Source organism: Blastomyces dermatitidis (genome assembly GCF_000003525.1).
Source record: "Blastomyces dermatitidis ER-3 genomic scaffold supercont1.1, whole genome shotgun sequence".
In the NCBI taxonomy this organism is placed as follows: Eukaryota; Fungi; Ascomycota; class Eurotiomycetes; order Onygenales; family Ajellomycetaceae; genus Blastomyces; species Blastomyces dermatitidis.
Window position 1 is genome coordinate 8981084 of NW_025544774.1, and position 132533 is coordinate 9113616.

The 132533-nt window shown below is 44.6% G+C and overlaps 33 protein-coding genes across 39 annotated transcripts in view; 15 read left to right on the forward strand and 18 right to left on the reverse strand.

Moving 5' to 3' along the window:
- Positions 1–17535: 17535 nt before the first annotated feature.
- On the forward strand, positions 17536–19484 carry BDCG_01178 (pathogenesis associated protein Cap20). Its single transcript, XM_045416682.1, has 4 exons — positions 17536–17749; positions 17820–18520; positions 18606–18690; positions 18760–19484. Exons 3-4 carry the CDS (start codon positions 18640–18642, stop codon positions 19288–19290), a joined length of 582 nt encoding a protein of 193 aa, XP_045272350.1. The 5' UTR covers positions 17536–17749; positions 17820–18520; positions 18606–18639; the 3' UTR covers positions 19291–19484.
- A 2953-nt stretch (positions 19485–22437) lies between these two features.
- BDCG_01180 (stomatin family protein) lies at positions 22438–25104 on the forward strand. Its single transcript, XM_045416683.1, has 3 exons — positions 22438–23774; positions 23852–24450; positions 24551–25104. The coding sequence occupies exons 1-3, from the start codon at positions 23558–23560 to the stop codon at positions 24782–24784; spliced, it is 1050 nt and encodes a 349-aa protein (XP_045272351.1). The 5' UTR covers positions 22438–23557; the 3' UTR covers positions 24785–25104.
- On the reverse strand, positions 24825–27436 carry BDCG_01181 (26S proteasome regulatory subunit N6). Its single transcript, XM_045416684.1, has 4 exons — positions 27383–27436; positions 26982–27271; positions 25937–26850; positions 24825–25847 (listed from the first exon to the last, which is right to left on the reverse strand). The coding sequence occupies exons 2-4, from the start codon at positions 27073–27075 to the stop codon at positions 25335–25337; spliced, it is 1521 nt and encodes a 506-aa protein (XP_045272352.1). The 5' UTR covers positions 27076–27271; positions 27383–27436; the 3' UTR covers positions 24825–25334.
- A 1788-nt stretch (positions 27437–29224) lies between these two features.
- Positions 29225–32268, reverse strand: BDCG_01183 (defective in Cullin neddylation protein 1). Its single transcript, XM_045416685.1, has 5 exons — positions 31881–32268; positions 31670–31713; positions 30561–30637; positions 30316–30490; positions 29225–30166 (listed from the first exon to the last, which is right to left on the reverse strand). The coding sequence occupies exons 1-5, from the start codon at positions 31965–31967 to the stop codon at positions 29722–29724; spliced, it is 828 nt and encodes a 275-aa protein (XP_045272353.1). The 5' UTR covers positions 31968–32268; the 3' UTR covers positions 29225–29721.
- Positions 32269–32385: 117 nt separating this feature from the next.
- Positions 32386–33881, reverse strand: BDCG_01184 (60S ribosome subunit biogenesis protein NIP7). Its single transcript, XM_045416686.1, has 3 exons — positions 33100–33881; positions 32908–33009; positions 32386–32833 (listed from the first exon to the last, which is right to left on the reverse strand). The coding sequence occupies exons 1-3, from the start codon at positions 33556–33558 to the stop codon at positions 32810–32812; spliced, it is 585 nt and encodes a 194-aa protein (XP_045272354.1). The 5' UTR covers positions 33559–33881; the 3' UTR covers positions 32386–32809.
- Positions 33186–39440, forward strand: BDCG_01185. 2 transcript variants are annotated; one of them, XM_045416688.1, is made up of 3 exons: positions 33639–35910; positions 36092–38871; positions 38944–39440. In XM_045416688.1, the coding sequence occupies exon 1, from the start codon at positions 33777–33779 to the stop codon at positions 35868–35870; it is 2094 nt and encodes a 697-aa protein (XP_045279482.1). In that variant the 5' UTR covers positions 33639–33776; the 3' UTR covers positions 35871–35910; positions 36092–38871; positions 38944–39440. The 2 variants fall into 2 exon arrangements, with proteins under 2 accessions (XP_045279481.1, XP_045279482.1); XM_045416687.1 differs by having other exon boundaries at positions 33186–38871.
- BDCG_01186 (uncharacterized protein) lies at positions 36404–38708 on the reverse strand (the record flags this gene model as incomplete). Its single annotated transcript, XM_045416689.1, has 2 exons — positions 36404–36915; positions 36992–38708. 2 exons carry the CDS (start codon positions 38706–38708, stop codon positions 36404–36406), a joined length of 2229 nt encoding a protein of 742 aa, XP_045272355.1.
- A 1639-nt stretch (positions 39441–41079) lies between the features above and the next one.
- Positions 41080–46988, reverse strand: BDCG_01187 (PT repeat family protein; the record flags this gene model as incomplete). Its single annotated transcript, XM_045416690.1, has 2 exons — positions 41080–46629; positions 46697–46988. 2 exons carry the CDS (start codon positions 46986–46988, stop codon positions 41090–41092), a joined length of 5832 nt encoding a protein of 1943 aa, XP_045272356.1. The 3' UTR covers positions 41080–41089.
- A 6990-nt stretch (positions 46989–53978) lies between these two features.
- Positions 53979–58355, reverse strand: BDCG_01189 (the record flags this gene model as incomplete). Of its 2 annotated transcripts, none has more annotated exons than XM_045416691.1 (2): positions 57852–58355; positions 53979–57790 (listed from the first exon to the last, which is right to left on the reverse strand). In XM_045416691.1, exon 2 carries the CDS (start codon positions 57173–57175, stop codon positions 56189–56191), a length of 987 nt encoding a protein of 328 aa, XP_045272357.1. In that variant the 5' UTR covers positions 57176–57790; positions 57852–58355. The 2 variants fall into 2 exon arrangements, with proteins under 2 accessions (XP_045272357.1, XP_045279483.1); XM_045416692.1 differs by lacking the exon at positions 57852–58355 and having other exon boundaries at positions 56189–57192; positions 57252–57279.
- A 1291-nt stretch (positions 58356–59646) lies between these two features.
- On the reverse strand, positions 59647–70067 carry BDCG_01190 (dimethylallyl tryptophan synthase). 4 transcript variants are annotated; one of them, XM_045416694.1, is made up of 4 exons: positions 69460–70006; positions 69080–69298; positions 60755–69000; positions 59647–60686 (listed from the first exon to the last, which is right to left on the reverse strand). In XM_045416694.1, exons 3-4 carry the CDS (start codon positions 61963–61965, stop codon positions 60587–60589), a joined length of 1311 nt encoding a protein of 436 aa, XP_045279485.1. In that variant the 5' UTR covers positions 61966–69000; positions 69080–69298; positions 69460–70006; the 3' UTR covers positions 59647–60586. The 4 variants fall into 4 exon arrangements, with proteins under 4 accessions (XP_045279485.1, XP_045279486.1, XP_045279484.1 ...); XM_045416695.1 differs by having other exon boundaries at positions 60755–64533; positions 64676–69298; XM_045416696.1 differs by having other exon boundaries at positions 59854–60686; positions 60755–69003.
- On the forward strand, positions 63222–69583 carry BDCG_01191 (d-lysergyl-peptide-synthetase; the record flags this gene model as incomplete). The annotated part of the gene is made up of 3 exons (XM_045416697.1): positions 63222–63656; positions 63726–68966; positions 69020–69583. 3 exons carry the CDS (start codon positions 63222–63224, stop codon positions 69188–69190), a joined length of 5847 nt encoding a protein of 1948 aa, XP_045272358.1. The 3' UTR covers positions 69191–69583.
- Positions 69643–72338, forward strand: BDCG_01193 (uncharacterized protein). Its single transcript, XM_045416698.1, has one exon. It carries the CDS (start codon positions 71157–71159, stop codon positions 71610–71612), a length of 456 nt encoding a protein of 151 aa, XP_045272359.1. The 5' UTR covers positions 69643–71156; the 3' UTR covers positions 71613–72338.
- Positions 72339–73228: 890 nt separating this feature from the next.
- Positions 73229–74143, reverse strand: BDCG_01194 (uncharacterized protein; the record flags this gene model as incomplete). Its single annotated transcript, XM_045416699.1, has 1 exon — positions 73229–74143. One exon carries the CDS (start codon positions 74141–74143, stop codon positions 73229–73231), a length of 915 nt encoding a protein of 304 aa, XP_045272360.1.
- Positions 74144–76665: 2522 nt separating this feature from the next.
- On the reverse strand, positions 76666–78060 carry BDCG_01195 (poly(ADP-ribose) glycohydrolase isoform; the record flags this gene model as incomplete). The annotated part of the gene is made up of 2 exons (XM_045416700.1): positions 76666–76830; positions 76897–78060. 2 exons carry the CDS (start codon positions 78058–78060, stop codon positions 76666–76668), a joined length of 1329 nt encoding a protein of 442 aa, XP_045272361.1.
- A 1359-nt stretch (positions 78061–79419) lies between these two features.
- Positions 79420–81114, forward strand: BDCG_01196 (cript family protein). Its single transcript, XM_045416701.1, has 3 exons — positions 79420–79897; positions 80316–80439; positions 80502–81114. Exons 1-3 carry the CDS (start codon positions 79730–79732, stop codon positions 80591–80593), a joined length of 384 nt encoding a protein of 127 aa, XP_045272362.1. The 5' UTR covers positions 79420–79729; the 3' UTR covers positions 80594–81114.
- BDCG_01197 (50S ribosomal subunit L30) lies at positions 80811–82691 on the reverse strand. The gene is made up of 3 exons (XM_045416702.1): positions 82524–82691; positions 81759–82450; positions 80811–81574 (listed from the first exon to the last, which is right to left on the reverse strand). Exons 1-3 carry the CDS (start codon positions 82567–82569, stop codon positions 81272–81274), a joined length of 1041 nt encoding a protein of 346 aa, XP_045272363.1. The 5' UTR covers positions 82570–82691; the 3' UTR covers positions 80811–81271.
- Positions 82692–82695: 4 nt separating this feature from the next.
- BDCG_01198 lies at positions 82696–85696 on the reverse strand. Of its 2 annotated transcripts, XM_045416703.1 has the most exons (5): positions 85008–85696; positions 84859–84951; positions 84564–84790; positions 83865–84510; positions 82696–83809 (listed from the first exon to the last, which is right to left on the reverse strand). In XM_045416703.1, the coding sequence occupies exons 1-5, from the start codon at positions 85258–85260 to the stop codon at positions 83169–83171; spliced, it is 1860 nt and encodes a 619-aa protein (XP_045279488.1). In that variant the 5' UTR covers positions 85261–85696; the 3' UTR covers positions 82696–83168. The 2 variants fall into 2 exon arrangements, with proteins under 2 accessions (XP_045279488.1, XP_045279489.1); XM_045416704.1 differs by having other exon boundaries at positions 84859–85670.
- On the forward strand, positions 82819–87854 carry BDCG_01199 (peroxin 26). The gene is made up of 3 exons (XM_045416705.1): positions 82819–84060; positions 84179–86403; positions 86486–87854. Exons 2-3 carry the CDS (start codon positions 85961–85963, stop codon positions 87399–87401), a joined length of 1359 nt encoding a protein of 452 aa, XP_045272364.1. The 5' UTR covers positions 82819–84060; positions 84179–85960; the 3' UTR covers positions 87402–87854.
- On the reverse strand, positions 87482–90331 carry BDCG_01200 (solute carrier family 10). The gene is made up of 2 exons (XM_045416706.1): positions 88757–90331; positions 87482–88633 (listed from the first exon to the last, which is right to left on the reverse strand). Exons 1-2 carry the CDS (start codon positions 89509–89511, stop codon positions 87970–87972), a joined length of 1419 nt encoding a protein of 472 aa, XP_045272365.1. The 5' UTR covers positions 89512–90331; the 3' UTR covers positions 87482–87969.
- Positions 90332–91290: 959 nt separating this feature from the next.
- BDCG_01202 (succinate/fumarate mitochondrial transporter) lies at positions 91291–94457 on the forward strand. Its single transcript, XM_045416707.1, has 5 exons — positions 91291–92687; positions 92754–92801; positions 92888–92937; positions 93012–93210; positions 93297–94457. The coding sequence occupies exons 1-5, from the start codon at positions 92621–92623 to the stop codon at positions 93911–93913; spliced, it is 981 nt and encodes a 326-aa protein (XP_045272366.1). The 5' UTR covers positions 91291–92620; the 3' UTR covers positions 93914–94457.
- A 37-nt stretch (positions 94458–94494) lies between these two features.
- Positions 94495–97126, forward strand: BDCG_01203 (PTK9 protein tyrosine kinase 9). Its single transcript, XM_045416708.1, has 4 exons — positions 94495–94753; positions 94842–95515; positions 95669–95920; positions 96000–97126. Exons 1-4 carry the CDS (start codon positions 94735–94737, stop codon positions 96111–96113), a joined length of 1059 nt encoding a protein of 352 aa, XP_045272367.1. The 5' UTR covers positions 94495–94734; the 3' UTR covers positions 96114–97126.
- On the reverse strand, positions 95509–97269 carry BDCG_01204 (pre-mRNA splicing factor ini1). Its single transcript, XM_045416709.1, has one exon. It carries the CDS (start codon positions 96870–96872, stop codon positions 96540–96542), a length of 333 nt encoding a protein of 110 aa, XP_045272368.1. The 5' UTR covers positions 96873–97269; the 3' UTR covers positions 95509–96539.
- BDCG_01205 (pinin/SDK/memA domain-containing protein) lies at positions 97139–99064 on the forward strand. The gene is made up of 4 exons (XM_045416710.1): positions 97139–97519; positions 97605–98055; positions 98140–98208; positions 98272–99064. Exons 1-4 carry the CDS (start codon positions 97512–97514, stop codon positions 98803–98805), a joined length of 1062 nt encoding a protein of 353 aa, XP_045272369.1. The 5' UTR covers positions 97139–97511; the 3' UTR covers positions 98806–99064.
- An 831-nt stretch (positions 99065–99895) lies between these two features.
- BDCG_16299 (uncharacterized protein) lies at positions 99896–100257 on the reverse strand (the record flags this gene model as incomplete). The annotated part of the gene is made up of 2 exons (XM_045425548.1): positions 99896–100056; positions 100113–100257. The coding sequence occupies 2 exons, from the start codon at positions 100255–100257 to the stop codon at positions 99968–99970; spliced, it is 234 nt and encodes a 77-aa protein (XP_045279490.1). The 3' UTR covers positions 99896–99967.
- A 670-nt stretch (positions 100258–100927) lies between these two features.
- Positions 100928–101466, reverse strand: BDCG_01206 (uncharacterized protein; the record flags this gene model as incomplete). Its single annotated transcript, XM_045416711.1, has 2 exons — positions 100928–101387; positions 101453–101466. The coding sequence occupies 2 exons, from the start codon at positions 101464–101466 to the stop codon at positions 100928–100930; spliced, it is 474 nt and encodes a 157-aa protein (XP_045272370.1).
- A 125-nt stretch (positions 101467–101591) lies between these two features.
- Positions 101592–105175, forward strand: BDCG_01207 (epoxide hydrolase). Its single transcript, XM_045416712.1, has 7 exons — positions 101592–101937; positions 102069–102121; positions 102373–102480; positions 102579–102700; positions 102902–103232; positions 103358–103409; positions 103477–105175. Exons 1-7 carry the CDS (start codon positions 101862–101864, stop codon positions 103746–103748), a joined length of 1014 nt encoding a protein of 337 aa, XP_045272371.1. The 5' UTR covers positions 101592–101861; the 3' UTR covers positions 103749–105175.
- BDCG_01208 (saccharopine dehydrogenase) lies at positions 101685–106416 on the reverse strand. Its single transcript, XM_045416713.1, has 5 exons — positions 105769–106416; positions 105518–105665; positions 105360–105432; positions 105165–105289; positions 101685–105102 (listed from the first exon to the last, which is right to left on the reverse strand). The coding sequence occupies exons 1-5, from the start codon at positions 105956–105958 to the stop codon at positions 104394–104396; spliced, it is 1245 nt and encodes a 414-aa protein (XP_045272372.1). The 5' UTR covers positions 105959–106416; the 3' UTR covers positions 101685–104393.
- BDCG_01209 (50S ribosomal protein L37a) lies at positions 106316–108280 on the forward strand. Its single transcript, XM_045416714.1, has 4 exons — positions 106316–106962; positions 107049–107079; positions 107317–107481; positions 107608–108280. Exons 1-4 carry the CDS (start codon positions 106776–106778, stop codon positions 107669–107671), a joined length of 447 nt encoding a protein of 148 aa, XP_045272373.1. The 5' UTR covers positions 106316–106775; the 3' UTR covers positions 107672–108280.
- A 922-nt stretch (positions 108281–109202) lies between these two features.
- Positions 109203–111242, forward strand: BDCG_01210 (PHD and RING finger domain-containing protein; the record flags this gene model as incomplete). Its single annotated transcript, XM_045416715.1, has 2 exons — positions 109203–109509; positions 109639–111242. The coding sequence occupies 2 exons, from the start codon at positions 109203–109205 to the stop codon at positions 111240–111242; spliced, it is 1911 nt and encodes a 636-aa protein (XP_045272374.1).
- Positions 111243–117532: 6290 nt separating this feature from the next.
- Positions 117533–117889, reverse strand: BDCG_16300 (uncharacterized protein; the record flags this gene model as incomplete). The annotated part of the gene is made up of 1 exon (XM_045425549.1): positions 117533–117889. The coding sequence occupies one exon, from the start codon at positions 117887–117889 to the stop codon at positions 117533–117535; it is 357 nt and encodes a 118-aa protein (XP_045279491.1).
- A 6579-nt stretch (positions 117890–124468) lies between these two features.
- BDCG_16301 (uncharacterized protein) lies at positions 124469–125006 on the reverse strand (the record flags this gene model as incomplete). Its single annotated transcript, XM_045425550.1, has 2 exons — positions 124469–124561; positions 124659–125006. The coding sequence occupies 2 exons, from the start codon at positions 125004–125006 to the stop codon at positions 124469–124471; spliced, it is 441 nt and encodes a 146-aa protein (XP_045279492.1).
- Positions 125007–127184: 2178 nt separating this feature from the next.
- Positions 127185–128898, forward strand: BDCG_01211 (MFS multidrug transporter; the record flags this gene model as incomplete). Its single annotated transcript, XM_045416716.1, has 2 exons — positions 127185–127655; positions 127711–128898. 2 exons carry the CDS (start codon positions 127185–127187, stop codon positions 128896–128898), a joined length of 1659 nt encoding a protein of 552 aa, XP_045272375.1.
- Positions 128899–129535: 637 nt separating this feature from the next.
- Positions 129536–132533, forward strand: part of BDCG_01212 (sister chromatid cohesion protein PDS5) — a 5965-nt gene continuing 2967 nt past the window's right edge. Inside the window, exons 1-3 of the mRNA XM_045416717.1 lie at positions 129536–130319; positions 130404–132080; positions 132140–132533. The exon at positions 132140–132533 is cut by the window's right edge and continues 2967 nt beyond it. Of these exons, the coding sequence (XP_045272376.1) occupies positions 129966–130319; positions 130404–132080; positions 132140–132533 (2425 nt within the window). The 5' untranslated portion in view covers positions 129536–129965. The remainder of the gene's footprint in view (positions 130320–130403; positions 132081–132139) is intronic.

The window sequence follows — 132533 nt, forward strand, 5'->3', positions numbered from 1 at the left end:
GGATTCACGCCAAGAAATGTATGAGATCAGATCAAATGGAACCAAATGTGAAATTCATGGTCCCAGCAGCCAGTCTAGAGATAAGCAGTCAGAATGTTAAACAGATACAGAGAACAGAATATTTCTTAGTATTAGAAGTAAAAGTAAGATTGAAACTTTTAAACAAAATTTATAAGAAGACAGTGAAATGTATTCATTATATTCAGAAACAGCAGATGAAATACTATAATTAAAAACATCTTTCAATGAAGTTCTTAATAGAAGATTAAGTACTACTTTCAGCAAAGAATATTAAGATAATAAGACTGTGTAAGAAGCTCAGTGAGTGATAACTAGAACTCTTCTCAGTAATAAGAGTGATAAGTAAGTAGATATATAAGTTGAAATTACTTATAGAATTGAAATTAATTTATTCTGTTTTTCATATTTTCTATTTAAAGCTCTATAAGTAACACTCTGAGATGAAGTCATCTCAGCTAAATAGTATTGAGATTGAGAGTGATACTGAATATCTTATGAAGAAAATATTGAATAAGTAAATATATTACAGCAAGCTTCAATATCTTATAAAATAAGAAGATTATTTATTATCAGAGAATTCATGAAAACTGCTTGAGTATTTAAAGAATGCTGAGAAAGAGATTGTAAGTTATAAGATAGCTAGTAGAGACTGCTCTGTTACATATCAGAGATATTAAGTAAGAAATACTACTTAAGACTTCTTATTTTTTCTTAAAGAGTTTTTAGAGATAATCTCATAGTAATGAGCTAATGTCTTGAGAGCTCTGTAGCACTCTTCTTCTATTTTCTCTCAAAGAGTTTTTTAGAAGTTTAATGAGACTATATAAGTATAAAATTCCTGAAGTGATTAAAGAAAAGAAATATTTGAAATCAATAAAAAGATTAATATTATTAACTTACAAGCTGCTGCTAATCTAATAAGGCCACAGTCTGTTAAAAAAGTAAAAAGAGAGAATTTCAGAGTCTACTCATTAATAATTACACTCTTATTAAACTCATTCTTTACTGTTGAGGTCTCTGATATCAGTATCTTTGTCTACTGAGAAGTTAGTACTGCAGTGCTGTAGAAGAGTATGAGAAATATATAAAATATTAACTTATTAACTTATAAAGCATCTCAGTCATCTGCTTCAACTGAAGTGAGATTCTCTTCAATCAGTGATTGATCTCTGTGATACTTTCAACAGTGATATCAGCTGACTTCTTCTTAGAGTCAGTCATTCTGAGATATTTTTTTATCTTGAAGATTCATACTTTTGTCTTCTTTTACAGATGAGTAAGAGAGATCTCTTCAGTCTTGATAAAATCTATTAATACTTAAAGCTCTGAGACTCTCACTCTGTACTGCTTGAGTATCTAGACTTCTTATCAGAGCTGATATAATGTCTTTCTATGAAATAATACTTACAGAGAGACAGAAGTTATTGTTATAAATATAATGAAAACAATGAAAGTGAGAGAAGAGATAAGTGTATAAAATTCTCCTCTTCTTCAACTGCTTAGTGTAGTATAGATAAGTGATAGTACTGATCAGAGACTGCACTGAAGCCTTCTCATAGAGAGAAGATAAAGAAACTGCAGAACTCTGTGAACTCAACTCAGCAGTATTCTAAGCAGAGCTTGAGCATGCTGTGAGAGAGAAACTATAGATTAAGCTTCTCAGAGTTACTGTTCTTAGAATTAAGCTCTTTTCAGAGTCCTCTCTGAATAATCACATAGAGTTATACATTATTATATTGATTGAAAGAGAGAACAGTGTTGTAACAGTGATGAGAGAGGCAGAGAAAGAATCAGATATAAACAAACTAACTGGCAGAAGAGATGACATCTCACTGCAAGGCACAGTGACTACTGCCACAGCTGTAAGAGATGCAGAAGAGAGAGAAGATGTGATAATGAGAGTAATACTCTCACAGCTCATTAACACTGCTGTCTTCATCTTCAACTGAGCTTTCTTAACAGTCACAGAGACTGCAGCTGCATCACAAAGATATTTACTTACTAGAAAATATCAGAATAAGTTCTTTATTATTCTTCAAGAATAATACTCTCATGCACTTACTGTTGTAATTAAGAGAAAGAGAAGAAAAATGTTTCATAGAGAGAAGAATCTTTTTGAAAAATCCTATCACTATTATTAGCTTTGTCTCTAAAACACATCACTTTTATAGAGAATTTCATATATAGAATGAAATATAATAAGAGATCTGTAAGTTACTTATTAACTATATTTTTCACATTTCAAATTGATATATAAGAAACTCACTTATTATGTGTTTAATTTGAATAAAGATGAGAAAAGAAAGATCTACACAGTTAGCAGAAAAACTCATCTATTTCTTTATACAGTATATATACTGTTAATTGATTGACAACTGTTGCTATACAACAAAGATAATTTCTAATTCAGTAATCTTAAGAGTATCAGAACTATGCTCTTAAAGAGAAGAGTATTATCACACTTTTAACTGTGTCAAGACTCTGCTGTGATTTCACACACCTTATTACTTTTATATAGATGATTTCATCTCATCTGAATCAGTTTTCAATCACTCTATGATATTATTCAGATATATTATAGAAAGATCTGATTGATAAATATAAGAATCTTACTTCTATATAAGATCAGCAGATTACTTTTTCTTGATAGTGAGATATTACTGAGATATCACTCTGACTATTCTCACTCATGAAATAAGAGAAGAGTATTCACTCATTGTCTATATAGAATAGCTAGATACTGACTCTCTATAAAAGAGATTAGTGATTTGTTTTTTCTCTGACTGAAATATATATAAGAGTTACTGTGTATCTTATACAATCTTCTTAGTATACTAAGTATTATATCTGTGATATTCTCACAATAACACTGTAGCCTACAAGCTCACTATTTAAGTAAGATAGTTAAGCTCACTTATACAGCTTCTTAAATAACTATCTCTATATAATATTACTGACTAGTCACTGCTTCAGTTCTGTCATGTTATATCAGCACTGCAGTAATACTCACTAAAAATTCTTTATATCTATATAAAAAAATCTTAGTGAGAAAAAATTTCTTATTACTATGAAGAGAAAAGAGTCTATTACTCAGTTTCTTATTTTATAAAATTCTTTATAATTTACAGATTCTTCTCTGACTATTATACAGATTCATCTTATATCTTTTATATAGAAGAATTCTGATTAACTCTCAATTATTTTCATAAGATTCTTATATAATTATTATACAGATTTATCTCACAGATAAATCACTCTCTATAAGATTATTCTTATTAAAGAGAAGTATTTATAAGTTAATCTTTTACTTATTCTTATAAATCATTGTTCTTTAACACTGTAGAATTGTGAGAAATTTTTCATTCTTTTACTAACTCTGTAGAATTGTAGAATTAAGATATCTACAGTCTTTAATCACTCTTTATAATTATATAGAAAGATTCAGATCTGTAATTTATAATTATTCTTTATTTACTAGAGTAATCTGACTATTTTATGACATTATTTACAGTATAAGTAAATCTCTCTAGAGTAGTATAAATATCTTAAATCTGTCTGTAAAATCTCATCTTCTTTTCTCTTTTTCTATAATAGCTTTTATTCTTATAAACTGTGAGTATTCTTATTCATCTGTGAAGTGTTTTCACTTAGATAATAGAGAGAGAGTGTTTCTAATAATATCTGTATATTAATTAAGAAACTTCTCAAGAATAAAAAATTTTTAATTTTAATATTTTTATAAATAATATCTGACTACTACTGAGCTTTTTATAAGTATCTCTATAACTTCTCTGATCTCTTTTTATCAGCTGATAAAGCAGATATATTACTGCTTATAACAGTATCTTTATCTTTCTCAGTCTTATCACTGTATCTGATCTTCAGATCAGTAGTTAATTTCATATTTTTCTCAGATCAGTTTCTGACTTTAACTAGTATAGTCTCACTCTTTGCTATAAGTCTCTCTGTAAGTAATTTCTTACAGACTTTAGTTAATAGTTTTTATAAAGCTTTTAATATTACTAGTATCTTCTATAGCTCTATAAGTCTATAATTACTCTCTCTCTATCTACACAATCTCTGATCAGATATATATAAATATACTTAGATTCTCTATTAATGTAAGAATAAGTGCTCGCAGGCGATTATTCGGGTGTTTGCAGCTTGGCGTGATATGTACTGTTAACTACTAGAAGTGTTCACAGTAGAAAGATAAAATGTAGAGATTAAATGTATAATAGCATTTAAGCTGAGTTATGAATAGTATTCATGAACTTCAGTCTATATAGTTGTGTGTAGTCAAGAGCTGCTAGCTCTATTAATTATATGAGAGATAGAAATAGAGATAAAGAATCTGTAAGAAGTGAGATTTCTTACATACTCTCTTCTCTCTAAGACTTTGTCTGTGAAGTCTTTCACTGAGTGACTTCATAGAATCAGCTCAGCACTGCAGTAATACTCACTAAAAATCTTTCATATCTATAAAAAATCTCAGTGAGGAAAAATCCCTTGATACTGTGAAGAGAAAAGAGTCTGTTACTCAGTTTCTTATTCTGTGAGATTCTTTATAATCTATAGATTCTTCTCTAACTACTACACAGATTCATCTTATATCTTTCATACAGAAGAATTTCAGTTAACTCTTAATCATTTTCACAAGATTCTTGTATAATTATTATACAGATTCATCTCACAGATGAATTACTTTCTATGAGATCATTCTCATTAAAGAGAAACATTTGTGAGTTGATCTTTTACTTATTCTTACAAATTATTATTCTTTGATACTGTAGAATTGTGAGGAATTTTTCATTCTTTCACTAACTCTGTAGAATTGTAGAATCAAGATATTCACAGTCTGCAATCACTCTTTATAGTTATATAGAAAGATTCAGATCTGTAATTCATAATCACTCTTATTTACTAGAGTGATCTGACTGTTCTGCAGAATCACTCACAGTGTAAGTAAATCTCTTTAGAGTAGTATAAATATTTCAGATCTGTCTACAGAATCTTATCTTCTTTTCTCTTTTTCTGTAACAGCTTTCATTCTTATATACTGTAAGTATTCTTATTCATCTGTGAAGTGTTTTCACTCAGATAACAGAGAGAGAGTGTTTCTGACAATGTCTGTATACTGATTCAAGAACTTCTCAAGAATAAAAAATTTTTTCAATTTTAATATCTTTGTAAATAATGTCTAATCACTGCTGAGCTTCTTGTGAGTATCTCTGTGACTTCTCTGATTGCTTTTTATCAGCTGATGAAGCAGAGACACTGCTGCTCACAATTATATCTTCATCTTTCTCAGCTTTGCTACTGTATCTGATCTTCAGGTCAGTGACTAACTCTCTGTCTTTCTCAGATCAGTCTCTGACTTTAAGCAGTGCAGTTTCTCTCTTTACTGTAAGTCTTCTTGTAAGTAATTTCTTACAGATTCTAGCTAACAGTTCTTGTAAAGCTCTCTGTGTTATCAGTGTCTTCTGCAGTCTCACAGGTCTATAATCACCTCTCTTCTGCCTGCACAATCTCTGACCAGGCATATACAAATATGCCTAGATTTCTCATCAATGATTCTCACATCACAGCACATTTCTGCAATCTCATTGTCAATGAGAGATAAGTTTTCAGATACCTGTAAAATCCAGATAATCAAGGCAATATGAATATTATGAATTTATGATAGAAGTTGATCTGAGCAGATGAGTTCTCTCTCTGTATTCTAATTATTTTCAGACTGAATACTTCAGTATAACTGAAGAAGCAGACACAGCTTCATGAGAGATATCTGATCACATATGCAGATGATCAGTCTTCAAGACTCTGCTACAACTGCATATACTCTGATATTCAGCTTCTCTGAAGTCTGTGCATTTCTGACAGTCTTTATATTAAATGCAACAATTGTCTGTATCACAGATATAATACTCTCTGCTTCTTTGAAGAAGAAAATTGATAGTTGTAGAAGAATTAAGTGTTACAGATATTAAGAGTATGAGTTTGAGTTTTCTTTATTTTTTCTTTATTAGTCTTCAAATTGTGTTCACAGCCCTGTTTATTTTCTTGTTTTTTAACTTTAATAAGAATATGATTTCTTCTTTTCTTATATACACTGCAGACTGTTCATCTCAGTAGAAACTCATTATCTTATAGACTAGAATTTATAAATAACAGTGTTAATATCTTTATCATAATCAGATTCTTAGTGAAGATCATATTATTCTGACTTATCAGAATTCACAGTATGAAAGTCATGTCTCAGCTTCTGCAGATATCTTATCTATCTGAATGATTCTTAAGTGAACTCATTCATCTTGTCAGAATACTCTTATCACTGAATCTTGAATCAGAGCTTATAATCTTATTTCTCTGAGTTAATAATCTCTTTAATCTGATATTCTCTTTCACTCTCTAGTACTTTATAAATAGAATGATGAGTCACAGAATTCTCTTCTGAGAATTTCTTATATTTATAAAGTAAAAAGATATGAAAAATATTATACATCTGCAACTCAGATAACAGTTTCAATCTGTAGAACTATAAACTAACTTTCTTCACAATCTTATAAGACTCTATTTGTAAGAGATTCAGCTTCTTACTAGATCTTTATATGATGATGTTTTCTAAACTTAGTCAGACTCTATCATCTTTCTTGAAACTCTTTGTAATATACTTAAAGTTATAGTATCTCTTCTGATACTCTTGAGTCTTTCTCAAGAACTCACAGACTTTCTCTCAGATCTTCTGAATTCTCTCAGCCTGTTCACAGATATCATCACACTCTATAGTATACTCTCACAGATTTATTAAGATCATCTGTGAATGAGTCTCAGTGAGCATCTTAAAGAGAGTTTTATCTGTGCTGACATGCTTTGAGTTGTTGTACACAAACTTCATAAGTGATAATTAATACACTCAGTTATTCTGATTGTAATTGACAAAGCACTACAGATACTATTTTAATATACTTATCAGATATTCTATCTGATCATCTGTCTATTGATAAAAAGCTGTGCTTAGATCTCATAAGATCTTCAGTATAGTTATCAGATCAGATCAGAACTCTTCTGTGAAAATTAATTCTCTGTCTGAGACAATATTCACAGGCAATTCATGCAACTAAATCACATTATGAATGAAGATGTGAATTAAATTCTTTGACTTCAAGTTCTTACAGATGAATATAAAGTGTATTATCTTGATAAAGTGATTCACTATTATCAGCACACTGTCAAAGCAGGTATCATATATGTTCTTGCTTTCAGAGAGGCTCATAAGAACATTCATTTCTAGCTATTTTCAAGGTTTCTACAGAATGAATAGAGAAGTAAGTTCTTTATATAATCTGAACTGTACTACTTATGAACTCTGATAAATAGTATAAGAATTCACTATCTTCTTCACAAGTTCTTATATCTTCAGTCAGAAGTATTTTCTTGCAAGCAACTCATGAGTTCTAGTATCTATAAAATGACTCACTAGAGAAGAGTTATGATGCCTTTTAATAAGTTCTATATATAGAAACTTATTCACAGGCATATAAATCTGACTCTCTTTTTACAAGAGATTATTTAAGTCTCTTCAATTCTTTGTTTCTGCAGGATTGATCTCTGTTATAAGCAGTTTCTGAATATGCTGAGCATATTCATTCTTTAGTTACAGTTTAGACAATCTGAATAGAAGATCTTATGAAGACTTATACTCTGTTTCTTCTTACATCAGGTCTTTCACAGTACTTCTCAAAGTCTGCAAACTCTTCAGATTATAGATACTCTCTTCAAGAATTCTCACAGAGATTCTCAGAGTGTTAACTCTCAGTGTCATAGAGAGTAGTTATACAGGCTTCTTTTCTCTCTTCTTTCTCTTCTCTTACAGGGGATTGAGAGACTCTTTAGTCAATCTCTTCACAACACTCAGTCTGAGTATTCTGTGAAGCTTTTCTATCTTCTCTAGTTTCTCTGTGTCTGTTGTTCTGATCTTCTTAACATAGTCTGACCTGTGAGAGAGTCTGTCTGCTGAGTTCTTAGTTTTCTTAATATATTCTATCTTAAATCAGAACTCACTCAGTCTCTGAGCTCAGTGAATCTGTTATTATGAGAGTTTCTTGATTGAAGTAAACTGTTATAAGCTGTTATGATCAGTTCTAACAGTAATCACTGTTACAAGATTCTTGAAGTAGTGATATCAGTGACAGAAGAATTTCACTATTATGAGAAACTTCTAATTATGAATGTTATAGTTAATCTCTGTGAGTTATATCTTCTGTAAGAAAAAGATTACTGAAACTCAGTTCTTATTTAACTGTAGTTATAAGACTATTTCTGAAATTATAAAGAAGAAAACATCTGTCTTCAATCTGATTAAAAGTAAGAGATTAAAGTGAAACAGTATCACTGTATTTATAAATATTTATTTTAATCTTGTAAAGATCTTATAAGCTTCTGAGATAAGAAAGTTCTTACAGTTCTCTCTTCTCAATAATCTTTTCATTCTTTATTTATGAAATGACTTCTTCTTATTTTCACTCTTCAGCATGTCTGTAAGAACTAAAAAGATTCTTATAAATGCAAAGATAAACTGTCTATAGAAATTTATAAAGCTCAGAAAGATCTGAATCTTATGAATACTAGTTAACTTCAGTCATGATAGAATAGTCTTAACTTATAAAGATTTCATCTGAATATTATCTATAGTGATTATATATTCTAGGAAATTAATTCAGCAGACACTGAAGTTGCACTTTATAAGCTTAATATACAGTTCTGTCTTATCTAAGATCTTTAACATACTTCATACATGCTCAGTGTGTTCTTTCTTCTTTATAAAGTACATTATCACATCATTCAGATATATTACTATAAAGACATTCAGATATATATGAAGTGTTTTATTAATAAAAGACTGAAATATTATAGAGATATTAATCAGATTAAAAGACATCACTAGATATTCAAACAATTTCAGTACAGTTCTAAAGACAGTCTTTTATTCATTCTCAGACTGTATTTACAGCTGTGTATATATATTGATTATATTCAGTTATATGAATATAATAGCTCTTGTAAGACAGTTGATCACATTCTTAATCAGAGACAGAGAATAGCAGCTCTTTATTATCTTAAAGTTCAGATTACAGTAGTCTATATATAATCTGAGATCTTCATTCTTCTTCTTTATAAATATCACAGAGACTCTCACAGAGGCCTGTGAAGATCAGATAAAGTCATTCTTCAGATTCTTCTTTACATAGATCTGCAAGACCTCTGTCTTGTAATGAGAGAGCTTATAGATTAATTCTTAGAAGAGTTTCTACTCTTCTATCAAATCTATTATCAGATTCTTCTCATAATAAGAAGAAAGCTCAGCTGTCTTTACTGAGCTGAATATCTCTGTAAGATCTCAGTATTTCTCTAATATCTGAAGCTTAGTTTTCATGACTGCAAGCTTCTCAGACACTTATAAAGTCATTATATAGATGAGCTTGTCTTCTCTGATCAACTCTACAGCATTAACTGATTTTATCTTTATAAGTGAGTCTGTCAACACTGATCAGAAGTATAAACCTGACTTACAGACAGCTATATACAGATTATATCTTTGAAGTTATACAAGTTTCAAGTATATATCATCTATGATATCTGTGATAATTACAGTTTTTACAAATCTTCTTCAGATTTCAGAGAGATCTTACAATTCAAAGATAACTCTCATAAGTCTCTCAGTTCTCAGGTCTGAGTTCTCACACTCTGCTTATTGTAAGAGCAGGTTCTTAGTTTTCATCTTTCAGCTCATTTACTTCACAAGCTTTAGAGACATCACAGTAACCTGAGATTCTGAGTTTATCAATACTTTTCATGCTTGCAGAGCAGCAGTATTACAGTGTAGTCTCTTCTCATAAACAAGTATTTTTATTGAGAGAGTAACAGATTCAGATGTCAGCTTCAAGACTCTTAAGAAGGCTGTTACTGACTCTATCTATAACTTCTTAAATTTCTATTTTAATTTATCTGAACAGTTTGTACAGAGATGTTCTGATTTAGAATAGATAAAGCAGAGTTTCTTTTTCTTAATCTCTCTATTATACACTCTGTTCACAGAAGCTTGTGAAGCTCTCTCTTTCTACTCAGCAGTCAGATACAAATCTCTCTATATCTTATTATCTTTTTCTGATAAATCTGTTCTCTGTTGTTCTGACTCTTATGAGATTAGTCAGTGATCTGCTCTCTGTGAGTCTGTGATTCTTACAGTAATCTGTAAGCAGTGAATAAGAGTCATCAGCTTCTTCAGAGTTAAAAGCTTAGAGTCTTACTTAATGAGCTTGTTCTGCATGTCTTTATTCAGTCTCTTTATAAACATTATTATTCAGATCTTGTTTCAGAACTCTGTTTTCACAGATCTCAATTCACATCATAATTTTATAAAGTGCTGTGAGTAGTCTTCATCAGATTTCTCACCTCTTTTTCTAATATTAATGATCACAGTTCAGGTGTTCTCTGTTCAGCTTATAAAGTCTCTCAACTTATTCTCTAGATAGATCTTGAGAACAGATCAGTAGAATCTCTCATAATCATTCTCTAGATAATTCAGCCAGTTCTTGACTTCAGTGTAATAGAGATCTATCATTGTATAGATAATAGCTTCTTCATCTTTTATATTATATAGCTGAGCTTGTAAGTCAATTTCAAATGCAAACTTGTAAAAGCTTTTATAGATTGTAATTCAATAAGTGACCTTAAGTGATCACAGCTTAAGGAAGTTTTTTTTTCAGTTTATAAGTGTCTCTGAAGATCATGTCTAGAAACTCAGTTCAAGAATGTTTGCAGACAGTAAGTATTTCTTATAGAAAAATAGCTTGATTCTGTGAAAGATGCTCAAGAATGTTCTTCACTGAGATTGATTTATTCATGAGTTTAAAGAGTTTCTCTGTCACAGATATAGAGAATAATGTTCTGTAAGTAATTAATAAGTTCTCTGAGACTTCTTTTATAAGAATTATTCATAGTTCAGATGACTGCTTCTGAGTGTCTGCAGTAGAGTTCACAGAGATTGAAGTATATAAGTTTCTAGTTCTTTCAGTTATAATAGATGATTGCTGACTGACTGAGCTTGAAATATAAGAATAAGTGCTTATAGATAATTATTCAGGTGTTTGCAGCTTGACATAATATGTACTGTTAACTACTAGAAGTATTCACAGTAGAAAGATAAAATGTAGAGATCAAATGTATAATAGCATTCAAGCTGAGTTATGAATAGTATTCACAAACTCCAGTCTATATAGTTGTGTGTAGTCAAGGGCCGCTAGCCCTATTGATTACACAAGAGATAGAAATAGAGGTAAAGAATCCGCGAGAAGTGAGATTTCTTACAATTAATAATTCTCACACTGTAGCGCATTTTTACAATTTCATAGTTATTATTATTATTATTATTCTTCAATTATAGATGTATGCAGTCAGAGACTATAATATTTATCTGAGAATTAAAAGTTCTCAGATAGATGTCAGTGAATGCTGAAGCTGCATTTATACAGATAAAGAAGATGTTTATTAATATCTCTCTACTGATAACATTTAATTCTGATTGTAAGACAGTTATTAAAGCTGATTTCTCTGACTATATAATAGAAGAAGTGATATTATAATATAATAATAAAGATATTCTCTAATTATATGTCTTTATATCTCCGAAACTGAGTTCTGCTGAATGCAATTATAAGATCTATGATGAGAAACTTCTTATAATTATATACTGTTTAGAAGAATGAGACTCTGAACTCTGAAGTGTCTCTGAATTTAAAATAGTCACAGATTATAAAAATCTTAAATACTTTATAACTACTTATAAACTTACTGAATGATAGATGTAATGATCTGAGTTCTTAAGCTGCTTTTATTTTACAATACACTACTGTTCTGACAGTCAGAACTCAATGACAGATACTCTCTCATAACAAGAGCAGAATATGTCATTCAATGTAACAGATACTCACTGAATGAATTGAGAGCACTGGCTCTTGAATTCAAAGATACTAGTTAATCAAGATGAAACAGCTCATAGCTCTATACATAGACTGGCCGCCGGGATCATGAATTTCACGTTTGGTCTCATTTGGTCTGGTCCCATACATTTCTTGGCGTGAATCCCGCTGGGACTGGCTATCAAAAAAACATGCAAAGTGACTATATATCAGATTTTAAAATGGAACCATGACTTGAAAAAAATGAGAAAGTGGTCCCATTTGGTCCCATTTAGTCCCATTCTTGGCATAAAGTTACTATTTTTAGACATTTTAAGGTTTTTTTTAGACTATTTTTAATTTTTTAAAAAGTAACGCTTTTTGGTAACGCTCAAATGAGATTTAAAGTCATTTAAAGCAATAAAAATAATTTAAATTGAGAAGTGAAAATCATGGTCCCATTTGGAAAATGTGACAAGAGTAGACAGTAAGTCCCACTGGGACAGTATGAGACTACTATCTAATGTTAAAACCGTGTAATGGGATCAGTCGAATTGGTAATGAGACTATCAAAAAATCTGGTCCTGGTCCCAGACACGGTCACACGGTCAGTCTATCTATACATACTTCTCTGATTAAAACTGTTACTAATATCTTAACTTCTTCTGAATCTACATTAGATGAGCTATGATATACAGTAGCTTAAACTGATAAACTTCTTTAAGCACTCACTGAAGCAGTATAATGAGAAGCACTCTGATTTTCTTCAGAATTATATATAAGAACTGACATCTCAGAATGTTCAATTGATGATAATAACACTCTATAATTCTGTGAACAATACTGAGTCTCTGACTTTGAACTCTTACATATCTGAATAATACAAGAGATGCATGATTCATGTATAACTGACTATTCAGATTATGAACAACTGTATGAAATAATCTTCTGAGAGTTCTATTAATCTGAGATATTAAATAGTATCAGATACTTTATCTGAAACTGCAATCACTGTTCTTTTATTATCTTATAAAGTAACTGTAGAAAAGATCTACTAAAATCACTCAATATTTCTGATAGAATCTGATAAGATGTAGTGATTGACTTCACTATTAATCTATCTAAGAGTAAGAGTTGTAGAAACATTCTGATCATTATTAACTGACTAAGTAAAGATATAATATTGAAATCTTGTAATAAGATAAATACTGAATAAGTCACTGAAGTCTTCTTACAGAGTTCATTCTATTGAATGTGTGAGTTACTGAGATTAATAGTATTGAATTGAGACTATCAATTCATGAGCACTCTCTGAACTAGAATCTGTCAAGTTCTCAAGATTATATATTATCTGTGAACTGTCTATCACTCTGAGACTGATGATATATCAGAATGAATAGTTCAGATTATAAAGAATTATCTTCATAAGTTCTGTAATTACTTATAAAATGATTGATATAATCTTCTTCTATACACAGAGATTACTATCAATGATTAAGATACTGTTTTAATAGATATAAGTCTGTTCTTTCTTATATATGAATATTATATGAAAGTGTTAAATCTTCTAGAGATTATACAGTTCACACTGAATCTCTGCAGTCTGATTCAAATCACTGATAATATAGTGATGAAGCTCTGAGATGTCTGTAATTAGACTGACCGTGTGACCATGTCTGAGACCAGGACTAGATTTTTTGATAGTTTCATTACCAATTCAACTGATCTCATTACACAGTTTTAACATTAGATAGTAGTTTCATACTGTTTCAGTGAGACTTACTATCTACTCTTGTCACATTTTTCAAATGAGATCATGATTTTCACTTCTCAATTTAAATTATTTTTATTGCTTTAAATGACTTTAAATCTTATTTAAGTGTTACCAAAAAGTGTTACTTTTTAAAAAATTAAAAATAGTCTAAAAAAAACCTTAAAATGTCTAAAAATAGTAACTTTATGCTAAGAATGAGATTAAATGAGATCAAATGAAATCACTTTCTTATTTTTTTCAAGTCATGATTTCATTTTAAGATCTGATATATAGTCACTTTACATGTTTTTTTAATAGCCAGTCCCAGCGGAATTCATGCTAAGAAATGTATGAAATCAGATCAAATAAAACCAAACGTGAAATTCATGATTTCAGCGGCCAGTCTACCTGTAATTAAGCAGAGATCTCTATAATAACTGTGAAATAAGATTAAGAGAATTAAATTAATATTCACTGAGACTCTGCTGAATAATATAAGATAGAAGATCTGATATAAATATGATTGAATCTTAAGAATATATAAATCACATGTTCATCTTATACACTAGATTACTGTTATATCAGATATAAAGTGATAGAAGTTCTAGATAGTTATAACTACTGTCTTAACATATTATCAGAAATTTATAATGTATTTTATATAAGCTTACTTTGTTATACTATCACTGACTTATTCTCTTCTTAACTGACTTTCAACTGACAGTTATCAGACATCATAGAAGAAGATAATAAGCTTGAGTAAGAGATTGAGAATATTCTCAATAAGAGATCTCACAGCTGCAGCTGATAATATTTTGTGAAATGAGTCAGTTCTAATTAACTGATCTGAACTCTGAGTTCTGTGTTATCTGAAACAGTGACTCTTGACTGATGAAAACTGCTTCTGAAAGAGAGAGATTAATGTGATAAGCTGTATCTAATCAATTATATAGACTATTTCATTATACTTCACAGGTTTCAATCACTTCATTCTTGAATATGTATACTCTGATTTACAGTCATTCTTAATCATCAATCTTCAGCTGCTATGAATATATATACTCTGATTCTCAGTTATTCTTAATCACTGATTCTTAGCTGCTATAAACATATATATATTCTTCTACTCTGAAGCTTCACTGCATACATCATTATATACATGTATAAATATTCATTTCAATCACTGATTCTCATACTTTCTCTTTCTTTTCTTCTCTAATGTTTTTATCTTTATTATATAAGATCTATCAATATAATACTGATTTATTCAGCGTAGATCTCTTACATTTAGAGAGTTTCTCTGTTATAGATATAAAGAATAATATTCTATAAGTAATTAATAAGTTCTCTAAGACTTCTTTTATAAAAGTTATTCATGATTCAGATGACTGCTTCTGAGTGTCTGCAGTAGAGTTTATAGAGATTGAAGTATATAAGTTTCTAGTTCTTTCAGTTATAATAGACAGTTACTGACTGACTGAGCTTGAAATGTAAGAATAAGTACTCACAGACAATTATTCAGATATTTACAGCTTGATATAATATATACTGTTAACTACTAGAAGTGTTTATAATAGAAAGAATAAATATAGAGATTAAATATATAATAGTATTCAAGCTGAGTTATAAATAGTATTCACAAACTTCAGTCTATATAGTTGTGTGTAGCCAAGGGCTGCTAACCCTATTAATTATGTGAGAGATAGGAATAGAGGTAAAGAATCCGTGAGAAGCGGGATTTCTTACAATACTTGAGAGTTTCTATATCTGAGATTCTATATCCGGTGCTGAGTATGTTTAGAGATCTGTGGAAATGGAGCTCATAGTCTGAAAGCCAAGACTTACTAACCCATATATAGTAATGCACTAATTATATTTGAATTAGCACCATTGGTGCGTGTCTATATAATGAGTATTAAGCTTTTACCATGGCGGAGTAGCTGATATGGGCCTCATATGTTGCACAAACCTAAATGCTTCTTGGCCATCCATTCCTGGAATGTTCTGATAAGGTTAGCCGAGCCGCGCCTCGCCTTGTCGCTAATGTCGGTTCGGCGGCGGAGTCATATATATCCTCTCTTTCTATTAACCCGAATCCCAGAGCAGGAGCTTATCATTATAAGAGGCAACCTGACCCCTGAAGAAGCTGATAGCCTACTGATTCCGCCTTGATCATTCAGTTGACCTTTTGAATTTGAAACGCTGAAGAGGCAAAAAGCCCTTAGAGAGGAGAATTGGGCAGATGATTTCTAATCTAATGCACGGGTCTTACTCTTCGAGGGAAAAAGACAAAGGGGGTAGTCAGCATTTGCCGCCTAGTTAAAAGAGACTTCATGATTGGAAAGCTCACTTCTGAAGGAGTCATGTGAATGGGGAAAGGCATGGTGGGGTGTCCGGTCCGGACCGGACCGGGACAAGCTGCTAAAATGTAGGCGGCCAATGTTTTGGCGTGTGCCTAACAATAGCACAATAGCACAATAACACACAGAAGTAACACACAGAAGCCCCGCCATCACATGTCAAATTCGACGGGGAGGCAAGCGGCATGCTATCCCCGTGGTGAGCTCTATAGGCAGGGAGGACGGGATCATAATAGAGAGCAACAAGATCTCAATAAAAAGAACGTATTTGCATGGGTTTCACCTGATAGATGATATTATTTGTGGTGGGGAAGTCGCCATCCCGAACAAGGTGGCGGAAGATAATAAAAATCTAATCTTGTTCCAAATGAACTGTATCTGGTATTACCTTTTCATAAAGAACTCCTCAGTTGCTGGTCTCAAGAAAAATCGACCGCTAATAGCCATTAAGCGTCAAAAGGTGAAAATCTCTGCTACGGGCGAAAGAACATATTTAATCACCCTTGCATCTCAGGCATTGCTGAGATGGATGAGTGTACCTGGGACATGGATTCTTCAAACAGGACTTCGAGCTTCATTAAAAGACTAAGCATGGCTGCGGTACGGCAGTTCTATAGTGTCAAATGTGTCAAATGAATATTTTATACTAGTGTTACAATGAACACACATTAATGATACTGATTGTATTAGCAATCAAGATCTCCTCATTGGAGGTTGTATGAAATAATGACCCAGGGCTCTGAGACCGTCTCTTACACAGTGTATATAGAGGAATCTATATTCAGTCTCTATGCTCAGGGGTCTCTATACCCAGAGGCTCTATACACAGGGTCCTCTACCCAGAGGGTCTCTATACTCAGCGGGCGCAGTGAAACTCTATATCTATATACCTGAGAGCCTCCATCGCCAGTGTGAGAGGTTACAGAGTAAGAGATTTGTGGGGTGGAAGTTCATAGTCTGAAAGCCAAGTCTGACTAAACCATATGTAGTAATATACTAACTATATTAGGACTAGTGTAATTGGTGCGTGACTATAAAATAAGTATTATGTGGAATTAAGCCTTTCCACTGAAAAAACATTGAAAAAAGCCATTTGACACATTTGTCACTATAGACTACCGTATGCGGGGAATTGGCGCCATGCGACGCGACAAAACTAGTTGTTACAAGGTGCATGCATTGATGATACTGATTTATTAGTAATCAATATCTTCTCGTTGGAGGTTTATTGAAAGGGGGGTCTAGACCTGGACTAGGGTACTCAGGTCTCTATATACCTGGGTGAACTCTATCTGAGAGACTCGGTACCTAAAGCCAAGACTGACTAAATTATATATAGTAATACACTAGCTACATTCAGATTAGTATAATTAGTTCGTGTCTTTAAAAAAATCCATTTGACTGAAATATTAAATACCCATTGACTAACTACATAGTTATATGCAACTGGAGCGGGACCTGTGTCAATGATATCACGAAGTAATGTAAACTTACATATTCTGTTTGCAAAAATTCCTTGGGGAGAGGACAGATATTGCGAAGAGATTTACTATCGAACGTGGGGCGCTGTGCTGGTGTGGTGGTTAACTTATCTTTCATTAGTGAGTGCTGGCCGTGGATAAACTTACGGGGAGAGATCAAGACTGGGAAAACTGGCAAGTAGACAGAAGCCAAAAGCAACAGGCGAGTCAATATTTTATTAATAATCATAATAATCATGTGTAGGCTACTGGGGCAAAAGAGCTCAGTCACCACCAGCGCACTGCTGGTAGAAGGGCCGATCAACCGCGGGACCCCCAAGATCAATGCATGTCTGCACAGGTATAGGCGCAGGTACGGTACATATACTATACATGTACTGTACATGTACTGTACATACGTAGACTATGCTTACCTCTGTACCCCGCCGGCCTGGCCACTTTCACATGCTTCCGGCCCTGGTAGTAAGTGGCCAGCAGCTCGGGCTCAGGAGCTCACACACGGGCGACCCTGGGCGCTGATTCGCTGCAAGGCGGGATCTAGAAGCGCAAAGCTCCAGGGCTATTAGTAGAGTTCGAATAACGACAAGGAAAAGGGTGAGAGTTTTGCGGTTGTTGCTTGCTGCGGAAAAGCTGGGAAGCAAGAGGTAGGTAGGTGCACGCACGTTTTCCCTTCTGCCTGAGGGGTTCTTGGCTTTGGATTGGTCTTGATCTCTCTCCTCATTTTTTCCTGTTCTCTGCTTCATAGTCATAATAACAACAACCCGGTTCCCCTCTTCTTCCCACCTTTTGCTGTTTTCTTCTTCTCTTCCTCCATCTACCTATAACTTTCTTAGGAACACAACTACTACATACTGCTTCGCAATTTATCCCCTATCCCTAGTCCCATATATATATTACTTGATACACCTTCAGTCCTGACGTATTGCATCACCTGCTACCTGTATAGTAAGTATATATCTTTATATTTGCCTATTCATACCGTCGTTTTTACTCCTTAGTAATAATAGAAAACCCACTAATCGCCATACAGAATCCTATTTTCAATAAACAAACCACCACTCAACATGGGTGAACCCATCGTCAATGGCGAAAAGCCATCCTCCCAGTTCCTCCATGTTTGTGCCTCCCCTCTCATCACTCCTCCTGCTCCCTGTTAGCTCTCTAACCTATATATTCATCGGCAGCACCTCTCCACCCTCCCTGTAGTTTCCGACTCCCTTACCTACTTCAAGAACCACCCCTACGGCCAAAAGTCCCTCCAGCTCGCCGACCAAGGTTACGCCAATTACGCAAAGCCCGTCCTCCCCTTCTTCTCCAAGCCCTACACCTATGTCCGCCCCTACGTCGCCAAAGCCGACTCCCTCGGCGACGAAGGGCTCAAGCGCGTCGAAGACCGGTTCCCCATCGTCACGAAGGACACGGAGACCATCAAAGGCACTCTCAAAGGATACATCCACCTGCCACTGCGTGTCGTTGAAGAGGGCAAGAATCATGTGCTCCAGGTGTATTCGTCCGAGTACAAGAACTGCGGTGGCGGCGATGGATACGTTACTGTCGGCAAGGCAGTGATCACCACGGGCCTGACTATCACGTCAGAATCGTTGGCGTGGTTGAGGTCATACATTACGAAGGCTGAGGAGAAGGGGAGGCAGGGCGTTGAGGTTGTTTCGGAGAAGAAGCAGAAGGCTTCGAAGCAGAAACCTTCGAAGCAGTGAGATGAGGGATGAATGACTCTTTCGAGTCTGTCCAAGCCTTGATTCTTAATCTGGACGATTGACCCCCCCCCCCCCCCAAAAAAAAAAAGAAAGAAAAAAGAAAAGAAAAGAAAAGATGAAAAAAGAAAAGATGAAAAAAAAAGACCTTTCTCCTTTTAGATTTAAAAAGTGTTTGTCTTCTTGTTGGTACTAATTACTGAATGGGTTCAGTTTCTTTCATCCATAGCTGCTACTTGTGTGATATTGAGGGTTTTTTTGGGGGGGTGAGATTGTTCCTTCACTCTTGTCTGGCGTTTGATTGCTTTTTTATTTTCAGTGGACAGGGTGTTCTATCATTTATCATTATTGATTTTTTCCATTGCCAATTGCCAATTCCTGTGCTTTTTTTTTTTTTTTTTTTTTTTTTTTTTTGTTACCGACTTTTCCTCTCTCATACATCATTGACATCTTCCATGTGTCTCAGGTTGTATCATCAAAACTGTACTATTCTCTCTGCTAGTGCCTCTCTGCATAACTTGCTTACTTTAGGTTAATTTTTTTCACTAATTATTTATAACAAATCTAGTATCTTTTGAGTTCTAAACTGGAAATTTTCTCTCTACTTCTTTCATTTCATTCTTTCATCTGAAAATACATATTCTAGCTTGTGATAATTGATTTTGTTTCCACTTTGTTGAGACAATGTTCAAAATATGATATCATCATTCCTGTTTTCTTTTTGCTTTTCTTTTTTTTTTTTTTTTTTTTTTTTTTTTTTTCTTTTTTTTTTCCAGAGGTAGTTTGAGCTCTATTTGACATGTGACAGACAAATTTACATGTGAAAGCAGAGGAAAAGCTTATTTCACTAGTTCTAAAAAGTAGAAGAAAATGGAAATTGTTTGCCACCTATGTATAAAGTGACTCAAACAGAGAAAAAATGAAAAAAATGAAAATGAAAAAATGAAAAAATGAAAAAAAAAATAATAAAATGAAAAAATAATATAAACTGAAAAAAGATCCGCCCCTTCTAGCCAGTTTGAAGCAATGGCTGGCTAGCGGTTCCCGCGTTAATTATCTAAGCGAGCGCTTAGATTCAGATTCGCGCGCCTAAATCCTCATGCCCTTTTTCTCGAACTTGTGGCATAACTACGGTCCTTTTGAGTGTCCAAGATCCATGCTTCAAGCTCTCTAGAAGGGGCTTTTTTAAACTCTCAGGATTTTTTTTTTGTTCTAAGCTTCCTAGCTTAGTTTGCTAATGGGGTGATAGAAGTTGTGGCTGCAAACCCAAGGTTGGTGGTACATGTACATACTACATATGTAAGGATGTTGTTCAATTTCAGTCTAGTGATAAAGCATCGAATTTCACAGTTAATTATAAGACCGCCTTCATTGACATATTGCTTCGGTGGCCGCCGCCTAGCAAGGAGAAAAGAAATAAAGAGAAGAAAGTAAATCCAATGTTAAAAATCACGCGACAACGGCGCAAAATCCATCCAGAAAAAGAATTTCTTGAGAAGAATGGGACGAAATCATCGATGATTTTCGATTTTTGGATTTAACTTCTTTTTCTTTCTTCTAGTTCCTTGCTAGAAGACCTTTGTCCCTGTACCTTCTTTTCCACATTGCCGGTCAGACACGCTGAAGAGTAGGTAGGTAAGAGAACCAAGATGCAACACATTCAGTCTGCCCGGCCATCGTCGTCGCTCGTCGATCGCCCCTTCCCGTTGTCCACGAGCAGGGATGTAAGCTGGTGTTGTTGGTAGGAAATAGGTGGACATCTGGCAGGGTAGGCCCACCACTGCGGTGAGTATCTGCCCGGAAAAGAGAAGGGGAGGAGCTAGTGATCCATATCCATATCTGTACTACTCTGCGGTCCGGATATGTTTGTTGCTGAGCGCCATTATTTTCAGTAAGTGGTTTCTTGGAGGGGAGCCCGTAACGGGAGCTGAACGGCAACTCGTAGTGGTAATATACGGCTTCTATTTGGTAGGAAACGAAGTTATGGGACTATCATGTTGAAGTAAGTCACTCATTGATTGGTTTTAGAGCCCTATCTTGTCATTGTTAGACTAGCCTCGCATCGCATTTATCTTATAGGTCCTGGATTACTGCTAGAAGAGGCTCATCCTATGATTGCTTCAAGCAAGGCAAATGGACAGCCTGGCCACAAACACCACACTGGGGGAAGTGAGGTATTAGGGGGGGCGAATTGGAACTTGCGGCTCTTCTCCAGATAGCTATAGGTCAACTGTGAATGGCATTGCGACTGTCAATTATAGGAAAAGCGCAGGCAGTCAAACTACTGATAAAGATATGATTCAGCATTTTGGAACCCACCTATCAACAAGTCCCCCCAGGCCCTTTGCTGAGAATGGATGTGGTTATGTCTGGTGATGAGGGTGCCGCATCAGGTGAAATGGGGGGACGAAACTGGCTAATCACATGAAGCTCGTCTATGCGCTCCGCCTTCTAGAACATCTTCCGAAAATTTCATGGGCATAATCAAGCCCCTCATTCGCTGATGTATGGCGAGGTAAGATCCGTGGATTGGTTTACCATGCCTGGGTAGCCTCATATGTGGATTCAAACGCTAGGAAGTAGAGTTGTTTAATACTTTCGGCGCAATTGCGCAGCGTACCGCCGATCATGCTCCGTTACTCAGAAGGAAATGATTCTCTTCAGTTTGGCTAGGGGTGAGCTGCGCGAGTCGTTGCGAGGCGCGCAAGCCGTCTGGCAAACATTGAATGGCTCCCCGGCTTAGCCCATCATTAATGTAGGATCTAGGCGGGTTAACCAGAATTACATCCATGTTAAAATCCTCCTCTCCTCTCGGTCCACCTCTCCTTAAATTCACTTCTCATAATTGGCTTTGATCCGAAATGTGTCAGGTCACGTGATCTGGCTTACTAATCCTTCCACCATATAACTTTCCACAAGCTAGCAACCTTTCAATCCACAAGCTTTACACCTTCCACAAAATGCCCTTGCCTTGCGATAGGAAGGTTAAATATACCAGCCAACCGGTGGCCTCCGGAGACTTTGCTGAAGAGGGCTATGTCTGATCCAACTTCCAAGCCTTTGGCTAGCTCCCCGCTCATCCTATCGTAGAGGACCGGAGCGGAGGACAGGTTTGGGGTTGGGGTTGGGTGTCCAATTGTATGTTTGCTGGGGGGATGTGGCTTAGACGGACAGAAATGTGGCAGGAATTTATTATTATTGTTCTCGAACTCTGTGCACAGGTATTTTGCTGTCTGGTGTGATTGGCAGCAAAATGTAGTCTTTTGGCAAGGGTAAGTTAACTAGTTACCTAACTACTGAGGGAATATTTTTTGGTCACTTGACGCGGCTTGGGACGAGAAGCGCGCAGGGCCGGTCCCGCTAAAACGCCCCCAGGCTAGAAGGTTGCCGGGATGGGATTGCTCCACTGTGGACCACGCCCGCCGCAGTGGGATAAAAATAGTCCTTGTTAACGATCAAAATTAAACGTTCCTCCTTGCCGCTCTCAATCGGGTTTCTCTGTCGAAGCACAGCACCGACATCGAAAGGAAACGGGGCTAGATATTGCTACGCTTAATCGTTTCGAAAGGAGAGTTTGCCAGGAGTTGATCGCCTACATGCCTAGGTAGTTAGTTCCCTTTTGTCTGCCTGGCTAGGTAGGTCAGGAAACATATAAGTTAATGATCTGATTTCATGCGCTGGGAACCGGAAGGATGCAGCTACAGACGATTTTGGAGATCCCTCGTATGCTGGGCTGACGTCGAGGCGATCGGTACCCGATAATTTATAGCGCCAGAGTTGTTGTATGAAGCTTGCTCCTTGTGGTTGAATAGGGCACAGAGGTTGGAGTTAAAATGCGGAGATCGGAGGTGAGGAAAGTAAAAAGTTACTACCCCAGATGTATAAATTATGAAAGCCAGTTGCGGCTCCCGAAGCAACAACAGAACATGGTAACTTAGACGGAGGAGATCTTCTTCTCTTTAGCAAGAACCTAGACAAGCAGCAATCCCTTCTCTAAATTCTTTCGTCACCCAAGGTATCAGTTTCGCTGCGCATCCCTGGCGCTCGGTAGTTAGTAGTTTAGCAGCAGAGTAGTCTCGCAACCCCCCGTTCCAAGCTATAAAGCAGCCGGGTTCCACTTTCCAGTTACATAGTCTGCGCATCCATCCGTCCATTGCCTACAACACACTTTCCAACTCCCACCTCCAACCTCAGACCATCCATCAAAACCGAACTCATATACATCAACATAGTCTGTTGATCGCATCGATACGCGCGCATCACGTTCAAAATGTCCGCGCAAAACTGGGAGGATTCCGCTCTTCTGGCATCCAACCAAAAAGCACCAGCGCCAGTGCCACTCCCTAGCAACGTGGGTTTTCGGCCTTCAAACAATGGCGTTGTGACTGTGCAGCCAGCGCGCCTCGAGGATTTGCAGCCCAGCTATGCTCAAGTACTCAAGCATCCCGATGGCGACGCCACCGTCCACGGCTGGTATGCGTCGATGAGTAAGTTAGATATAACATCGCTTGCTATCAAATATCCCTTCTTGAAAACAGCAAACTGACATCAAACCGTTGTCCAGTCCACACTTTGGGTGAAAGCATCGGCTTCCTGGGCGCCATCCCTTGCTGCTTCTGCTGCCCCAACCCTTTCAAGCCCATTGCCCAGGGTGAAGTCGGCTTGGTGACGCGGTTCGGTCGCTTCGAACGCGCTGTCGATCCCGGTCTGGTCAAAGTTAATCCACTCAGCGAACACTTGACTACAGTCGATGTGAAGATCCAGATCGTTGAAGTTCCCCGACAAGTTTGTATGACAAAGGATAACGTCACTTTGAATCTTACATCCGTTATCTACTACCACATTACCTCCCCCCACAAGGCTGCCTTTGGAATTACAAATATCCGCCAGGCGCTTGTTGAACGGACACAGACTACCCTCCGCCATGTTGTCGGAGCACGTGTGCTACAGGATGTCATCGAACGCCGCGAGGAGCTCGCCCAATCGATCGGAGATATAATCGAGGAAGTTGCTGCGGGCTGGGGTGTCCAGGTCGAGTCCATGCTGATTAAGGATATCATCTTCAGCAATGAGCTGCAAGAATCCTTGTCAATGGCTGCGCAATCCAAGCGTATTGGTGAGAGTAAGGTTATCGCTGCTCGCGCTGAGGTGGAATCAGCTAAGGTTCGTGAATACCCGTTCTTCTGCCGTTCCCCTGCATATACGCCTATACGTTTTCTTTCTCATTATAGCTTAATTCCACTAACGTCGTTACACCCCGTAGCTCATGAGAACCGCCGCCGACATCCTCTCCTCTGCACCCGCCATGCAAATCAGATATCTGGAGACAATGCAAGCAATGGCCAAGACAGCGTCAAGTAAAGTAATTTTCTTGCCATGCCCAACCAGCCCTGGCGATTCTGGTGTATTTCGAGGGATAGATGAGGGAGGCCCATCTACCCAGCAGGTTGATCCGGTTCAACACGCAATCAACACACATGTTTTTGAGAACATTTAATTAATTGTGTAATCTGTAAATGAGTACTATTCATGAATAATGGCTGTAATCACATATCTCAAATTGGAGTATTTCTTTTCTTACTTTTTCATTTCTGTAAAAAATGAATTATAGTTGTTAAAGAATTCTTTTATAGCTATTATGCTTTCAATTTCTATTTTTATCACATTCTTCTCAAGACTCATATTCAAGATCTATACTTGCATCAAGTGGGGATACTTTAGATATATCCAACTTCATGGCTTTACTCAGTACACGTACAATTCTTATGGAGAATAAAAATTGAAAATTGAATCTTTATAGAAGGAACAATAATCCCATCTACCCATTCAAATGAAATTTCACGCCGAGCCAAAACTATCATAAAAGATTAATATAGGCTTCACATATCCATCCCCCCTTCTAATCTGAGCCTTCACAGGGTCCGGAACTAACTCGTCGCAGTGTAATCAGTGCTTCGTAGAGGTTCCTGAATTTGGGAAACCCAACCCAACTCAAAAACTCGAGTTTTCACAACAACCTTCCCTATCTCCGTTCTGCGTCTCTGGACCTACCGCCCCGGCTTCGCAAGCATATACCTCACCGCTTCCGCAGCAACAGGCGTATCCCAAGCACTGTTCGTTCCCCCGCGTCTAAACTCCGCCCCACTCCCATCCTCCCCGCCACCGCGCGTCGCTTCGCCCATAATAACTTCCAAATCCCGTTTCTGACTACTCGTCCAGCGCCTGATGAAGTTCGCCGGGTCTTGGCTCAGCGATTGGAAGAATGCGTGTCTAGCCTTGGAGTGCGTGAGTGCCTGGACAACGAGGGCGAGTTGGTCGTCGAGACTGGCAACTTGACGGAGCATGTTGGGGTAGTCTGGTGTCGTTGTGATTGCGAGCATTCTGGCGCGGAGAGGATCATCGACGGCGACTCGGATGTCATAGACCGTGGGTGTTGGGTTGGTGTGGAATTCGCGGTCGACGCGGATTGTGTAGGGGAGTTTGATGGGGTCGAGGGGAGAGGTGTGGGCGCTGGCGCTGTCGGGGATGGCGGGGAAGAACATTTTATCTCGGTTGAAGAGCTGTGGAGTTTTTTTTTTCTTGATTAGTTGACTGATTTAGGTGAGGGATATGAAGGTCAACGGAGTGGTACGACTTTGGTTTGACATACGGCTTTCAGTCGATCATCGCATCGTACTGCGCGTTTTTCTTCACTTTCTTGAAGCTCCATCGCTTTTATATACTCCCATATGCCGAGGACAATGCCGCCGCGGGCTTCCTCATCCGTATCCAGGATGGACGCTAGTTCTTTGCTTAGCTTGAAACGCTCTGGGTTCTCGTCTCTTACGAGACTGATTGTGGCATTGAGATTGACTTCCGCAGCCCGAGAAAACTCAAGAGAGTCAAAATCCGCGCTGGGGGGTAATGACACCGCACTGGAAGGTATGGCAGGTTTTGTCCAATTGATAGTCGCTAGATCTGCGACGCCAGAGGGCGCGGTTTTATCAAGTTCAACGGTGATTGACTTGAAAAAATGGGACAGGCGCTTCCGTTGTGGTAGAGAGTGTTTCTTGGTACGTTTTTTCTGCTTTTGCGGCAAGTCCTCCTCCATCGCATCTGGGTCTCTCTGGCCATTCGTCTTAGTTTGTTCGTCGTCGCTGTCGCTTCCTTCTGAATCAAAGGTATCGGGTTGGTTATCAAGCAACTTTCCTTCGATCTTGACCTTGTAACGCCCGCTCCCGTTACCGTCCTGTCCTGGTTCCCGCTGCCACGGCTGGTTTTCTACGGTATTCGAGATCCATACCCGCAACGTTCGGAATCTTTTCACGGATCTATTGACGGAATCTTGAATATCCAATCTCTTCCTCATCATCGCCGCATCCAGACGTTTCTCGACATCTCGCATATTTTTGTACTGGGTAACACCATCTCCTATGATTGACTCCTCCAACCCATCTGGAAGATTTTTGTCTGTTGGTTTCCGACTCCGTCGCAAGGCAGTATCTATAGGATTGGGGACATTGCGCTGAGCGAGCTGAGGGTTCGGAACTGCATGTTGTGCGAGAGGGACCGGCATCATGGGGCCTGGAGATTGTACACAAGGTTAATACAATATAGTTACACCCTTGCAAAAAGCAAGTGTCGCGATTCAAGGTGAAAAAATAGACTGTAGTAAGCAAACAATGCACAAAACGGGACAAGGAAAAAAAACCCACCAGGGATTGGGACACCTCGACGCGGAGTGGCAGGAGGACGATGGTGAGTGGTCGGGGGGTATCCACGGTAGTTGGGCTGCATCGCGGCGTTCATGACTTTAGTTTAGTCGGTTGCTCGGTTTTAACTAGGGCACCCAGAAGGAGCGAGGATGGCCCAGCAAATAGACGTGGACTAGTTAACGGAATTGTGGATGTTCTGCTTATCGCCCGATTTTCTGCTGAGCCTTGAACAGCGCGCGGTCGAAGCCCGGAGAAAAAGAAGCCTAACTACTCTTCTGGGTGGTTGTTTGCTTTGTTTGACGGATTAATCATCACGTGATGTAAAAGTTACCACGTTGGGTTTCAGCAAGCTCTGGGCAATCTTCAGCAACAATTAATTTTATATCACTTTCGTACGTTACCTTTGAATGAAAATAATGCCCGCCATCAAGCGTTGCGGGTTACTAGCTGCCTGCCTGCACATTAAGTTGCGCTGAATAATATTTCCTTCCGCTACTTGAATGTTTACTATGATATGTCGTCATTGGCGAATTCTCCCATATTGCCTCCAGTTATTAATGCACTGCCCCATCCCTGCCTGACGACCTTAAATGCCCTACTTTACGATGCCTTTCAAGTGACATATAAACACATTGCCATTAACCTTAGGCTCTGGAATTTTTGTTACTAGGGAATACAATACTAGCCAAAGACGAAATCAGGTCTATTTTCCTAGCGTGCACCGTGATGGATCCAGATCATAATAAAGGTCCACCACCTGCTTACGAGGACAGCGGCCCACCACGGCCTGTGGAAGCTCCTCCAGCCTATGAGACGCTCGTTTCCCATGTTCCTGGTTCCCTGGGCCAAGCGCCCAGCACCGCAGATTCAGAACAACCCACGATCCTCACAATCGATGGTAAATACGTTGTTTCATCAAAATGTCCCGACTGCCCACTCTACAGTCTCTCCCACGAGTTGGACGGTTACGAACTAGGAGCTGGCATCCTAGTAACACGGCTTGGGAAGAAAAAGCCCGATCCTAATAGCATTGCCCAGAGATATCAAATTCCCGGGAGTGATGTCTCTAGACAGGATGTATTTGCTCTCCGGGAAACAGCACAACTTCTGTCCTCCACTGGAGGTTTACTTATAGACGGACGGCAGTATCTTTCCGAAAAGCTTGGGAAGATGAACAAGTGTATGACAAGATACGGATATGGCTGGACCGCTCGCGGGGATGGCTTGCCTTCCTTGGAAGCTCGGCCAGTTCTCTCTGCGAGAAGGAGGTCAAGTGACTCGGAAGCTACTCAAGAGGCTGATGGGCAATTTTACGAATGGAGGCTGAAAGGCAAGAAAACAAGGGTAAAATCCAAGGCAGAGGACAAGGACGGTATACTCCTTGCGATCGAGACGAGGAGGCGTTGGGATACCAAAAATAAAGTGGAGATAAATAAACCAACTCTGGAGTTGAAAACAGACATTGATGCTCTGGAGAAGGCATTCCTCGACTTCTTCATTGCGGCGTGGTGTATGCATAATTGGCGGGAGGCAAAGGACATTACGAAGGAGTCCTTGACATGGGACGAGTGTAAGGACCTGTTTGCCCTACCTGCCCATATATTCTAGTTTCTGTTCGTTCATTCCGTTATGACCCGTACAGGTTGAACTGACATATTTACTGCTGAACAGTCAAGGAGCAGGCTAGAGTGACAAGAAGAAAACATGCTGAACGACGCAGAAGAAATATTGGCGGTTTCGGTGTGATTGCAGCAGGGGCTATATTTTAAACCATTATAAGGTTGGGAGAACCACGATGGTGCGTTCCTATTTGACCCAGAAATACCTCCAGAGTGTCTACGACTACGGGTTAACGGCCTTCAAGATTCATCGCGCTCCCTACCCTACCCATGATCGCAAGTTGGTTGGTTGGTAACACGACTCTCCTTCCATTCGTCTATCAGTCCCGGCCTCAAGCTAATCTTGCATTGAACACACACATTACCGCAACACTTCTGTTACATGTCCTTTAATAAGCAACATATTGATTTTCTACCCCCCTACTTTGTTCTGCTTCTCAAATCTCCTTGCTTTCTACATGTAGGTAGGTAGATGTGCAAAACAATTGCCCGCACACCTCCATTTCTTTGGCTGCGCAGTGATATCTTGCTCTTCCGCTCTATATGATACTTGATACAAGTTTTGGCATATTCAAAACCCGATGGTGCAGGTCGTCGATTTATGACAATGAAGATCTTGCTTTCCAGCTGGCTCTGAGAAAGTCACTAATCATATTCCTCCTTCCGCTATTGACCTTGACTATCTTTTGTTAATTGGTCTATGATTTACTTGATACGTGCGTTACGATCCTATGAAATATAAAAGCGCCCTTTTTACCACCCGCAATACGGAATATATACCTTGTATATATGTGTAGGTACTCAACAGTGTAACACCCGAGCCATTTCTTTCATTCTTGTCTAATTTCTGCCTGTTGATCTTTGTTTCAGAATATTTCGGCCATTTCCATCTACTTCTCCTCCCGCTTTCCTAGACGTCCCTCGGCAATGAATAATAAACGAACATGGTAGCCACCAACTTGAGCCTCGCAGTTGTCCAGATAGATATGCTACGGATCGTAAATAAAAGTCGTTCTAAATCCATTAGAAATACGCAGTCTCCTTTCCTCACCCACATACACAACACATCATGGAATGAACAGGCCATCTAGTTGGGAAAAAAAAATCACTTCCTTGGCCGCTCACTCAACCTCCATAGCCTCCGCCGCAGGCCCCTTGCCACCTCTCTTCGCCTGTACGAACCCAACAAACTCATCAATGGCACCCGGCCACGCGCCATCCTCACTCCACCAGCTAAAAGTTTCATCCTCCTTCGTCTTCCTCATAAACACTTCAACCTGTTCCCACAGATCTTTGTTGACAGGCCTCTTCCAACTTCTCTCAATAAACTCAATCCACCAATCGAGCCAGGGTGTGCTGCGTGTGTTCCAGTTGATCCCACCATTGGAGCTGGTGAAGAAGAGTCGCCATTGCTCCGTAGCGATATCGATACTGAGGTTGCGCTGGCCCGCCAGGCGGCAGATTAGGAAGGTGTAACGGTACACACGGCGGAAAACGTCGGGTTCGTTGGGGATGCGGGCGCGAAGCGATGCAGCGTGGGAAGTTTGTTTCGAGATTGTGTCGCAGCTTCGTTTGAGTTAGTAACTGCAGAAGTGGCTGTGAAATTCTTGAAAGATGTTCATAAACGAGGGAAACAAAAGGAGTAGGCGATAATAACGGAAAGAAACAGAGGAGGGATTCGGGAGAGATGATATTTGAAAAAGTGGGCAACATACTTAACATTTTTCCAACCGTCAATAAAGGGTTCTCTTGTAAATTCTCCTATGGATGGAGATCGTAGATGTTCTGCGATGGCAAGACAAACAACTTCATCTAATTGCACGTTAATGGCCTCTAAGTACTTAACCGCGCCTTCAACCCCAATGGTATCTGGGTTCTCTGCAGGGTCGTCTATCTGCATCGTCAGAAGGGCACGATTATTTTGGTATGTGGACACCTTTAGTAAAAGGTTGCAACATACCGCGATAGCTATCAAATAGTTTGTTGAGATCCGCAACCGAGGCATTAGAAGCGCTTTCTGCTGAGTTCTGATAATACCTGCGTGGAAGGAAAGTCAGCTTGCTACGGCAACCCAGTTTTAGGTCAAGGTACAAGAAATAGCAATTTAGCAAAATGGAAAGAAAGCAGACACGCAAGCCAAAATTGGTAATTGTGAAAATGAAAGGGAATCAGGGATATTGTGTGATAATCCTAGGAAGTGGATAGGGGGTATAGACGCTGGGTCAGGCAAAAAAGACTTGTATAGCATGCAATGATGGCCGCAAATCATACGTGGCCCGCACCCGCTGCGCTCGGCGAGATGGCATGTTGGCTGCTTTAGAGCCCGGAATGTTTTTATCAGTGAGCATTGAAATCCACGGGCTTAGATGCTGGGACCCTACGTCCTTTTGCTCGATTCAGGGCTTCAGTGCTGAGAGCCTTCCTTGCGGAGAGAGGGATGACGGATAGGAATAGTGTTGGAGAGCTGGAGATCAATCCGCCATCAAATATAGCTCTACCAGAAGAAATATCCGTGGTGGTGAGGGAGGGAGAAAGAAAGAAAGAAAGGGATGTGAGTAGGTGATTGCTGGCTGGAAGTTGATATGCTGGAGGCAAGATAATTTATGTGCAAAAGCGGATAAACGTTTGATTCACGGTTGTCGAGGAAAATCAATGTAGGGAAGTGTCTTCTGTTATGATTGGCCTAATGTGAAGCAGAAGGCACATTCATTTGCGGAACCAAGGTGGTATATAGAGATGCAGGTAATCCCCATGTCAGACGAGTTGGTGGCGCGGGACAAATGTTTCCCAGGAAATACCTGGGGAATGCTTTGGTAGAAGCATATTCAGTGCCTTCCTACGCCCGGGTAATTTGCTCCAGATCCCTTGTCTTAGCATGGGCAAAGAACAACCCATATTCATAAAGCGCAGTCACAGACCCAGCCATCGTGAGATATTCCACACGGTCTTATAGAGCATTGCTCTTAAAATGAATGAGAAAGGAAAAAAGGAAAAAGAAAAGAAAAGAAAAAGCACCGTTCAAATGAGGCAGATGCAAAATTAGAAAGAAGCAAAACAGATATAACCTACGCATCTACAGCACGTTCAACGTTCCATCCGTTTGTTTTGAGAAGCTAGAAATTAGATATGAAAAATCACAGAGTTAGTATACATCTTACCAATATGAAGTGCGCGTATTAATAAAATATGGATATAGTTGACTGATACATGAAATCAACCGGATACACCGTTATTAATATCAAGGTCAGTTTCAGGGATAAAAAAAAATCATTTGCCATACCTTGCCAGCAACGCTATCTCGTGCACCTGTGATGCCGATAAACTGTGCTATCATTTGTTTCTGACCCGATGAAAATAATGACGGCATCTTGAGGGACTTCAAACCCGTATCCTCCCTTATCGGTGTATGGGAGTAACGTCAACCTAGACGGTCGGTGGGTTGCAAAACGCGCGAATAAAAACTAAAGGTGGGGGCGGGGTGCAGACTTGAGCTGTATGTAAGGTAAGGTTTGTTTATAATTTGAAGACAAGAGCGTGGTGAGTTATTACTCAATATATAGAGTTTAAGAACTGTCCAGCGGTTAAGTAATATTTAGAATAGTGATGGGAATAAAAATAGCTGCTAAAGCTCGGTATCAGCCTTGTTGTATGCCGCTTTTGCTCTTTTTCTGCTGTCTCCTAACCTAACGAACCGATCTGATCCGAAGCGCGCGGCTAATGCTGGGAAGTCACGTGCACCATGTAAATTTCCATCACCATTTAGTGAAAGCAACCAGCAGCAAAACGCCAAATAGTTTCTAAAACAATTTCTGTATTGAGATAGCTACAGTATCCGTCTAGTATATTATATACTATTGATCAATCCTCTAAGTTGTCATTTAGTGTGGCAGTAGGTTGGACTCTATAGATCCCCAGGCAATTTCCAATTCAAAAAAATAAGATGACGATGGCAATGAATGCCGGGTATGAGCAGGCCACTACACATACGGAACCAAATACAGTAATAGATCGGGGACAAGTGAGACGCAGGACAAAGGCAGCAAGCAGCCTGAAAGCAACTGAAGCAAAACGTAATCGAGAGACCCTTATTCCCGCATGAAACATCTCTGAAAACCCGTGGTAGGTAGCCATTACACAATAACGCCAGACTTTTCAACAAAAGCAATGGACGAAAACAAATAAAACAAAATAAATAAGTATGGCAAATAATTATGTGGTGAAAAGTGTATCCTCCTATTCATCATGTTAGAAAACGCTCTCCGCGCAAACGGTACTATGATTTCTCCCGGAGATATCTTTCTTCTTACCTCTCTTAGGTACTCTCCTATGTCTGCTTGCCTAAATGTCGTAATTCCTGTGGGGTCTAGCCTTCGTGCTTCTGCCGTCGATCTAGCAGTCACTCCGAATCCCTATTATACAAGAAAAAGTAATGAGCAATCATCCAAGCAATGAACGACTAGTACGATATATATGCAGTATAAACCATGATAGGAACATACCAAAGGCGTATCATCCATCGAATGCACCACCACACCAGAATGTTCAGGACAGTCCTCACTCCACCGGCCAACATGCGCTTTCACAATGTTGCCCCCGTAAAGGAATGGCATCTCCCCATTCGGCTTAATCCACATCTTATACCTTGCATGTGGCGCAATCACATCTAATGCAGTGATGTGTAGTCTGAATTTGCCAGTCTTGGTGAATTTCCCGACGCAGGTACCTAACGAAAGGAGGCTCTCGCGGGGCACTGAAGTGGCCAGGTTGGCTATAGCGAGGCGCACATAGTACACTCGGGAGCCATGGAGGCGGAAGACATGGCGACCGTCTGCTGAGGGCTCGCCGCCTTCTGTGGTAGAGGAGGGGGGAGGCGCAATTAGGTTATTCAGGGAGCGGCCGGTGTAGTTTGCGAGCTTGGAGAAGAGGGTTTTGGTCTCCGTTTCTGTGAGGGCGCGCATAGCGGTAGGAGTATTCTCTTGGCAATACGCACTCTAGAGATAATGAATGGGGGGGAAACAAAAGAATAAAAGAACGATTACGTCAAGTCCGTTGTGGAGGATGCCCTGGAGCTGGAGCTATGGAGATCTTTTTCCGCAAATAAAATTTCTCTGCTAGCGTGAAGTCTTGGCATTTCTGCATCGCAAATTTATTTTTTTCTAAGAGCAACAACATCGTCATGACCGAAAACTATTTGCGACGAACAGAACTACCCATGGCACCTGTACATTCAGTCAAAAGAAGGCGGCTCAGTTCGTCTAAGGATGGCGACTCCCATACACAAGCTACGAATGTCTCCTCTATGAAGGATTTTTACAGTCGAGCTGCGGAGTGGGACCTGGAGCAAGACTACGAGCGCCGCCCACGCAAAGCCAGCAAACGAGAGAAAGAGAAAAGTCGTCTCCCGATTAAGACTGCGGAAGGAGCGATAGAGCATGTCGCGGAGCCTACTGTGGACGATGACTCGGAAAACCCATTCGATTCGGACGAAGATGATGCGGGTGAACAACCGGAGCCTGAAGTTGTTGAAAAGCCAAAGCCACATATACCTGCCAAAGTCCAGATTTTAGAGGCGAAAGAGGAATTGGCAAGGATCGCGGAACTTATAAATGAGGATCCAGAAGAACATACAGGTTTATTTAAAAGGTTGGCGGACATGGTATTGGAGACCTCGCTCCCTGCAGTGAAAAAGCTGGCATTGGCTACACAAGTGGCTGTTTATAGAGATGTGATTCCTGGCTATCGAATAAGGCCGTTAGGCGAGGAGGACACGACGACCAAGGTATCAAAGGATGTACGGAAACTTCGCAATTTTGAGCAATCGCTTCTTGCCGGGTATCAGAATGCTGTCAAGCTTTTAGCTTCGTTTGCGAAGCCGCAGAGGACTACGAAGGAGGGTGATGACGCGGAGGGATTGAAAGCTGTTGCAATCAATTGCGCCTGCAGCTTGCTTATTGCTGTGCCCCATTTCAATTTCCGGGGTGAACTACTGAAAATTCTCATCTCGCAACTTGGTCGTCGGAAGGTGGATGATAACTTTGTGAAATGTCGGGAGACGATCGAGAAGCTTTTTTCCAGCGATGAGGATGGGATCGTGTCAATGGAAGCCGTCAGCCTACTATCTAAAATGATGAAAGCCCGAGACTATCGTGTTCACGCCAGCGTATTGGATACCTTTTTGCACTTACGTCTACTCTCCGAATTCTCTCTTAAAGGTTCAAAGGATTCGATCGATAAGGAAGGCGACGACGAAACAATCAATGGGAAAAAACCGAAGATGAAGCGTGAATTTAGGACCAAAAAGGAACGAAAGCTCATGAAGGAACGAAATGCAGTCGCGAAAGACATGAAGGAAGCAGATGCCCTCGTCAGCCACGAGCAACGGGATAAGATGCAAGCAGAAACGTTAAAGCTGGTCTTCGGCACCTATTTCCGCGTCCTCAAACTCCGCAGCCCCAGCTTAATGGGTGCAGTGCTCGAAGGACTTGCTAAATACGCCCACTTAATCAACCAGGACTTCTTCGGTGACCTCCTCGAAGCTTTGAAAGAACTGATTGCGCAAGCAGACCCTTCAAACTCTTCAGAAACAGCGGATGCCTCTAACTCCAATGACGAAACTGACTTCCCCGAGGAATCCACCGCAAGAAACACAACCCGCGAGGCTCTACTCTGCTGCATAACGGCCTTCGCTCTCCTCGAGGGCCAAGATGCCAGTAAAGCTGCCTCAACCCTCCACCTCGACCTCAGCTACTTCATGACCCACCTCTATCAATCACTATACCCTCTCTCCTTACACCCAGACATCGAATACAACCCCAATAAACCCTTACACCTCCCCGACCCTTCCACTCCTGCCCCCGAAAACTCCCAAGCCAACAACAGAGTAAACTTCCAAACTCCCACAGTTCTTCTCCTCCGATGCCTCCAATCAACCCTAATCGCTAAAGGAACCAACGCGGCTCCTCCAGTCCGCCTAGCAGGCTTCACGAAACGGCTCATGACCGCTTCATTACAGCTGCCGGAGAAGTCATCGCTAGCTCTACTATCGTTATTGACTCGTGTGGCAAAGCAGCATGGGCGGAAAATTGCGCCGTTGTGGAATACTGAGGAGCGTAAGGGGGATGGTGTGTTTGATCCGTTAGCACGGACTGTTGAGGTGAGCAATGTGTTTGCGGGGAACGTGTGGGAGGGCGAGCTATTGAGGCTGCACTATTGTCCGAAGGTTAGGGAGACAGCGAAGGAGATTGAGAAAGTGGTTGCATCGGTGAAATAGTGGAAGTATATGGAGGGGGTGGGAGAGATTTTAGCAATAGGTATCATCAAGTCGTAGCCCTTTTATTTTCAGTCTCGTTTTTAACATAAATATCACATCGTCTTCGCAAAGAGAATTGTATGCTTTTGAACGTCTTCTCACATTTCTTTGTTGCAGTGCGTTGCTGATTGGTCGCAATTCTAAATGGATGTACTAACTTATTGTCGAACGCCTAAATAAAGACAAGGAAGGAGACAAAAATCTTCACAAATAAACCAGGAGGTGTTGTCCTCGAAACATCGACTTCTAGATGAGTATCAACTTAATCTTACAAAACAAATCAAACAACTAAACCAACTCCATACTCCACATAAAGCCATCTGATTAAAAGATATGGGGCCAGGGAATAACCGGAAAACAACCAAAGGATTAGGAAGACGAGTGCTCATCCCGCGATTTACTTCTGACATGGTGAGACAAAGACACAGGGGAGAAAAATGGAACCTTCATAGACCAGATCTAACCATTTCTCATCAAATAAAGCATTGAGGACATTAACTTGGTGGGCTGCGCATATTGTTGTTTCCCTGGGCATTTACCTGGTGGTACCAATTCGAAACGCCCGCCCATGGTTTATATGGGTTGTTGAACTCAGGATTAGCAGCTGGCCATTGCCCACCTGGAGGGTTGTTGCCAGGATTTTGGGTTGCTTGGAAATGGTGAAAGGTTGGCTGGGGCTGTCCCTGGCCCCATCGGGGTAGAGGTGATCCATAATTGGGGCTAAAATCACGATGTGGCATGCAGTTATGGCTTGAAGGCCCTGCTCCACCACGCATGAAGGAATGGTTGTGCCTCATGCTAGATTGACGAGGAGGAAATCGATTTTGTTGCCCAGAGGCTTGACCACGAGTAGCAGATGGACCCGGAGTGCTGGCGGCAGGATGAATGTGGGTCTGGTCTTCATAGCCGCCATGCATATGGGAATGTGTGTATGAATCAGCAGGCGTTAGTTCTTGCAGACCCATGGGTACTAGCGGTCGCTGTCCGTCAAAGTTTGGCGTCGCATCTGTGGAGTTGAAAGTCAGTAAATTTCTTTTGCACGACTCGCTATAATGCATGAAAAAAGACTTTGAGGTACTTACATTTCCCACCACCGCTGCCCCTAGCGCTGCCACGCCGACTCATTCCACCACGATAGCGTTTCCATAAGCCCCTTTTCTGATTTGGTGGTGGACCACTCCAACCACTGGTTCGTTGATGACCTTGGTCCCATGAGGCAGTTGAAGGGTTCGTCTGGGAGCGTCCCCTTCCAGTTGGGTTTCCAAAATTCTCCTTACCAACATCGCACCCCATACTTTTCCCTCTGGTGTGTGTTGTTGACGGCCCAGAAAAGCACTTATCAGAAAGGATTGTATGAGTTGAAGTCGGTGTACAAACAGAAGCATCGTTAGCCTCTTGTTCCACAGCATCAGACCACTTGAGGTCGTGACCTTCACTAGCTTTTGAATTTCTGGAGCCAATATTTGCTGTACTGTCACTGATCTTCGCCACTGTAACAGCAACAGATTCCATTGCCTCACTAAGCTCCCCCACAGCCTGGGTGATATGACTGTTGATGGTTTCTTCGTAAGCTGCCAGGTTTCTAACTCTCGCATCCTTCTCCAGCTGCAGCTCCTCTGAGAATTTTTTCAATTGAGTGTTGGTATCTTCAAGTTGCTTGTTGATTCTCATTTGCTCGATTTTAATGTCTGCCACGCTGTCGGTGAGGTCCTTGAGCTGCGAAAGTATTTCATTTTGAGGAGCTTCTCCTGACAAGATCTGTGGAACCATTTTGGGAAAGTCAATTGTAGGCTCTAGCTCCAACACGTTGGAGTTTTGGTCGGGAGAGGTCTTTGGCCCCATGCAGTGATCTTGGTGTGAGCTAATGGAAGGTGGGACAAACAAAGGCACCCTCTGACCTCTTGATATATCACGCTTGGCTGATCTCCTGCGGGGGTTTCTTCCACCTCTGGCTCTGATGATGCTTCTGCCACGGGAGAAGAAAGAACTTTGAGAGCTGGCTCCCTGGGACAGTGAACGTTGTCTAAACTCCATTGGCGTGGGTGGGCGAGGGGGTAGCTGGAGTGACGAAAGCTGAAGGTTTTGGCCGGGCAACGAGACCTCAGTGTTGTATTCACTTAGACTTCGCTTAGGAGTCACTATGCTGCTACACTCCTCAACATCTCCAATTTCGATTGACCCCTGAATACTGGAAACTTTCCTCTCAGGTACAATTACTTTGCCACTGCCTCTCGTGCCGCATGTTCCTTTGCTGGTAAGGCTTAAGTCAGGGGATCCTAGGATAATTCCCTCTAATTTAGGAATGGTCTGGCAATAATCTTCTTGACGGGTTTCCGCTGACCCTACACTAGACGCACAAGAAGAATTTTGCCGAGCGGCGGCGCGATTCCGGCCGAAACTAATTTCATCATCTCGGAGCCTGGGCGTGGAGCTCACCTTTCTCACCGCTCGAAAGGGTTGCCATGTCACCTCAGACAAGGAGGAACCTCTAGGCAGAAGCGGCGCTGAGTCGGGTCCTCTGTCTGTGGCTTCCTTCTCCTTGGGGTAATATAATTTGGGCTCTTCAGCCGCTTCCAAGGTACCCCCTCCTGGTATAACGCCTAGTGGGCTTCTTCCTGGTGGTGATGGTGATGGTGGCGTGGGCTCAGCATTTCCAAGATTGCTCGCCGGCGAATACGCGCATGGTTGGGGAAATTTGGCCGCCGTTCCATGCTTCGAGCCAGCAACATCGCCTCTCTGGGTCTTACTCTGTCCCTGTTTCGACTTCGAAATAGAGCCTCTCTTAAATCGTGGGGCCATCGTTGGGCGGCTGGTCGTTCCTAGCGGCTCTTGTATAGTGATTCAAATTTGGTGCGGTTGTTGATCCGCCATTCAAAGTCTGACACCGAAAAGGACGTATGGGCCCACGAATTCTTCTGCCTAAGAAACAGTAATGGTGTGGTGGGATATGGGTATTGTGTAGGTAAGTGGAACCTGACAAAAATGACGATATTACTTCTAAAGATGAGCGGATAAGCTAACGGATGTACAAAAGGCGTTTAAGAGTGCAGTTGGAGAAGATAAGCCACGCAGAGATGTATAGGGAACTGCAAATGGTAAATCAAGTGTCAATATGCATGGTAGTTAAATGAAAGAGGGTTCTGACAGCTTAGGAGGGTAGCCAAATGTCTCAAAGCTGAGGGTCAGGGTCCAATAAAGAGAGGGGATGTGGCTGAATGTGATGTCTGCTTCCATTTATGATGTTGATTGCTTTGCGGAGGGGATGTATAGATTTGGGTGGAAGTTCAATGCAGAGATAGAAGCTCAGGGGGAAGCATATCAAGAGGAGAAAAGCACTCACAAGTTATGAAAGGTCTTCAATATTAACAGCTTGTGATGGTCCTTATGTTCAGGATGTTATTCTTAATCTGAGTCTGTGATCTGAGATAGTAGTAAGCCAATTTATTTAACCAGAGCTATAATATGTCAAAGGATGAAGTTATTTGTGAAAGCAAGCTCAGGGGTGATAGGGGTAAGAGAAAATGATCTGTGCTGAACAGTAAGACTCTTAGTGCTATTTAAGCGAGGTGTTCCTGTTAACTCAACAGACAGGAACCTACCTTGAGGGATTCTTTACCCTATTTCTATACCTCTTTCGGGGTATGCCTTGTTCCTTGTTCAGTGGCCCTTTGCTTTGTTTCTAGCTTGCAGGTCAGGGTAAAAGTATGAGTCAGAATCAACCAGCAATGATCTTGATTGTTCCCTTGCCTTTGTGCATGCCTTTACTCTATCCTTTCACTCAGAAACTCCCAGCGATAGGGTACTAATGCCAACCATTAGTTTGTACATGTCGAAGCCAAGTGCATTCGCGTATCAAAGGAGAACTGGGGTTGGCGTCTAGTGTGTCTGCTAAGGTCAGAAGAATATGGCCTGATGGTATACACGACAGATAATGAGGCGTAGAGTAAATAAACGGAAAGATCGAAGCTGTTAAGACGTAGTTGTAGCAGGGGCCATGTCCCAGCCTTTTAGTGGTGAAATGGAGTTGTTATAGGCATAATCATATAGAAAACACAATGGAGTGTCCAAGAAACAAACCAAAAAATGGGTGAAACATATTGTGAGATTTCTGTTTCCAAAATACTTAGATTGCTGAAACATACGGGACGTATAGGAGGCCGAGGGATGAGGCCTCAACGTAGCGGCGTATCACTATAATAAGGATCATGCTATCCCTCAAGGACTCTTTCGGAAGTCGGCTCGCCGCGCCCCAAAATTAAATACGCATGCAAACCTAAACAAATCTCATTTGAGAATATATCTGACGAGGAACGATGAACGGGTTGTTGGACAATCTCGTTGGAAGGGCGAGGGTAAGAGCGATTATTTGTCCTCGTAGTGGGATTCAAGGCATTCAGTACGCAGGCATGTTTGCTGACATTCCACACAAGGGTGAACGACACAATTTGCAGGGATCGAAATAAGACAAACATCACACTTATCATGTTCATCATATAGACAACAGTGTAGAAGGACTAGGGTATGCATAATAGCAAATTCAAGCTCTTAATCGCCAAAATATGTCGAAGCAAGAGCTGCGCAAATAAGAGCGCCAAAATGCGGACAACAAATTTATAATAATATGCAGCGAAGTCGTCAACGAAACGTTCAAAAAGCGTTTCACCACTCTAGTTATATGGAACCAAATTGGCGTGCACCCCAAATCAAAAAAAATTGTGACGAGCCAAATTCAAATTAGATGAGTGAAGATGATGAAACGCTCAAAAGATACTCGGCGATATAGGAGGATAATGCACGCCAGTAGAACGCTAAGAGGATCGCGATGAGAGTAGGAACAATCGTGACAGTGACAGTGACCAAGAGTGTCCTGAAGCTGGTCAGCATGACCAAATGTTGGATTCGAAGAAAAAATGAAAATGGATATCAAATTGAATCAGGTCAGGTTACAAGTAGATAAAACGGAATAATAGGTACACACATAGGAAATAAAGAGAAATTCACATAGGAAATGGAGGGGAGGGGGGAGGGAAGATAAAAGTATTAGAGGGATAGGCGGAGCGGAGAGGATGATGACTGGTGAAGGGGCTAGTGGCCGGGGGTATGTATCACACCAAAAGAAACCAATGGGAAAAGAGAAAAAATAGGAAACCGAAGAAAAGAATTCCTAGAAAATATTTCTCTTACTGGCGGGGGGTATCGCGACGGCCGCGGCGGAAAACTGAAAAGAAGCCGCCGAAGAAACTAGTGAAAATCGCGTGCCAGAGTGCTTTGAAGAAGTTTTCTCTCTTGTGGATTGTGATCGATGTGGCGGACAGCTCTCCCGCTGTTGGGGGGCGCGACCCGTCAGTTCCTCCTGATCCTGCTGGCTTCGTTGCAGCAAGCGCTGGTGATAGTTCCGTAGTCGTAGTCGTCGGATCTGCTGTGGCAGACTCACTTGGCTTGGAGGCTGGTTCGGGTTCAGTCGACTCCAAAGGAATTGGCTCAGCTTCGCTAGCGGCAGTTGGCACAGGAGCTTCAACGTCAGGTTTCTTCGTGGAACGTTCTGCTACAGATTGTTTGGCTGGCTCGACAGGCTCTGTTGCCTTAGCTAATGGTTCTTCCTGCGCTTTGGCGGGAGTAAAACCTCTCTCAGCTGCATCCACGTCTGCTTCTGGAACCGGTGCGGGCTTGTTGCCGTTGACCACTGCCTTGTCTGTGTCGCCCTTGGCGCTAGGCATATCCTTGTCCGAAGGAGTTGCTTCCGGAACACTCGATGATGGTGCTTCCACAGCAGAGGCTACTACTTCTGCCGGAGCTTCTCCGATTAGCGACGAAATATCTTTGTCAGCTACAGGTTCTTTGGAATTTGAAACTAGTTGGGTGACGCCAGCCCCAACAACCGCAGTTGCTAGGGCTGCTGCTGCCACCTTCGCCGCTGCCGGTTCCTCTACAGGCTCCTGTGGTACATCTTCCAGTGGTGTTTTGGATGTGATACCGTTTACCTCAACGCGTGGTTCTTCACTTGGGGCATCGGCGACCTCCAGCTCAGGTTTAGCCTGTGTCTCGGGGGGCGCCTCCTTGACGGGCGCCTGGTTGTCATCAGCCATGACTGGCTCACTCGTAGAACCTTCTATGGGCGTTTCGATGAGCGGATAATCAGAAGTATTTAGCGAAGCTGGCTGCACAATTTCGACCGCGATTTCCTTTGGAACTTCGGGTTCCTGAGATTCCGGCTCCCTTACTTCATCGGGCGAAGGCGCAGCGGGCGCGTCCTTTGATTTGGAAGATTCTTCTAGCTCGTCAGCCACTATCTCAGCAGCAGACTGTCCAAGGGCAGCAGTTCCCGTAGGAGGCTCAAGACCATCCTCTTTCCCAGCAGGTTTAACAGAGGATATTTCGACGTGTTCAGATTTTTCTGGAACTTCAAGATCTTTAGAAGCAGGAGCATCTGTCTCGGTTGCTACAGCAACAGCAGTGGTAGGTTCAGCGACAACTTCCGGCCCATGTTCAGTGACTGGTTCGCTGGCGAGGATGGTTTCGGAAACTAGTTCAGCGGATGGCGTGATTTCGGGATCAGTGCTTGATTTTTCGGCTGTTGGCTCCGGAATGTCATGAGCAATTTCAGAAAGAGCATCTGCCTGTTGAGGTAGCTCAGAGGGCGTAGCGGAAGTTACGGCAGGTTGTTCACTTTCTACCGCCTCCTGCTCCACATTCTCGGGTTCCACAGCAGTTTCAGTCACTTCATTTGGCTCGTTCGTTTCTGGCTCGGTCACAGCGGCAGCAGCTTCAGCAGGGGCAACTTCGGGTTCGTCGGGAGTCGGACCGTCTGGTTGCTCCGCTGCGATCGGTTCGGGGTCAGAGATAGGTTCGTCTGCGATGACAGGTTTAGCAACATCCTCAACGCGTTCTTCAGTCACTGGTAGCTCTGGAGTAACTGTATCTGGCTGCGCATTTTTTGAATCGGCGAGATTGTCATTTGTAGCCACCTCTTCTCCCGCATTGTCAGGGACGGCATCATCGGTAGCTTTCGAGGCTTCAGGTCCCTCCGTGGGTGTGGGAATCTCAGGAGTTTCCTCAGGCTCTTGGGCTGGAGCAAGAGCCTCTGCGGCCTTTGAATCATCAATAGTAGTAGGCTCCGACGCGGGATTGGTGACATCAGCCTCACGGGCTTCTAATGTCTCTGGTTCCTGTGCACTAGCAGGTGTGTCGACATTTTCCTCGGCAACAGGAGTAACTTCTTCAGGCACGTTAGACTCAAGCGGAGTGCTGGTAGTAATGTCCGCTTCCGCCTCTTCTGGTACAGCAGGAGCAACAGAGGTCTCAGATGCATTGGGAGCATCCACCGGTGTGGTTTCAGGAGTAGGAGCAATAGGATTATCTTCTGATTCGATCACTTCCTGTTCCTCTTCAGACGCTGTAGATTCAAGTTCTACCGCAGCCGCTTCTACAGTTTTCTGAGAGTCGGGAGCAGTTGAATCTACCTCTGTTTCAGCTGTGGGTTCGACAATAGCCTCATCGGCAACTAGCAAGGCCTCGGGTGCTGTCGGTTCTGCTGAAACTTCAGGAGCATCCAATGATGTGGCCTCCGCAATCGGCTCCGGTTCGGTAACAACATTGTTAATGGCTTCTGAGGCTTCTGGTTTTACTGATTCTGCTGGGGCTTCAGCAATTCCAGAGACGGACGCCCCAGAAGCAAGTTCAGGCTCGGATTTAGCAGGTTGAGTTGCAGTATCGTCAGCATTAACCGAAGTTTCAGTGTGTGGTGGCTCCTCCGGGGCCTGGGCGGTGTCTAGAGTTGCAGTCGCAGCGACAGGTTCAGGTTCCTGTTCTGCTGTGGCATCTTCGGCGGGTTCCAAGACTTCGGGCTCCTTCGGATCCTCCGGGGCATCGGGGGTTTCGACGGTTTCAGTTTCTGTTACCGGCTCGGCATCAGCAGGTTCAGCAGGTTCAGCAATATCTGCTGCCTCAGAGGCAACATCGTAGACAGGCTGCACTGTTTCAGACTCCATTGTTTTCACTGAGGCCTCAGGAGCTTCGGGGGTCGTTAGTTCAGGCTCAGCAGGTTCGACAGGTTCGGCAGGCTTGGCAGGTTCGGCAAGTTCAGCGGGGTCAGAGACAGTATCATCGCTAGCTTTTGTTTTGTCGGGCTGTGCTGTTTCTACTGGAGCATTGAGGCCACCAGAACTGGTCGTCTGTAAAGCGGGCTCGGGTTCCAGAACTAGGTCATCCATGGGTTTCGAGGTCTCGGGTTCTGTTGGCTGCACTCCTGCTTCAGCTACATCAATAGTAGGGGGCTCGCCTTGGGCAGGATCAGCAGGCTTGGGCTCAGGATCTTCCGAAAGCTCAGTGGCTGTTTGTTCTTCAACAGTAGAAGATTCACCGGCAACGATAGGAGCAACATCGGGTGTGGAATCCTCTGTTGGATCCGCATTGTCGATAGACTTAGAAGCTTCCTGCTCCACTAGTTTCTCTGGAGTGTGGTCGTCGACCACTTCAGTTTCAGGCACCGGCGCAGAGGATTCTACTTCTGCTACATCCACAGCTGGTTCAGAGGTTTCTGGTTCATCAGTCACGGCAGCTGGAGTCTCTACAGGAGCAACTGGTTCAACTGGCTTTTCGCCAGAGTCAACCTCTGTCTCAGGCACTGTATCCTCAGCGGGTTCGGGAGCCTCAGGCTCCTTAATTGCCACTGGCGTGTCAGGCTCTGCAGTTGATGAAGCATCTGATTGGGATGCTGGTTCGGGTTCCGCAACGATATCGTCCTGAGGTTCTGTCACTACTGGCTCCTCGGCAGGTTTAGGAGCCACCGATTCATCAGCGACTACAGCAGCATCCAACTCTTCAGGCTTAGATGAATCATCCTGTTTCTCGACTGATTCTGGTTCCAGAATGACAGCCTCTTCGGGTTTGGATGCTTGTGGCTCCTCTGTCTCAGTGGTCACTGGAACTTCAGGGGTACTAGTAACCTCCTGCCCAGGTGTAGCCTCAGAGACCACCGGGGTATCAGGATAGGCAGTGGCAGGCTCTGCAGCTGAAGCTTCCTCAATGATGGGAGTATCACCAGTGCCATCGTCGACGGATTTTGCAGCTACATCTTCAATCACAGGTTTGGATGACTCTGATTTTGATTCCTTAGGAACGTCAGTCGCAAGGGACAGCGGTTCTTCGGCCTTTTGTTGTTCCAGGTCCGCGCTATCTTCGGTTGGTTGGGTCGGGATGACGTCATCCGCAGCTGCCTCGGCAATTGGCTCTGCAACTTCCACAGTTGTTTCGCCTGTCTCAACCATTTCCCCCTTGTCAGCTTGAGCTTCCTGTGACTCAGCACCATCGGCAATGTTCTCAGCCTGAGAGTCCTCCTCTTTCGAGGCCAATTGCTCGGATTCCGGAGATGTTGTTTCCACGGGGGCTGGCACAACTGGCTCCTCGGTCTTGTTTTCAGAAATGGTATCAGGTGTGGTATCCGGCTCAGCAATGCCCGCCTTTGATGTTGTCTCTGGAAGTTGTTGGATTGAGGGTTTGTCCTCCACTTGTTCGTCGTCTGCCATTTCTTTCTTGTCGTCTCCATTCATCAAAGGTATTTCCTCCGCTACTACGACCTCGGCGTGGGATGGTTCGGGGTCGGCAGGGGTGTCAACGGTGGTGGAGGGTTCGACAGACTGGGCAGGTTCGGTAGGAACAGGTTCCATTGGTTCTTCCGGCTCTTTCGCAGGGGGTAGAGCCGAATCAGGAACCTCATCACTCGTTGACATGTCTGGTTCGACAGACGGTTCGACGGTTTTCTGTTCTGCCTCTTGAGGCTCAATATCCGATGTAGCCTCTGTTTGTTGGCTATTCTCCTTAGCAGGTTCGTCTTTGGCAATCGCAAGAGGCTTTTCTACCTCTGGAGCATTCTCCTCAACTGCAGATTCGGTCACCACTTCCTGCAATGTAGGTTCAGGCGTTTCGGTGGGTTCAGGTGCTGGTGAAGGGTCATCGCTACCGGTACCTTTATCGGCTACTAGCTCCGTTTCCATGGGTTCCGCAGTGGTGTCAGCATCCGAGGCTGTGGGGCCATCCTTCTCTGCGGGTTCAGTAGCTTGACCTCCGTTATTCTCCATTTGCGGGTGCTCAGGCTCATTCTCAAGTATTGACTTCTCATTGACCTCGGGTTCAGATGTGGGATCAGTTACAGGCTCGTGTGGCTTTTCGACAGGGGCTTCGCAAACCTCTAGGACAGGTTTCGGTGAAGTTTCAGCTCTTGACCCATCGATTTTTGCAGTAGTTGGGGAATCATCGACGATCTCTGTATCTTGAGCTGGTGTTGTCGGTTGGCCATGATCCGCCACCACCTTTTCTGGTGCTACGTTCTCGGTCGTGGGAGTTTCGGAGGCATCAGTTTTCGGTACATCGGGTTTTATGGTGGTATCGGCAAGGGAGGGTTCATCGTCAGGTTTATTGCCAACTATTTCCAGTTTCCCTAAAGATTCAGCCGGCGCTTCGTCGTCTTTAATGTCCTTCACATCTTCTCCCACGACAGCAATACTAGGGGATGGTTCAACGGATGCGTCATTGGGTTTCTTAGCATCAGAAATGTTTTCCCCCTCAGCTAATTCCACCTCCTCAGCTTTCCCTGCATCTGGAGCAACACCTTCATTAGATACCTCCTCTGCATCCTCCTTCTCAGGAGAATCGGTGGGCTTCTTGGTAGCTGTGACGGGTTCCACTACCAGAACGTTGTTTTCGTTCCCCTCATTGTCCACAGCTACAAGCGTTATAAATCAGCATGTGTCATAGTAAGTTTCGTTAAACCACTCGAGCTGATTGCTTACCACTTTCGACATCCTTGTCATAGAACCAGGCGCCCTCCAATCCTTCCCGAAATTTATAATGGTGCTTGCCTAGTGCCACCTCGAATGACTTTGAGAATTCGTATTGGGTGTCTGGAACATGGCCATTGGTCTGCTCAGTAGTATCCTGACTTGCTGATGGAGGGAGAGGCTTCACATCGAGCTCAACCGGTTCCCAAGCGGGCTCAGTGAAGGAGGCAGCAAGGAAAATGGCGGGAGACTTGCTCGACCGGCGAATGGCAACATTGATAGTACTCCGGGTATCATCTGCCATAATGGGTGGTTCGTTAAGTCGTTAGTGGTCGTGACGGTTCCAAAGAGAAAGAGCAGCAGAACAAAAAAAACAAGCAGCAGGTTTCGGATATCACAAGGCTTTCGTTCGTTTCGGTCGGGTATAGATAGGCTGGCAAAGGATGAACAGGTTTTTTGCACGACGACGTATAACGGATATTCTGTACAGCGGCAATCGATCTTAATGTTACAGGGAATACAAAGAGCAATGCCACCAAGAAACCTGTACAGAAGATAAGGTAACCAAGATGGAAAAAAAAAAAACCACTCAATAGACAAACAGGTAAGTTTGGTAGGAAAAACACAAGGAAAAACCACAGAGAAGAGAGGAATGGGAGAGGGGATGAATTGTATGTATTCTTTTTTTTTTCCAGTTGGAACACCAACGGCAGTTGGTGGGATGTTTCGTTCTTGAGACTGTGGGCGGGGGAGGGATGAGGGGAAGGTGAACAGAGACGGAGAAGAAGAAGTAAGCAGTAAAAGAGGGATGAGGTGTAGGATAGTTGAAGGTTGTATTGATAGATCTATCTACAGGAACATATTATAGTGGTGGGTCACGTGATCTAGTGGGATCGCTAACCGCAACGGCCGTAAGGGCCAACACCCCCCCTCGAGATAACAAGAATCACATACAAAAACACCCAAACCACCAAGATAGTCTGTCAAAACCAAATACAAATGTAAAATTAAACATTCCCAACTTTTATGCCTGTAAGACCTAGCAAAACCATGAATCGCGCAAATGCCACATTGCCTAGGGGTTTAGTGAGTCCATCCGCCGCCATCTGAGCGGTGGGAACGTATTCTAAATCAATGACCCCCTGATTCAACTGCCAACGCGAAAAATGGAAACGCGTGTCAATGTGTTTGCTTCGGGCCGTAATGGCTGCCACCTTTGTGAGATCTATGGCACCCTTATTATCGGCGAGGATCCGTATCGGAGATGTAGTGATGAAGCCAAGCTCAATCATGAGGTTCCGGATCCATGTTGCCTCGCGGACCGCCTCACTAAGAGCCACATATTCGGCCTCATTGGAACTTAGAGATACACAAGGTTGCTTCGCCGAACGCCATGAAATCGGGCCGCCTGCGAGCTTAAAAACGTAGCCGGATGTTGATTTCCTATCACCATTCAAGGGGCCGGCCCAATCGGAATCCGAGTAGCCGAAGGGTAGGTAGGAATCATCGGGGAAATCAGGGGTAATGGAAAGATCGGTAGGAACGGACCCCTCATACGGGCCGCGTCCGTAGAAAATGCCCAGATCCATGGTCCCTTTCAAATAACGTATGACGTGTAATAGGGCCTTCCAACATTGAGGTGTTGGATCAACGTTCCGTTGAGCGAGTAGTGAGGCAGCGCGAGCGATATCAGGACGTGTTTTGACTGCGAGATATTGCAAGCAACCCACACCATGTTGGTATCGCTGAATTGTGAAACCAGCCTCTTTCTCAGGTATAGGGGAATCGTCAATGCGAAATCCATCCTCCATAGGTGTCCTGGCGACAGCTGCATCATCAAGGTAGAAATCTTCAACAAGGCACTTGATATATTGACAATGTGTCAAACCAATTCCCTTGTCTGAACAATTGACCTCCATACCCAAATACTTGGTTGGCTGGCGTAGATCCTTGACTTCCAATTTCTCACTGAGCATACTCACTAGCCAATCAGCATTCTCAGGAGCCTCGGATATGATGTTGAGATCGTCAACGTAGATCGTCATATAGAGGTGACGTCTGGATGTATGATACCAGAGTGCCGGATCATGGGCGCTGACTGTAAATCCAAGATCGCTCAACAGAGCTGTCAAGTAATCATACCAGATCTTCGCCGCAGGGTCCAGGCCGTATAAACTACCCTCAACCGCGCAGACAAGCGTTTTCGGCGAACCTGCCTCAAATCCGGTGGGTTGCCTCATATAGACCTTCTTAGTGAGGCGCCCATGAAGATATGCCATCACTATATCCACTTGACGGAGTGTCCAACCGCGTAGTGCTGCTATTGCAAAAAGAATACGATTAGCAGTATCAGTGATGACAGGAGCGTAGGTCTCTTCTCTAGAACCCTTCTTAAGCCAGTTACCACAAATCACCCAACGCGATTTTCTAAGAATACCATCAGGATCGGCATTCGGGTCCGCGGGCCTATCTTTCTCAAGGAACACCCAACGGCCCGGAGCAATCGGTTCACCCCTCGGGACGTCAGATCTAGGGATCAAACTCCATGTATTGCGTCTCTCCAGGTCGGTAATCTCGCGTTGCATGGACTTCTTCCAATAATCTCCTACCCCCCCTGGCCGAGATGTGGCATCCTTGTAGGACTTCGGGAGGTTGCCTGTAATGGGGCTTGGAGTGTAAGTAGCCAGCGATTTCGCGGGCCGCAACCATGTAGAATTCGGATCATCAATGTCGGGAGCATCTTCATCATCAACCAGATGAATATCAGGTTCCGGTTCGCCGGCATTATTAATGGGTGCCACAGATGTGACAACCGGTTTTTCGGCGATCGGGAACCTCACATCACTACTGGCAATAATCTTGTCAGATTCGGGATGCCATAGGCGATATATCGATGTGCCACTGAATCCAATGATACGATAGGAATCGGCACGTGGAGAAAGCTTATCCGCGGGCCGCTGGGATCCATGCAAGTGAACAAAAACCTCTGCACCCAATCGGCGAAAATGCCTTACATTCGGCGGGGTATTCGTAAGTGCACACCAAGGAATCTTATGTGGACTTGGAACCACAGGGATCTCTGCAGTAGAGGGCCAAAATTTCGAGTTGTAAAGGACTGTAGATGTGGGAGTATTATTGGTTATTGCAACCACTGTCTCTAGAACATCTGCCCAGAACTTCTTAGGAAGATTACCTTTCAAAAGAGCAGCTCTAACCCGTCCCATGATAGTGCGGATTCCACGTTCGGAAACACCATCCTGATGTGGCGAATGTGGTGCCGTTGGTTCCCATTTGATACCATATGAATCCATAACTGTGTGCATACGTGTGGATCGGAAAACACCATCAATATCGGTCCGTAGAAAAGCAGGGGCTGTATACCCGAGATTACCCATGAATCTGAGCCACAACTCAAAGTATTGAACAGCTTCATCCTTGGACTTCAAAAAATATACCCAACGGTAGCGAGTTGCATCACAGGTGATGAGCATCCAGTATTTGGTCCCCTGGCGGGACTCTAAGGGGTGGTCAGAGAGGTCTTCCAATGTACGTCCGCCACCTGCAAGGTCAATATGGACCTTCTCAATGGGTCGGATAGATCTAGGCATCGGTGTTTTCGAATAATCTCGCGTCATACCAGCCTTGACACATTCCTCGCAAAAGAACTTAGTCTTAGGACCCTTAATTGTGACTCCAGTATGGGGATCCTTGGCCATAGCAATTATAGCACCAGCGTGGATGTGACCGAGGTCGTAATGCCAATCCAAAAGAGTCTTTGATATCTTTGATGTCTGTGTCTTGAGACCTGTATTCGTGTCCGCAGAATCGACATTATTAACAGTAGTGGCAGCAGCCACAGGAAAATCAACTTTTCGATCAAAATCGTACTCGTGGGGCATCATCGCAATATACTTGACTGCCCTGTTCGGATGATTGGGATCCTCATTGGACTCCCGTTCGTCGACCTTATATATGTTGTTCTGAGCGGTCCGGACTGCATGGAAAATAACACCGTTCGGGGCTCTGCAAATGAAAAAAGAGGGAATAGTGGAAGACAATGTAAATCGGAATCCCTGATCTTCAAGCTTCGCAAATGAGAGCAGGTTAACTGTAATATTAGGAATATAGTGAACATCCTGCAAGTTAACATCACCACCCTCAACCTCCAAGGTGACAGTCCCAATCTTCTTAACAAACCCAGTTCCCCCAGTGGCAGAATCGACAGAGATGTTACCATTAAAAGGTTTGATGTTTGAGAAAGAATGAAGCTCACCCGTCATATTCAGGCTTGCACATGTGTCCAAATACCAAGATCTAGAGGATGGTTTTCCAGTGACTGTGGAAGAGGAATAGGACTCAACCTTCGTAATTGCTGCATTTGCTGCTGGTTGAGAACTCATCAAGTCATCCTTCTTCTCTTCCTTCTTGTCATCCTTCTTGTCATCCTTCTTTCTCTTTTTATCAGGGTGTAAGATGAAACACCTGTCAACAGTATGTCCATATCTTCTGCAGTGGGTGCACTTCCATACAGGTGTGCTTTTGTCCTCATCTTTGTCCTTATCTTTGTCCTTGTCCTTTTTCGCAGTCACAGAATCAGCCTGAGGCTGCTTTTTCCGCTCGGTGGTGATCTTCTTGGATGTACGATTGGTCAGTTGCTTCATCAAATCATCAATATCAATGTTGATAATGGGTCCCTGGCCAGTGGAGAAAAACTCATCCAAACGTGTCTTGACAAACGGTCTTTGATAATCTTGTAGATTGTTGAGGAAGAGATCATGGTATATATCCTCAGTGCTCTGACAGAGCTCCTTGTGACGGGCAACAAGATAGCGGAAACGTCTCTGGAAAGTAAGATAATCATTCTCCTTGACTTGTAATTTTGTCAATTCCTTGAAGACATTAACTCGTTCCTCTGCCAGTGATATCGCATATTCCACATTGATCTTGTCCCACAGGGCCGCAGCATTGTCAGCTTCCAAGGTTCCAATAGTAGTTCGAACGTTTCCAACAAGACTCGATAGCATACGCCTATATAGAGACTTGGAACGGATCCTCCACTTCTCGGAGTCGATATGACGTGTAAAAGGGGATTCTCGTTGGGTCCTCAATAGGATGTCGGTTCCGCCAATAACTTCCGCATCAGCCAACATACCGACACGCCAGGCTTCATAATTAGAGCCATCAAATGTGGTCACTGATTTGGTGTCTAGTGCATATTTGACTTCCTTCTGGTATTCCCGCAACTCATCCCTCGTGGTGTCTCTTTGTGCAGGTGTAGTGAGATGTTGAGTGGTTTCAGCCGCAGCCATCTGGTTCCGTAGCATCATCTGCATAAGATCCATAAGATTGCCTGCGGTGCAATAGATAGGTTGATTCGGATCACCATTAAAAGTCGGCATTCCGGGGGTGGGGGACGGTGGAGGATTCGATGGGTTGGAATGAACAGATTCTGCAGATGGATGTTGGGGTTGACTCTGCTTTCCTTTGTCCTGAAGTTCCTCCGTTGTCTCATCATCAAATTCCATACTCTGGCGAAAACTGACCTCAGCCTCATCTTGCAAGTCAGGAGCTTCCTCATAATGAGTGGTCATCCTATCAATGAGTCGTCTAGTGGAGCGTGTGGTCCTGGGCCTTGAGCTGGACTCTGGAGTAACAGGCGTATCACTCATATCGAGGTGACTCTGCTTCTCCTAGGTGTGTAAAAAAAAAAGATAAAAAGTGATATCCTCCACAATGGAGAACGCGCTTTCTCAAAAAAAATAAAGTATATGAATCCGCTGACTGGCAGATTCAGGGAAAATGGAATATCTCTAATAAAGAGTAAGAGTCTTTCCAAAAAAGGTGAACTATCCGTGTCAAAAATGTGTTGGTACAACGTTCTAAAAAGAAAAACGTGCCATCCGGGCTATAACCTGTAGGATAGTTGAAGGTTGTATTGATAGATCTATCTACAGGAACATATTATAGTGGTGGGTCACGTGATCTAGTGGGATCGCTAACCGCAACGGCCGTAAGGGCCAACATGAGGAAGCGGGAAAAAATTAAGGGCTTTGATCAGCAACAATGACTGTTTTTCCCTTTTTTTTTCCTTTTTTTTTTTCTTTTTGTTATCTTTGAAAAGCAAACACGGGAAAAAAGAAACCGACCCAAACAAACGCTGTGGAGACTCGAGTCACTGGTCAGGTCAGGCAGGGTGTGTGTGGGTGTGTTGGTCGAGGACAACTTTTAGTGCACACTTAGTGGCTGCTGGAAGGGCTAATAGCTGCAGTAATAGCGGGGCCACAGCACAGATCAAGCAAGCTCAACTTGGAAGGAAGCTTTGCTCAGGCATGTTTTGTGAATTTGAGCAATTGAAAGGATTGATATTTACACCCGGCCAAGAGACACTACTTTTTTATAGATTTAGTGTGTACATGGTATTACAGTACTCCGTACATACAAAGTAACTAGTCTTGAATGTAGTTCTCAGTCTCTCTCTTTCACAGCTATAAGTCTGTACAGAGTAGTTACAGCACCTGCAGTTCTTACTATATAAATAATCATCGAACTATGTCAAAAAGATCATAGGACAGCTGACTCCTGCCAGCTGCAACCTGGCACTCATCTACTTAGTGTGGCTTGCTTGCTTTTTTCAGCCTCCGGGCCTCTCCGGGCATCCTCTAGATTTAACTACGGAGGATCCTCAAAAGTTTTGATTAGCGCTAAGAATGCTGTAATACTGTTACCATTTAATTCTCCAGCCCCCTGGGATTTAGGCTAGCTTTAGTTAAGCTGTAGCTGGTTATTCAGGTGCCACAGATATTAAACCTCCCCTTAGAACTCTGGTTAAGAGAGGGGATGGGAATTCTTTATCCTGTAACAAAGTTACACCTTAAATTCTTAGTGCTAATCAAAACTTTTGAGAGGATCCTCCGTAGAAAAGATGATAAGATGGCTGGCTTCTGTGAGCCGTGCTCAGCACCCATCTATATGTCGTGTCTTACTTGCCTGCTCTGACTTCTGAGCTTCTTCAGAGATCTCAGACTTACTCTTAGTTACAGTTAGGGGAATATGAGGATGAGATTATCATGCAGATTAGAGATGTAGAGAATCGTACTACTATACAGAGTAAGTTACATAACTTACTTACTTTACATCATAGAGTTCTTCTTGACTTGAAGATCTACTTGAGGACACTAGTAATTTTGTATGTAAGGGTGAATATACACTAAACCTATAAAAAGGTTGTGTATCTTGGCCAGATGTAAATATCAGACCTTCAATTGAAGCCTTGGAAGCAAGAGTGGTGTCACGCTTACAATAGTTTTATCAAGGAAATTATACCATGATGCTGATTGGGTAGTTATATCTAAAGCTGTGAAATTTATTTCTTGTGAATGAAGCTGAGACACGGAACAGACAACAGGGCTATGGAGGTAGGCAAGAGCATCAAAATACATATCGATAGATCAATTGCCATGGTGATCATACTACGTAGGAACCGGAACCTACTGTTTTGGTACAGCAGGGATTCACTCCTTATCGACGTGACATTCTAGTTTTTCCACTTTAGTCGCGGCCATGACGATTGTTGATAAGCTTCCCAAAAGCGGAAGATGATTTTAGCGAAGCCGATAGCACGTTGCGATGGCCACAGCAGACGATAAATACTATTTCCATTCCATCTTGAGAGCCATGTTATGTTGTTACTTTTCATACAATTGTTTCTATCTGTTTGACCCACGGAAGATTGAGAGATGAGCGAGACCACGAGGGAAGAAAAAAAAAAAAAATTTGAGGATGCAGAACAAAAGGGCAAAGGCTAGCAAACCCTAAGGGCCGTTCGCTGTGCCAAATGGTTCGTTAAGAGCGGTACCGTAAACTCTAAATTTTGCGCATTGATGACCACCCCTGTCTAGCCAATCGTTGAGCTGCAAATTCCCTTGTTCAAGGTATCCATCCGGCACTGTGTTGTTAAAGAGAGAGGGTCCTTGCGCGTTATTGGGCATATGTGGCGGAAGCGAAATAAGTTGGGTTTCCTATCAGTTTCCATATCCATGATGAGAGCCCATTCTTCTTTTGTATCATCGCAAGGGGGGGTTAAAATGTGTTGCTGTCGATATCGTTACCATTAGTTACTTGGCAGATTTGCTTGCTTCCTCAACAAGAGCGGTGAACAAACCGAAGCGCTAGGCGAGGACCCTAGACCCCGTAGCTTCGGAATAGCTTGCTTGGTTTCCCATACTTCCTTCCTGCCAGTTACCCTAGATTTTCAGTTCTCACTCTACATGTGGGACTAACTGCCTCTGCTTTGATTTCGGGCAAAGACGATAAATGCGAAAGTTAAGTGGATGATGTCTGTAAAAGGTGAAATGACGATTGCACCAAGAGAACCTTGTGAGAAGATGCCTCGGTCGGTTTTGGACCGTCAGTTTGGCGGGGTGGCCACACGGTGACGGGAGCTCCCAAACGCATGATTGTGCAGGAACATGCGGAGGGATGTTGAGACTCCTCGTTCTCAGGCAGTTATCCATCCGGGGTGATATTCATATTGCATTATCATCACCATCAATCATCAACAACTTCGTACCCGATATGCAGGTTTGGATTAGCCGTTGCGTTATCCATTTGCTCTCTTTCGCAACCCCTCTGGTCTCGTTCTCGCAATTCGCTTCGTTTGGCAGTGGTCTAGTGTTGACGCGACGATCGAAGTGATTATCTCTCCTCCAATCTATGCCTTCATGATACCATCACAGTAAGCCTCAATGCGTGCAGGTCATGATGGTGAGACTGCGGGGAGGTGGGTGTAAAGGGGGGGGGGAAATCGCGTCATTGATTGACAGCTGGCAGTCAGCCTGCAGGTGATAAACAATAGTTAATGTGCAGGCTCGGGCGCAGGCGCAAGCGTTGGGTAGAATTCTTGCCGGCTGGGGGCAACGAATCGCAAGCCGAACTGAAGACATTCGTCGTCATGCTGCTAAGCAAATAAGGCAGGATTTTAATATGCATGTATTTTGACGTCCTTCACGCCAAGAGCATGGCAAGTATTTCTCCATCGGGTACCCTTCTCCAACGGGGGAAGTCTTCTGCAGGCTCAACGCCCAGCATGGATATGCTGAAACGAATGATGAAAATTTCCCGCTTTATTTTCTCTCATACCTTACCTCTATAAAAAAATCTTATTCTTGTTTTGAAACATCCGTTTTTGTGGTGTGGATCTCAGAAAAAAGAAATCGCATCCTATAGGGTTGCATAAAGCCTCAAGGGATGAAAAAGCTCCGTGGGCTATCTCGTATCTGCTAATTCCCGGATGAGCTGGCACTGCCGAAGCTACCTGTCCTAAGTACGTACCATACAGCTCTTTACATAAGTTAAGAAAAGAAGATAGTTAAGCATAAACAGGTGCCTCCGTGATTAAAATCGTCTCTTCCCTGCTTGGGTCGCTTGAGGGAAACCATATGGACTCCACGAGAGTGAGTGGATGGACGAGAATGAAGCAAGCGAGGTCGTTGCCGATTCACCAAGCTATTCTAGTTCCCAATCTGTCTTCTCCCGCACGAATTTCACGAAGTCACTTAGCATACTATCCGTATACCAGTGACCCAGCCCTTCATACTCGTTCCACGAAACATTCATTCCCAGTGACTCAAAGCAAGTAACTGCTTCCCTCCCTAGACGGATAGGAACAGTCATATCTTCAACTCCATGGCCGAGAAAGAGTGGCGTGCGCTGGAATGGAAAATCATGAGAGGATGAGGGTAGCCCCGGAGGAAGCGGAATCTCAAGCTCCTTCCGGAAAAAATCGACTGCACTGCCAACCGTATCATTGCCAATCCTAGATTTGTTCTCAACTTCACCGTCTGTGCCAGAAGGCTGATTGACCTTCTCTCCATCCACAGCACCGCCAGCTAGAATAATTCTAACCCGCCTCTCAAATGGCAATCTCCCACAGAACCCAACAAGCGCACCTAATGCCTCCCTTCTCTCTCTCCCTTCTCCAACACCGTCCCACAACAGACATGCCACAAGACTGGTTGCGCATCCCTGACTCAACCCTCCCAAAAGAACGTTCTTCGCACCACCCTCCACCAATTCAACCTCGCGCTGTAGCAAGTCATGCAGGAACAGTGTCGACTCCCGCAGCCCATCGCTCTGCACAGAGTCTCGCTCAAGGGGAAACGGTCGGTCGCCGTTGTCATCTGCAGCTGACGAAGATGATGGCAACCACCATAGGTCAAACCATTGGTTGATGAGATCGTATTTATGCTGTGTAGGATACCGCCGGGGTGCAGTCGGGAAGACGAATTTTGCGTGCGGGAAGGCGTCTCTCAGGGTGAGCATTCCGAAAGGTGAATCAGGAGAGCGAAGCAGAGGAAGCGGGAAGGGTGTCGAGAGTATCTCGCGGCCAAAACTAGTACCGGTGCCGCCTCGGCCATGGAGTAGGATTATTGTATGCCTGTGAGATTTGAGAGGTTGGATGGTAACGGGAGTGGGATAGTCGGGATAGTTCATCTCGCTAGATACTCGGACTTAATGTCTTCAATATCCACTCTTTACTTAGTTTATCTTCGCCTGCTCAGATACATACATAGTTTGTCATGGGCGTGCGTGGTTACGTAGTGAATAAGGACGAGTTGGAAGTGGGGGGTAGTTGCATTGCACGTGGGCGCCATGTCGCTTATGCCCTGAATAAAACATAATGCTTCGTCATGATACTCTGTAACTAACTAGTTACAGTTTTGATGGTTATGTAGCACGTTATTTAGTCTGTAGATGAAATAAAGTTCCCAGTACCTGTTGCTAATGGCAACATGAAGCTAGTTAAATAGAAAGTATATTTTGTCCCCTCTACAACTCCAGATGCGAGGTGGTACTTACTGTACATTAATTTGACTAAAAAGAAAATCCCATTCTGAGAAACACACGTTTGGTCTATCATTTCTCAATAAAAACTCCTAGCCAAAAATGTTTTGTGCATTTAGCAATATTCTTGAGGCTGACGAGCTTCAAATCTTTTCCTTGAGACTTTCTCTCAAGCCATCCTCGAATGTTTTATCAACATTTACAGAGGGAGAACGGCGGGGGCTTAGTCGATGCATTTTCAGCGATAGAGTCGTCAGGCACTAACTATCAATACGTTTAGCTTCCGGAATTTTTCCAAAAAACCAACATTATTTATTATACTTACTGGCAGCAAGCGATTCATCAGCAGAACCGCGCACGGGTCGAAATATTAGCGGCCAATATCTTCCACATTTCGAAACCGCAGTGTTGCGCTTACAGGACAGCGGATCGTTCTGATCCAATCTATCCTCTATGCTATATGATATCCTGAGCGTTTCTAGGACCATCTAGCGATCTATATGCGATTGACGTCATTGAAGGGGTCAAACTGACAGCGCTTTCTAGTCATAAGCGTCATGGGCTACAGCACTACCATGGCAATGTCCCTCTGGACTGCGTATGCATTGTCGTGGGAGATCTCCATATCTGTACCCGGAGGCATAATAGACGGCTCCATAAAGTCGTGAAAGCGAATAGATAGCTCTGTAGAAAGTTGAACAACATCTGCCTCCTTAGCAGAACGATCACGAAGACTTGCAAATATGTGTGAAATTTCGCGCAACCACGAAAGCCGGAGGGTTGATTCCGTGCTAAATATGTATGTGAGTCACCATTTCCCATAAATGCAAGGTAAAGAGTTGTTTTGGAGGTTCTGATGTGCTGATTCTGTCTCAATACCCTAGATATCGATAAATATCTTGTTCGACCCAATGATGTTTGACAGCCATATCTTTGAGAAGGACAACCAACTCTGATCTTCCATAGCCAAGGGTCTGATCACTATGAATTCCATATCCGTCAAGGGTTGGCTAACGACGAAAACATTTTCATTTAGTTATTTCAAAATCGGTGGCATGTTGAGCAGTGTCTGGGGTAAAATCGAAGACCCTTGGTATTATCACATGCGCGCTGCCCGATGCGAGAACAGAAAGGCCAATGGTCCAATGCATATTGTGGAGCAGAGGGGAGGACTCCGTACCACACGGTTAATAACTCCTTCAAGTGCTTTGGACCACAGCTGCCTTTGTTGAATTGCAAAAAAATGGCCATGAGATGAATATATTGTCGGTGAGAGTCTGGAGTGTCTTGACCACGGGTGAAGTTGTACAGCAACAGCACCGATCATTTATTGACTGCATTGTGATATGCTGATAAAGTTTTCCTGGTCCATGAAGTCTAAGCAAGACCTGGAAACAACGATCATCCTATATTAATCCTATCTTAGCATACCGTCAGCAACTGCCCTAACCGGGTTGTCAAGCTCAGGGAGACCTCCGCTTGTGTAAATGGGCTATTTCAAGTACATGTTTTAGGCATCCAATTGTTTCCAACCAGCCTACCAAAATTGTTGTAACAGATGTCAGATCTATCTACTTCATTTACCCCACGTCGACGTTGAAGCATCGTCGATGAGGCAGGACAATCAAAACCACAGTAGAAACATCGGCACAAGAAATTAAGGGAGACCGCCCGTGGACTTCCGAAGAATCTTGGATTTTGATCTACCCAAGGCGAGAAAGGCATGACCCCCCTACACGCTTCGCTCATGATAAGGAGAAACAATTGTTTTAGTGCTTCGGGGAGCTAATATAAATATTCATTGAAAGGACAGAACTTCCCACAAAGTCTTGCTGTTGTGTAAAGCCGGGCAACTGTGTCACTTGTTTGCGGAGAAGGTGTTCATTCAAGAGTAGGATATGATGCTCAGAATGCACTAGAGCACCACCGGATATACTGGATGGAACGTACAATGACCTTTTATACGACGTAAATTCTTACGTACCTCCGTTCGATGTCAATTTCTAAATATCTCTGTGCTCTTCTCACTTCCGCTTTGTCCGGATATTTTAAAATATTTTTTGATATGTGGAACATTTGACATGTGCTGCTTTTTGAAAATAGAAGTCAGCTATTCCATCTGAATATCTGAGGTTTTAGATTAAATGTTTTAGATCTACTAAGGTTGCATAAAGTTGTAGAACATCTGTAATCAAATCACATGGCCTACTTGTTCCAAGGTGTGAAAAATCTCAGACAGCAGCACTATAGTTTCACTTCTACGGGTGATTCAAAGACTTCCTAAATCTACTGTGGATCATTAACCATTCAACTACAATGATCGAGTATCGTGCTCTATAAGATGGTACAGGTCAGCGATTTATCATTTCCAGTTAACCACCAGAGAGATACATATGCACAAGCCATCACATTTGTGCACCTCAAAAGGTAGCGAAGCCTGATTCGTCTCGATGCCGACTCTCATTCTACTCTAGAGCTTGACCATTGTGAAACCCAGCTTCTAGTTGGTAGCGATTCATCTGTCCTTTCTAGATAAATATCTCTTCTTGAATTATCAAAATGGTTAATATATTATCAGACGCTAAGTCTGTAAAGTAATGTACGATACATTTCCGGACAAAAAGAGGGAAGCGAAGACAACAGCAAATGGGCTGCGCTTCTTGTTCAGCAATTAGTTAAAAGAAGAAAAACAGGCGTCAGGGCTGGGATACTAGGCCTGGTGTGACGTAATTAGCATTGACTATCTCACCAACGGCCTGCATAAGATCAAAATGTATTCAGGTGGCATGTTCAACATATTAACTGGAAAAAATCGATAGACACAATAGAAACGAGCAATGACTGATGTCTACCAATATAGATTATCCTAATGTGCACATTTAAAGTATATGTCACAAGAGCACAGCTGGTTGGTTGGGGGAAGCCGAGAAAATATACCGAATGCTAACTAGGAGTGAATATTGACCCAGAGTGCTGGACATTGAAGATATCACAGCAGCTGCTGAGAAATCTGCGTGGAGACTCTTCACATGGATAGTCCCCGAGAGCTGGTTTAGTTGTTTAATGGTAGTATATTGTAGTGTATGGGCCGGTTTTCTCGGAGTAAGCGAACGATACCCACGCTTGAAAGTCCGTACTGGTTTCGATCTCGGACCCAGGCCTATGAACGGATTAGCAACGATCCAGCAAGAAGGGGGCCTTGGATACCGCTAAACGGAATTGACGTACATATACATTGGGATTAAAGAGGATACCTGAGAGCTGTAGGACTTTGCGAGCTCCGTGTATCCGTGTTTCTCAAAAAAGTTGGTGAGACCATCGGCGATAGCCTTATCACTAATACCTAGAGTTGGGAGGTAAATCTTTGGCTGCGGGCATCTCTTTCCAGGAAAAATTTCGAAATTACTGCATAGGGGGACTCGGTCAGGCGGGTCTCCTTCTCTATTGACTCGGTCCGGCATCGTGCGCGTTCCCGCAGGAATATTCATAGCCTCCCACAACTCCTTGAGTAATGACAATCCATACAATGTTTCTGGATCGTTAAGTTGTCCGCCGAGCGTCCAGATCCGTGTAATACTCTCAAAATCAACTTGAAGGTCGAAAATATATATCTTGAACCGGCTCTTTTTAGGATCGATGAGGTCGCAAGCAAGAAGCTCGATATCCATGGTTGGAGGCAATGTCTTGAGAAAGTTCTGCATCATTTCCAAGGAATGATCGCATGCCCCACCAGCTGCATGTCGAATTGCATCTAGTACTATGTCTTTTTGGGGTTTGCCTGTAATCATAGATTTCAGGCGCGGATAGAGATACAACTTCACTAGCACGTTGCCGTCTTTAAAATCCAAAGATATATTATGCTGAGTCTTGCATGGGAAATTGGCAAGGTCTATTTCTTTAGCGGCCAGTTTCTCTTCTTCATCAGTCACCAGGAACGAATTGCGTAATGCGTGGTATAGATCTGCATTCATCCCAATGCGTAACAGTTTGAATTTAGAAACAGCTTCATCCAAGGCGACTCTGTTAGTTTGGTCGCGGCCGGTATTTGTAGCATGGTTCGTAGCTTCAAAGTTCATTCGAATGACGGATTGATCCTTGGTGAAATTTTGGCTGAGTTCAAACGGTCCGATGCGTGATCCCATAGATGACTCGTAGCCTCCTGAGGTTCGTGAGAGCTTAAACGGGCCAAGGAAGGGGATGACGTTCAGGGCATAAAAGCATAGGCATTGAAATTGGTGTTGGACATCATATTTCGCGTCCGAAAGCAGTTTCCCCAAGACTGGGCCCGTTCGATTCCACCATTCTTCTTGATCAACATTGGGGAAAGTGAAGCACTTGTTCAACAAGTGGTATGACTGCGAATCTGCTGTATCCGATTGCTGGGGAAGAGTTTCTTGAGGGAGAGTCACGCCAGTCAAGGGGTTTTCGGTTGCCATCATGTGTTGCGGGAGCTGGTCAAAATATGAAGTTCAACGGCAAGTCCTCGTTGGAATTTTATTGATGGGTAAACCGGGATGGTTCCCCAGTTAAATACTGGATCTTAGTATATTCAGGAAGGGATGAAGCCGCAAGACGGAAATTTCACGACAGAATCTTTGTGATTTGGGATCTTATGCACTCAATCAAATTAGAGATTAGAAACTGCGCTCCAATGCCAGTACTACCCACTTCAGAACATCATTTCTGAATTTGTTAAAGCGGTCCCCAGGTGGCCTACCATCTTGAATGATTGTTTGCATCCATTGGACACTCTGCATCGATTACACCTAACAGGAAATCTTGATATTGGGTATCCATGTTGCTGGAATGGCTGGCTGACGGCTGCAAGTTTCGTTTCTGTTCCATTCGATGTAACTATCGCAGTAGCAACTTCGCCAAGCCTTCTTCGGTAGATCCGTAGCGATGCCCTCTCCAGCCGTAAAAACACATGTCTTTCCAACAATGCATGTAGAATGACCAGCAACCGTTCTCCCGGGTCTCCTCAATATCCTTAGACAATTTCTAGGTGGGTTGCGCAGACTAGATGTTCAATTGTCTTGCTTGCCGGAAGCTCGGGCGTATACGAATCTCAGATGTGGTCAATTGCTATTTTGTGGCACTAGAGAATAGACGAAATAGCTGGTCGGCATGGTGGGCTCACGTTTGGGATGAGGAATCATCTTCGGCCAGGGTTGGGATGTGGACTCAAGTCTGCCTAGAGCTGGGTTGATATGATTACAGGTAGGACAATCAGTGGTCATCCCATCGATTATGGCAAATATGATCTTCAGATGAGAAGCAAAAGCCATCGATTGGAATGACACACTGTGAAATTCCTATCTCTAGGTAGAATCAATTCGGAGAGCCTGGAGGCGGGTAGGGAAAGAAACAGGGAAACAGGGACACAAAACCGTAGAATGGAACAGGATAGCAAATCAATTCCCCCCGATCAATATGGAGCCGGATAGTCGAATGCCATTCATTGTCTCTAAACATAGGAGGCTCCAACATCTCGCTGACGCATGAGGCTTCTGGTGGAGTTTCTCTTCGATTCAATATATAATTGAAGTTTGCACAATACAGACACCCCACATAGACCATATATACCTTGAAATAATGTGAAGACCGATTAAAAGAACCTTTATGATTCAAGACATACACCGACAATTCTTAGATCATACGTGTAAATTTTGTTTGTCAGAACCCCGGGCGCGCAATGTCCGAACACAGAAAGCAGGAACGTCGTTGCATATTTCCCAAGTTAGATGCCTTCGGCCTAGAAGGTCGCCAATTTGAGTTGGTATATTTGGATCATGGTTGCCTCGAATACGTCACAAAACAGGCGGCCAAAGAGAATACCGCACCCCTGTTCGATCTAGTTCAATTTGGGTGGTCTATACTTCTTCACAAATACACCGACTCCGACACCGTCACTTTTGGCGTCGGAGAAGATCTGAAGGGGAATGTGATAGACCAGGTGGTAGCAGTGGTAGACGCAAGCTCTCCGATCTCCAACTCCGTCCGTCTTCAGAAACTTCGGGAATGGCCAACGGTGGAGTGTAGTCGCCACGAACATTTCAATACCTGCCTTCTGTGGGAGGACGTTGATACTCTAGGATGGATTTCGAACGATGGCGATCGCCTCCCAATGGTAAGAAATTCCATAATGTTGACTGTCAACATGGTTGCTCACAGTCCATTAACAATCGTGCCATTTTAGATTGGGGATATTTCAGTAATCGTGAACTCGTCAGCACTCGCACCACAAGTTTCGATGCGCTATTCAACTTCGATCTTGAGCCATCCCGCGGCTCGTAACGTGATTGCCACACTGGGTGCAATCCTCGGATGTCTTTCATGTAGCCCGTCGCGGGCACTTTCAGAGTCGCCGCTATTGGGTGATTATCACAAGCAGCAAATATCTGCATGGAATACCCGAGCACACACGTACCCTCTCGATTGTTGCATCCATGCACTATTCCATTTGCAATGTATGCTTCATCCCGATTCTCAAGCAGTATGTGCTTGGGATGGGGACATGACCTACCAAGACCTAGACGCCCTGTCTTGGAGGGTCCAGGCACGATTATCAGCCCTCGATGTTGGATCGGGATCCATAGTTCCTCTCCTTTTCGAAAAGTCTAAATGGGCAGTTGTTGCAATGTTAGGGGTCCTTAAGGCCGGTGCTGCCTTCGTTGCGTTGGACTCTGCGTATCCCGAAAAGCGCTTGCGGGATATCTGTGAAGATGTTGAAGCAGATGTCATCATCTGTGCCGATTGGCTAGTACAGCATCACTTAAGCTGCACAACAATAGCAGTTGGTGACTGTACTCGCTCTTGGGGGTTGGATCCGTCACCAAACCAGCCACGAGTACAATCCCACGACCCTGCATATGTAGTCTACACGTCAGGATCGACAGGAACGCCGAAAGGAATTGTAATTGAGCATGCCTCATTCTGCTCTAACGCAATCGCCAGCAGTGAAGCTCAAAATCTCGACAGTTCATCCAGGGTCCTCCAGTTCGCATCTTATGCCTTCGATATCAGTATTCATGAATGTTTGACTACGTTGATACTCGGAGGGTGCGTCTGTATCCCTTCCGAGTTTCAACGGCTGAATGACCTGAAAAATGCAGTTCGAGATTTACATGTCAATTGGGCAGAACTCACGCCAACGGTTGCCAAACTGTTAATGCCCGAAGATGTGCCGAGAGTGAAGACTCTTATTTTAGGCGGGGAATCCATGACATCATTGGACATAGCTCTGTGGCACGAAAAAGTGCACTTGATATGCGCTTATGGGCCTGCGGAATGCACCGTTGTTGCTAATGTGCAACCCCACGTGACTGAGCCGGGGAACATAGGGTTCTCGTTTGGCGGGTCATGTTGGATTGTAGATAAGGATAATCACAATTGCCTTGCAGCTATTGGGACAATCGGAGAGCTTGTAATCGGCGGCCCCATCGTTTCTCGAGGATATCTCAAGAGGCCCGAGCAGACCGCAGCTGCATTCATCAGCAGCCCCGAATGGGCATCAGAGTTTGGCATGGGCTCAGACCACCGGTTTTATAAAACAGGAGATCTGGCAAGATACAGTTCTGACGGCTCTATTGTCTACATTGGACGAAAGGACACGCAAGTTAAAGTATATGGACAAAGGGTTGAGCTCGGAGAAATTGAACACATCTCACAACAATGCCTCAAAGAAGCAATGGTTGTCGCCGAAATAATAACTCACGAAACACGAAGGTCTTCCTTGGTTCTATTCGTGGCCAAACAGCCGGTATTTACAGCGGAATTAGTCGCCAGTGTCACCATATGTGCCCCAGATAGAGAATTTCGCGAAGATGTAGCGCGCTTGAAAGTTCATTTGCAAAAAGCGCTCCCAACATATATGGTACCTGCAGCATACATCCCATTGGCTGCTATGCCTGTGACGCGAACAGGAAAGGTAAATCGGCGAGCGTTGCAAAACGCTGTCGGAAATTTACCAGAGACCCAGCTGAGAGATTACCGAATGGCTACTAGTGGGGATAGAGGTCTCAGCCCGGCAGAAACTCCTATTGAGGAGCTTGTCCAACAGTTACTTGCGACAGTTCTCGGTCTGCCATTGACCACCGTTGGAATGGATGATAACTTTTTAAGACTGGGTGGAGACTCTGTCTCTGCAGTCAGGTTTGTGGAAACAGCACGTCAACAGGGGCTCAAAATCACGGTGGAATCTCTGTTCGCCGATCAATCGATTTCCAATTTGGCACGTAATATAGCAGCAGATCAAGCGAACCACGATCAACAACAACCGCCGCCGTTTTCCCTGTTGAACTCCATGGGAAAGGGGACGATGATCTCGAGCGCAGCGAGCAAATGCTGCATCCGCCCTGAAAGCATTCAAGACATATATCCTTGCACGCCCTTGCAAGAGTCTTTCATTGCATACACGGCAAGATCGCCTGGCTCACTTCAATGTAGTTTCCACTTTCAAATGGCAAGACACGTCGATGTGGCTCGGTTTAAGAGAGCGTGGGCAGAGGTTTGCGATGGACATCCCATTCTGCGGACGAGAATTATTCTGGCAGATTCACTTCAAGCATTCCAGGTTGTGAGTTCCGAAGGGGGCCCACAATGTCAATTGATTGAAAATGAATTGGAATTTCCTGAACAATTCATGTCGCTCGGGGCACCCCTAGTTTCAACTTCACTTGCTGGTGAAGGGAACGAGGAAGTACCATTGACTTTCACCCTCACAATTCATCATGCTCTGTTTGATGGATGGTCATACCAGCGTATCTTGGATGCCACTGAAAATGCATATAACGGAATACACTTACCATCGCAGCCTTTCACGCTATTTATAGAGTATGTCAACCGTTTGAATCCCGGGCTTGCGCGTCATTTCTGGAGTGCAGAGTTCCAAGGGCTGCGAACAATAGGATTTCCATGTCCACTCGTCCCGGTAGGGTACAGCCCAATGTCCATCAGAACCGTCACCCGGCACATTGTGATTTCCGAATGGCCAAGGGGTAGTTATACTTCATCCACAGTGATTAGATTGGCGTTCGCCACCCTTCTTTCATGGTATATGGAAACCAATGACGTGGTCTTCGGGGTCACTGTGGCTGGTCGCGGCGCTCCGGTCCCTGGGATCTATCAAATGACAGGACCCACCATAGCTACGTTTCCGCTTCGCACTATACTTCACCCTGCCCTAAGCATCGAAGAAACACTCAGGGAAATGCAAGAGCACGCAACCAAACTGATTCAGTTCGAACAGACAGGATTGCGACGAATCAGAAGTTATGGACAAGAAGCATCTGCAGCGTGTGATTTCCAAACCTTGCTCGTTATACAGCCACGGAAGACTACAGTCTCTTCCAACCTGTTTACGGAATCTCCGGACAATTCCGCCGAACAGCTGAAATTTAGCACCCATCCGCTAACAATGGTGTGTGAACTCTCCGGGGAACGGTCATTGTCTATCACTGCCGTTTTTGATAGCTGTGTTTTGAAGCACGATGAGACGCAGATAATGCTGGAGCGCTTTGACCATGTCCTCCACAGTATTACAGATAATCCAGCCCAAAGAATCGGGAGCTTAATTCCCAATATAGGGCAACGGATGAACGAGTCCGGTCTCTTGCGCGACGCTGAGTACCAAGCACAAAACTACCTAGGCAAACAGTACCAAGTGGTCGTTGAAATGGTTTGCCCCAAAGATCTGTGTGAAGAGAGGCTCACTGTCTTTGTTTGCGAGAACTCGGGACATCAAAACACAGAGGCAGCGCTCTTCGCTGTTCCAGAGGAGAAGTTCAAGCTCAAACTTTGTGAGCTGATGGATTATATGAACAGAGCTCTCTCTTGGAGTATGTTGCCGATTCTCTGTCTCCCAATCAATTATGTACCGCGGACGGCTGCCGCCCAGCCCGACAAAGACCTCCTGCGATTCGCGGTTTCTCAGAAAAACTTAAGCTCCCTCCAACCGATTATATCATGCCCCAATGAATCTCAGGGCCCGGTGTCGGAACACGAGGAAAAATTTAGAAACATTATTGCACGAGTCATCGGTGTGGAAACAGACGAGGTCGGTATCGACGATGACTTCTTCAGACTAGGCGGTGACTCGATCTCTGCAATACAGTTGGTCACTCTGTGCAGAGAAGATGGCTTGTCGCTGACCGCTATGGATGTTTTCGACGCAAAAACCGTCAAACTCATAGCATCGAAAGCAAAGCCTTCTATGGAGCTAACACCACCATCCACACCTAGTGAAAGGAAACAACAGATGGCCCGGTTCGCTTTGCTTTCCTTGTCACCTGCTGAAGAAGATAAATTCGAATTCAGGCTCAAAGCTAACCTGGGAATTGCTTACGACGAAATAGAAGATGCGTACCCATGCACCCGGGTGCATGAAGGGCTTCTTGTCACCCAGTCGCTGAATGCCTTTGAATACCAGTCTTATACCATATGGGAAGTAACTTCAAAAGTCCCCCAGTGTGCTGTGTGGCCAGTGCGTCTAGGAAATGCATGGGAGGATGTTGTACGGCGCCACCCGGCCCTGAGAACGATTTTGTTTAGTCGCGGAACCAACGGCCAGGAGAAGACCCACGTTGTACGGAAGACATCAAATATCAAAGTCCAAATCCTCTCATGTACGGATAACGAAGTTACGGATCTGTTGCGCAAGTCTTCCTTGAGTAACAGAGACATCGGTGCGCTTCCATATCAATTCACCATCTGCAAAACCGAATCCGGTCGTATTTTCTGCAAGCTCGAGGGAAATGACGCTTTTCTAGATGCAACTTCACTCCTAATAATATTACGAGAGCTGTCAAAGGCGTACAGAGGACAGCTCTCTTCCTCCCCAGCCCCGCTATACAGATCCGCCGTTGCATACTTTTACGATATCGCTGATTTCAAAAGCCAGATGGACTACTGGAAACCCCAAATGGTCGATATCCAACCTTGCATGTTTCCCCGAATCCAAAGTAAGGGATGTCAAAAGGGGCTTCGCACCATGAGTAGAGAAGTTGCTGATAAAGCTTTGCTGAATCGCTTCTGCCTTGATAAGGGGGTCACCAAGAGCAACCTTTTTCAGATTGCCTGGGGTATGGTATTGCGAAAATACACGCAGTTGGACGACGTGTGTTTTGGAACGGTTATATCTGGGCGTGACGTTCCGATCCCGGAAATCCATAATATCATTGGCTCATTTTTCAACGTGCTTGTTTGTCGATTACGATTCACGATTGAAGACAGGTGTAGCGATGTCTTAGCGAGAAACCAGGCAGAGAACAGAAACCGGCTGCGAAATGGATGTTGCTCACTAATAGATGTTTTGCAACAGTCCAGGCATTTCGGAAAACCGCTATTCAATACCTGCATGTCGGTAGAACAGCCTTTGTCAACTGAAAACGGGGAGGCCGAAATTCGTTTCAAAGAGGTAGAGACGTATGAGGCGACGGAGGTAGGTCATTAACATCGTTCCATGAGAAGTCGAGCTACTGACAGTGGGAATAGTATGACATTATTATCAACATCTGCGTCGGGAAGGAAACGGTCGAAGCTACGTTCACGTACTGGGCTTCAGTACTGGAAGATTCCAAACTCGTTCTCGTTGCCGATGAATTTGGAGAATCCATATCCCAGATTCTCAGCCGTGGCAAATCAACTGATACTTTATTGCTGTAATTTGCGAAAAAATCCCTAGATTAATAGTGCGTGAAGTTCGTAATGTACTGTACATTGTGACATGGAACTCTGCGTTCACGACGGTTTAGCTGTCATTCCGGGCAGATCCTGCATAATAGAAATGGCAGACAATGGGTCCCAATTGTGTAACAGTTAGTATACAATTAGAATAGGCTCGCTTACTGGGGATTATCCCCCCTCTTTCAATGCAACCTCGGTCAACGGATAACATCTACTCAATATGCCTGTGACAGGAGTTAAGGACGTACCAATGATAGCCGCAAAGTAAGTTTTGAAGAGAGGTCGATTACCAAAGGCTTTCCCGTTATCGATGGTAGTCCCAGAAATGCAACTACAGAAGACTGATGAAATTCTGAGAAACTGAAACGTCTATGATCAATGTAATTCATTGGCGAGATTGAAGACCGTGCAGGAAATTGAACACTTGACTGTCATGATCGACACACGCGAGAACAGTGATCGAGGACGGGCGCCCACCGGTAGCCTTCTTTTATAAGGGAAACAGCATGTCGTCTGCGGCTGTTAAACGTCCTGTGTCCAGAATGCCGCGTTTACGATATTTTGTGGATGACCAATGGTTGATCAAAGTGTCCATCCAGCCCTCGGGATCCCTAGAGTGACTGCTCTTCTTAACAGAAGATTTTCACCGCGTACAAATATCTCCCCATAAGCCATGATAAAGTGACGGTTATCAGCTTAGGTTTTCGGCGCGTGGGACTCCACCCGTCGTTGTGGCTATGGTCATGGTGGTTGGGAAAAAGCCGAACAGATCATGGTCGAAGCGGCGTTGGACGTTGGAAGCCTCGTGTTGTGTCACTTGTGTCATTGGTTGATGGCATCTGCTAGTGCGGCTGGGATTGCCCTCATTTGCTGGCTCAGCCTTAAATCAACCACATCCCAAACACGAAGTCAACTTGTCGACGTTCCAAGTCGTTGGCTCGTTGGTAGCTTATCCCTATGGAACTTTTTGACAGGGTGTTTATCTTGTCTCCATTCGATGTCAGCGGCATTCATCAAGCCGCCCTGCTGTGATAACTACCTGAGACACGCATCCTGGCCTCGGAACTACTCGTGTACATGTACACACACAGCTGCCAACTGAATCAACTTCTCCACCCCGTGTCCCGTGTCGTTGAAATTCGAAAGTTGATGCTGAATAGGGCTGGTGAAATTTTGAAATTTCTTTTTTCTTGCGTAATTTCCGAAATTTAACGTCAAGAAAATCTCGGAAGCCAAAGCACATATAAAATGCGAAGGTGCTTTGGCTAGCCCCAGCTGGCCCGGGCCCAGCAAAGTACCCAGAAGGGGAAAGAAACGCGGTTGGCTGAAGTTCGATCGAGGGCTTGGCTATGAATGGATCTTTCTTGGTGTCTCGAATTCTTACCAGGCCAGATCCAAATATGTTCTCACATTCGCTGGAAATGTTTGCTCTGCTAGCACACTTCGACAAGCTAGTTTCAGTTGCAGGAACGAGCTGTGCCTAGCAACTCAGATGGCGCTGATAGCGTGGATCGACGAAGTTTTCGCTTCCAGTTCGGCGCTGTGGTTCACCAAGTTTCATTTTTAGGTTTACCTCCTCCTCGTCACTTGTCAAATACGGGCATCAACAGGTTGGCTGGCATTGGCAGGAATGCAGCCGTGAGATTTAATCTATGGACAAAAGGTAGAGGTAGATCTTCGTATAAAATAAGCAAGCTGACATGTACAAAGGAACTCCCCCGGAGTTGCGTCTCTTCCCACTTTATCAAATCTTACTGCATATAAAGGAGGCTTTCTACCCCTGTTTCATGGTTGGATTTTCTCACTGGAAATTCTCAAGCCTATCTAGCTGTCTTGATTTAATTGACATCCGTTCCGAACCATATTTCCTGACTGCTATCATTCACATAGCCACATTCCAATCCCAACGACAAGACTCGGACCACCCCAAAATTCGATTTTACAAATGTCTTCCTCTACTTTCTCTCTCAAAGGGTTGCTACTCCTAGCCATGACCTTGGGCGCACTCGCCAACCCTCTACCGGGTCCCAAAGTCGGATGCGTACAGTGCGGCCCCAAAACTTGCATCAAGGGAGAGGTGTGCTGCAACGAGAGCTGCGGCATTTGTGCCCGGCCGGGCCAGGGGTGTACTAAAATGTTCTGCCCACCAACGCCCGTCAAATGTGGGACAACCACCTGCCCTCAAGGCGAGGTCTGCTGCAACGAAAGCTGCGGTTTCTGCACTCCGCCCGGTGGAAAGTGCACGGAGCAACATTGCGAACCAGCTCAATGCGGTCGGAGGGTATGCCCTACAGGCCAGGTGTGCTGTAATTCCAGTTGTGGAATATGCACTCCTCCGGGTGGGCCTTGCACCCAGCAACTTTGCGTACACAGTTATGACGACGCTGGAAAGCAGAACTAAGATGATTCAATCATGCTTTGGAATACTTAGTTTTATGGTTATGAACTTTGATATTCTGGCTGCAGGAAGCTTTTGGCTGCGGGAAACAGTTACAGCTATTTTGTCTTTAAAGAGGCCCGGTCTTGGATGGGTGGCTTTACTTCGAATTACTCTCCTACTCGTGTTGTGGTCAGTTCGATATGAGCTATGTATGGCACATGTACCCCCACGCTGCATGACATTGTTACGAAGTCAAGATTTTGCAATGAAAAAAGAACTATTCTTTCCATTATTGCTACAGCCTACTCTACTTCAAGTTATTTATCTTCCCTTTTCTTCATATGTTTTCCAGCTAATCCCCGTATTATTGAACAACTAGTTTGAGAAACGCATGAAAGCGTAGAGAATTTACATTATTTATAAACAGAGAACTGATTCGCAGAGAATGCTGCGGTGCCAATCTCGATCTTCCCCCTCTATCCATGCGTTAGAACTCGGCTTTATGACTATATACCGTTACTTGAACCATTTTCAATAGTAAAATCCAATCTCACAAACTATAGCGCAAAACTGTACAACGCGATATGATTCTGTTTCTTCGACTGTTTTGTTGCATGTCATTTTCATCGACGGTTACGCGCCAATGGTGACATTTTCGTCTCTTTTTTACAAAAAATACAAGTAATGTTGCGATGATAATTTCATTGTGATGAGATACACTGAAATCTGAAATCTTATTATGAGAGCTCAATACAGAGTAAGAGATTCAAATTGTAAAATCTCTGAAGTTTCACTGAAACTGTGTGATATAAGAGCTGACTCAGCTCTCTGAGTCTTGTTATATCTATTCCGTAGTTTTACTGAGTTTTAAGGAGAATTAGTAAATTATTTTATTTTATTTTATGTTTGTTTGTCGTAAGGGATGGATAAGCTTGGATAATGCTCAGTTTTCTGTTCTTTTTGTTAGGGAATTGGCACCAAAAGGCCCTCTGATCACAGCAGCGATGGACTTTTTTTATGATGAGCATCCAGGGGAAAGACTCAAGGCCGCGAGGAGCCGAGTTTGGTGAATTACATTTTATGTTACATACTGTAGGAAAACTGAAAAATTATTATTGAAATAGATTTATAGATACAATCGCCCATTCCCCGTTCATCCATTCTGATTATATTAAAGAGGTCAAATTCGCCTCTCTCACAGTTAGGTTGTCCAAGCTAGTAGCGGTTTCAGGGATGAAAATTTTCCTTTGTGCAGGAATACAAAAGACAATTTGTAAAAGTTGTAGGAAAAAATATAGATGTCGTGATATATAGTAAATGGTATGTAAAGACACAATACATGGCAATATTTAAAAAGAAAGATATTAAGATATGATGCTGGTAGATTCAAATTGCGTTTGTGCCCGTGCAAGAAAATGTTCGTAGGTGTTCTTGATCAGTCAATTATTACCTCATGAATGTCAATAGAGGGCGTCAAATAAAAAATTGAGAAGAAGAGGAGGGAAAAAAGGAGAGAAAGAAAAGAACCAAATCCCGCAGATAAACCCAAATCAACCCCGAACTTGTCCTGAAACCCCGTCACTAGAAAATAGCAAAGACGATAAAGCAGGAAAGTTACTTAAATCATGATCACACTCTCAAAAAATCTCCAAATCCTCAAACTCCACGACCAGTCCATCGGGCCCTGTTCCATCGACCATGGGGTGATTTCCAGTACCATTTCCACCAGCCCCAGTCCCAGCCCCTTGTCCTGGTCCCTGAGTCGCATCTCGGACAAAACGACTCCTATTCCTCGTCGCCCAGGCACTACTATTCATTGAAAAATTTGCTGGACGACTAGCATACACACCGACATGGACACTCTTGTCCTCGACACCCCAAAAGAACCAGGTGACCTCGCGGAGCTTTCGCCAGGTATTACTCAGCGCACCAGGCGTGCATGGGTAAGGGGTGACTGCTGAAGGCAGCTGATACCATACCCAGAGTGAGTGGCCAACGCGCTCGAGCTTTATCCGCAGCGAGTTGATTGTTGTGGGCTGGTTGGGCATGGCCAAGGGGGACAGACACCAATCTGCACCATCCGCCGTAGCACTGACGGAGGAAGCGTTGACGGTTCCAGATGAAAATTCCAGACCAGCCTTTACCCATTTGCAGGGGGTGTGGCGGGGTGCCTGCGGGTATGGAGGTGGTGCTGGTTGCTCTCGAGGTGATTGGGCCGACGGGATGATGTGAGTATTATTATCATTAACATTATTACGACCGATATTCGACCGTGGCGGTGTTTGCTGGGAAGGTGCTGGGCCTGCGAATATAACTAAGCCGCCCTGGTCCCATTCCATCTCCCAGTCTGCAGTGACTGTCACTTCTGCAATAACGAATGGTTGCAGGAGTGAAGTGAACAAAATAGGCGCTGTCGAGGTGTCGCCGTCCGGCGGTTTGCGCCATAAATCAGTGTTGGGTGCTGCGGCCAATGTAAAATAGTCCATGCGCTCCGGAAAGGAGAAACTTGGCGGCAGGTTCAGCGCCGTAAAACATGATCTGTCGGGGGGCATTGTTTATTAAGTCCAATCCTAAATTGTGTTCGCAGGTTGATTTTATATATATCAAGAATGTCGCTCCCGGGACGTAAGATTCCTTCCTAGCTTCCTCAGCAACCTGGATCCGTTTGTTTTCGCGACTTGTCTGACAAAGAAACCAGGAGTTTCTAAGCGAACCGCCGTTGCTGGAGGTCGCTGGAGCTACACCAGCGAAAGGACCGGTTGGGGGTCGAGAACGGCAGCCTTAGCGCCACTAGCTACCCGGTGGAAATTGCAATAGGAACAATAAAATGTAGGCAACTAATTAAAGGCCCCGGGAAGCCTCCTTTTGCGCGTTTATGGGTAAAGGCGAGGCGAGCTTCTGATCCTCGCGTCCAAAGCGCGTAGTCCTAGAGGTAGTATCCAATTGGCGTGAAGCACCCTTGCAACTGCAGGAGTAGAATTGTTGAAAGGGTCCGAAGCAGCCGCAATTATAACAGGGAGGAGGAAATATGCGGGTCGAATTGAGGGGATAACTATCCAGCAACGAAGGATGAGAAGTCAGCTTCGAGCTGTGTGACGCACCTTTATTCTGGCGCGGGAGGACGAATTGAGAATGTAGCGAGCGGAATGGTCAACGATGGAAAGAAGATAATAATTTGATGTCTTCAACAATTGTTCTGAGGAATTTAAGACACCACCCAAAACCCGTCTGCCGACACCGGTGCAAATATGTAGGAGTATATATAGAGTAGTAATTAAGGATTTGAAGCAATTCGTAGAACAGTCATTTCGTAATTAAGGAATTAAATAATTAAGTGGCGGATTAAATGCTCCGTAGGCTCATAGAATCCAATTTTCTCGATGAGAAGATCTCCAGGGAGGCGCCTGTGGTGGAGATGGTGAGCTCCAGTACAGCTGGCCTGGTCAGACGGTGTGGCGTTTGCTTTTCCGGCCAAAGAATGAACGACAAGAATGAAACACAACGAGTGAATGAAACAGAACAGAGAGAAGGCAAAATAGAATTATATCCTCGTCATTCCTGTAACTAGACAGGGAAGATTGAAAAAGAAGGAGAGAGGGAAAGGGGATTGAGAGAGTGGGAGAAAAAGCTGAATGGAGGGGAGATAGCGACATTTTCCGAGCAGAAAAATGCGCAAAACCAGAGTATGCACGCACACGCGGCAACTTCCCAAGTATATACGGTATTTTGCTTTACTGGGGAACGAATGTGCTTTTCCTATCTAGCTACGGCCTTTGCCAACAAGGGAAAGAAAAAAAAAAAATCTCCATCTTCCTCTGACAGCTCTTCCCGGATGGCCCAGACACAACAATGGCCTTGCATGCGCATCTTGCATAGTTAGGCCCTGGCTTCTGCCTCCGGTGACGGCCGCATAAGACGCAGGCTCTGTGTGCGATTTGGAGGGACTGCTGGCCAACCAGCAAATGCCATGCCGCGGACGATTTTATTTGCTTCCCTGAATGTTACCTTGCCGAAAGAGGCCCCGGGCGTGTTAACCAGCCAAGCCAGCAAGGGGTCACACCCAGGCCATAGAAAATCTGTGGTTTCAGCGGCTAACAGGCATGCGATGCGAAGTTGTTCAACGCCGCCCATTTATGCCGCTTTTGATAGCCCTGGCTAGTATTTTTTGCCACCACGACCGGCAGAGCTGGAATGATAACGATGGTATGGTATTGCTGTAATTGCAGGCCTGTGAGGATCTTCGGATAAATTATTGAATATATGACTTCCGCGGACACTCTTTTTTACGGCTACTTTCAAACGCCCAAGAAAACGCAGCGCAAGGAGGGTATCCCAGGAGTTGGAAGGGCTCAAAAACCAAATTCTGCAATATCCTTAATTTTACCTCAAGGATTGTGATGCGCCGCGCAGCGTTGCGAGTTTTTTTTATTCATGCATCGAAATGCAGCCGTTCTCGGAGCCGTGCCTCCAAGCGAGGGAAACAGCACAGAACCTGCCAGCAGATTATGAAAAAAACAAATACCCGTATGGTTGTCCAATCAGGGGAAATCCAGAAAGATGGAGGCTAAAAGGAAGAAAGAATATCTAGGTCACCTCGGGGCTCAGCCTTACAGGGGCCGAGCAAACAATTGGCGGGCTGAATAAGTGGAGATCTCATGAACAGATCAGAAGATCAAAGAATCATGCGCAACGTAAAACTTAAAAACTTGCTTGTATGTATGGAGGCTATGTATGACACTGACTTCACGGTAATCATGCGTCTAACAGCAAACGTCCCCTATCCCCTTTATATAGCGTTTCCTCTTCTTAACGGCGGGAAAGTCCATGTAATTTTACTTTAGATGCGGCCTCGACCAACCCTGAAGCACCTCCTCCTGGACATTGTTAATATGATTGATTTAGGGCGGAGCAGGGTAGGGTCCATTGCAGTTGAGCATCATTCCTAACGTCGCGTGCGATCCGCATCCGACCAAGTATCGCAAGTTATCTCGAACGAATTGCAGGAGCATACCTCATTACCCGGTTAGGCTCACGGCTGCGGTGTTCAAACAGGATCTACCCGTGACACGCGAGGTCAGTCATAAGGCTTCAGCGCACCAATCGTGTCAAGAACATTTTTGACCGTCCACAATCCCTCGCGCGTCATCTTCACGATCTCGTTGAGCTCACTCGCCAGGGCAAAGTGATCCTCGCCTGACAAGACGAGCCGTAGATTTGTCTGGGCCATCGAAGCAGCACACTATTGTATTAGTGTTTTAGTTTGAGGGTTACCGCCAAAAGCGCCACAGCCCCAAAGCCCAGTAACTATTTCGGTATAGTTACTCTTGCACTCACCCTTTCCAGGGCTGCTACTGAAAGCATTGTATGCCTTGAGCAATTCGCGATCTACGTGCCCAGGAAGATGATCCGCAATTTTTCGCTTGTCCACAATAAACTGGTCTAACTGCAGAGCATCCATGAAGAGCATGGTGCGTCGTCGCCATTTTGACCATTGCGAATCCCCGGCTGAAAACCCATAATCAGCTGTCAGGACGGAATCAAGCCTGGCTTCGCGTCCGTATCCTTTGATAGTGACCATGGCCTCAGCGCCCTGTACGATCAACACTTGATTATTCTGCAGCGTGGGTGTGAGCAGGACAACAGGGCAAGATTCTGGTGATGATCCCACTTGGGTTTCCTCTTGGGTGCCCGTTTGTCCAAAGCCAACGTTTTTGTTGGCTGAGATGACACACGCCCCGTCAGGAAGTCCGAGCAGCGACGGCTCGGTTGATGCGGTTGGCAGGTGGACGACTGTTAACCGGCAGAGTGGGTACTTTAGTAGGGACGGATCGAGCTGTACAACCTGGTTTTCTTGGAGAATGCGCAAGGTAAATATGATACGCCATTCATTCATGAGTGGGGAAAGTACACGCTGTGTCTCATCTCCTACGCCGCTTAGTCGCTGAAAGTAGGTGAAGAGGGAACTTAAATAGGCCCGGGTTGCCAGTAAGTGTCTGGAGCCTGACGAGTACCAAATTCGAAAGTCCTGGGAACTGTCTGTAGCCCATGGCTGTTTAGGTAGTGAGCAGAGGAATTGGTGGATGACTAAGCACCCAACTTGTCGTCTTGACAACTCCAGCTCGCGGTGTTCTTCGGAGAGGCAAAGAAGAGAACTCTCAGGGAATAGCTGAGGCATCTCTAAAGCCAACCGCACTAGCTCTGGCCACACTTCGGTGAAAAAGTGGGTTTCTTTTGAAGCCCATTCATCTTGCAGAAAACCGCGCAGAGTGTCGTAGTCTCGGAGACTCGACGAATGAAGAGTGACTGCAATAGTTTCCAATAGCCCGACAAGGTCGCCCCATCCTTCAATTCGGGCTGTAATTGCGGCTCTGAAGATTTGCCAAAATGGGACTTCGTATGCTTCTGATTCTAGGAGACTAAATCGATCGATACAGAGTAGGCTCGGGGAACAAGGTAGTGTGAAGCGCATTTTTTTGACTTCAATGCTGTCTGTAAGGTGCGCTAACAAGAGGACGCAGCGCAATTAGCCACAAAAGGTTGTATGTTACACGATAGATAGCCTCGAATGCCGAACCAAGACGGCGGGTAATCTCCTTCGAGATTTCAGCTGGGAATTCACAAAGTAGTTGGCTTGGCAAGAGGCGAATATCCAGGACGCATGAACTCCGCAATGCATGAAGCATAAGGCGAGGGGAATACATAACTCACGGCAAACCCCAACGTTGTATGTGTGGTTGATGGAGCAATTGGCTGAAGCCGAGGCTGTGGCTGAGGCTGATCATGTGATTGTCTAGCGCAAACCTCCGGTGGCGCTGTGCGGCTTGCCACTTGGACCACGCAGAATAACGTAATGCACATATTTTTGTATAGTACATTCATCTTTAGCTGTACTCCGCGGCCGACCTAACCGGGTTCCATAGCTAACTAATAGTATGTGGTCTTTCATTCTGCCATGATCTGTTATTTTCTCTTCGAGTTTGAGAATTGTACTGTACAGTACATTTAGCAACGTGCAAATGCTGTATCATCACTGCCTGGCAACGAAATGAATTTTGGCAAGCCTGCTCTTGATAATACTGACTGATATGAATTGGGCAGTTATAGGGAATTATAGCATTCCCTAGCACATGTGTAGCTGTGCCAAGATGAGCCATCAAAGGCAGTCGGGGTAGTTGTGGACTGGTACTCTCTTCCGATGCGACTTAAACTACTTGTTGTCCATAATTTTGAAGGCGCCATGGACCCTACCTACGCAGGGATAGCTTCACAGTCAAGCTCCGGGGCGTAGTGGTAGAAACGTGATGAGAGAGGCCGCTAGGTGAGGCACAAATCCAAATTGGTGTCGGCTTTTCCTGTTGAGGTTTGGTGACTCCAGCGTCAGCAGATATTGTAGAGTACTAGAACAGCATTTGAAACTGCTCCAACATCCATAGACCTTTTCAGCCTTAAATGAATGGGTACAGATTTGGGACATGTCATGGCTGGCATAGCATCGTCGGCTCCGATGATCAGTAGTACCTTGCAGGTCTTGATTGTCAGCCCCTTGAATCTAAAATATGGGAGATGACATTGTGGTGAATGTTGTGGGACACTTGTCCAAACCTCCAAACGCATATCTAACTGCTAGATAATATGAGTTAAGCGTGTTAGTCATGGCTATTCCCATCTAGCACCCAGCTGGTGAAGGGAATTAACATGTCATTTTCCGGAGTGTACGGAGTAAGCACATAAGATTGACGTTAGAATGTAGCACCGGCTCGCCAGCATTTCATCGAGTTGGCCCCGCTGCGGCTCTCCTTAACGATTATCATGGCTATATAGAGCTAGTGGACAAAACAGATCAACGCAGTTCGAGGAATGCGATGATGAAAAAAAATAAAGTTGTAGGCCTTATTTAGCTTTAAGGCTAAACCCGATTCGAACAGCCCAAACTGCAACAGGAACGACCGCCCTTGCATTCCCTGGCAAACTTCCATGTTGTCACTCTACCATCTCATCTCGCTCCCCATCCTCTACTCTTCCGGAGACCTCAGCCAACAGCTTCATTCTAGGGAATCTGTTTATACCGTCATAAAGAATCGGCGAAAGAAGGTGAACATACATAAAATATATTGGTAACCATTCATTCCATTGCCAAAATGGTCTGTTCGAGGTGCCAAAGGAAACTCAAGAAAACCGAGCTCGCCACTCCAGCTGTCAAGCGGAAGAATGATATGTATTATGGCTCTCCAAGCAGCACCGTCGGTGGCGGTAGAGATGCAAAGAGTAAATCATCTACAACACTAGGAAATGCCGGCATATCAAAGGTAGGGATGATCACTTCTCCTATGTGCGCCCCCTGAACCTTATGAGCACGCCTAGTTATTGCCTGGTTGAGCAAATCCGATGCATGACTTGCACCTATGCAGTTCGGCAGATGGGGTTTCAGCGTGTGACTGATCTAGGTGTCTTTTGCAATTTGTCTGAGCGTGGCTAGAATTTGACATAAACATGTGCAATTCTTCAGCCCTACAAATAGTATTCCACCATCACCATGCACCCCTCGTGTATATGATAGCACAACAATCTTGGTCCTAAAGCCCTGCACTCACTGCAAATTTAACAAAACCGTGCCAAAGTGGATGGTATTTAAGCCCCATCCACCAGTGACTTATTGATATCTCCTTCGTTTCGCGACCATAAAAGAACTAGGACTAAAGCAACCCGCTGACTTTTCCGAAACAGAATAAACTGCTTAGCAGTAAGGCGAAAAATCCTTATGCTGCCTACTCGAGTGCTTGCGAGTCATGCAAGGCCAAGACAGAGCAGGGCAGGAAATTCTGCCAACGGTGCGCTTATACCAAGAATGGTATGTTATTCTCCGCTTCCTCGTTAATTTAAAAGCGCCATACTAATTGTACGACCTGGTAGCGTGCGCAATGTGCGGCAAAAACCTAACCGCCACGGGTAAATATTCGAAGGACCAGCCCGTCGTTCAGGGGCAAAAATTCAATTGTAAATGAACCGGAATTTTGTGCCCAGATTTTTCTTATTCCGTCATTAGTTTATGCCCTTTCGACTTTCTCTTCTTATGTCTGCCCGCTACACGGTTGTAGAGAGGGTGTGCGTGCCTAATATATTCATTTTTTCAGAGAAGACTGTTTTCTTTTTCGTCCGGTTTGGTAACGGCTATGGCGAGGGTATCGCTAGATACATGTATGTGATATTATTTGGTAGGATATCTTTATTCGCCTTGGGTTTTGAGATGGAGTTAAGGTTGGTGTTTTAAAGGGAGGATTCTGGGATTTGTATTCTTAAGTCAGGAATGTCTTGTTCCAGGTTAATCAAGATCTTATACCATCTTTCTATGAACAGCGAATACACTAAAATATATAATTCACTAATTGATACGCTAAGGACAGGAAACAGGCCTTCCTTGACGTGAAAAAAATTCGATCATAGAATACAAATACAGCTTTATCAAACCCGACAGATCTAGTTATACAGAAGGCATGCAAATATAAAAACCGACACAAGGGAGAGAAATGAAAGGGGGGGGGGGGGAGGGATGAAAAGCTCCAAAATGAAACCTGACCCCGCTCCTTACCAGGGCTTATTCCATTCAGCATTTGAAGCGCACAAAGCGGGAAATTATACGGATGTCCAAAACTTCACCCAAGAAAAGTCCTCCCTCCAAAACACTATCTCTCCTCCAACATATTCTTAATCGAACTCCAATATACCGGCAGTACATACTTCTGAATCTCATCCTTAGCCAGCCACTTGAAGTCGGTAATACCCTGCGTATTTTTCGTCAGGTCCGCCTGGCCAGCCATAATTCTGCCCTTAAGGAAGAATATCTTTTCGCCGCGGAATTCTATCCCCGCTTCCGGGTTAGGTTTTGGTTTGCGTAGGTTGTAAACGTAGTGGCCAATGGGGTGGTAGCCAACCATCCAGGTATTCATGTTGGGGCCAGCGGAGCTAAAGAGGGCGCGTTCTGCTCCCTGTATTGATTCATGTGGTTAGCTTGGTCGATTTATATACTGCAGCCGGAGAAACTTTGAATCAAGGAACTAGGTAATTTGCTACCGGAAAAGGGGGAGGCACGGTACAGGGGAAAACAAAAGTAACAGGTTTTCAAAGGAAAGGGGGACAAAACAATAAAGAAGAATAAAGAACTATACGAACCATCCTCAAATTCTCCTTCTCCTCCAATTTCACACTCGGGAACATCCAAAATGCCTTCTCCCCATTCTTAACCTGTACTAACAAATACAGTGTCCGATGCAGCAGCCGATCCAAGCTCCTGTGGTCCCCTTTTTCATCCGCCTCCGTAAACCTCGGAAGCGGACGCGGGATCTCGTCCTTCTTCCCTTCCCCTTCTTCTGTTTCAGTAACGGCGCGCCCTTCAGCATCTTTCACCAGCGCATTGATCTGATGCTCCGGCTCCGACTCCACGGAGCCAACAAGCAACTCATCGTTCCACGCCTCGCTCGAATACGCATTATATCGCCCGATATCTCTCGAGGGTGTTAGGCGGTCTTTGATCTTGCGCTTCCAATCGACATCTGCGGGAGTGTCGCGCTTGAAATAAAAGTATCGAGTGAAGGGGAGGGCGAGACGGTCGTTTAAACGGCGTTGATAGAAGTAGAAGGCTTTCTCGAATGAGGTGAGCTCGCGAGTTAGTCGGGGTGGGCGGGAGAGGACGATTCCGGCTTTGATGTCGTACTTTGGTGTAAGGATTGGAGAACTATTCGTAGTGTCTGATGGTGTGGTCTGTGTTGTCGCTGGAGCTGCGGACTCTGCAGCAGTGGCATATCCGCGGCGACTAAGCGTCTCTTGACAGCTTCTGCACACAACAGAATCGAATGTTGACGGCCCTATATTCAATTAGCATATACACTCCAGACAACCTCACGTTCATTGTAGATGGGAAAAAATATTATCACATACTCAACAGCGTTGCAACACGCCTGGCGCCATTCGTTCCTGCAGACATCTCCCCCAAGCAATGTGGACACCAATTGCTCTTTGTTTTATGTCGTGGTCTGCGTCCAGGCTACTGCTAACTGTTCAATATCAAGCATCGACCAGAATCTGCGAAAAAAATGTCTGTCCGCAAATGCTTTCCACTTGGATTATACATCTTGGCACGCTAGAGCTATTGTAGTGAAAATCACGTGATATAGTTTTGATATATATTCCACCAATAAAATTTTCTTGTCGCAGTTTGATTCCTCTTCTCTTCTCTATCTTCAAAAAACATGGCACCGATCCTTATCATCAATTGCTCTGTTTAACTTCTCCACAGCTTTTGATCATTTAGAAGTGCCTAGAAAAAGATTTTCCGTCATTGCGGTCAATTTTCGCTAGCGGTACCTTCATCCTCTAAGGTGTACAGTTAGATAGCTACTGCATACAAATCCCCCCTCCTCCAGCACAAAGCATTCGAGCTAAATCAGTTCTTCCATTCATTTTCTTAGTAGCAATTTACATATCAAATTAAAACATGTGTGTCATCTCTCAGGAGGATCTAAACCTAGCCTGTAAATCGTTTGAGGTGTATCGCGTCATTGTTATCCCTATGCTTAAAATAGGTCAATTCAAATCGCATATTTCTTCGAGAGTCCCAAAGACTCGGAGCTTGTTTCCATAAATCCCCCAGAAATCATCCAAAAATTGAGGAATGAGCCTGGCTCTCTTTCTCTTGTGTTGGATCATGGCCCTCTCCTGAAGTTTCCAGAAAGGCGAACTTGGATCCATAAACGGGGGCTGGCTTTTGTCAGTACCGTGTGTTCGACCAGCAAGTGGTTCCGATTGCGTTGGAGTGGAAAGGAGCGATCGTATTCGAGAGACCTCACTCTCCGTGCTCCAATCCACTGGCGATTGCTTTGGTGTTGATATGGCAACCAATTCGCTACTTGACCGCCTATCAAAAATCGACGTCGACGAGGAGAAACTCTGGGAATCACTACAATCTGGCTCGCCTATGTCTATGAGCTTTTTGGCTTTATTCTCAACGCGGCTTCGCATTCTCGACGCTGTCCTCAAAGGTGCCCTTGGCCAGTCATCCAGAACAACGGGCTGAGCGATGCATGGTCGCGGAACGTTAGCTATTGGCGCCTCTCCTTGTAACTCCGCAGTCAGTTTGATCAAAACCTTTGCAGTGAGCAAGCTATCGTATCCCGCTTCATGAAGTGGCTTCTGCCCAACGTATTTATCATGCTCCGGGTCAATGACTAAAAAGTGCGCGCGGTTAGAATGTAGGGCCTCAATTTGATTGGTGTTACGTACAAATTTTGGGCGTCTTCCTCATCGCCAAATTGTCGTTAATTTCTGCCAGGGAGGATGAGGGCGTCACTGATGAACAATTGTGCGTGGCCATATATTTTGTGTCAATTACAAGGGGAAATAAAGAATGGATAGCTTCCTTGAAATCTTCGATGCGATCCGGCAAGTTGCCAATAAAGCATTTGTAAAAGTTGATGAGGTCAGTGAACAAGTTATGTCCAACCAAAACAGGCTGTCTTGACTTCAATTTTGACCGCAAGTCGTCAGAGTAGTTCGACAAGGCCTCTGCGTCAACTGTGGCTGAATCTGGGATACAGGGAAGAAAGACCCTCGGGTCCATTGCAGAGAGGTCACCTCCAACCATGCCCTCAACAATCCATCGAAACCCCATTTGCTGGACAATCCGCTCTCGAAGAGTTCGCCATTTATCAACGCGTATGTACTCCTCACGCTGTTTGTTGTAGGGAATGATTTGGACGAAAGTTTTTCGACTGATTGAGACAAGAGAAGGGTACTCTGCGCGAACCAGCTGATGGACCAAACGTTTTTGGTAACTGTTTAGGGCGAACCTCCAGCTCCCTAGAGGACCTGCCATATTCCCATTTTCCAGTCCACCAGGTTCTGGAATGTTGAGATATTCTTCCTTATCCTTTCAGCTGTCAGCGATGATTTAGAATCAATGAAACTATATATTCTCCTTACCCCTATCTCGTCAATCCATGAGTCAATGAGACCGCGAACCTTAGCTACGAATGTATGGGATTCTGGGTCCATGTTTTCGGGTTTGATGTCCGCAATTTTTGCAGTGCTGTTCTCACTCTCCGCCAATTTCGTCATTGCCAATTGTTCTTCGAGGCGCGAAAGGTATGGCAGCCCTTCTACAAACGGTGCTTCCATTCGAAATCCATTTTTTATCAAAAACTCGACGGCTTGTTCATTCAGGAAAACGTCATTGCTGGAACAGTGAAATTGCCAAAATTGATAGGGGTGTACAAACCACGGCTTTGATAAGACCATCGCCTTTCAACTCCCAATCTTTCGTCAAGCACGGGATTTATATGGAGGTTATAAGGTCGTAACACATAAGTCCCTATATTCTTCTTCAGCATCGAACCGACAGTCGCCAACCAAAATGATCGCTCTAACCAGTCTCCCCGTCCTCCATTGCAAAGGTCAACCCAATTTGCAACACTTGATAGGTATCAGCTGCTTCTTTAACTTCTTCGTATCTCGTCTGTAGAGTCTGTTTCTCACCCCATAGATTGCTTCCAGGGCTCGGAGCAGACTGCCTTGGAACGATCCCGGAAAACTCCAAGTCCACGGCAACAAAAGAAGACTTTGCTAAGTCATTTAGAAGTCTCGGTAGATGTTGACTAAAAGACTGCCTTGTCACATCCATATTTAACGAACGAGCCTTGCTGTTCAGATGAAAGAAAACAAGGGAAATGGGGCATGCAAAGCCAGAGAGCTTAGCTGTTCGGAGATTGAGCAAATCAGAAACCCAGGGTGAATGAAATAGTCAAGAAAGATGTTCAGATGAAGGCTGATTAATACCTGTCAGTTTGTGTGCAGAGCTCAGAGTATGAGCAACACAAACAAGAGACAGGAACCTTCCTAACTTCATCAGAAAAGAAGACATAGTGGTGTGATAAAGAAGTTGTCTGCTAGTGTGAATTTCCCTTCATGGAGGAGATTGCACATAACTTCAAATTATTAGAGTAAGAGCAAATATCGGATCTGGCAGGAAGAGCTTGAAGTCCTTTCTTTGTCTACACCACAATTGCAGTCAGCAAGTATTGAGAAGGAGACAATGGATCTGTATTTACTGAGCTAAAATATGGACGAACACATAAATAATCGCCAGCGCTCGGAGGGCATTTTTTGGAAAAGCTTAAATATGACGGATCCAGACAACGAGACCTCGTGATCCGCAGTTGACCGAGGATGTTTGAAGCTCGGCCTACCCGAAGAGCAAGCAACAACTTGAACGACAGTATCTGTAACCTGCCAGTGTTCATCCTCGACTGATTTACTACATCTTACTTCAGCCTTCTCAATTGAACTGGTAGTATTTCGGTATCGAAACTTTGAAGCCTCACATGATGTCAGATAAAAGCTTCCACAGCGCCTCAAAGCCACCTCGCCTCTCTCCCTCCTCCTCTCTATCCCGCTCCTCCTCCACGCAAATATCGCAGGTCTACAAACAGTCCTCGCAGCTATTTCTCACACGGCGGTTACATGAAGCCTTATCCGCTGTTGAACCTATTATCACCCCACCTACGTCGCAAGAAAATCAACAGGATGACCGCGCGCCAATCGCCACAGCCTCGAGGAATCTGCGCAAAAAGGTTTGGAACCTATACATCTCCATTCTCAATGCCATCGTCGAACTTGGCGCCGAAGAGGGAAAGGAACAATTTGGGCAAAAGGAATGGAAAGCTTTGGCTTCCAAAGTCCGCGGTGGTGAGCTCTGGAACATCGTATCACAGGTCGGATACGGTGGCAGGGATGGCTCCATAGATGCGGATGTCGTCTACAACATGTGAGTTTCAATCAAGGATGCAGCGAGGCTTAAAATCATTTTTCAAGAATGCTGACGTGTCATCATCATTGTTTTCGTACAGCGCTACTCTTCTTCTTACTCATTCACCGTCGCAAAAGCTCAACCAGCAGCGCCTCGAAAATTACCTATCGTCCTACGGCCAACCTGACCTTGACCTCGCAGCTCACATAGATAACTCACCAGGTCGGAAGCGAAAACAGAGAGCATCCCGTGCGAATGGGACAGATACGCCAAAAGATCTGTCTGCGCGGGTCCGGATATTAGAGCTCTTCACACTCCATGTCCTCCCTCGGAACGATGAATGGGACTACGCTAAGGAGTTCATTACACTGAGCGAAGTTCTAGATGACGAGCGGAAAGAAGCCTTCCTGCAGATGCTAGAGAATCTACGAGAAGAAAAGGAGCAAGGCGCGTTACGGGCTGCGGAACTCCAGCGGGAAAAGGAGGCAGAATTAGAACGCCGGCGACAAGCGGAAGAGGAACAGCAAAGGCGAGCAGCAGAACAAAGGGCCGCTGCGGAGAAATCGCATGCAGCAAAGGGGATGAACGGCCACCAGAGAACAAGTAGCGAAGTCGACTATGGAATCGAGAATGGAAACCCAAATGCTGGCTCTCCTTCCTCAGCCAAAAATCGAACCCTCAAACCCGCAACGAAGTCCGGTAGAGTTTCATCCTCAGCCACAGTGCCAGGCCGGTCGACTGAATCGTCAAAACAAGTTAAGAAGGTCGATAAGCCAAAACCAGCTATGAGGCAACTGCGCATGTTTGCCAATTTTCTAGTCACGCTGCTCAGGAGCATGGGGCGTTCCATGTCTGCAAATCCGCTTTCATTTCTGAGAGCACTGCTGGTTGTGTTCGGTGTTCTCATGGCGCTTAGTCGAGCGGATGTACGAAATCGGCTTCGCAGAATCACGCATTCTGGATGGCAGAAAATCCGCGGTACTTTAGGCATGGGCCTTAAGGTTAGCTACATATAGCGAAGGGTATGTGCACATAGGTTATTCTTTCTTTATAGATATATTTTCTTCGGTACGGTTACATGTAGTTTCGTGTATAGTACAAGATGGTTTCGTGGTTCAATCATTTACATATTTTTCTTTCCTTGGTATATTGGCTCTTGGCTATTTTAAACGGTCTGCATATCTGTACATAGGTAATAGCAACTCTTCATGTTTTGAAACGGATGAATAATGAAATAGGTGAACTGCAAATAATATTTCCCAAATCCTATCTCGGCTATCTACCTGTTTTCATATAGCCGTGACAAGAGCACTTCTACCGTTTGTATTTCCTTCCAGCTTAGGTAACTTTCGACCTGTGCCGTTGTATATACCAAACAAAAAGATCCATTAACTCCCTTCCCAGCTACATCTCTGTTAGATGCCATGTGTCTCCTTGCCTTGTTAATCCAAACCTATCATTTATCATCCTCCCTTGCCTCGAACAAAAATCCCAACCGACTGATCCAATATCCAATCCCCTCTCTATATTATATATAGTCGTGAGAGTTCCTAGCAAAAGAAAGAAATCCAAAATCCAAAAATTTCAAAGAATTACCGGAATCTGCATTCCTATTCCTTTTTCTCCCCGCTCAACATCAACATCAACAGTATCGTCACGCCCATCCAGTGCCCCATGCATCCCCTCAGCTGTCTCACCCTCACTGGTACTCAGACTTGTGTGCTCGCTCTCACAACCAGTTCTCGGACTATCTCTTCCCCCTTGTGCCCTTTTTTCCTTCTCAATCCACTCTGCCTGCCTCCTTTTGCCCCACTTCTTAAACAAATGTACCATAAAATGTGCGCAAAAGATCTGCTCCGTCGTATACAAGATAACTGGTACCGTTAACTTGGCGACAAGATGCAGATCTATCGTAGGATACATGGCGTAGAGCATGGGAATGCCAAGACTGGTGGTCTTCGCCGGGCCGCAGAAGCAAATTGCGATGGTTTCGAGCGGTGGCGTTTGCTTGATGAGGCGGGTGAGGACGGCATTTAAGAGGAAATGTAGTTTCGCTTTCTTCGGTGTAACTACTCTTGTTGTTGTGGGCTTTGCCTGGGGTATAAGCGATAAGGGAGGATAAGCGATTATGAAGCTGACGCATGTGAGGGAGATGTAGAATAGTACGTTAAACAGCGTAACGAAGGCAATTGTTTCATGACTAAGTGATTCGAGAGCACCAGTTGCGAAGCAGGTCGAGAAGCTGGCCCTATATATGGAGAAGATATATTAGATGGAAAGGGGTAAAATGCCACATATAGTTTCCCTGAAGGTGAATACTCTTTCCCTCCAAATAGTGTAGAGTGAAAAGGTTTTCAAACGCACAACTCACCAAAAAACCAAAATCAGGCATGCAGTACTCAATTTCGCCAAATAAAATGTCTCCATCGCCCACGCTGTCCTCTCTGCCAACTTCCATCGAACAAGTTGGCCCACCGCCAGCGGCAGGAAAACACTCAACCCCAACCCCTTAAAAACGCTCTGGTACATCCCTTGTAAGTCACCGTTCGATTCCTTCCACACATCAAATGTGCTAGACTTGGGCATTAACGCCACCGCCCAACCAGGCGTAACGAATGGACCCAAGATATTCGCAATGAATACCTCGACCAACGACGCCGCTTCATCCCCACCAGCAGCCCGAGTCATCACCACATTTGACGCAATGGTGGTCGGTAGGCATGCCAATATTACATACCCAGCCAACACAGCCCGATCGATCTTTTCAGCGTGGTCCGTGGCATCAATCAAACGCACCAGTCCAGTTATTATGGCGGGGATAACCAAAAATGAGACACCCTGGACTTGGAGGTGCAGACGAAAATTCATCATATGCCTGAGCAGTTTGTCCTTGGGGATGGAAAGGCCGCTTATCAGGAAGATGAGGGCCACGGCACCATATAAGACAGAGTATTCAGCTTTAATGATGCCGCCGTGTTTGCCCACCTCCGGAAAGTAGTATGCGAGCACGCAGCCAATGCCGAAGCCGATAAGGAGCCACTGGTGAAGAATGAATTTGAGAATAATTGTGGAAAGGGGCTTCTTCGCTCTCCCCGCGGGCAGTGGAGAGATGGATCGGGGTTCCATGACTGGAATATTTCTGAATATGTATGTTGCGTCTCTAAAAAATGTCGCCGCCGCAGGGAGAACACCTCTGATGAGTAGGATATGAAATGCTTTATATCCACCCCTCGGCTGATTGGGTTCATTGGCAAATCTTCTGGGGAAGTATCCAAAAAATGTGATAGTATATTCCCGTCTCCTCTCACTATCGAGGCGTTACTATCGGGGGCCAGCTCGCATTTATATATGCCAACGCTGTGACCATAATATATCCCAAAACGATAGCCATATATTTTGTTTCCATGGGGAATAGATGGGCTACACTATAAGCCCAGCGACACGATTTCCCACAGTCTATTTATCAAAGTGGATTATAGGTTGCGCAGAAAAGCAAAGGGAAAGCGCCTTCCTCCTCCGCAGTGGCCTTGACAAAGAAATAAGAGGGAGATGGAAATAGAAATGCAGAGACCGGGAATGTCGCTGCTCCATCCTGGGTGTTGGCACTTAACTAGTCGCTGCTTAACAGCGACTAGTTGGGGTGGTGGTGGGGACAAAATTGTAATGTGGAGAAGACATGCTGCCATGCTGTATACCATTTCCCCAGAAACTTCAGATCCCTCCCGCACGTCGAAAAGCAGTAGTGTGATACTCTTGAGACGAGTGGAACAATGAATGTGGTGCAAAACTCTAAACGGAGGGAGTATATAATAATATCTGAGGAAGACTTTTGAAATTTTCCTGTTCGCCTGATTGGTGGAAAACAGGCAACCGCGACGTGATGCAGCGCATGATTCTGTCTGCGAATTCAAAGAAAATCACAGCATGAAACCTATAGACGGCGTTGATTATGCATCAGTTTGTCTCCTTCTACAATGAATCCGAAGTTTAGGCGAGAGCCTCCAATTGATTTGCAAATATTAAATACTTGAGGAGTCACAAGATTCAATGCACGAAAGCGGACAATATATATTTCATCCTAATTTTGATACTCTACTGCCATGAAGGGAATTGCATAGAGCAGTTCCCAGTCGCGACGTAGAGCGGGAAATTGAAATATGCAAGCCATTCTACCCAATTTTCTCTCACTGAACCTGCCGCATCCAATCAGGCCATCATCCCTTCTGGGAAAAGAGTTTGCTTGGTTATCGAAGATTTTACGCAGGCTAATTCGCCCCCTGGAAAGCTCCATCCGAATGAATATCTTCCTCTCCTCAATGTCAATGGCCATCACCGCTCCCTCCAGTTGCATCTGTTCGCTAAGTTACCGTTTCTGGCCGCTTTCGCCTGTCCAACCGCTATTGTAGCCAATATTCGTGTCAAAGGAAGAACTACCATTCTCTTCACTTATATAGCCAACCACTCTTAGTAGCTTTATGTGAGGCATAGCACCTGGCTGGCAGAGCTCCGCAATATCAGAACGCTCTCCCATATATATATATGTGGGGTCGAAATGGAAACATGTCTACAGTACCACCGATGCAATGTACGCTTCGACCAAGGCCAAGGCCTGGATTCTATAAGTACGCGTTTGGAGAAAAACTATTTTATACAATTAATGCAACGACCTTGACCCCCGGACTCGGTTTATACATTTTTGAGCCCTGTGCTCATCTACATCTTTTCGCAACTCTGCTTGGCAGTACAGACGTAACTTACACTAGGCAAAACAGTTATTGCGGCGGAGGCATCCCATAACTCTAGCCTACCGCTAGCCGCGAGCCGCGAGCTCCAAATAAAACTGGTCTAAAAAAAAATACCGAGACTTCAAATTTAAGTAAAACCATATTCCCGCTGTATGACTCCCTCCAAGCCGTAGCTCCCGATGACTCTTCTCAACCAGGAGGTGAAATATCTATTTTTCCAAAAACTTATGTTCCTTCCTTGCCTCAGCTTGTTTATCTTAGCCGAACCTCGGCATCTTTTGGAGCGAGTCTGCCGGCGCCAGCTTCTGCAGAAAAAAGTACCTTCGCACATATTTCTCGCGCGCGAGGTACCTCCGCAGCGTCGAGTGGGTTTCGCTTACATAGTTAATCACGTAGTTCATCCATTCGGCAAAGCCGCGAAAACCCAGCTCGGGGACTTCCCCACAAAGCCCCGAGATTACCCGTTTTCGGGGAGACAGAAGCCCTAAGCGCGAAATTGTTGCCCCGCAGAAAAAGGAAACATGGGCTTGCTGTTGCCCGCACTAAACTCCATCGGTGGTTGCCGAGAGGCATGTGAAGCACGCTGTAGAGTGCTAAGCTTGGGGAGAGATATCACGGAATGATGTTAAGGGTTATTGGTGGGATGCGTTCACATGTCTTTTTCTTTCTTTCATTCGAATCAGGTGAGATCTGGGAAGGGTCATGCAGGTCCAGCTTGCGCCAGGCGTGGTAATTCTTATTATAGAGGAGGGTGGGATTGTTACGGGATCTCCAGCTTAGCTCGTTGAACCTCGGGACTGAGAGATCTGGACGTTTTCAACTCTCGCCACGGGCCATGGCGTAATATAGAGGAAGGAAGCTGTATGGAGAAATGGTAGTAAATGAGGTTGATTCTTCTTCGGATGCTCAGCGATTTTTCTTCTTCCCTACCCGTTTTCACAAAGGCAAATGAGAAAAAAGAATCCCGGTTGGTATTTCTCTTGGAATGGCCTTTTTTGACCCTGCTTCCGGTGTCAGAGGTCATCATCCTCCATCCTTCCGCTCGCCCATGGGATGGGCCTGCACAGCGAGATAATACCGCTTCCTGGTTGTTCAAGGCGCCGTGTTTTAACTGTACAAATAATTTCGGGGATATTGAAAATAAAATAGGGCTTACCTTTTTTGCATCATTATTAGCTCCAACTGCTACCTACTGGGTCTCAATTTCTAAATTTCCCGTCCTAGATATATTATCCTCTTGTTATAGAAAAAGCTTATTGTGCCTTTTTTTTTAATTCTCTTCCTCGGCATTTCTGATAGGCAGTTACTCATTCCTTTAACTCTCCTTCTACGACTTTTTCTTTTCCTCATTCAATTGCATTGCTCAAAATTGGATATTAGAAACTCCGCCGTTTAAAGATAGCAGTTAGGGGCCGTTGAACCTGCGCATACTCTCTCTTCACCTCCCTCTCTCCTTTCGTTCCCTCTCCACTCCTTCACACCATATCAACATGTCTTCAAAGAATGTAAATGGTCCCAATGGGAAAAAGCCCGCCTCGGCGGCTACCAACTTAATTGGTTCGTTCAATAACCCTCCATCCGAAAGCCAGATTAGGGCTTCATTGTGACTGACTGAGAATATAGCTGGTGGTACTGCTGGAATGATGGAAGCACTCGTGTGCCATCCTCTAGGTATGGAATTTTGCCTTTTTTTGCCTGTATCAAGGCTTCGAATTTTAGGTATGCGTTGGACAAGGGCTCATTTTCCTGTGGTCTAGATACCGTTAAGGTCCGAATGCAACTGTCAAAAAGAGCGCGGGCACCAGGGGTAAGCTCTCATCTAACTTGTCTGGCATTTAAACTACGATCCTGGCGTTAAGGCTAACGGTGTATGTGGTGCAGGTAAAACCTCGGGGGTTCGTTTCGACTGGGCGGGAAATTGTGAGGAGAGAGACAGCTCTTGGTTTATATAAGGGTCTTGGTGCTGTCTTGAGCGGAATAGTACCGAAGATGGCCATTCGATTCACATCATATGGGTGGTGCAAGCAGGCTCTCAGTAATAAGGAAACAGGGAAACTTTCCGGTTCTGCTAACATGCTTGGTACGTTAGATGGAGTAAACCTTTGATAAGGGTTTATTTATCCCTTTCTCAGTTCAATATCACTTACATTATATGTCCAATTTTAGCTGGTCTTGCGGCTGGTGTTACAGAAGCCGTCGCAGTCGTCACGCCCATGGAAGTGATCAAGATTCGTCTCCAGGCGCAACAGCACAGCCTAGCTGATCCTCTCGACACCCCCAAATACCGCAGCGCGCCACATGCTCTCCTCACTGTTGTGCGGGAGGAGGGTTTCGGCGCTCTATATCGCGGTGTTTCTCTCACTGCTCTCCGACAGGGTACCAACCAAGCCGTCAACTTCACTGCATATACCGAACTCAAGGTGCTCCTTCAAAAATGGCAGCCCCAATATTCCGAGAAGGAGCTTCCTAGTTACCAGACCATGGTTATTGGTTTGATATCCGGAGCTATGGGCCCCTTCTCCAACGCGCCCATTGATACGATCAAAACCCGGCTGCAAAGAACTCCCGCTCAACCCGGCCAAACGGCTCTTTCACGCATTACGACCATTTCGAGCGAGATGTTCAAGCAGGAGGGCGCCAGAGCATTCTATAAGGGTATCACACCTCGTGTCATGCGTGTTGCACCTGGCCAGGCCGTTACGTTTACCGTGTATGAGTTCATAAAGGAGCGCCTGGAGCGGTCGCCGTGGTCGATTGTGGGCGGCAACAAGTATACTGAGTGATTTAGCTCGTGGCTTTTTGTCCCTGAGTGTCTGCGCTGGGTATCAAGGGGAATCACCTTGTATTTAGAAGTAACAAAAAACTGTGGCAGCGGCTCTTACTTACGCTTTTCCATTGCGGGTAACTATGGGTTATACAGAGGTGTAACCTTGGAACTTGCATGTTGATTCCATTTAAGATTTCTATTGCTTTAGATAGATATCCAATTTCTTTGTGTGGATATTAGCGCCATTATTGTTTTCCTGCCTCTACCCTACCCTCATCTCTTATTTTTCTGCTTTTCTCTCTGGAGCTAAACAATTTTTATTCCTGTATCGATAAATTCTGGCATTGTTTATTTATTGCCACTTGGGAAAATGTATATAGGGAAAGAATATAGAGGTTATTTTAATGCTATCGCCTCTCTTGAGGTTCAGCCATGCTTGAGGTTTCCAGTCCAATCCATTGACAACCAATCACTGAAATAAAGGGGGGAGCAGCATTTCCGCAGCCAAAACCATAATTCTTATAATGTCTCTCAGATAATAAAATAATAAAATTAATCGCAAAGGATATAGATTTCGAGATAGAAAAAACAATTGGATTGAAACACTACTATGTAGTTACTCCGTAGGTTAGACAACATGGATGTTGGCAAGTAGTAGGTAACTAGGAAGGAGGGGTAGTTAGTTAACTAACTAGTAACTAAGTTAGTTGGAAGCTGAGGCTAAGCCAGGTTAACCTCGCCCAAGTCGACAAGCAAGTTCATCCCGTTTCATCCTCTCTGCAACAAACGTACATACAATTATAGGGCAGCTTTCACATCCTGAAAGAGAAGTACAACATGCAGTCTGGAATATCAGGTATATCATCACCTCTAGATTTCGCCATTTACACCCCTTAATGAAACCCCAAACGCTAACAAGCCAACCACCCCGCGCCGCTCCCCAGTGTCCCCTGAGCTGCACGACGCATTCAATGCCTTCGTCTCGACGCCTTCTCACTTTTGTCTCCCCGTAACAATCTCCTCCGAGCGTCTCACCCCTCTGGAACCGATCGCTTTCCCCTTATCCTCCGCTGACGATGATACCAAATTCAGCAACTCCCTACCCCTCCTTGCCCCGCACACGCAACCGAAAACCCCCATCTACCTCATCCTCCGCCGCAACGCCGGCTCCAACGCCCTCATAGCTCTCACATATATCCCGTCCACATCGCCCGTACGTGCAAAGACCCTGTTTGCAAGCACACGGGCAACTCTCGTCCGCGAGCTTGGCAGCGAGAAATTCGCCAGCACGATCTTCGCCGCGGATGCGGAGGAGGTTCTTGATGCTGCCGTTTGGAAGGAGAGGGATGCGGATCGGAATGCGGCCACAGGCGGAGCTGCGGATGATAACGAAGCGGAGAGTAGGAGGGAGGATTTGATGGGCAAGAAGGAGAGGGAATTGAATGAAGTTAGGAGGCAGGAGGAGCAAGCGAGGAGTATGACCCGGAGGGATGTGGGGATTGGAGGGACCATTGGGCGTGGGAATGGAAACGGGGAGAGTGAACTGCATATTGGAATTGGGAATGGGGTAAAAGAGGCATTCCAGCAGGTGCGGGAAAGTGGTTCGGTTATCCGGTTGGTGAGTTGTTTTCCTATCCTATTGTCCTACTGTCTGACCTCCTAATCGATGGCCATGGGAGTCGTAAAGTGGCCACACTTCTTGGAATCAAGACATGGCGTGCTGACTATTCCATTATGCTAATCTAATTTGCTTTTGTGCTATAATATACAGACTATTGACGTGCCAACCGAAACTCTCACTCTAATCTCCACTGAGTCGAATGTCGAACCTGATTCCATATCAAACCTGATTTCAGACTCGAAGGCCCAGTACACATTTTATTACTATCCGGACCCCAAAGCAGTCATCTTCATATACACCTGCCCATCTGGTTCCGTAATCAAGGAGCGCCTATTGCACGCTAGCTCGCGGAATGACGTGGTGAAGCTTGCTGTTCTACAGGGTGTAGAAGTTGCGCATAAGGTACCTATGATCCATGTGAAGAATAATGAGGGCGTTACTTTCGTGTGCAAACGCTAATTTCGCGGGGTTTTTCTCTCAGATTGAGGCATCGGAACCCACAGATATCACACCTGGAAGCCTTGCGGAACAAGTCAATCCACGAAAGGAAGAGGTTCGACAAACATTTGCAAGACCCAAGAGACCCGGCCGGTGAAAGGTTTGATGTCTGCCGCCCTTGAATTGGTCCCGTTTCTCAGGATTGGTCTAAGCTGGTCTGATCACGAGTCCAGGGTGCTGTTCCAATTTCAAGAATCGTCGGATATTGCTATTGTCAGAATGTCTTTTTCTTATTATTGCTCTCCGGTATCCCCCTATATATCGTAGCCAGTTCCGCACCCTCTAGAAATCTAAGATCCTTTTGGTATTTGTAAAACCCGTAGCCTGGACGCCGTCGCAAGCTCGATATCCCGTTAAAATTCGTGAATCAAAATCAATAAACGGTCAACATAAATAATTGAACGCCTTCTTCTTTTCTCTGCCCCTTTCCAATATCTCACTACCTCTCTCTCTGCTCTCCCCAAGAAAGGACAGGTTTCATCATTCCCATTAAACCCAAAACCCGTAGCTCAGATACGCCCCATCAAGATACCCCTGCCCGATGCTGTTTCCGCTGGAAAAACAAATCCGTCCTCGAACTACCCAGGTTGATAATCTTCGGGCACCCATCGCGATCCTTCTCCAATCGAGTACACTCGAAACAGTAAAAGGCGTCACTAATCCCCTCCCCGCCACATACGATGCACTTGTTCTGGTAGTTGCCGAAAGAACATTCATCGCAGATGCGTACGAGGGTAGTGGGCCGCACGTACGAGTCGCAGACCGGACATTTACCGTCGCATTTATCGCAGAGACGGCCGATGGCAATTCCGGTTTGCTTGCGGCACATTACGAGATCGGGGTGGTGACGGGACATGGTTGTAGCGGTGGTTGTGGCTGTTCAGGATGTGGGAGGTTGCGGCTTGTTCTTCAAGTAGCGGGCGTGCCCGATTACGAACGGCTTCGTGCTATGGATTATAGGAAACAACCGCTTCTTGTGTCCTCGCAGTATTTTGGAAGAGATCGTGTCAAGTTACTCAGTTTTGCGTGGAATTGACGCGGATTGCTGGACACTGTCTGGGTCTGGCACAGAAGCCGCCACTATTTGCTTGGGCTTGGTAGTCTGTCAGGCAAATATTTATTCGCTAGTATAGAGCTTGGGCTTGAGTTATAGTTAACAAGAGGACAACACCCGTTGGCTCTTAAATATGTAGAGAACTGGGCATTGCTAGTTGGAAATATGTCAGTTTCCGGAAGGAAATTTGTAATTCAAGGGTCTGTATTGCGCTAGACCCAATTAAATAACTTTCCCATCCCGCGTCCCGTCCGTCCACGGATAGCTCCCTCCTTGAGACTCCGTTGCGGCGCATCATCTAGTTCATAGAAGACAGATTAGACCGACGCGGGACAAAGACTCCTCTCTGATCTATCGGTCTTTCTTTTTAGCGGCGGTGTCTCTCTATCTTAATCCACTTAATTCTTTGATTTATTATACCCGAACACACCTTTACAAGCGATGGAGGAGTAAGTCAAACCTACGTTTGGCATTGCGTTCAAGTGACTAGCTGGTTGAGCACACGAAACTAACATGATATTTTCTGTGTCCTAGGACAATTACATCGGCCGTTGCACTTCCCGAGCAGGAAGAAAGCTCAGATAGCAGGCCAAAGCGCCGCCAGTCCCCAGCGGACGACAATGAGAGCAAACGTCGCCGGCTGAGCGCAGACAACGAACATCTCGAACCCAAGGAGAACCAAACATCCTCCCCGACAGCCACGACATCTAAAAGCATCAGTAATGCCACAGACCAGAGGGATGCCCGACGGAAGAGTGGCGTAGCGGAGGAGCGCAAGCGTGGTCAAAGATTGTTTGGCGCGCTGCTGGGTACACTCTCACAGAGCTCATCTACAGCAGCACAGAAACGACGCGCCGATATCGAGAAGAAACAACAGGCAAAACTCCGTATGCAGGAGGAAGAGTACAATAGACTGACACGGAAGAAGCAAGAAGATCTCTTGGCGATGCGAAAGAAGCAACAGAGAACTTATGATGCGCAGTCGGTATGTTAGCATTTGCTGCTATCCTACAGTGTGTTCGCTTCGCGCTGAATTTTCCTATATATTAATTTCGTTTGCTTTCTTTAGATGCGTCTCCGACACTCGAACCAGCTAGCCATGGCTCATTTCCTCAAAACAACAACTGAACCAGTTCTTGTACGTAAAAGAGATACTTCGCATGCCGCGTTGTGTAGTGTGGGCTAACATTTTAATAATTAGTACTATAAGCCATGGGAACTTCGACCTGAGGAAGAAGCCAGGATTGAGCAGCAAATCGAAGATTGCAAAGCGGCCATCGCGAGGGAAGTCGAGGAGTTTGAAGCCAAAAATCCACCATCGCCCTCCGATCCTGTACCGGAGCAAGGTGACAACCAAAGAACCGTTACAGATTCAATAAGCTCAGCCGTGCTTCCAGGGAATAATACGCTTTCTGATACTCAGGACACAGTACATTTAAAATCCGACACGGTGGGTGCTGACAATAATAGTAATAACAACCCTCCTGAACTTGACCATAAACCTAAGCCAACCACAACTACTAAATCTGAATCTCCAAGACACATCCCTACTCTTACTGCCCCAACTACCTCTGACCATCCTACTGTTTCTGATGCTACTAACGAACCTTCATCCCCTACTAAAACTCACAACGACCACCCATCCACTGCTAGCGTTAGCCACCATCAGAAGTCAACTGAAGATGATTCGGGAGAAGTCATGCTGGAAGACAAGGAGGATACTGTTATATATTAGACTAAATTTGCTTCAACCTTCTCGGGCAGCATATGCGTTCAATTTCCTCAATTTTTGGTCATATATACCCCACGGAGCACCCCTCTTCGACACTTGTCCTCCAAAGGTTCCCCCAATACCCTCTGTTCGTTCTCCTTTACTCCACCTTCCGGCAAACTTTCCACGTTACCCTGTAAATCGATCAAGCAACTTCGCCTTCTCGCTTGCACCCCCTTATTCCCATCGGTCACCTTTTTCCTGCATTTCTTTTTTTCTTTTTTTTCTTTTTTTTCTTTTTTTTTTTTTTTTTTGGCACGCCTACTTATCATTTCCAGTCATTCGACCCGCAGTGCAGCTTGTGAGCGTCCTTTATTTTTTCCCTTCCTACCTGTTTCATATCCACCATATATATGTGTTTGTGGGCATCTTATTAGTTGCGAATGGTTTGTCGGGTAAGCTCTATCTGTCTGATGTGATGGAAATCAAAGACCAAGAACATGGGAGCGGGATAATGAAATGTTGAGCGAATTTATTTGATTGCCCTTTGCCCACTTCTTTCATTCTTTCTTTCCTTGAATCACGGGCTTGAAATCAATGATTGATTTCTAAATTGGCATACATTATTATTCATGGGTGTTCTATACATTCGATCCTAATATGCTTTCCATGTGATGCTGTTGGATACCCTCACGAGGGTGTTTCATAGCACGGCAATTCCCCCGTCCAGCCTTCAGACATCATATGCTGGGGAAAGATGTGTCAAAAAGTAGTTACCATCCCCGTGTTGGAAACTATCAATGACTTGTATAGGCAAATTTATGGAGTGGGCTGATCAATTAGTTATTATTAGACAAGATGTCGGTGGAGGGGACGAGCCGTTCCCAGGCGTATTCATAAAGGGTTTTGCACCAAAACTGTCATTTGTTCACCGGCATTTCCTAACTCAGCGAAAATGAACAGCCACCTATTGCCGTACCCTTATAACCAAACGACGACTCCCCCTGTAATCTCTTGCGGAACATTGGGTAAATTTCTCTACGAAACTCACCTTCGTCTTCGGCAGCCTCAGCCACCGCTATCCGTAGCCAGCCCGATTCGGGTTGTTTGTATCTCAGACACACACAGCTCCACACTAGAGGTTCCCAATGGCGACCTTCTCATCCACGCTGGTGACTTAACCTTGTTATAGCTGGTAACCACGATCTCGTGCTTGATCCGGATTTTGCCCGACGATTTCCTTCTCGCCTTTCTCCGGCCCATTCCAAGCAATCGCTACTTGACTCACTAGATTGGATGCATATTATTTACCTCCAGGACCGTTCTATTACCTTGACTTTCCCACACGGCAGGAAGCTGAACGTTTACGGTTCTCCTCACACGCCAGAATTCGGCGTCTGGGCTTTTCAGTATCCACCCATCGGGGATGTCTGGACTGGCCGGATCCCTGATGACGCTGATGTAGTGGTACTCCATGGTCCGCCGTTGCTTTACTGCGATGTTGAGAGAACAGGTGATGGGTATTTGTTGAGAGAGCTAAGGAGGGTGAAGCCGCAGCTTAGTGTTTTTGGGCATAATCCATGATGGATACGGAGTGGACAGGCTAGTGCACGACCGAGTGCAGAACGCACGAGATGAGATATACCTCCATAGAAGCGGACTGTCTGCAATATTTCGAATGAGCTTTTGGATGACTGTGGCATGGGTTCGGATGTTGTTGGGTCTTCCTCAACCACTGGGGACGATATTGATCAATGCGGCTATTGCGCCAGGAGCGAATATATTATTAGAGACCAGAAGACGCCCGTTGTATTGGAGATGTAATGGCCCTTGAGTTAGTCAGACAGTCACATACTGTAGGAACAAACCACTAGTTCTATGTCGAAGTGAAAATGTATGCAAATGCCCTTCGGTATAGCATTCGTTCGCACAAGGAGGTTTTGAACATTGAAAGGCAAATCACTCACATAGATGTAGCTATCCATCTCTTATATATCAAAGAACTAGCATCGTATTTCATTTCATCAAAAAGATTACATACATATTTGTGCACACATCACGCACGTACAAGATATAAAATGCTCTCTCAGTAGGCTTATATGAAGTGGATATGTGGCTGCCAACATAAAATACTCTTTTCTTGCAGTTACCTACCTGCTCTTAGGTCCTCAAATGATTCAAGCACTTCGCCATCTTCGTGAGGTATCTTTAACACTTCTTCCAGCGGCTCAACCTTCTTCGGACACTCAGGAACCGTTCCGTATATCTTGGGCGCATTCAGATACATCTCCATCTCTTCGGGAAGTATAATAGCATCAGCCGATCGAGGTATCCCAATCTCTACTCGTTTATTGAACGAGGTTACCATGAGCGCAGGGATAGCGGCTAGAACAGCATACCGCTCACGCTCTGAATGATCTTTTGGGTCAGCGATGGATGAGACCGACCACCTATTGAACCAGAGCCTTCCCAGTTCGTTGCGTATGTCTATGGTGCGATTGAGATCAAGGTGTCCGTAAAGGCGATAAAGATCAAAAAGAGGTGTATCCTCTGGAGTATCGGCAGGAGCAAGATAATCACGCTGGCTCAAAAGGTCATCGTAGCAGCTTACTTTTGCTAAGAGTTCCTTTGGGGGAAAGCGTGGGATACGAGTGAGGATTCACCAGCTTACATTTGCTGTCGCATCTTTGCTGAAAAAGAAATGCTGCCGGATGCGCTATATTAAAATTGATATGCATCCCTTGAATCGACAAGTTCAAGCACAGAAAATCCGTTTGATTTTAAGCCAGTCATCTAGTTACCCAACCAACCACGAACCCTGGAATTATTTAGCGTTTCCACGCCGGCTAACCCATCCTCTAGCGATCGAGCCTCGGCATCTTTCATGTAAGTTACTCCATATATCAGGACAGGGACGCCGTGAAGCTGAGTGTTTCCATATACATATAATATAATCTAGGTAATCCAGAGAGCTGGCAATAGCAATAGGATTGAACAGGTTTAGCAGAGAAATTCCAGTACCCAATTTAATCGCGGCTACTGGTTCAATCCTGTCCATTATTTTGAACCCTCCCTACACCATGGCGGACAAAATATCTGTCACCGGAGATTCAAGAATTCGGCACTGCACCGCAGTGTTAAATGGAACAACTTACGGTATGAATATTTAGTCTGAGACTCTCTCCTTGTTCGGATGGGAAGGGCAAGGAGACAGAGATGATTCCCAACCACGTCTTTGCACATCAGTGTCGTTACCTTTTCCCGCTCTTGATCTGACTCGGGAACAGGATATCTTTTGAGTCTGCCCGAAGGGGGGAAGTACAAAGCTACAGTTTTCTTGGTATGTTCCAATTCCCCTCTTCCTAGAAGCTAGTTCTACCCCTTCTTGAAGTTTATGCGATAGCCTATGAGCTTGAACAAGTGTTCCCTTTTGAATAGAAATCACATTTCATTTGCAACTCCTTGATACGAATATCTCCCAATCCTATCTCTTGTTTTGGTTCACTTTCTCGTGTGCTTTTTTGTCTATTTTGATATCCATAGCTCAATAGCAAGTTTAGAACAGAAAGCAGCGTGTGCTAATCCTCCCAGATCCATGGCTTTCCCGATATATCGATGGGATGGCGGTACCAGATTCCTGCCTTGACAAAGCTGGGCTTTCGAGTTGTTGCTCCTGACTGCATGGGATATGGAAGGACGGTACGTTTCCCTTATTCTCTGAAAAGGCCGTGGTTTCCCAGTGCTGGAATTGATTGCGGAATTGGAAAATGGCTCAAATTTTTGTCTTTAAAACCTAGGAAGCTCCAGAGTTTTCGGAAGAATCGGCCGCGCGATATGGATTCAAGCAGTGCGCAGATGATATGAAGGAGCTCGCACGCCAGCTGGGCACCTCTCAAATTGTCCTTGGAGGGCACGATTGGTATGTACAACACACGTAACGATTCCCTTAAATTTCGATCACGCCATGGGTATCAAATGCCGTCTTCGAAAGCTCTGCTGTGACTTTTAATTAAGGAGCTGTTCAGCTCCACGCATCGTCAATCCATTATGCGTTCTGTCTCTATAGCGTCAATCCATTATGCGTTCTGTCTCTATAGAGCTGTCTAACGCTGAGGTCCAGGGGCGGATCTGCCATATATCGCATTGCCCTGTACCATCCGGGGTTTGTTACCCACCTCTTTTCAGTCTGCACTCCTTACAGCCCTCCAACAAAAGAGTACATCCCCCTCGAGACTCTCATCAAAACAAGGCTCCCCTATTTCGGGTATCAGTTGCAGTTCGTCAGCGGGGACCTAGAGAAGAAAATTAAGAGTAAGAGGGATATAAGACAATTTTTGCTATCGTTATATGGGGGAAGGACCCCCACGGGTGAGTTCGGGTTTGATGTATTTAACGGGGTTTTGTTGGATAAGTTCCAGCACTTGCAGAGGTCGAAGGTGATAAGTGAAGAGGTATGCGCCTCCCACCTTATCTTGAACTTGTTTATATTTGGCATCGTCCAGTAAACCTATGCGCACACATCTTGTTTTTTTGTTAAAGTTGACAGAGTAATGTCTCACTGACAATCTTATGGTAGGAGCTGAACTACTACGTCGATGAGTATGCAAGAAATGGTGTTCGCGGTCCATGTGAGTCTACCTGCTTTGAAACTTTCTGCCTTGTTAACTTCACAATTAAACCTGACAAATCAACTAGTAAACTGGTACCGCACACGCGAGCAAAACTACAAGGATGACCTTAGCCTTCTGGGCCGCAAGCTGGACATCCCTGTCCTGTTTATCCTTGCAACTCAAGATGAAGCCCTCCGCCCTGCTCTATCTCGTAACATGAGCAAGTATTTGCCTAACCTCACCACGGCGAAGGTTACGGCGGGCCATTGGGCACTCTGGCAAGCGTCAACGGAATGTAATGAGGCCATTAGCAAATGGATGGAGGCGGTGGTGTTTGGTGGGAAGAGCAAATTGTAAACACCTTGCAATGTTCATCAGAGGTGGATTGGTACGAGTAACGGCAGGTGGTTGCTTGGGTCGTTGGCTTTCACCCGGCCATTGTGCATTTGTGTGCTATAGTTTGTATTGTGTTAGATAAATACTTCTCTGTCGAGGGACTTAGAGGAGACTCCGCTAGCGACTGATCCCTTTTCACCCTCAGGCGGCCATATGATTAGCTGATGCTGACATATTCCTTGGCACGTTCCCGGTTTCTGTTGATGATGCTTGCTCTTCATATATCGTTATCCTTTAATGGGGGCTGCCTTCAGCTGGGAAACTCCGTCCTATCCCAGAGCCTTCAGTTGAACTTCAGCTCTGAAGTCAACAAGCAGGGATAATTTGTGGAACAGCCCGGGTGCTAAAGAAAACGAAGAACAATAAAACTGTCCCCACAACCTGATGTAATTATCATATAATTTACTATGATCCTCAGATGTTGTATTTATCAATATGCATATATGTATATGCATATATAAGGAAAGATAACAAGCAGTAGAAGTCCGGAAGATGCCACTTCCTAAAGCACTCCGAATTATGTTATCAATACTAGCTGGGCATGAGTCGAGCTGTGAAGATTCCTCGAAAAGAGAAAAAAAGGAACGACATACAAATGTCCTCTCCTCAACCCTCCAATACATTCGTCTCAATCGTAATCCCAATCTTCTGCAACCGATCAATGTACTCCTGCCCCAATATCGCAGGCGTCAAATACCCACCTTTAACCTCCTGTGAAATCCGCTTACTCTTCAACAGAACCATAGCCGACTCTGCAAGCAGCACTCCCGTCATCCAATACGCATCCCCATTAGTCTTGTACGTCCCAAGCACTTTGATGGGTTTCCCTTCAGGAGATTTATGTTGGGCAGTTGCCAGGGCTCGATACTCAATCCGGTTACCCGTAGTGTTCTTCTTAGCCGGCCCTTCGCCCGGTGCATAGATGAGTTTACTCACCAGCCAGCGCACGGGCGGCAATGTCAGGGCCAGCATTCCAAACATGACGGAAAGGTGCAGGACGACTCCGACTAGGACATTGCGAACGGCCGCGAAAGCTTCGAAGCGGAAGTCCGGCCCGTATAGGTCTGGCATTAGGGAGCTGCTGCGATGAACGATGGCGATGTCGCAATGATCTGTGACATAGCTGGTCATCGTACCTAGATCAGGCACTATGCGGACGCCGAGAAGTTTCTGGAGAAGGGGCGGAGAATAGGGTGTTTTAGGTCGGCTGGCGGAGAGGTAATATGGGTTCTGTGCCTTGAATAGTTCCTTCAGAGGCACACTACCCATCATGCCTATGACGGTTGAGAGGGTTCCACCACTCGCTCCCGCGGTTCTACATGGACCAGAGCGTTAGAAGGCTGAAGCTTGGATAATCTTCGGAGGACATTTACTTACTTCAGTTCGTATATAGAACTAATGACTTCCTTAGTGTGGACAGAGAATTTATCCTTGATATGTTTGACGAGCGCCCAAGTCAATAGATCTGTGGGAGCGCATTCAAGTCCGTCTGCTGATATTATCTAAGTGAGTAGTGGTAAGTATAAAGGTCCTAGCTATCCCAGGATTTATGAAAGTCAGCTTATCACTCACTATTGCCCCCGTCTCCTTGGCTTTTTCATGATATTTCTCGATCATCTCCTTAACCCAGGGCATCTCGCCAGTCCTGTGGATCAAGTATCCAGTAAATACATGTGCAATGTATGTACATACCTTTGGACGGGATAAGTGGGAGTCTGAGCGTTACTTACACATCAAGATAATGAGTGCCATTGTTCGCACAAGCTTCCACGACGGGCGTCGAGTACAGATGATACGGCCCGACACAGTTAAGAAGGACTCGAGTCCGTTTAGCAAGTTGATTTAACTCTGCAGCCTGTAGTTGCACAGTCACGATCTCTGTCAACATCTCAGGGAATGAATATCAGCAATCCTCAGAACAAAACCATACTCTTAACAGAACAAGGAACTGAAAAAGAAAAGGTCCATTGAGTAAACATACCCGGTCCTTTGCGCTCGGGGTTAATTTTGAGCAGTTCCTCCGCGAGGGCGCTGAGTTTTCCTGTAGACCGTCCAGCAATTGCCCACTTCAGGTTCGTGGGAAGATTCTGAACAATATGTTCGGCGCATAGCTTCCCTGTGTATCCCGTCGCGCCGAGAAGAACAATGTCGAAATGCCGGTTTGATGCCATTATTTCATGCAGTTATGAGCTCTGATACTATTTATTGGCGCGTGCCTTATTACATCAAAAGATCCTTCAGGTTGTATGGGTCGAGTTGTTAAAAAGACGACCACTAATTAGTTAGAACCGAAGGAATATATCGCATACAAAATCAGTCAGTTCTCCGTCTGAGGTGCCTCAACAATGGCTCACGATGATATCATCATATCACAATTTTGGAACCCATTAGTTACTGGGAAGGTCTTGGAATAACCTGGTTTGTGGTTTTATCATGAAGGTGAAAGGAAAATCATAGTATGTAATTCCTGTTCTTATTTATTGTGATAGGTACACTAATGGCTATTATACTTACATACTTACCATGGCCGGTGATGGGGCATCCATGACCATAGAGTTGAGCTCATTGGTGTACGTGCCATATATTTTCATCAAGACGAAATTGGAATAATTCAGGTTTAGGTTGGAACCCTGATTCTGATTTTCCCAATGTCATAAAGAGTGAAGGATCCAAGGAATATTTTGATATGATGCAAATTTGATCGATTTCTTTTCTAGAACATGAAATATCCCGGTTTCTTTCAGCGTAAAATTAACTAGTGTTCCGTTGGGGGAGCAAAAATTCCGTTCGGGGGACTGTTGCAAGAATGAGATAGTTAACTTGTGTATGGATAATCCAGCAAATATCATCCATTTGCATCCCAGGTGCGCAAATTTGAGCTACAAATTGTTGTGGAATTAAATAATGACAGATCTAGTTAATGGGTCGGGATGAAAATAATCTCAAAGTCAAAAAATCCGCACTTGGTCAAACTATAAAGCTCACGTGATGGCAATTCACGTGATGTTGCGTCCGCTCAAACCACCGCGCCAAGTCTCGAATTTTGACCTAAGCGAGCCCACAATCTTCAACGACGGCCAACACGCAACAGTCCGATTTTTGCAGCTTCACACTTCCACCTCTCCTTGCCCGCATCTACACATCCAGCGTGACAAGATGACGAAGCGCACCAAGAGTATGTCCTATAATTGACACTTTTCACTTTTCACTGTTCTTTTTGGTCGATTTTGAGAAAACCACGCTAATTCGATCTTTCTACAGAGGTCGGTGTCACCGGTAAATATGGTACCAGGTACGATTGAATCCCACAGTCGAATGCTACGTTCTCTCAGATTTTCCCTACGACGGAATTGGTTTCATGAAAAACTAGGGTGGAAAGCGATGTATATCTATATAAAAGAAAGGGCAGGGCGGCAGATAAGGGACAAGTTGCATGGGAGAAAGAGAAGAGATGAAAACAGAATGAAGGAGAAAGCAAGACAGGAGAAGCGCTGAACTGACGCAATAATCTTTTTTCGTTGAACGACAGATACGGTGCCTCGCTCCGAAAGCAAGTGAAGAAGATGGAAGTCTCCCAGCACGCCCGATACGTCTGCACTTTCTGCGGCAAGAACAGTGTAAAGCGCAAGGCTGTTGGCATCTGGGAGTGCCGATCGTGCTCAAAGGTCGTTGCTGGCGGTGCTTGGACTGTCTCGTACGTTTACACCTCCTCGGTTGCGCTGATAAAGCTCTCCACCTCCTTCCTCTTACTCCAGCAATTTTATCGAATAGAAACTGGGCTGACAAAACGCGCTTTTTACTTTGATGCTTGTGATATTAGGACTCCTGCCGCAGCCACCACCCGATCGACCATCCGTCGTCTCCGAGAAATTGCGGAGGTTTAAAGATGATTTAAGGATGGGAGTTTTGAGCTGTCTTTTTATTTTTTCTTTCTGCGTCTTTTAATGTTTCTACTTTTTTTTTTCTCGAATGAAATGAACGGAAATTTGGGAGGATGCAATTGAGCAAATGAAAAAGAAATCTCAATTGGAGTTTCACCTCTTTTATCCTTTCCATTTGTTTTAGCTGCCCGTACATGATGAGAAACAAGAGGACAATGTCTGGGGATAAATAGACACTCCGTGCCGTGGGATCCTCGATTCGATAGTTCCTCCCCAACTACTGCGATCGAAACCTTCTTCCAACCAAGTAGAGAGAGAGAAAAGACAAATCGAAAATACCATTTCTTTCCACGACCAGGCCATAATTCGTCGTTGGTCAATTTCTCTTTCCCATGGCCCATGCAGCTGGCGAGAATGGTTCAGACGCTTGTTCATGCTCAATTATCAATGAACGTTATCAATGATCGAGGAGAGTATTGCCTAGGCTTGCTACTAACTACTTTAGAAACTACGCATCTAGCACAACCAATAAGAAGTGCTGCTCTACCTTTTCGAGGCTCACCAAACTCTAGCCAAACTAATTATGTTGCACCGCCGCTAACTAACGGAGTCAGGAGCGGAAGTGGCCAGTTTGTCGAGAAATACTGGCTACTAAAAGCGCTATTTTGGTTAGCCCCCTCACGCACCCATTCAGTAACTTTCACAATCCGTGGGAGCAAAATGACAGGAAAATCGTCCTCGACACCCAAATCCACTACCTGAATCAGAACCTCGGGAGTCGCAAATGAAAAATCAACGCCAATTATGATTCTCAACTTAGCAGGGAAGGTCGTATGAAGGGCCTTCCGATAGAAGGCTTGAGGTCACTCTCCGGCTTGCGATATTTACCCCCGCACCACCCCACCTGCAGAAATCAAGCATGCCATTCGTCACAGTTCTCCATCACTGGCGTGATAAAAAGGTCAATGATACTAAAATAGGGCAATTCTTTGAGGTGGGCGGTGAGGACATCTATCCGCAGCCAACCCCAACAAAGGAATTGCTCTGAAATTGCGGTATTTGGCTGGTGCTGAAATAGAGTCTCCAGGTGTGTTCCCTGCTTGAACACCTGTTTGTTGAAGGATCCAATGACATGACTAATTTATCCACGAGTAATAATGCATACGTGGGATTATTTTGACTTGATGACTTTCAGGTGTTGTCATACTACTACATAGCACAGCTTAAATAGTCCGATAGTGGCCTAGGTAGGTACATGTAACAAATGCATAAATCCATCTCTTTCAGCTGTGCTCCTAGTTACAGAAGGTCGCGGCAATCTACGTTCGTGGCACATATCACGTTGTCGTACTAGGGCCGTATTAGGACTAGTGTCATTCCTTAGCCCAGGTTCAAAAGGCGGCCCTCGTTCCCCACAGCTTCCACTTCTTTACCTACTTCATCCCATCTCCAGTCCTTCAAGAAACTGAAATTCAGCTCTTCATGCCGCCGCAGAACATCCTATCCATTCATTCACTCTTCCATCCCCTCGATAATGCCAGACACTTGCATAGTGTGTCTAGGAGACCTTGGCGATGGCGCCAGCGAGCCCCCTCGCCTTCCTTCTATTGACGACGTCCTCTCGCCAAGGCCGGTCGATGATGAAGGAGCTCATTTGCTGGAAGTGGTGGTGAAATCCCCGCAGGTAGACTCCGGTACTGATTCGGGGAAAATTGCCCATCTTCTTCCATGTGGCCATAATCTTCATGACGACTGCCTGAAACCCTGGGTAGAAAGGGCAAATAGCTGTCCCATTTGCCGGCAGAACTTCAATATGGTGGAGCTTACGGATACGGTTGGAGGTATGTGACTGATTTCCTAAAGGGATTTTCACATTGCTGTATAGGCGAAACTGGGCGCTTTTTGCTTGCTCATTAGATGGGACTTAGATTGCTAACCCTTTTGTTTTTTTGTTCTGTCATTTTAAATAGGCCCCGTTGTTTCCTCATATTGTGTCCAGGACCGTGTCCAGGTTGCGGAGATCGACCCTTCAATGATAATGGATGATCTAGGCGATGAATCTGATTCGCAACCATGTCCAATTTGTGGATACGATGATAACGAAGAGGTCCTTCTCCTCTGTGATGGTTGCGATGTTGCCATCCACACCTACTGTGTCGGACTGGATTCTGTCCCCTCTGGCCCGTGGCACTGTTCCCAATGCGAAATACAGCGACCTATCTCAGCTGTTGGCCAACGCCCACGAAATCGGTCTGGGCGCCGCACCCGCAGCGATCAGAGAAGAACGCGCAGCCGGAATCAGATGAATGCATTTCATTGGGCCCGTGTTTGGCAAACCGTCTGGGACCACCTCAACCTAGATCTAGACTTCCCTTTCGACGACGAACAAGCGCACGGCCGTAGGGTAGAACAACTAAGAAGCAACGCTAATTATCGGAGAGAATCCCGCGCCTGGGAACGTCGTTTTCAGATTGCTGAGCGACAGGGAGCGGCTAACCGATTTAGAGATACCGCCTCCGCGCTTCTCGAAATCGGACGAGGCTGGCCCTCAAGACCAAGACAAAGAGTGGAGACTCCAGAGCCCGAGTCTTTGGACGAAGTAAGGGCTTGGAACGCGTTTGAAAGAGCAAGGGAAATACAGGATGACCCCAGCTCGATCCGTCGGAAACGCAAGTCCCCGACTGCTTCGCCAGTCGAACCACAGCCGCCACAACCCGAGCGGAAATTGAAACGCCCCCGAACGAGACGGCCGGAAGCTCTTGCTGCTGACTTTCTTGATCACGGGGGTGAGTCTTCCAGAGCTGGAAGATTAGCTAATGGTTCTACTTCTTCTGGAAGGGTTCCCGCTGATAGCAATGCTAGTACGGGCCCAAGTTTTTTGCAATCCCTTCTCAAAGAGGTCGAAGACTCTTCTTCTCCGAGTTTGACGAACGGCGCATTCAGATCAGCTGTTTTCTCGTCGACACCAGGAGATTCAAACTCTCCAAGACCATCATCGCCCGTTCAGTCATCCCTCTCTAATCGCTCCTCTCCCCGGCCATCATCCGCCACACCACCTCCATATAACAATAACAAACTCAGGCCGATTACACCCATCATGTGCTTTGATCCTGCTTTTTCCTCTCCTGAATTTTCCCCTTCATGCTCTCCTAACCAAGACGAACCTGGGACAGCAGAACAGCCTCGACTACCTCGCCAAATGGACCGAACGCGGCGAACTGGACATAGCTCATCGACATCACCGTCGCGATCACGGTCTAACGAATCGTCCCCAACACGGTCCTCCTTATCTCTATCCGTAAAATCAGATCTACAGAAAATGGTCAGCGCGGCCCTGAAACCACACTACCGCAGTCGTGGCGTTTCAAAAGATGAATATACGGATATAAACCGACGGATCTCACGGATGTTATACGATAAAGCTGGAACCACGATAGCACTAGATACAGAATCAAAAACTAAATGGGAAGCTGTTGCGAAAGAGGAAGTAAACAAAGCTATCGCCAAGCTCAAGGAGTCGCGGGAGTTAAATAAGGCGAATGAGGCAAGTGACAGCGGTCAGGCCTCATCATGAACTCACGATACATATTAACGACCCTTATGACGATCATATTTTCCGGCGTTGGCCTTGTTTTTCATGTTACCCCTTTAGCGAATTCTTTTTGTTAAGCCTATTTGAAATCATATATTGCGGGGGTGTTGGAAAGAATCGAAGGCGCTTGGCGCGACCGGTTTATTTATCTTGACTGGGACGGGCGTCGGGATTTCGCTCATCCCTTGTGGGGTGTGTGTCCTGTAAAGGAAATGGGTATTTTTCTTTCGTATGCAAAGCCCCGTCTTTCGACATGGCGGCAGCTTGGAAGGGTGTGCACTTTTGTTTTTATGTCACAATGGCGCGGGTGGTGGGTATTTTACTGGGAAATTATTTGGATAGATACCCTGATTGCTCGGCGGCTGTCTCCTTTTCTTTTGGCCTTTTGTTTTCTCAACGCCTCGTCGGTCGAGTTCTCTATTCGCCTCTGTATTCGACTGCCCCTCTTGATAGCTCCAGGCAAGGCAAGACGTTGCATGACAGAGCTAGGCCATAGTATGATATAATGCTTATTTATCAATCTCGTACTCCGTACGGAGTACAGGGTTGACAGACGGCGGACCATGATACGCCAAAAACGCCATTTTCAGCCATTTTTGTTGTCTCCACCAACAATTCTTCTTGATATGTAAAAGAACCTACACAGTAAGCATTATAGATCGTCCTAGCAAGCCCGAGACGGTACTTACAGACTGTACACTCCTTGAAAATAACGCGGGAACGTCGCTCTTGGATTTTTTTTGTCTGAGCAGCACAAGTATACTCAGTATCCTTTAACTCCGGTAGGTCTCAATGATTCTGTGGAAGGTGTAAAGCTTGTGTGATTGAAAGGTTGCTAGCTTGTGGAAAGTTATATGGTGGAAGGATTAGTAAGCCAGATCACGTGACCTGACACCCCCACTCACCAGAGTAACTATACACGATGCTATATACAAAATTCACCTTCAAATCAAGTACAGGTACAAAAAATGACTGGAAAATGTGAAGTAATGAAAAATCAGTCATGATATACATCATTTTTTATTCCTCTATTTCTCTATCTTCTTTATATTCTCTTTCCAACATGTATATTTCACCATTTCAAGTGATTTAGTAAGCTCATTCATCATGTTCTCAGCAGATGAAACATATCAGATAGATATCTCATTCTTACAGACAAGATTCTGAAGGATGTGAAAACAGACCTCTATATACTTCAAGTGGTGTGAAATTGCTTCAGAAGAGAATAGCTCTATGACAGACTTATTATCAGCATGAATCATATAAGCCAGATCATTGACTGTGATGAGAATGAGATGATCATCAGCATTCAGATTGTTGAGACAGAATGAGATAAATTCAGCATCTTCTAGAAGCTCTCAGAGACAGACAAGCTCATATGTGACCTCAGAGAATGCAATATATTCAGCCTCTGTTGATGACTTGAAGACCTCTGTTTGCCAGCAGCTCTGCCATGCAATGAGATCACCTGTCATGTAGATAATATAATCAGTGATTGAATGAGATTCTGAATCTCTATCAGCTCAATCAGCATCTGTGTATACTACAGATTCAATTTCAACACCTCTGTGATAGGTTATACTCTCATTGATTGAACTCTGTAGATATCAGAGTGTACACTTATATACAGCTCAGTTCTTTGATATAGGCTGAGAGCTGAATTGTTCAAGAAATTCTGCAGTGAAGCTCATATCAGAATATGTATTAAATACCAGATATTGCAGAGATCTGATATCAGATTGATAGAACTGTAGAATAAATTCTGCTATATATACAATCAGTTTCTTATCATTATTCATGAAATCAATATTCTTCTTCATAGAAGTGAATATAGAATAACAGTCATTCATTAAGAACTTCTCAAGAAGATTTCTTACAAAGAGAGATTGAGACAATATTAATGAAGTTAAATCTCTATTAATCTTCATTTCTAGATAGTAGTTGAAATCCTCTACATTCTTGATCTCATAATTAGCAGTGATTTCAGCTTTGACTCAGTTCAGATCTTCAATTTTTGAGCTGTAGAGATGAATATTATTTATGTAGATGATTATATAGATCTGTCTTCTATTATAAATAAATAGTTCAGCATCATAGAGACTGACACAGAAGTCTGAGTATAATAGCATCTTTCACAGCTTCTTATATCATAAGAGTGCTGTCTGCTTAAGACTGTAGAGTCTCTGTATCAACTCACACATAAGATTATCACAGTCTTTGTGAAATTCTGTGAATTGATTCATATATATCTGTTCATCAGCAGACAGTTGAGTATTCAAAAATGCAGTCATCATATCAATCTACAGAACATATCATCTCTGAAATACTGAGATTATCATGAGAGCTTGTGAGATGAATGCAGAGACAATAAGTGCAAAGATTCTTGAGTAATTGATTCTCTTCTGTTGAAGATTTTCACAGATAACTCAGTGAGTCTTATAGTGAATAACATCACTCATATTATTAAACTTTTTATTAAATACTCATTAACTGTGAAGAACACTCATTTATGATATTCTCTTAATCAGTTATCAGACTTCTATCTGTTTCAAACAGTTGATCTCTTTAACACAGATCTTGTAATAATACTTTCATTTCATGAAAGCTTTGATACATGTGAGATTTTTCAGGATCAGAAGTGCAGTGATCTTGAGATTGATGAGTAGATTTTCAAGACTGTTTCTCACTGAAGCTTCTCTCACTATAGTGATATCTCTTATAGATGTTGAAGAATCATCTGATTCAACTGTGAGTTCTGAGAAGTTCAGTGTATTCTGTACTAAAAAGGTAGATATTCTCACAGAGATATCATAGTCAATCCATCAATTATTAGTGAGTATAAGAAATAATGAACACTCAGGTCAGATTTCCTCATCAATGAACAGATCATCTATTGATGAATCAGAAATCATCACAATCTCTTGACAGGCTGCAGTGAGTAGATCTGATGTTGCTGAAGAAATCGCTGCAGCCGCTTTACAGACTGTATTGAGTAGAACCTTCAGGTTGTGCATTGTAGTCAGTATCAATGAATCAGCAAGATGAAGATTCTCCTGAAAGATGACATCTTTTGATATGTATAAATGCCTGTTGAAGAGGTTCATCAATCTATAATTAATAAAATCATCATATCTCACAAAAATCAACTCTTTGAAACAGGAAGTCATCTTATTAATGAGCTTGAAGACTATCTTCAAGAATGCTTTGCAACTTCATCAGTGAATACCACATGTAGAAGATAGAGCTTTAAGCCAGATCTCATACAGTGTAATTGACTTTGTATTTTCAGAGTCTTCATACAATATTGTTGAGATTAACATAAGATTAAACAGCTCTGTGACTGCAATAACTGTCTTATTTCACATCTTTTTCAGAGCTGAAGAGTCTATTAATAGTGATTGAAACTTCTCAATGATTAAACTGATTGATTGTTCAGATACTTCATCTTGCTGTGAAGTATAAGAGAAAGTCAGCTCTTATTTTATATCTTCACTGAGTATATATGCTGTGGCTGCATTTGAATTCAATTCTTCATAATCTGAGTGAATGATTGTAATACCATGTCTCAGCAGATTCTTGATAAATTGATTGAAGATCTGTAGATATCTCAACATCTCATCCTTGCATTTCAATAGAAATATTCATCTTATATAAGTGACATCATCTGTTATCACCATTGCAAGCTTCTTACCAGTGTAAGATAATATATTATTTTTGATTCTAAGAGTCTTATCATCACTGAAGATATTCACTCAAATCTTCAAGGCCTTGCAGATGATATGATGTGATGTGAAATTCTTGTAGAAAGTGCATTTCTGTTTAGACTTAACACATGTGATACAGAACAATAATTTCTTCAGACTGATAATAGTAATATCAAATCACAGGTTTCTGGTCATTTTTAATATACTATTTTCACTGATATGATTAAGTTGACAATGTCACTCATTGTAACGTGGCGGAACCGAAGCGGTGGCTAGTCGGCGGCGACACGTAGGGGTAGTTGTTTGGGAAGCCGTATGGGTGGGCTTGACTATCTTGCTTGAATAGCGAGCTCGTAGGCTACAGGGTTATTGCGAGGATATCACAGATATGGTACTTAGTATACTAAGAAGATTGTATGAGGCACGCAGTAACTCTTGTGTATATTATTCCCGTAGGAGGAAAGAAACGAATCGCTGGCTCCTTTGATGGGGAGCCAGCATCTAGCTATTCTATATAGACAATGGGCGGATACCCTCCTCCCATTCCACGGGCGAGGATAGCCGGAGCGATACCTCAGCGGCGCCTCATTGCCAAGGAAGAGTAATCTGCTGACCTCGTATAGAAGCGGGGTTCTCATATCCATCAATCGGATCTTCCTATGATATATCCGAATGATGTCATAGGGCGGTTGGAAACCGGTTCGGACGGCCTGCGGGATGGATGGAATCATCCGCATGGAAGCGATGGGCCGTGTGGAACCGCAGCGGGGCCTTGGCGCGGCCGGGAGCGTGACAATGCCCTCCCCTTTAAGGGCATAGTCCCTATGCCCTCAAGATTACCGGATTAGGAATTATCTTTGTTGTATAGCAACGGTTGCCAACCGATTGACAGCGCGTGTGCTGCGCGTGGCACAAAGGAATAGGTGAGTTTTTCTGCTAACTGCGTAGGTCTTCCTTTTCCCACCTTCGTCCAAACCAAACGCGTTGTAAGTGGGTTCCTTATATATCGATTTGGAAGGTGGAAAATGTAATTAACAAGTGGCTTGCAGATCTCCCAACATATTCCGTCCTACGTATGGAATTCCCTGCAAAAGTGGTGTGTTTTAGGGGCAAAGCTAACAGTAGTGGCAGGATTTTTTCGAAAGATCCCCCCCCCCGTGACACATTTTTCTCCCCCCCCCCCCATCTGCAATAGTGAGTGCATGGGAGTATCGTCCTTGGAGGACAGTAGAGGGCTTATTCTGACGTTTTCTAGTGGGTAACAAACGTCTTCGTGGTGCGGCGGCGGCCTCCGTGGCCGCCAAGAAAGCCAGGTTGGAGGCGGCGGCGTCAATGAGCCGCGGGAGCACCGCTCCCATCGCCACACCTCCTCCTGCTTCTCTTGCGGCCGCGGCGGAAGTTGCCGTGCCCTGCAGTGGGGTGTCGTCCCTTCTGCCGGCCGGTGCGTCTGCGTCCGGTCCGTCCCCCGCCCCCCCCGCCGCCGTTGGGACGCCGCCCCCCCCCCCAGCCAATACAGTGGCGTATGACCCCGTGTGGTCATTCGGAGAGGAACCCGGGGAGAGCTTGGTTCCGGGGACAGTGGCTCCGAGGAGCCCAATCCGTAGTTCCCCTCCCGCGGCACGCCCGAGCCCTGCTCGGGATGCTGCTGGGTTGGGTCCGCAGGGTCCCGCGGTTCCTTCATCTTCTCCCTGTGGGGAGGCTCCGGTGCGGCCTCTGGCCGGCACCGCTACTTGCCTGCGCTGCGCCAAGCAGCTGAAGGAGGGGGGGATTTTGTGCACCCGCCCCTCCTCCCACTCCCGTTGTTTCCGTTGCGCCCGCAACAACGACTCCTGTCTCCCTGTAAGTATTACCTACCTTACAAGAAGGCGTCGTGTCGGCTCTGACAAGGAGCCCAGGTGCCCAAGCAGTACAGAGCAAGGGTCTCGGAGCTCCAAGCGTTGGCGGATTCCGTCAAGGCTGGGGAGGTCCCCCTTGTTCGTCTGCAAAAGGAGGCGAAAGCGTGGGTCTCCGAGGTGGAAAAACATCTCAGGATGGCTGGCCCCAAGAAGGGGTCAGCCGGCGCCGCCGTTGGAAGCGCCGCGGAGACCAATCGCTGGTTGGAGAGGATCTCGCTCCAGTTGGAGCAGATGACCGAGGTGCTTTGCAAGTTGGTAAGTTGACACTTCCAGCATCTCTCATGCTCTTCTGTAGCATGCTCCCCTGCGGCGCCGCAGCGCTAACTTCTCGGCAGGCAAAGGTGCCAGTGCCGGAGACTCCAACAGTGGAGGATGAGTTTGGTGGGGGTGTGGTTGTTGGCGAGTAGGCCCTGGTCCCCCTTTTTACTTTTTCGGCGGGCTGCGGCCCCATTAGGATAGCAGCGGCCCGCGGGTCGATAATATTAATCTTTTTGTTGGTTTCAAATATCCCTTTCCTTTTAACCGCTTCAGGAACGTTACACTTGTGTAGTCTCATTAAACTCCTAAAAACCCTTTGGGAGAAAATAGGAGAAGAGTGCTACAGAGCCTACAAGGCGCCGGCTCACCACCGCGAGATCATCTCTAAAAAACCCTTTGGGAAAAATGAGAAGTCTCAAGCGGCGTTTCTTGCCCAACGTCTCTGGCGTGTAACGGGGCGGTCTCTACTAGCCGCCTCATAGGTTGCAATCTCTTCCTCAGCATTTTCCAAATGCTCAAGCGGTTCCCATGAATTCTCTGACGATGGATAACCTTCCCATTTAATGAGGTATTGGAGCTTGCTGTAATGTGTTCGCTTGTCCAATATTTTCTCCACAAGATATTCGGTATCACCCTCGATCTCGATGCCATCCGGCCGAGGCGGCTCCGCCCCGGGGCGTTGCTTATAGGGCTCCAAATAGGAAATGTGAAAAACAGGATGAATTGATTTCAATCCTGTGGGTAATTTCAACTCATATGCCTGCTTATCCATCACTCTTGTTACTGGGAAAGGTCCTAGCCACCGCTCACTGAGCTTCTTACACAGTCTTGTTGTCTTGATGTTCTTTGCTGAAAGTAGCACTTGATCCCCTATCAAGAACTTCATCAGAAGATGTTTTCAATTATAGTATTCCACCTGCTGCTCCTGGGCGCGGCAGATGCTTTTCGCCGCCTTCTCATGGATTTTGTTCAAAAGTTCCAATCTCGCTTTTACTTCTGGCACTGAGGGATACTCCATCCTCTGTACCTGTCCGACATTCTGACTGCCTATCCCCCCCTTTGGAACGTCGTCCGCGACGTCACTGGGTAACAAAGGATTATATCCATAACAAGCATAGAAAGGAGATACCTTTAAGGTTGCATTCTTTGCATTGTTATATGCGAATTCGGCGGTCAGAAGGTGTTTGGGCCAATCATTCTGATGATATGAACAGAACGCTCGAAGATGCTGTTCTAGTGTCTGATTCTGGCATTCAGTCTGGCCATCGGTCTGCGGGTGGAATGCGGTACTGAGGAGGCGCCTTATCATAAGGTGATAGCAAAAAGCCGACCAGTATTTGCTGGTGAAGAGGGATCCTCAATCTGTTACCAACGATTTCGGAGCACCGTGATCACGAATGATGGTATCTAAAAACAGGTCAGCCAATTCAGGGGCTTTAACCTTTTTGTGGGTAGGGATATATCTGGCCATCTTCGTGAAGCGGTCAACAATGACCAAAATTGAGTCATATCCTTTGACTCTTGTCGACTTCGGCAGGTCAACTATGAAATCCATCAATAGATCCTGCCATGGGCCCTTTGGAACAGGCAGTGGCGCCAACTCGCCGTATTGCTTGTGCCGCGGGACCTTTATCCTTTGACAGACATCGCAAGTTTCAACATACTCTTTGACATCTGCCCGGAGCTTGTCCCAAGTGTATTTACATTTTAGAAGCTCCTCAGTCTTCTCTAACCCAAAGTGCCCCGCATGGGGATCATCATGATGAATCCTCAATAACTCCTGGCGCACCGCCCTGCTACAAGGGACGAAGACTGAACCATTCAGCAGTAGGAGTTCACATTCTCCTAGTTGCCAGCGACTTGGTTCCTTAGCGGCACCGCCCCGCCCAGGGCCTGCCTCTTTCAAGTTCAAACTGAATCCTTCCTCCTTCAACTTTTGAATTCGAGCTGCAGTAGAGGCGTCCCCCTTCTGTAACTCACCAATGAATTTCAAAAGTAGTCAGGTTGGAAGGTTGTAGACCGTTTCATCCTTTGCCAATTCAATGGTTGCAAGACGTGACACGAGAAGCTCATGATCTTCAGTGTCAGTCCCCTGCGGGGACCCGGGTTCTCTTCCACCTCCTATACTGGGTCGCGCAGCTGCCTCTCCGGCGCTGTTCCCGAGCTTTAGAGAACCCCAACCCCCTGCAGCCAGCTTCTTCTGCAGTGATGGCAGAGGTCCTTTTGTAGGATCCTCCTCCGCATCAACGATATTATAATCGGGCCGTCTAGACGGCGCGTCGGCGGGGTTAAGCTGACCTGGACGGTATCGGATATAGAAATCATACTCCGAAAGCAGCTCCACCCACCTGGCTTGACATCCTGTCAAGCTCTTTGTTGTCAAGAAGTAACACAGATTTGCATGATCAGTGAGGACTTGCACTGAGTACTTACTACCCTGGAGATAATGTCGCCAGATCTTAAAGGATTCAACAATTGCTAACATCTCCTGATCATGGGTATCATACCTTCTCTGCGTGAGTGATAACTTCTTGGAGAAGAAGGCCACTGGTCTCCATTCGCGGCGCCTTGTAGGCTCCGTGAAAAAGCCTTCTCCCACAGGCAATCCATTGCCTGTTTCCCCAGGGGTGATTATCCCCTGATCCTTCCAATGTTGGAAGGCCTCCGGTGTCAACTGTGAAAAGATTCCACAGACCCCATTCCTGGATGCATCAGTCTCACACTGACTGGGTAAGTCGGGGTTAAAATGATTCAGCATCGTGGCATCTGTGAAAGCTTGTTTCAATTCCGCAAACACCTGCGCGGCGCCTTGAGTGAGGGTAAATGGTCCTGTTTTCCTGCCTTTCACACTTCCCTTCAACAGATCCGTAAGGGGGGCAGTAATCTGTGAATATGCATAGATGAATCGTCTGTAGAAATTCGCAAATCCTAGGAACACCTGCACCTCGCGATACATCCGCGGCGCTGGCCAGTCCTCAATGGCGGAGACCCAGCTCCTGTCCATTGAAATGCCATTCACCCCAACAACATAACCTAAGAAATCAATCTCCTGCATGTAGAACAAGCATTTTTCAGTGTTTGCATAGAGTTGATGCTGTCTCAAGCGACTCAACACTTCTTGAACATGGGTATCATGTTCTTCCTCTGATTTCGAGAAGATTAAAATGTCGTCCAGGTATACTATGCAGGAGACGTCGACAAGGCCCCGCAGCGCCTCATTTATATAGGCCTGGAAGGTGGCTGGAGTGTTACAAAGACCAAAAGGCAAAACAAGATATTCAAAATTGCCGTACTTGGTACGAAAAGCCGTTTTCCAAACATCGTCTTTGTTAACTCTGATCCTATGATAGGCATCCCGTATATCAATCTTCAAGAACACCTTTGCTCCAGATAATCGATCGATCATCTCATCGATTAACAGTAATGGATAGTGATCCTTAACTGTCACCTTATTGAGGCCTCTGTAGTCTACGCATAGGCGTAGCCTACCATCCTTCTTGGGCACAAAGAGTATAGGCGCCCCTGCCGGACTCTTTGATGGACGTATCCAGTTCTTTGATTGCGCTTCTTCAAGATATTTGTGCAGAACATCCAACTCCTTTACAGACAAGTTGTAAAGGGGCCTGTACGGCGCTGTTGCACCGTCTTCAAGGCGAATCTTATGTCGCACCTTGGTGTCAGGAAACTTCGCTGCTTCCCTTTCTGAAAAGACATCCTTAAAATCTGTAAAGAGACGTCGTGTACGTCCGCCTTCAATGACAGATACTGCTGCTAATCTTGCAGTGAGGGTGGTGGCTTCTTCACCTGTCCCCAAGTCCCAATCACCTGCTATGCAGTATATCGACTCAATCTTTTCCTCAAGATTCTTCCAATGGAACTCTTCAGGTTTCTCTATCGCTGCCTCTTCATCAGTGAGGCGGTACCGCCACGCCTGGGTGACCCAGTCAATGAGAGGATTGTTTTCTCTCAACCACGGGAGACCTAGGATGACGTCCTCATCTATGATGTTGACTGTGTGGAGGAGCAGACTGCTCTCCTTGGAGGTTCCTTCTGAGTCTGTGGCCACACACTTTGCTTGGATTATGCCAAAACGGTGGCATTTCGTTCCATCTGTAAATTTCGCATGGCCTGGCGGACCTATCTTCTTCCAACCCTTCATCAAAGAAAAGGAATAGGATATGAAGTTGGCATCCGCCCCGGAGTCGAGTAGGCACCTCACTGGTACCTCCCCATTCGGGGTATGCATTGTGATCGTAACATGGACTCGGAGACGTGAGGATTGTCAATCCTTTTCTTTCTCTTCTTTATCTTCCGCGGATATGTTTGCCAGAAGAGGAGTCGACTTTGAGGAGGTGTCTCCTCAGTTCCTTCCCTTCTTCAGCTTCTTGCAATCACTGGCATAGTGACCACCAGCTCCGCAGTTGAAACAGAGATCTTTGTCAAATCTTTTTTGGCGTTCCTTCGCAGTGAGTGAAGAATCAGAATGCTTGGAATTCTTCTTTGCTTCCTCCGCACTGGAGCCGTCATGGCGCCGTTTAGATCCTGTCGTTGGTTGCTTAGAAGGGGTCTTGTTGGCCTTTTTCTCAGAGGATTGATTATTCAAATAGATCTGGGAAGCCAGGTTGACAAGCTCAGTGCGATTGGTTGGTGGACTCTGATACTGTGATATTGTTGTCCGCACTTTGTGAGTCAGCTTCGCGAGGTAAAGCTGTGTTTTTAATTGATCCAAATCATCGGTCAATTCCTCCCAATATTCTTCGAATCTTGCGTTGAAATCGGAAGGATTTTCATCATCTCGTTGACGTAATGAGTTGAACCGCTGCGCCGCCGTGAAGCCGCGGTTGCAGTGGTCTTCGATTTGGTCCAGTAGGAAGTCCTTGAATTCTTCCCAAGTCATGGCAGCATTGGTACGCTCAAGCTCCCTCTCCTTGGTGGCCCAAGTAGTCGCAGAGGTGCCTTCAAGGAGGTTGGCGGCGTATATTACTCGTACCTCGTGGGTATTATACTGGCTCGGGTTAAGGCGGAATTTCCGTTCAAGGGTACGGGTAAAGCTGTGGAATTCAGACAAGGTGTTTCCCTTGTATCTCGGTGGATCTCCGACCTTAATCTCTCTATCTCCATGATAGATGTAGGTGTGTAGGGGCCGCGGCGGTGGCAGGGCGGTTGGAGGGCCCATGCCAAAATGCGCAGCGGGTTCAGGAATCTCGGATTCCTGCCGGGGTAGAGGTGTACGCACTCTAGGGGATGGTGTAGTGTTTCCCCCAGAGGGTGGGGTCGGGTCGGTCCCAGCGCGGGTGCGTGGGGCCATATCGGTCTGTTAGAGCTCAACTGATCCAAACATGTAATCAGGTCGAGCGATTCGAATTGTAACGTGGCGGAACCGAAGTGGTGGCTAGTCGGCGGTGACACGTAGGGGTAGTTGTTTGGGAAGCCGTATGAGTGGGCTTGACTATCTTGCTTGAATAGCGAGCTCGTAGGCTACAGGGTTATTGCGAGGATATCACAGATATGGTACTTAGTATACTAAGAAGATTGTATGAGGCACGCAGTAACTCTTGTGTATATTATTCCCGTAGGAGGAAAGAAACGAATCGCTGGCTCCTTTGATGGGGAGCCAGCATCTAGCTATTCTATATAGACAATGGGCGGATACCCTCCTCCCATTCCACGGGCGAGGATAGCCGGAGCGATACCTCAGCGGCGCCTCATTGCCAAGGAAGAGTAATCTGCTGACCTCGTATAGAAGCGGGGTTCTCATATCCATCAATCGGATCTTCCTATGATATATCCGAATGATGTCATAGGGCGGTTGGAAACCGGTTCGGACGGCCTGCGGGATGGATGGAATCATCCGCATGGAAGCGATGGGCCGTGTGGAACCGCAGCGGGGCCTTGGCGCGGCCGGGAGCGTGACACTCATCTATCAGAAGCTGTTTTGAAAGAACTGCAGATAATCAAGATGAAGATGAGATAATAAAGAAATCAGTATCTGAATTCTTAGAGTTGATTAACTGTTCAATCTTCTCATAGTTGAAAGACCTCAAAGACTCAGCACTCAGATTGTAATCTGTTGAGATTGTCTTTGATTTTAAAATGATCATATATGTCACTGCTTCATACATTGAGTTGTTCATTATTTCATGAAATGTTGATGAGCTGTTGAATAGAATGTAAATATTATTATAAGACAGATTGATATAGAAGATATCACTGTTGATAGATGACAGAAACTTAAAGTAGTTCTCAGCATTAACTTGCATATTATAATGAATATAGCTCTGATGTTTCATCAGTTCAGCAGAGATCAGATTTGTGAATAACTCTGACATATAGTATACATGATTGAATTCTATCAATCTTTCACTCACTGAGATGAATATAGTACTGACACTCTGAATCTTTATAATAGTCTTATTGATCACTTGAACTGTTGAATCATTGATTACTATAAGTTCTGAAAATTGTAATCTATCACTCACTATGTGGCATCCAGCATCACTATCTTATATAGTGAGAAAATTCTTGTAAGATTTCACAAAACAGGCTGATACATTAATAATCTCTATGAGATTTATCATCTGATAGATGTCTGATTCATCTGTAATAGATAGTTAAGTTCTATTCTCACTATTGTTCTTTTTCTTCTTTTTCTTGAATTTCTTTATTCTTATAGTATTGTTTATTCTTCAATTATCTGAAGCACTGTCTGAATTGACTAATCAACAGATGTCAAAGTGAGATCTCTTACAATCAGAACATGTAGATGAATTTCTCAATTCTTAATGATTTCAGAAGCTCTCTTATATACTGTTATAATCATGTTCAGTACAGTCTTCACAGGCTGAATTTAATGTATTATTATTCAAATTAATAGATGTAGTAATCATTGTATCTGTTGTAGCTGTTATAGCTGTGTTAACTACAGAATCTATATTCTGCAGATTCTTTTTATCTTTTGAAGAATTAAGCTATAAACAGATCTTCTTCATAAGAAGATCAACATTCAATATCACAGCTGTGAATTTGAAATCCTGTATCTTCTCTATCTTCTTCTGAACATAATTTCTTCAATTGTTGAGTAGAACTGAGTAGAAGATATCAAATATTCATACATCTGAGAGAGAAGTATTCAACATCTTTAATTTCATAATAATAAATCAGAACTTATCAAAGAATGTGTGTAGATTAATAATCTGTGTATCATTAAGAGACATAAATTTCAGAACTGTCTCACAGTGTAACTGTGTTTTAAGAACAGAGTATTTCTGTTCAATTGCATTTCATAGAGTATAAGTGATCTGATTTTTATCATATTTGAAGAAATATAATCTGACATCTGCATTCAAGAAGTTCAAGATGAATGTATAGAGTCACTGATTTCTGACATCTCAGAATAATACTTATTCATCATCTCTTTGTAGAGAATTCTGAATCTATCATTTCTCTATTATATATCAGCACTGTGCATTAATCAGTTTCAATTTTATGAAGATGCTTCATGTGATGTAATTGAATGTATCAGTTAGACTGTTTGATCTCACAGTATTCTTGATATCTTTCTTGAATTGAGAGATTGCCTTGCCAACACAGCTATTCAGTTTATAAAGATTGAATTTCAACCTTTCACTGAGATTAGAATTCCAAGTGACTGTTGATATAATGACAGAATAATTATTGACATTCTGAGATTGATCTGTAGAGAATCTCTGTTGACAGAGTTTTTCCAGTTGTAGTTCAAGTTCTAAGACTCTTTGCTTCCTCTTGTTCATCTCAAGTATTATCTTGAGATGTTTCATCTGTTGATCTGATATTGCCTCGCCTGAACTGTTGAATTCATGAGAACCAGCTTCATCAAGCTGTCGAGTAGATTGAGGGGCCGGCCTGACCATGTCAGAAGCTGTATTCAAACCAGCTTTGAATCAAGAGGGTGTTGCGGGGCATTCATCAATGGAGCTTTCAAAGGCTTCAGGAGGATGTCCACTGGCAGAGCGTGAGTGTGAAGAATCATCATCATCATCAACTGCAACTGATTCAGTGAAAAGGATGTGAGATCGCGAATGTGTATGTGGGCGAGATCATATTGAATCCGCCATCTTGATATTCGTTTATTGGATCCTTGCCAATATCATTCTCTTTTCTTGCTTTTTTGCAAATGTGGTGCGTTTTCTGCAAGCCTCTTTTTTTTTTAAGTGAGCAGTAGTATTATTGATCATCAAGATCTCAAACACATCAATACTGATAGAATAAGATGATTTTAACTCCTGATGGGCGTATCGAATGAAGCAGTAGTTCAAATAATGATTATATTGACAAGGAATCCCGAATTGGCAGCGATTTTGCGCAAAACGGGTCTCATAACCTGTGGGAGGTGTAAAGCTTGTGTGATTGAAAGGTTGCTAGCTTGTGGAAAGTTATATGGTGGAAGGATTAGTAAGCCAGATCACGTGACCTGACAGATTCCAAGTAACGGTCCTACAGATTAGAAAAGTGACCATTTATTCCAACCCATGAACACCCAATTAAAACTGCATAATATCTCACCGTTCTCTATTTTCACCACGCTCCTATAAATTTCTCATATTTCTCAGGCTTCTATACTCTAACAAATCCTCTCATCCTATGGTGAGGTGGGGTCAAGGTGCTATTCGTATTTATAAGGCGTACTAAAAGTTGGCCCCAGCATACGACTTGCCAAGTAAGTTACGGAAACATCTGACGGCATTCGGCGCTTGGAAATGTCCAACAACCCTGCGACGGGGTCCGTTGAAGCTTGTTTTATGAATGAATGTCTTGCTCAGCTTGACATGATTCCTTTCAGAATGGGATGTCCGCCTTGCTTGTCTTTTTCATACTTCCCACAGATAAAAATGAGATGTATTTTGAAAAGTTAAAAGCATCATGATGTAAACTAGATCCAGCCGTGCAATAATACTGGGGAGCATAGACAAAGCTACAGACCGAATAATGAATATAGCGAGCGGAGCAGCTATATATATCACCCACTCAGCAATCAACCCTTTACTTTTTAAGTGTGATAACAATAATGTTGGCCAGCCGAACCTTGCGATTTTCAATCTTTATCAAATCAATCCCTGCCGGATGGTCAAAAGCCGCCCTGGTCCACCACGACCCCACCCCTCTCGGGCGCCCCGTGGGTTGCTCAGCTCTGAAATAATGTTAGCTTACAAGGGCCTAGATTTGAGAACCTAGTTTTACTATTGGATATACAGGATCGAAGGAACAAAGGCGATAGCCCTACGCAGTACTATGTACAGAATCCTCAGACGAAAAAAAGACTTGACATGGGGGTTTTAGGAGTGGTTCTCGGACGTAAATTCACATTGCCCAAACACTTAAATCCTCCGCATTGGTCGCCGAAAGAGTTCAACCTTACGAAGGATGCCGAAGAGAATCCTCGCCGAAACCGTTATCACAGCCCCTGAAGAACTAGCGGCCGAATCCATGGCAGTTCATACGTGGGCAAGGTTGAACCCTCCCCCATGAAACAAGTGTGGCCTACGGTATGTATATGTAGTTAAGATTTTCTGACCGTGCCGTTTGGATTTTACGCAGTTTGGCCGTCGGGTTTTACGGATATACGGTCGTGAGGGAGAGCTTGCTGTGAAGCAGGCTGTATTGATTCTATTGCTAGAAAGACATCCCTTCATCTCTCCAACCTTGGTGAGGATAGGGAGCAACATTCCTGCTGGTGCTTGTCACAATATGTGTTGTTATGCAGCGACAGGGATATTGCGGGGGCCATCTGATGAAGTCTTTTTGGCACTAAAGGCCTTCTCGGATACATATATGGCAAGATTTTTATCCTGGGCAGCGGAGGTCTGTCCCAATGCGGAGTACTAGAATGATTAGCCTTCAATGCCGCTAGCCGCTAGACGTACAAAAGTTATACGGAATTTAGTATACAAAACCTTTGCGTTCGCGTTCTCCTGCGTATATTTTCCTCTCTTCTTTATATTTTCTTTTGATCTTTTTTCCCTCCCTTCAAAACTGGATCAATATTATCTAGCCAGGACCAAGCAAAGAGTTGATCGTGCTTACATGAAGTGATGGACCGTGAAACACGGCAAGAGGGAGAGGTCATTGGCTCAACGCCAACGGTTCCGTCAACCGCAAGTATTCCGCTGCCACGGATATCAAACGACGGTATAAATGACGCACGGCCACATGTACCAAACAATGGAGTCGAGATAAAACATGTTCCCCCAGGAGACAGTTTGGAAGGGGCTCAACCCAACGGTGATATCGAGAAAGACGCACAGGTCGGAGAGGCTGCATGCTCGCCGGATACCACCACTGAGAAGGACCTGAATCTGGTTCAGTGGGACGGGCCGTCCGACCCAGGAAATCCTTTGAACTGGAGTCTCGCCCGGAGATGGTATATCACCATGATCATCTCCTTTGTTGCATTATTTGTCATGTTCTCGAGCAGCGTTTTCACACCAGCCACTCAGGTAACTGCAGCGCTGTATCACGTTTCAGAGGTGGTCATGACACTAGCGACGAGTTTAGTTCTACTCGTAAGTCCTAAGCAAATCTGCTCCCCACGTTAACAATGGTGTTGATGGTATTTAGGGGTTCGCATTTGGGCCATTGATATGGGCTCCATTATCCGAATTGTACGGCCGAATGATCCCTCTATGGGTCGGTTTCAGCGGTTTCGTCATCCTCCAAATACCTGTAGCAACAGCTCACAATGTTGAGACGATTTTGATTTTCCGATTCCTGATCGGAATTTTCGGCTCCGCCACGACCGCTACTATTGCGGGCATCATTTTTGATATCTGGGATCCTGTTAGACGCGGAGTTGCAGTAGCGATATTTGCTGTGGCAACATTCGCTGGGCCTGTTGCGGGTCCTATTTTAGGGTCGTTCATCGTCGATTCGGATCTCGGATGGCGCTGGACCGCATGGCTGACCTGTATTCTCTCTGGACTCTGTGCTATTCTTGGAATCGCCACAAGTCGAGAGACTTATGGCCCTGTCATCTTGCAGCGTCGTGCTGCCCAGCTCCGGCAAAGTACAAGGAACTGGGCGCTCCACTCCGAGTTGGATGAACACAGGCCAACATTGGGCGATATCTTCACCAAGTACTTCTCCCGCCCGCCGCAGATGTTGATTATGGAGCCCATCCTTCTATTCATGACGATCTATATCGCCATCACTTACGGCATGCTCTATCTCTTTTTCTTCGCATATCCCGTCTCCTTTCGCCGGGACCGCGGCTGGGAAAACGCAGGTGTCGCCACTTTACCCTTGCTGGGTCTATCCCTTGGTATCATAGCTGGTCTGGCTGTCATCGCCTATGGCACGAAAACCCACTTCACCCGTAAGATGAAGGAACATGGCAGTGTTCCCCCTGAAGAGCGGCTCCCCGAAGTAATCGTTGGCGCTATCTGCCTACCCATCGGCCTTTTTTGGTTCTCATGGACGTCCAGTCCAGATATATCCTGGGTAGCGCAAACTCTTGCTGGAATCCCCATTGGTATGGGCATCATTATCATTTTCCTGCAGGGAGTCAACTATCTTATTGATGTGTACACGATTCTTTCGAATTCTGCCGTCGCGGCGAATTCGTTCGTGCGATGCATTTCCGCCGCCGCTTTCCCCCTCTTTGCTGTGCGTATGTATGAAAAGCTTGGGGTTAACTGGGCTGGGAGCCTGCTGGGCTTTTTGTCTCTGGCAATGGTTCCGGTGCCGATTCTACTTTATGTTTATGGGGCGAGAATTAGGAGTATGAGTCGCTTTCAAGTTAGGAAGTAGAGTAGATATAGCGAGATTGGTAGTTACCAGAATCATGTGCGATACTTTGCAAAATTTCGCTCTCAATTTCCTGGGAAGTGTTTTCAGATACTAAGTTGAGGTGTAAAATTGAGACTTCGTAGGATAAGAAAGATATCCTTGTAACACCTCACATGACCAACAATCTCCTCGGCGGCACAATTAGCGCGGTTTTTTAGCGCGTACCGTAGAATATTAAATATCGATTGTATTGATGTGTTTTAGTGTAATTTATGTAATCTATTTGATCTAGTTACCCCTAATTAAGACATTAACTAGATATTAGAATAGAACTCCTGTCAACATCAGCTTTTCTGACAGAGAGGAATATTATTATACAGCACACGGATCTTAATCTTGAAGCTCTATCTTTATTCTCTCTTTCTCTCTTTCTTTTATACTAATATCAGACACAAGTTTGAGTAGATGGCTAGGAAATTTGATGATGATGAACAGCAGTAACACAGAGTAGAAAATATGAGATAAGTGAATCTGTATCAACAAATCAGATTGCATAGAATTTAGTATGAGAAATTATTGGTGGTACTTCTGAGCTAGTAACTGCTTAGTTGTTACACTAATGGTATCACGCTAATTGTGCCTCGCGGCCAGACGAGGGGACAGGAGCGAGGGTCGAACTCGGAAGAAGCATTCAACGACAAACATCTTTGATTTTTTCACAGCTAGGGTTAAAATACACAGGCATACAGTAATAATTAGAGGTTATATATTACCGTCATACCACGTGACCAACCTGGTACCTTGAGTTTAACCCCGACGCGTCTCTCCGGAGTCGCGCCAGCGAAAAGAAATTCACTTCGCATTTCGAATCCAGCGTAGAGATAGCTCGGGACCACCTGGCCTCCCGTTGAACCCATTGCTGTCACAGTTGCGGCTTGTGAGCCTGGCAAAACCTCCCCCGGTTTGTCCCAATCAGACCAATCATAGCCAGATTTCTGCGACCTTCCCCCCTTTCTTCTCTCTCTTCGCCAACAACCACATGGTCGACTAATCCATTCAGACACGCCCCCCCTCTCTGTAAAACGACGATGCCCGCGCGCACTCGACATTCGCTCGCCACTACGCCTGAAGTTGCTGAGCCTGAGGAAGAACCAAGTGGCCTCCGCCGCCTCAGGTTCAATGATACGCTCTCGTGGCGGGCTGGTCGAGCGATCCCGGTTGCAGACTTGCTGGAGAGACTGGAATCACTCGCGCTTGAGCTGCGACAACTAGACCAGGAAGAGACGGATAAGGATTCGCTGAAGAATGTTTCCCAGGATTTGGCAAGTGGACATTTGCTGGGACACAGGGATAAAGGTGTGCGAGCATGGACGGCTTGTTGCGTGGTGGATATTTTGCGCCTCTGCGCCCCAAACGCCCCCTTTACAGGCAATCAGCTAAAGGTACAGAGAGATGCGAGTCGAGGCGGCATTCTTTGGATAGGTCCTCAGGAAGCGAAGGAATGCTAACATAGAGAACTGCGATAGGATATATTTACCACCATCGTCACCTCTATAATTCCTGCCCTCGCGGATCCCTCTAATGCATACAATGAGCAGCACGTTTACGTTCTTTCGTCACTCGCGGACGTTAAAAGCATTGTACTCCTGACAGATCTGGACGCTCCTGATACCCTAATTCTCCCGCTATTTTCATCATGTTTCGATATCGTGTCGGGCTCATCGAAATCTTCCACGGGCGAGGAACTGGCGAAAAATGTGGAATATGATATGACACGACTTTTAGCGCCTATTATTGATGAATCCTCCGTTCTTGCGCCGGAAATCATTGATGTTATTATTGCGCAATTCCTGCGCGTCGATCCGCGGATCGTAGAGCACTCTACCAGCAGCAAAAGTAAAAAGAACAGTGTGCATATAGATTCAAAGCAAGGGACATTGCTACTAAAAGAGTATCCTCCGGCTTATAACATGGCTAAGGCCATATGCAACGCGTGCCCTGAAAAGATGACGAGCTACGTGAGCCAGTATTTCAACAATGTGATCATAGATGCTTCGGGTCCTTCGGGGGCGAATGGACTGTCGAAGGCGCATCGTCGCGCCAGCATTGATGACTCCGATGATGAGGCTGAAAACATTAAAGAGCTAAGCAAAGCACATCGCCTTATACGAGAGGTGTGGCGCGCTTGTCCGGATGTTCTTCAAAACGTGATCCCACAACTTGAAGCGGAATTGTCCGCAGAATCTGTATCACTACGGCTTCTCGCCACGCAAACAATTGGCGATGTCACCGCTGGCATTGGCGTCGCAGGCCCTCCAACACCACCGACCATGGATCCAGCTGCCTACCCTCCCGCAAGATTGACTGACGATTCTCAAATCACGCAACCAAATGCTCTACTACTACCGCTCGCTCCTAAACCCTTTTCTCAAGCTCATTCTACTGCATACCAAAGCTTTCTTAGTCGACGTCAGGATAAATCTGCATCAGTACGGGCTGCTTGGGTTACAGGGATCGGTCGAATCATACTTACATCCGCTGGTGGTTCTGGGCTCAGCACAAATGAAGAGCAAGATCTCGTTCATAGTCTAGCGAAAATGCTTGGAGACGCGGATGAAAGGGTCAGAATTGCCGCAGTTGAAGTAATTGGAACGTTTGGTTTCTCGGATACTGTCAAGAAACTTGGAATCAGTGGTGGGATTTCCGATCAAGGTTCTGTTCTTTCCGTTCTGGCTGAGCGCGTTAAGGATCGAAAGCACGCTGTCCGTGAGCATGCCATGAAAATTCTGGCGCGCATGTGGGGAGTCGCATCCGGTGAAATTGAGGTGGGTAATGAGCAAGTTACAATGATTCTGAAGGACATTCCCTCAAGAATCCTCGACGCTTATTACACGAATAATCTTGATATTCAAGTTCTTCTTGACCATGTGATATTCGAACTTCTTCTACCGCTGAATTATCCTCCCCTGAAATCAAAGGCTGTGAAGGGCGATTCGAGTCAGTTGCGGAAATTGAAAAGCGCAATGCGAGAGGGTGAAGGTTATACAGAGACTGATATTGAAATGATCCGTGTTCGACGTATTCTTACACTGGTTAAGGGGCTGGATGAACGGGCTAAAAAGGTTTTTTTCGCGCTTCAGGCCCGTCAGTTAAGCATGAGGACCTTTATGACGTTCTACTTAACGGCATGTGAGGAATACAACGTAAGTTTAAGTCCCCTGCGTATTCATACGAATGGTACAATGTCTAACAGTGATTTTAGGGCGGTGTAATGGACAGTGATGAGGAAACTACCAAGTCAAAACTAACCAAAGTCATTGATAACCTGGCCAAAATGCTTCCAGACCAAGCCAAAGTTTCAGCGGACCTCTGGAAATTTGCAAAAATGCATGACCGGCGTAGCTATCAGCTTATTCGTTTCGCTATGGCTGCTGTCAGTGACTATAGAACTGTTACGAAGGCAATCAGGGAGTTATCGAAGCGGATCCAAGGCAACACGTCTGTTTCTACAAGCTTGCTCGAGTCTTTAACTCCGTTGGTTTACCGGAGTAGCTCTTTAATTTTCAATCGGAGTCATATCCCTGCGATTATGGACGTGGCGAGAAGTGACGAACTCGGGCTTGGGAATACTGCACATGAAATGTTAAGAGAAGTCT

Coding starts and splice junctions, on each gene's coding strand:
- BDCG_01178 (XM_045416682.1), top strand. CDS start 18,640: ATGGGTGAACCCATCGTCAATGGCGAAAAGCCATCCTCCCAGTTCCTC. Junction 18,691..18,759: donor CATCCTCCCAGTTCCTCCAT/GTTTGTGCCTCC, acceptor ATTCATCGGCAG/CACCTCTCCACCCTCCCTGT.
- BDCG_01180 (XM_045416683.1), top strand. CDS start 23,558: ATGTCCGCGCAAAACTGGGAGGATTCCGCTCTTCTGGCATCCAACCAA. Junction 23,775..23,851: donor CGGCTGGTATGCGTCGATGA/GTAAGTTAGATA, acceptor ACCGTTGTCCAG/TCCACACTTTGGGTGAAAGC. Junction 24,451..24,550: donor CTGAGGTGGAATCAGCTAAG/GTTCGTGAATAC, acceptor TACACCCCGTAG/CTCATGAGAACCGCCGCCGA.
- BDCG_01181 (XM_045416684.1), bottom strand. CDS start 27,075: ATGAACGCCGCGATGCAGCCCAACTACCGTGGATACCCCCCGACCACT. Junction 26,851..26,981: donor TCGAGGTGTCCCAATCCCTG/GTGGGTTTTTTT, acceptor TACAATCTCCAG/GCCCCATGATGCCGGTCCCT. Junction 25,848..25,936: donor GCGATGATCGACTGAAAGCC/GTATGTCAAACC, acceptor AAAACTCCACAG/CTCTTCAACCGAGATAAAAT.
- BDCG_01183 (XM_045416685.1), bottom strand. CDS start 31,967: ATGCCGTCATTATTTTCATCGGGTCAGAAACAAATGATAGCACAGTTT. Junction 30,638..31,669: donor GTTGAACGTGCTGTAGATGC/GTAGGTTATATC, acceptor CCTTCCACGCAG/GTATTATCAGAACTCAGCAG. Junction 30,491..30,560: donor ACTATTTGATAGCTATCGCG/GTATGTTGCAAC, acceptor CGATGCAGATAG/ACGACCCTGCAGAGAACCCA.
- BDCG_01184 (XM_045416686.1), bottom strand. CDS start 33,558: ATGCGCGCCCTCACAGAAACGGAGACCAAAACCCTCTTCTCCAAGCTC. Junction 33,010..33,099: donor CGATGGATGATACGCCTTTG/GTATGTTCCTAT, acceptor CTTGTATAATAG/GGATTCGGAGTGACTGCTAG. Junction 32,834..32,907: donor TAGGAGAGTACCTAAGAGAG/GTAAGAAGAAAG, acceptor CATGATGAATAG/GAGGATACACTTTTCACCAC.
- BDCG_01185 (XM_045416687.1), top strand. CDS start 33,777: ATGACCGAAAACTATTTGCGACGAACAGAACTACCCATGGCACCTGTA.
- BDCG_01190 (XM_045416693.1), bottom strand. CDS start 61,965: ATGATGGCAACCGAAAACCCCTTGACTGGCGTGACTCTCCCTCAAGAA. Junction 60,687..60,754: donor TCTTTAATCCCAATGTATAT/GTACGTCAATTC, acceptor ATCCGTTCATAG/GCCTGGGTCCGAGATCGAAA.
- BDCG_01193 (XM_045416698.1), top strand. CDS start 71,157: ATGTCTTCCTCTACTTTCTCTCTCAAAGGGTTGCTACTCCTAGCCATG.
- BDCG_01196 (XM_045416701.1), top strand. CDS start 79,730: ATGGTCTGTTCGAGGTGCCAAAGGAAACTCAAGAAAACCGAGCTCGCC. Junction 79,898..80,315: donor GAAATGCCGGCATATCAAAG/GTAGGGATGATC, acceptor TTTCCGAAACAG/AATAAACTGCTTAGCAGTAA. Junction 80,440..80,501: donor GTGCGCTTATACCAAGAATG/GTATGTTATTCT, acceptor ACGACCTGGTAG/CGTGCGCAATGTGCGGCAAA.
- BDCG_01197 (XM_045416702.1), bottom strand. CDS start 82,569: ATGTCTGCAGGAACGAATGGCGCCAGGCGTGTTGCAACGCTGTTGA. Junction 82,451..82,523: donor GCGTGTTGCAACGCTGTTGA/GTATGTGATAAT, acceptor AATTGAATATAG/GGCCGTCAACATTCGATTCT. Junction 81,575..81,758: donor AGAAGGAGAATTTGAGGATG/GTTCGTATAGTT, acceptor GAATCAATACAG/GGAGCAGAACGCGCCCTCTT.
- BDCG_01198 (XM_045416703.1), bottom strand. CDS start 85,260: ATGGATGTGACAAGGCAGTCTTTTAGTCAACATCTACCGAGACTTCTA. Junction 84,791..84,858: donor ATGGTCTTATCAAAGCCGTG/GTTTGTACACCC, acceptor TGAATGAACAAG/CCGTCGAGTTTTTGATAAAA. Junction 84,511..84,563: donor CATGGATTGACGAGATAGGG/GTAAGGAGAATA, acceptor GACAGCTGAAAG/GATAAGGAAGAATATCTCAA.
- BDCG_01199 (XM_045416705.1), top strand. CDS start 85,961: ATGATGTCAGATAAAAGCTTCCACAGCGCCTCAAAGCCACCTCGCCTC. Junction 86,404..86,485: donor GCGGATGTCGTCTACAACAT/GTGAGTTTCAAT, acceptor GTTTTCGTACAG/CGCTACTCTTCTTCTTACTC.
- BDCG_01200 (XM_045416706.1), bottom strand. CDS start 89,511: ATGGAACCCCGATCCATCTCTCCACTGCCCGCGGGGAGAGCGAAGAAG. Junction 88,634..88,756: donor TGCCTGATTTTGGTTTTTTG/GTGAGTTGTGCG, acceptor CTCCATATATAG/GGCCAGCTTCTCGACCTGCT.
- BDCG_01202 (XM_045416707.1), top strand. CDS start 92,621: ATGTCTTCAAAGAATGTAAATGGTCCCAATGGGAAAAAGCCCGCCTCG. Junction 92,802..92,887: donor ACTCGTGTGCCATCCTCTAG/GTATGGAATTTT, acceptor CCTGTGGTCTAG/ATACCGTTAAGGTCCGAATG. Junction 92,938..93,011: donor AAAGAGCGCGGGCACCAGGG/GTAAGCTCTCAT, acceptor TATGTGGTGCAG/GTAAAACCTCGGGGGTTCGT.
- BDCG_01203 (XM_045416708.1), top strand. Junction 95,516..95,668: donor GTGGTTCGGTTATCCGGTTG/GTGAGTTGTTTT, acceptor TATAATATACAG/ACTATTGACGTGCCAACCGA. Junction 95,921..95,999: donor GTGTAGAAGTTGCGCATAAG/GTACCTATGATC, acceptor TTTTTCTCTCAG/ATTGAGGCATCGGAACCCAC.
- BDCG_01204 (XM_045416709.1), bottom strand. CDS start 96,872: ATGTCCCGTCACCACCCCGATCTCGTAATGTGCCGCAAGCAAACCGGA.
- BDCG_01205 (XM_045416710.1), top strand. Junction 98,056..98,139: donor GAACTTATGATGCGCAGTCG/GTATGTTAGCAT, acceptor TGCTTTCTTTAG/ATGCGTCTCCGACACTCGAA. Junction 98,209..98,271: donor CAACAACTGAACCAGTTCTT/GTACGTAAAAGA, acceptor TTTAATAATTAG/TACTATAAGCCATGGGAACT.
- BDCG_01207 (XM_045416712.1), top strand. CDS start 101,862: ATGGCGGACAAAATATCTGTCACCGGAGATTCAAGAATTCGGCACTGC. Junction 102,481..102,578: donor GCATGGGATATGGAAGGACG/GTACGTTTCCCT, acceptor TTTAAAACCTAG/GAAGCTCCAGAGTTTTCGGA. Junction 103,233..103,357: donor CGAAGGTGATAAGTGAAGAG/GTATGCGCCTCC, acceptor ATCTTATGGTAG/GAGCTGAACTACTACGTCGA.
- BDCG_01208 (XM_045416713.1), bottom strand. CDS start 105,958: ATGGCATCAAACCGGCATTTCGACATTGTTCTTCTCGGCGCGACGGGA. Junction 105,290..105,359: donor CCAAGGAGACGGGGGCAATA/GTGAGTGATAAG, acceptor CTACTCACTTAG/ATAATATCAGCAGACGGACT. Junction 105,103..105,164: donor AGTTCTATATACGAACTGAA/GTAAGTAAATGT, acceptor TGGTCCATGTAG/AACCGCGGGAGCGAGTGGTG.
- BDCG_01209 (XM_045416714.1), top strand. CDS start 106,776: ATGGCAATTCACGTGATGTTGCGTCCGCTCAAACCACCGCGCCAAGTC. Junction 107,080..107,316: donor ACCGGTAAATATGGTACCAG/GTACGATTGAAT, acceptor GTTGAACGACAG/ATACGGTGCCTCGCTCCGAA. Junction 107,482..107,607: donor GGCGGTGCTTGGACTGTCTC/GTACGTTTACAC, acceptor TTGTGATATTAG/GACTCCTGCCGCAGCCACCA.